The sequence below is a fragment of the Silurus aristotelis genome, assembly GCF_946808225.1.
Source record: "Silurus aristotelis genome assembly, chromosome: 3".
In the NCBI taxonomy this organism is placed as follows: Eukaryota; Metazoa; Chordata; class Actinopteri; order Siluriformes; family Siluridae; genus Silurus; species Silurus aristotelis.
In genome coordinates this window covers 24,345,676-24,459,409 of record NC_139576.1, presented here as the reverse complement: position 1 = coordinate 24,459,409, position 113,734 = coordinate 24,345,676, and the positions used below count along the sequence as shown (strand labels likewise).

Sequence of the window (113,734 nt, the reverse complement as noted above, 5' to 3'; positions counted from 1 at the left end):
GTTCTCCAGCCTGTGATCACATGATAGATAAAACTGCAGGTGAGACTGTTAAACTATGAAACTCTGCATGTGAATTTAAATAAATACATGTTTACATGATCACACACACACACACACACACACACACACACACACACACACACACACACACACACACACACACGCATCAAAGAGAGAGAGAGAGAGAACTGTGCAAAAGTGGGAAAATTTGTTGTCAAATATGACTGCTTTTATTTTTTTATTGTCTTTTTTAAAGCAATTTACAAAATGCAAAAAAAAGTGAATTAACAAGAAAAAAAATCTAAATCATGTCAATATTTGGTATGGCCACACTTTAGTTTTCGAGTCTTAGACTTGCACTCTTTGCATAAAGTCAGGGGTTTGGTGTATGATTAACCAATTACACCAAGCAGGTGCTAATAAGTATCAATTTCATATGAAGCCTTAAACATCTGTGTAGAGCTGCACACACACACACACACACACACACACACACACACACACACACACACACACACACACACACACACACACACACACACACACACACACAAAGATGTATATATGGTCCTTCTCTGCTGGCCTAAACTCTATCAGACCGAATAACTGATTTCCGTTTGAATATATTTTTGTTAATGAATATGTATAAAATTATTCACTATAGTCTATTCTCGTCATTTCATAGCGTTTCTTTTGGATTGGTGTCTGGTTGCTTCAAGGAGCAGCGCCACCAAGTGACGAGTTTCTATCCAAACAGATTTCTGCCGTCACATTAGTGTTGCTGGGGTCAAATGTATCTTTCAGACTCAGCACCTACAATTTTTTTTTTAATCATAAACTCAATCCACGGGAAAACTGTAATGCACAAAAAATGCCCAAAAATGCATGGAAAACCTGGAGTCATTTTATAGGGTGAATATTGATGCTTGTGCTAGAGATGATGTACATTATCTTACAAAAGTGAGTAAACCCCTCACATTTCAGCAACCATTCTATTATGTTATCAAGGGAAAATACCATAATAATGAAAATTGGATAAACTTTAGAGTATGTGGAGCTTGTATAGCAGTACAGATTTATTTTCCTCTGAAAATAACTCAACATATAGCTATTATTGTCAAAATGAAAGGCAACAAAAGTGAGTACACCCTAAGTGAAGATCTCAAAACTGTCAATATTTTGTGTGAGCACCATTGTTATCTAGCACTACCTTTATCTTAATGGACATGGAATTCACCAGAGCTGCACAGGTTGTTGCTGGGATCCTCTTCAACTACAAGTTAAGTTTAACACGTTTATCTTAGTCTTATCAGACCACAGGACATGGTTCTAGTAATTTATGCTCCTGGACAAGTTGTCTTCAGCAAACTGTTTGCAGGCTTTCTTGTGAGTCAGCTTCAGAAGAGGATTCCTTCCAGGGCGATGGCCATGCAAACCGACTTTCTGCAGTGTGCAGCGTATGGTATAAGCACTGACAAGTGGACCGTCTGCTTCTAGAACCTCTAAAGCAATGCTGGTGGCACTCATGCGTCTGTTTTTTTTTTTAAGCCAACTTCTGCACCTGATGTACAGCACGAGGACTCAACTTAATTGAACGACCCTTGCATGGCCTGTTCTGAGTGGAACCCATCTTGGAAAAAGCTGGCCACTGTACAGTAACTCAGTTTAATAGTGTTAGGTGTTAGTCTAGGCCATCTTTGTGGAGGGCAACAATTCTAATTCTCAAATCCTTAAAGAGTTATTTGCCATGAGGTGCCATGTTGAACATCCAGTGGTCAGTATGCTCTAATATGAAATACACAAATTTATATGGTCCTGTGAAGCAGACAAAAACATAAACATGATAAATAGGACATGTGGCTTTGCATGGTTACGCGACATACAGCTATTATCACTTAGGGTGTACTCACTTTTGTTGCCAGTTATTTAGACAATAATGGCTGTATGTTTAGATATTTTTAGAGGACAGTAAACCTATACTGCTATACAAACTGCACATTGACTACTCTAAAATATATCCAAGTTCCATTTCTATCGTATTGTCTCTTGAGAAGATTATACTAAAATGGTTGCTGAAATGTGAGGGGTGTATTTACTTTTGTAAAATACTGGGCAGTGAAAGAGACTTGTTCAATTGTGTTAATTGTGTTTCTTGCTTCAGTAATGGCATTCATTCATGCTAAATAAGATACCTGTCTGTGATGCAGCGCTCTTTTATGCTGCTTTTCTCTATAATATCAATGGTTTCAAGAAGGTATTAAGAAGTGGATTGATTTAGGTATGACACCATGAATGACGAATACGTTGAATGGCTTCCTTATCTAATTGTACATATCTGTACGAGTAAAATATGTATTATGCTCATAAAGTAAACATTTGCAGGTCAAGAGGCTAATGAATTGCTTTAAATAATATATAATAATATTTGTTTAAAATCACTGCTGTTCTGGTATCCAGTGTGTTTGAATAATTCGGTTAATCGGCTTTCTTGACTTACTATATATTGTTCATATAAGTCACCAGTTTTTTTGCTGTAGCTTATTGTATATTTCTAAGGGAAATGCAGTATTTTTAAGGAAAGCCGTTGGCTCCCTCTAGAGGCTAAAATAAAAATGACAATAAGAGCTTTAGAGTAATTCCTCAGCATTTAGTTAAGCGCTTGATAAAAGCGATACAATTACTATGTATTTCTTTCTCACTCTCACCCACACACACACACACACACACACACACACACACACACACACACACACACACACACACACACACACACACACACACATGTAACTTCCATTTATTTTTTAATCGACCACAGTATTTAGTCAGCGCGCGCACAGTCCAACATGCGCGTGCACGTGTTACACCCCTGGAAAGAAAGAAATGAAGAATAACATTTTTGCGATAAATTGATTTTATATTCCCAGTCTTTTGTATTTTATTTGGACCAAACTGATGTTTTTAACCACCAACACACAGCAGCAACGTAAACGCGGCGTTACCATGACAAGAGAAACAAAGATGAAGTTTTTGACGTCACCACTACGTCACAATATGCACAAAAGCTTGGAACACTGCATTTAGTGTTCATTTTACACGAATAGGCAACAGAACATTGAGGAGAAATCAAGAAAGTATCGTTGTGGCGATCATTGTAAACTCCCTATAGGTAAGTGCTGTGTAATGCCGTCATTTTATAATAAAAAGAAAACACTCAATTTTTCCAATGTTTTCTGTACTTTTTTTTTTCTTTACGTTGTAATAAGTGTGTTAAGTTTTTTCCTGCAATAACAAACTATTATCTTTTGGATTTTGGCTCAATTCTTTTGTTCATTTCTTAAACTAGTCTATAGTTGAAATGTTGCTATTATAAAGGCAACAGATTATGGCAAGTATAAGCTTATCAGACACGCATAGCCCATAATAACAGCAAATCGAAGTGCTTTATTTACAGCTTAACCTATAAAAACTGTCAACTCTCTTTAGATGCTCTTTCAGAAAAAATAAAACAGTTCGAAATCGCTTTTGTGAAAATAAAATATATATTCTTCTGCTTTGTGGTGTTTGCAAATATTCTGTCCACATGTAACAATCTTTGTGAATGTTTTACATTAAACTCAGTATAGTTCAATGAAATTTTTTTTGTATAGCACCATTGCACTGTCAGAAGAGCTTCAGGTTCCTGATGAACAAGTGGAAGTGGAACTCTATGAATGGGCATGAGGACAAAACCGTGAGCATTCAAGCCTGGTTGAATGGAACTTAAACTTTTCTTTCTGACACTAAATAGAGGGATTATATAGAAATAGAATATAGAATATACCATATATTGTGCTATTATAAATTCACCCCACAAAGGGGACAGTGCCAAATGCCTGTTTCATGTTAAAGTGTGAGAATAGATCAGCCTTTTAGACCAAAATTAAAAAATATGAGGCCTAGCTAAAAAAACCCTAAGGTTTTAGTTTAAAAAAAAGCATTTCTATTTAACTCACTGATAAATATACAGTACAGAATATGTATATGTTTTGGGAATATATTTTAAGACCATCTTTTAATGTTTTACTGATATGTTGCATCTTAGGACATGGGTGATCTCCAACACGAGCTGAAAGAATTAAAGGAACTGTCGCTGAAGGATCAGACCAATGTAGAGATGCTACGCTCCAGAATCGATGAGCAGTCCATTCTGATTTGCAAGCTGAAGCAGCGGGCCGATCTCACGTTGCTCCGCTGTCAGGCTCTAGACCGAATCAATACCGAGCTACAGAACCAACAAGTGAACATGGAGACAGAGCTGCAGACTGAACGACAAAAATCAGAGCAGCTTGAGAAGAGGTTTATGGACCTTGCCACCAATCATGAAGAGATGATCAAATTCAAAGATGAATACAAGCAGAAGAATGCAGAGCTGATGAAAGAGAACAAAAGACTACAAGAAGAGAATGATACGTTTTTCAGCAAAGAGCTGCAGGAAAAAGAGGAGACCATTCACAAACTATCTCAAGGACTGAGAGACATCCATGAAAAACACAAAAATTCAGAAAGGAAACACCAGTAAGATCAATCTCAAACATCCACAAATGTTATAATTTTGGCCAGCATGTACGCTCGTAGACACTTTTTATTTTATTTTACTGTTTTTACTAACTGTTATTGAGATTAAATATAAGAAGTTTATGGATCTTTATAGGGAAAAAGAGGCCATTTTGCAAGATAAACTGCACAACACACAGAAAAAGCTAAAGAAGGCAGTAGACATGAATGAAGGTACCCTAAAGATGTCTTTGGCTTTTATATATTTGCATTTCTTCACCTTTTCTCAGTTTATATTCTGCCTGTTTGTTTTTTTTTTTCTTTCAGAAATGGCTTTACAATTTAGGCAAATCCAGGAAAGAGGGGCAATGACAGAAACAGAGGCAGAAGAGAAGTTTGAAGCACTTATGAAGGAGAAACATAAACTACTTGAACTATCTATGCAAAGGGGGAAAATTATACAGGCGAGTCACATAATGAACTATACATGATTAATTAAATATGAAAAATGTAGTGAAGTCTTGGAGAATTCTGAGATATATGTCTGAGATATATATAGTTGTATTTATTTCAGTTAACGATTTCAGTTCAGGAAAACCTGTAGTTTGCTCATAGAAACATGTAAATGTGGTGCTACTTACCTTTTGCAAGTAGCACCAAATTTGCAATAACATATATTAAGCTGCATATATATCATGCCCACCAGCTTCAAAAGGCAAAATAAACCACTACTAATTGAGTTTAAGTGATTTTAGCCAGACAGAACCCAAAATCGACATAAATATTGCATTCAAAATTCCAGCCATAATATAATTTATACTCCTGATTAAACACTTTCAGTTTGGTTCATTAAAGAGCTAAAGGAGGATGAAATCTATTCAGTAAACCTAGGTGCAAATCTCCTAACAAAATGTTGCAATGAATCGTAGCAAAGTGTCTTGACTGCGCCAACTGTTTGTATTGCTGTTACTATGGTAGCAGTAACCATCAAAGCAGAATGCTCCCTACTTTGCACATACAATACTACATAACCCTTTGTTGTGCACTATGTATCCAATATGAAGCAATTTAGTATTCAGCATATGAAAAAATAAGTTTTTAAACACAGTTTGCTTTTCTCATTTTTGTTTATTTCACTTATTTTGACAATTGTTCTGTGAGTGAATTTTTGTTTGTCAGTGTTACAGATTTATAGCAATATAAATTACGGAAATATAGTTTATAGTAATTATTTATTTCCAAATTGGTAACTATTTTTTACTGGATTATTATTTAGCTTTATTTGGTTTATTTAGTTTGGTTGATTTTTTGTTTTTTATTTTTATTGGTGATTGTCATAGTGGTACTTGATCTTGTTTTTTTTTTTTATTTGTTAATTTCGCTTTTATGTTTTGACTTGTTATGCTTGTACATCTAAAAATGGTTTTATTTATAAAAGTTTTTTTTTTAATTGCAAGATTCAATAAACACCCTAGAAAAAAATGTACATGAATAAATTCACATGAAGTATAACATTTGGTTACACTGTTTTACAGGATAAACAAGAGGAAATTCAAGAGTTAGAAAATAAAAAGAACAAAGCAGAAGAGGCGAGACAGGAAGCAGAGGACAGGTATGAATTCAATACACAATCATTTCATTCAGTCAAGTTTGAGTAGCAGCCCTGCAGAAATGTTTTATTTATTTTTAAATAACCTTTAGTCTAATCTGTGCTTTGCACATTTATCTTTAGGTTTAAAAGAGAAGCTGATGCAGTGAATAGAGAGCTGAGAGTGAAGCAGCTTCAGAATGCCCTTGAGAAAGCAGAACAGAAGTGTATTGAACTGAAGAGGGTGTGCTTTTTTTTTCCATAAGTTAAAAACCTGTCAATACTTTCATTTTCTGAGCTGTCAAAAGAAGGAAAATATTCTGTTTTTAGTTTGGTATGTGTGTAGTGACATTCTTTCTTGGACATTTGTATCTTACAGGAGTTTGACGCGCATAAAAACTACAGCACTCACTTGTTGGAACAGGAGAGGGCGCTAAATGCCAGACTTCGCCACATGATCAACTAATCCCTCTATCCAGATATAAAAAAAGCTTGTCAATTTTGAAAGTTAATGCCATTTTTGTTATATGGGTGTGCCATATGGTTATATGCTCAATGTCTGATTTCAGATAGAAATTATGTTGTTATGTCGTTTTGACTTTTATTTTCTTTCACACAAAGATATAGGGTTTTTAGGTTTTAGGTTTGCAAAAATGCCACATTGCAGACAGAACTGTGATTTCACATGTCGGCAAATAAGAAATGAAATCGGCTAAATTGGCTGTGCAAGGGCACTCTTGTACAGCGCAACCCCAATGCACCAAAAAATAAGCGAAAATGTATTTACAGAATTACATTAAAACAGATTATAGCTTTACAGGATATCAAGTCAAGTCAAGTCAAGTTTATTTCTATAGCACTTTTCACAACAGACATTGTCTCAAAGCAGCTTTACAGAAATCAACAGTCAAGGTGAATGGTGTGCATGGTAGATTTCGAATTTTAACAATATTTCTAAGGTAAAATAAGGCGATCCTGGTAATATTATTCACATAAGCCACAAAGAAAAGACTAGGATCAATTATCACACCAAGGTCTTTGACTGCTGTACACACTGAGACAAAAAACACCATTCAGAGATGCTGTATGTGGTCCTAGTAAAAGCAGAAGAAAGTTATCAAGCATCCACTGTCTAATGTCCTTTACACACTCCTTAACATTTTAAGCTGATCTCTCTCATCTTGCTTTGCTAAAATAAAACTGTTTTATCAGCATAGCAATGGAAGCTAATACCAAGTTTATGTATAATTTTACCCAGAGGCAGCATATATAGCGAGAAAAGCAGTGGGCCTAAGACAGATCATTGCGAAACACCAAACTTTACCTCAGAGTGTGTGGAGAACTCACCATTTACATCAACAAATTGATAGCGATCAGTCAAATAAGACTTAAGCCAGGAAAGAGACGTTCCCTTTATTCCAACAACGTTCTCTAGTCTAGCAAGGAGGATAGTATGACCAATGGTGTCAAATGCTGCACTTAGGTCGAGAGGGGTCGCCACAGCGGATTCTCTGCATGCTGGATTTGGCACATACTTTTACGCTGGATGCCCTTCCTAACGCAACCCATTTTTTCGGGCTTGGGACCGGCACTGAGAGTGGCTGGGGTTGGTTTCTTGACCGGGGATTGAACCCAGGCCGCTAGCGGTGAGAGCGCCGCATCCTAACTACTAGACCACCAGGGACCCCAGGTCGAGCAAAACAAGTAAAGAGACAAAACCCTGAACAGAGGATGATAACAGGTCATTTACCACTTTAACTAGTGATGTCTCTGTGCTATGATCAGGCCTAAATCCTGACTGATCCATTAAAAAAAATGTAATTCCTAAGTAGATGGGAGCATAACTGCTGTGCTACAACTTTTTCTAAAATCATGCAGACAAAGGGGAGGTTTGATATTGGCCTATAGTTGGACGCTGACGAAGATCAAGTTGAGGTTTCTTAATTAGGGGGTTGATAAACTGCTAGTTTATAGGATTTCAAACTAGAAACTGCTAAACACAGAACTGCTGGTCATCCCAGGTGATTAATTTCCAGGTCAAGATCTCAGAATAACTCTTCATGACTCTCTGCTCTCCCCTTCAGCCTCTGCTCGACAATGAACTGTCCTTCTTTCCACATGTCACTAATGTGGCTCGCTCCTGTCGATTTCTTCTCTACAACATCCGAAGGATTCGACCATTTCTGTCCACACAGGCTGCCCAGGTGCTTGTTCAGTCTCTTGTCATTTCAAGACTCCACTACTGCAACTCTTTGCTGGCAGGTCTTCCTCTGAACGCTATTTGTCCATTGCAAATAATCCAAAACGCAGCTGCACGGCTTGTGTTTAACCTGCCCAAGTTCTCCTACACCACCCCACTGCTGCGCTCCCTTCACTGGTGCACGTATCAGATTCAAAACACTGATGCTTGCCTACACTTTTGTACGTCGCTCTGGATAAGGCCGTGTGCTAAATGCCGCAAATGTAAACTTAAATGTAAGGTACTTAACCAGTGCTGATGGGAGAGTTTATTATTATTATTATTTTAGAACAGGTTCAATTACTTCTGGAATTATCTGTTTGAAGACTCTTGTAGGCAAGGGATCGAGAATACAAATTGATGATTGTGATGAAAAAAAAAAGAAATGTAGTCATTCTCTTGAATAGAAGTATAACTTTGCAATTGATTGTCTATTATAATTACACTGCTATCTACAGGGTTATTTATAAAATAGTTTGGATTTATATTGATCATCTGGATTTTTTTGGACTTTATTATAAAAAAAAGTTCATGAAATCATTACTACCTTCTGATGGTGTGCATGATATATTTCCTATTAATTTTGCTACCGTGCTGAATAAAAATCTAGGATTATGTTTGTTATTTTCTATGAGGTAGAGAAATATGCTAATCTAGCAGCACTAAGAGCTTTTCTATAACTCAAGAGGCTGTACTTTCATGCTATTCGAAATATTGTCAATTTGGTTTGACGACATTTACGTTCTAATTTCCGAGTGGTCTGTTTTAAGGTGCGCGTATGAGCATTATACCACAGTGCAAATTTTTTTCTCCCTGATCATTTTGGTTTTAAGGGGAGCTACATTATCTACAGTGTAATGGAACAGTCGAGCTCTGTGATGGTGTTAATTCATGAATAGTCATTTGTTTGATTTGTTTATTTTCTAAAGGACACGATGCAAGAGCAAAGCATCATTTAATCAAAAAATCGTATGGTTATGGTTTTTTTTGTCTAAATCTTGACATGATTGTAACAATATTTATGGGACACACTTGACGAACTAGCGAAGATGTGAGTGGTGAGCTACTCATTCTGTTTATCATTACTTTTCCTTAGCTGCATTGCCATATTGGAACTTGCCATATACATTGGAACTATAGCAAAAGTTTGTGTATGTAGATAAATTGGGGGATTTGCTTATTATGTAATATTTTTTTTATTATTTTTGATCAAAGGAACGAAATGAACTAAATGACTTTAAAAAAGACATTCATTTTGATGAGTTTTAAATAACTAATTTACTAAAATTATCCGATCTTTCCACATCTACAGCTCGTGCCTCAGTGTCTCCAAAACTGCATGCATAGATGGGAGAAAAAGATATATATATATATATATATATATATATATATATATATATATATATATATATATATATATATATATATATATATATATATATATATATATATATATATAGAGAGAGAGAGAGAGAGAGAGAGAGAGAGAGAGAGAGAGAGAGAGAGAGAGAACGAGAGAGAGAGAGAGAGAGAGAGAGAGAGAGAGAGAGAGAGAGAGAGAGAGAGAGAGAGAGTGAAAGGGCAGGGTTAATTTATAAAGCATTTTATAACTTATTATAACAGCATCCTGAAACATGCAAATACATTATGTTCACTTAAACAGATATTGTACCACAATGATCTACATTACCCTCGTGTTGACTACTTGGTTACATACAGTACCTTACTACTTAAATGGACACTTGGGAATACACTGCAACATGTCAATATTGAATTTTCACATCAATTATATAATATTATATAATATTAGTCATATTTAAGATAATGATACTATTCATGGAAAACAACCACTATCTAAGCTTATAGGAGTTACTTTGGTCAGTTATGTTTAGCATAAACAAGTGAACATGTTTAAACAGATGATTACAGTACTTTTTGCTGTATGGAAAAAATATATATATTGTTTAAAGACTGTAGTCCAGTGTAGTACTTTCAAAGTAATTTATAGTCTAATACTCAGGCAGGTACCTGAAATTACAGAGAACTGCACAGTGCTTATTCTGTTTTAAAGTTTATGCCTTATTATGTGGAACATCTGGACACATTCACAGCATTCATAGTTGTGGTCAGCATGCCAAAAAGTATTAAAATTTCTTTGTCATTTTCAAACCCAATTCCATGTCATCCACAAATGCAAGTTAAATCTCTATCATGCAAAGAAAAAGGCAATCTGAAAACGCCACCATCCTCTATGGAGAAAATTTCATAATTTCTCCAGACTAAAGAAGAGAGGGACTATTCTGCTTGTTATCAGATGCATCTCTGATAGTACGAGGGTGCATTAGTGCCTGTGGAATTTGCAGCTTGAACATTTGGAAAGGCTCCATCAATGCTAAACCATGTATGCAAGATTTAAAGCAACTAATGCTTCGATCAAGAAAGCGTCTTTTTTAGGGAAGGCCTTGCGTATATGACCAAGATGATGCTAACTGCATACTGCAAATATTACAATAGCATGCCTTCCTAGTAGAAGAGTCCAGGTGCTGAACTGGACTGCCTGCAGTCTAGACCTTTTTTTACCTTTAGAAAACATTTGGCGCATCATGAAACGAAAATACAACAAAGGACACCCAGAACTGTTGAGCAACCAGAATCCTGTATCAAACACATATTGGAGAAAATACCTCTCCCAAAACTTCAGCAACTGACCTCCTCAGTTCCCAGATGTATATGTAAAGACAACATGATGCTACACAGTGGTAAATATGGCCCTGTCCCAACTTATTTTTGAGAGCTGTTGCAGCCATTAAAAATATTGTATATATTCTCAGTTTAAACATATGTTTTTTGTTTTGTTTTATTGTAACTAGAATATGGATGAATGAGATTTGCAAATCATTGCATTCTGTTTTAATTTACATTTTCCAACTTTTTTTGGAATTGGGGATATGATATAGATACAAGAATTCTTAAAATTCATAGATTTTTTTACTGACCCCAACAATAATAGCATTGTCAAATGTCAAAATAGAAATGCAAATATATGCATCTGTCAGTCATTATATAGCATTTACAGACAGATGTACAAAGCACTACATCTGTCTTATATGTCTATCATCATTTTTGACTACCTTCTGCATTCGTTGCCTTTTTCTTCCTACGGTAGTGACTTGCACACCTGCAGCTTAGTTATTTACTACCAGACCCCTTTCAAAGTGTTTTCTCAGTATTCCAGCAATGTGTTGAAAAGCCACCAGCAAGGTGTGTAATCCTGTGCTTTCTTAGACACATAAGTGTGCAGCAGTTGTTGCTGTTAAATATAATGCATCAAGTTCAGGCACGTTTTGTCTCTGCAGCATGACAGGCTTTTTAGCCTGCCCTTTACACCATTGACCTCACACTGGTCACTCTGAAGCCATCAACTCCACTTGACCTCTTTAGCCATCTGTTTTTAAAAAAATCCAAAGAATGATCTAGATTGTCCTGACATCCTGAATTAGTCTAATTACTTAAGCTAGCTTTATGTGTTGTTCTCCTGATTTTAAATAACAGTGTTTATTGTAGTAGATCATTTAGTAATATAATACAGTCATCAGTCTATTATAGTTTGTGCTTGTCTTAATGGAAAATTGGGAGAAATTTGCCAAATAAAGGCTCTGCATTCTTCAAGCTATAAATGTCTTGATATGAGTTGGTACATTGGAAGGCATTTTATGTCTTAGACGTGGTTATGTTGGACCATTTGTCAATTAATGTATTATCAGCATGATGTTAGGGTCTGTTTGTCTCTGAGTTTGTAACATTATAAATTATTGTATATCACATGAATTCCAGCATCTTCATAACTGTCTTCATAACTTTAGGATGTGATGCTGTTGGAAAACTACATTGATGTATCTGTTTTACTTATCTGTCACACCTAACATGGTTTCAACCAGAATATTAAATAAATTAACTAAACTCAAAAAAAACTAAAAGGCAGTAAAATACTGTATATCAGATTTTTTGTGATTAAAACATGCATGAAGCTGATGGCTATACCTGTGAGACAATAATGTGCATCAAATTCAATATTTGTCAATGAAAAGTGCATGAGATCTTATGGGTGCAGAAAAGTGGAGTGGGTTCATGTCTATACTTGACTTCAGAGTAGATTTCTTGATGCTAAAGGGCTGGGCTGTGTATGATTCATCAGGATTACACTCAGCACTATAGAGCCTATAGAGGTTCTTTAGTAAGTTAACATATTCTCCTTCATTTTCACTGTAAAATCTCTTCTACATTTACAACTGCAACCTGTGCAAAATCTTAGGATGCATCTCTGGAATGTAAAAAAAAAAAAAAAGGTTCCCCATTTCTTAGGGCTTGATTTTTGGCTTGTATGATTCAGGGAGGAGCATTCCATAGTGTCAGCTCTGCATGTCTATACCCTGCAGGGATCAGAGCTTACACCTTGGTCTCCTGGCGCATCAGGGTCTGGTTGACTCCATGGTTTGCCCCTGACATGCAACTACTTGCACCATACCGCACACAGGTCACAAGTCAACCACACACACCTATTCAGTCACGTTTTCTTTGTGTGCAGGAGAATATTAACATTTGTGCCAAGAACATTTGACCTTTTAAAAACCTATTTAGTGAGGTAGGTTGTTCACCCACATTACTAAGGGGAAAAATCAATTGGAAAGTCTTTATTTTCTGTAGGTTTTTAGAGATTTCCTTACAATGAATCTCAGAAGTCAAATTCTGTTTCAGCATAGCCAAGTCCCAGTGCACTAGTAAGTTCTAAAAAGACAGTTTCCTAAGGTTGGTGTGAAAGAACCTGAGTGGCCTGCACAGAACCCTGACCTCAGCATCACTCAACACCTTTTGAATGAATTTTTTGAACTGCAACCCAGGTCTCATCATTTTGGCATCAATGCCTGACCTCACCAGTGCTCCTACAGCTAAACACTCAAAAAACTATTGGAAAGCTATATATGCAGAAAATTCTTGATTATATAACATGTTTATAAATTGTTACGTCTATAGTGCTTAGTGCAGTGTTATTTTTTCCTTTTTGTATCCATCCAGTTAAATGCATTCAGATTTTTTTTTTTTTTCAAATGCACCTTAATAAGAAAACCTTGAACCAAACCCGATTTGAAGATCATGCAGCAAGCATGAGCACCTGCATGTAATAAAACTCCTCCTGGCCCCCAGACTAAACCAGAACATGTAGAGTCAAATTATCATCGTAATAAAACCTTCCATTTGCGTCAAAACCATCAGAGTTAAAAACTGAATAAAAATCCTGTCCAGGTATGCACCCCTATAAAGATCAAAGGTCTAAAAATGGCAATTTATGGGACTCTTATTCATATAAACATATTATAGTTATTACAGTTAAAATGATACGTATGTTATACTATACACATTTTTTTTTTTGCTTTGCTTTTTCTCCTATATAAAAAAAAAAGCCACAATATCCTTACTTGCTTAAAGTGATATGTTTCAAGAGATCAGTAATAAAAAATCTAGAGAAAGTACATTACACAAAATATCAAACTGCACTATTACAACATATATTTTGCCTAGCTGTATTTAAAATTAAGACTTGAATCAAGACTAAGACTAAGTATTTTGCAGAGTTTGGATATTACATGAAGATTAACCAGGAAAAATGATCTAATTATTTGTTTAATATGCTATAATTTAATATAATACCATACTATAATATTGTTTGTCTGCTGCTGCTGCTGCTGCTGCTGCTGCTGCTGCTGCTGCTGCTGCTGCTGCAAAAAAGCCACATGGTAAGAAAGGTTTTATAACTTATAAATAACCAGTATTTTAAATTACATATTTTGTATCACCTATGAATCTGATGTATTTAAAACAACATTGTCTACTTTGCAAATCCAAAGACAAAGTCGGCATTTTGACCTCTCCTCTTCTCCCCTCCTCCATAGCCATGGGCTAAGTGGGAGTTTTGGATAAGCCCATATAAAGATCCCTCCTCTCTTTAAAAGAAGGACTGAAAGCAGTAGGATCTTATTCACCAGCCCAGCTTTAAGATGCCCACCACTTCAGCACACTCACAAAACTGACTGGAATTGATGGTGTAGTTGATCTTCTCACGGGTGGCCTTTACACAGGGACACAGAACACACCTGGACAGATAATCATCATCAAGGAGCTTTACAGACTAGACAGATTGGGTAACTGCATTTATAATAATATTATAATAAAATAAAAATTATTATTACTATTAATACATGAGTTCTTATCAAAATTGTTGTGTTGTAAGATGAAAGTTTGTATTTTTGCTTGTTTAAGTGTAGAATTCTATAAATCTTTATTTATAAAGTATGTTGCACTTTACACTCTATATTGCACTGCTATGTGTTTTGCTTTGCATGCCAAAGTGGTACCATGGAAACCAATTTCATGACAATGAAAGACAATGTTTGTGCACCATTTTTTTCCTTTTTGCTGTACTTCAATACTGTTTCTGTACTCTGTACTCCCTAACTTAATAATAATAAAAAGAAGAAGAAGAAGAAGAAGAAAAAGAAAAAGAAAAAGAAGAAGAACCCTTATTTACATTCTTTAATTCCTTTTGGCCTCAAATTTAAATATTACAACCATAATATTATAAACTTTATGACACTTCATTAAACTGTAACTAGCCCCAGCTAAACAATTGTTAAACATACAGTATAAATCTTTAGACACAAAATATTGGCAATATTGTTTCAATATTTTATATCTATATAAGATCATCATGGTATACAACACAAAAAAAAGATGTCAAGTTCTTAGTAAAATAAGCATGACATTGGAGTCAGTGCTGTATATATTGAATAAGACTGGAACAAATTTATTTCAAAAAAGAGAAGGAAACGTTGCCAGCTGCTGTAGCAAAAATAGAATATATATATATATATATATATATATATATATATATATATATACATACTAGTGTTGAATCAAGTGGATTTTATTGTCATTGGAATGAAACAAAAAAAAAAACATTTCTATAGGACCATGGGGCAATATCAGGTAATGTGGCAGCATGGTACACAAGATAACATAAACTGCAAATACATAACAGTATTAGACAAGTAATAGAAATACAATAAATACATAAAAGAATGCAGGACTACAGAACAATAGTGAATACATTTATTATCACTTAGGCTGACTAGTTAATTGTTAGAATGACCTTACTAGCGAAGATGCAGTAGAAAAACTGTCCCAGTAGCAGTAGGATGGGATAAAGTGTAGAAGAGTAGAAGCATAATAAGCATTCTCTCTATATAAAACAAAATATTTGTCTCAGTAACATGTAAGTTTAGCCTTTTTTGTATTTTTTATTTATTGTTTTTACCTATGACAACATTTGAACCACACCAGACGGTGTAACTTTTGGCAATCACACTGAATTATGAAAACACTAACCAAATTACAGAAAGTGCCCAATACACATTTAGATTTTCGGATTCATACACAGTTTTGACAGTTTTTGTTCTTGCAAACCCATGATTCTACACCTAGATACACCAGCAGAGAAATGAAAATCAACATTATGTTTGCAAATTATATGTTGAAGGGATTGGGTAAAGGGTTGGATATAGAGAAGGAATACAAAGGGGGTTTAAGCTTGTGTGGCACCATATTTTACTTTTATAGGCTGAGTAGAAATGTATGTTTCATCTAACAATGTTTTCTTTCCAGTCCATTAAAATATAGTCATTACTGGAAATATGAAAACAAATGTAAGAAGGCTTGATTAAAGAGTAAAGTGTGATGTTTCAAAGTAATACACAAAATATTCCCTTAATAGATATGATTTTGAAACATATGGGGACTGAGCAGTTTATGTTGTTGCAGGCGTGTGAGCCATGGGTCAGTGGCTGAGCTGGCTCCTCTTGCTGGCAGGACTACTAGGGGTGTGGACACAGGATTATTATGAAGAAAGAACAGGCGAGAAGAGAACCAAGGTGAATGGTCAAACAACAAATGTCCTGAAATATGATAAAGGTAAGACTTAATTAATTCTTTACATTTATTAATTAATTAGGGGTAAATATTAATTATATTTTAAATACTGACAGTAATGTAATCTCCAGCATTTGAAAATATTCTACAGTCAGAACAAATAAAGAGAACCAGATAACCACCACTATAGGGTTTTGGTATACAATTTTCTTTCTCGTTTTGCTTCTCACACTGGTCATTATTTCTTATATTAGACCTCTGTGTCCTTATAGTCTTGTTATAGCCAGTTATGGCAATATATATTTGCCTATCCATAATGAGATTATCTGTTTTATTGAACAGTCACAGCCAAGTACTAAATCCTGGTCAGGGTCAAGATAAGAGTTAAAACTTGTGTTGTCTAGAATAATCCAAAACGTAAAATTGCAGATGATCTGTAAATTGTGATTTAGGTAGCAGGTAAGGGAACTAGAGTGCACGGTAAAGCTATCTATTATTACAGAAATACACATAAAATGTGCAATTCCTTTTCATTCTGTTTAACAGCATCTATCGTTGATGAAGACTGTGGTCTTGAATTGGCCTTCCTTGTGGACAGCTCAGAGAGTGCCAAGGGCCATCACCAGCAAGAGAAGAAGTTTGCAATGGACATTGTCGATAGCCTGCAGAGCATCCGTTTAAACAATGGGCGGAAATTGAGTTGGAGAGTGTCGTTGCTCCAGTACAGCAGCCATGTCATCATAGAGCAAACGTTCAGACAATGGCAGGGCACTGAGAACTTCAAAAGCAGCATTGCTCCCATGGGCTATATCGGCCACGGCACCTATACTACCTATGCCATTACCAACATGACAAAGATCTTTTCTGAGGAGTCCAAAACAGGTGGCATCAAAATCGCACTGCTTCTTACAGAAGGAGTCTCCCATCCAAGGAATCCTGACATCTTCTCTGCCGTAGCTGATGCCAAGAACCAGGGAGTGACATTCTTCACCATCGGCATTACGCACACTGCCAATGAGCCTGCAAACATTGCCCGTTTGAGGCTGCTAGCCAGTACACCTCCCTCTCGCTTCCTCCATAACCTTCAGGATCTACACATTAATGAGAAGATCCTTAGTGAGATTGTATGTATTAATATGGCACTTTTTAAAGCTTTTTCCTTTTTAGTCAGGGCTGCCAAAGCAGAATGCCCTCCAGTGATGTCACAAAAGTGTTTGATGAAGTACATTACCTTTGAAATTCAGAACACATTTTCATCACTTATCATCAGCAGATAGATGTTTAGTGTGTGCTACATTTCACATTAACTTTTAAAGTGCAATTCGAAATAAGATATAGAACACTAGGAAGTCTTTAAATCCATAAATTAGGCATATCTCATAAATTTTCTTTAAATGTGCTCTTAAACAAAATGGTTAAACTTTTATTGCTACTATATTGACATATGTTTATTTTTGTAAATCAGCTCGAAAGTCAGGCAAAATTCTTTACACTCTTTAAACCCAATTTGTCTGCAGGTTGCATTTGAACAGATGCACAAAAAATGTTAGCTATATTTATGTTTGCTGTAAACAGTTATCCTGTCATCCGTTCTTCTCTGGTATTTCCTCAAATCATGCCAAAAACTGTCAGCACTTGTCTTAAAGTCTTAAAGTGATCCACTTGGCATTCCCCTCGGTTGGATTAACCAGCAGATGTTCAGTGTATTCACTTTCTTTCATGTGTTTGTCCCATTCTATCTTTTTAATTGCAGTTTCTATTTAATGAGAAGACAGGAAAAATAAGAACTTAAAATAGAATTGTCTGATGCACAAACGCAATGGGGCAATATCAATTAAAGTATTTTAAAGACATTTCACTTACCAGGCTTTTGGCAATGATCATGTGAGTCAGGGTAATACCAAAATAATGTGTAGGATTATGAGATATGATTTAGGGATTCAGTAATAGTTTGGGGTTCTAGTATTGTTAATATCCTGGCAGTGTTGAAATATGTTTTGCATGGTACTGTTATACATCCTAACATTGTCAATCAGCTTCTCTATATAAATTGTATATAACTAAAATATCTTTTTTGTTTCTCTTTACCTCCTTACAGGCTCAACTAGCAGAAGATGGGGTAAGTAATCCTTTGCCTATTATTGAATTATAAGTACCCTTTCTTTTATATAATTTTAAACAATTTTAAACATTTTTTTTTTTCTTTTTAAAAGTGCCCTGTGTCTCAGAAATGTGCATGTGAGAAGGGTGAGAGAGGACCTAGTGGCCCAGCAGTGAGTATTTTCATTTTTAAACTTTGGAAACTATAGTCTAAGTTATTTTATTATTTGAAAATAATAATAATAATAATAATAATAATAATAATAATAATAATAATAATAATAATAATAATAACATCAATAATAATAAAACATAATTGATTAATATAATGAATATAAAAGTAGAATAAAAAAATAGATATAATTGAAGTTTGAGTTTTAATTCTTTATTTTTCACTTTAGCTTCATTAGGATCAGAATATCAAATATATTACCTTATATATTTTACTAAAAAGGAGCCACTTTTGTCTATGTATTGTTACTATTATTATTGTGATTATTATTATTATTATTAATGTGTTATAGTTAGAACACTTTCCAAGTTAGCAGAAGGATAAACAAAACGTAAACTGATATATTCGTATACTTGCATTGACAGCTCACAGTCATGTATGCATTGTACAAAGATTCTTTATATTATTATTATTATTATTATTATTATTATTATTATTATTATTATTATTATTATTATTATTTAAACATTTTTGGTCTATAATTTTAGGACTTTTAAGACTTCAAATCTAAAAACAGTAAGAGTGTACCTATTAAACTACATTTAAAGAATCGTTGTGATTAAGAAGCAACATTTAACTAAAAACGATGTGTTGAAGTCTCATTGTCCAGGAAGTCTTGGTTCGGTTAACGATAGAAAATAGAAAACTTTTCTGTGTTTAGCCATTAATAACATCAAGAACCATCTTTCCCCCTAACGTTTATTATCTGACCACAATCACAGAGTGTGAGATATATATATATATAAAGGTGAATACAGTATGTTCATGTGGCTTTCAATATTGTGGAGGTTGAACATGATCCTTTCACCTTGAAGCGACAGGAGATCACAGAGTAGGTAATGTGTGAGTACTAGATGTCTGGCAGCAAACTCATCATTATCCAGGTGCTTTCACTTTGTGAAGATTCCAAACATTCTAACCTTTGTAATTGCTCTCATGCAGATCAGCTTTCTGCTGAAAGACACACATTGCGTGGGATATGTAGTACACACAGACACAAAGCATTACCTATATAAATGCATATTTCTTTTATTCTCTTTTTTTTTTTACCGCCCACAGGTACTGGGTGGGTAGGTTTCCAAATATTTTCTTTAGTTGCCTATAGCTATAGAACTATACAATATTTCTTCATTCTGCTTTTGGCATTATTTCAGTAAGACATGATATCACTAGATTTTTTTTTCTTCTAATGGGTAGCTGAGACATATGTAATGTCTGCATTGCCTTCCAATAACACCAAATAATTTTACAGGGAAAAAAAGGCAGACCAGGTGAAGATGGTGCCCTTGGGCCTAAAGGTCAAAAGGTCAGAAACCCTCTAATCAACATATGTCTCTGTGTCATATTTGATGGTGTATGTGTGTGCATGTAAAGGCAACGGGGCTATTTCCTTAAATTGTTACATAGCTTACATTCCTCAGATGGAAGTGACACAAATTATGTCAGAGGAAAAAATGTGTTATATAATATATGGCTTGCTGTTGGAACAATCAGAAAAGTCACCTCGTCATTTTTTGTAATTCAATTCATATTTATATAATATAAAGATATAGAAGCTGATTTTACACAATGCAAGCCAATAAAGTGCCTTGTACATAGGTCTACATGAAAAGTAGTACAGGCCTGAAAAAGGTTTAAATCTTAATTTATTGAATTATTATCATGTCCTTCCAGGGTGAAAGTGGGTTGAGTGGACTTCCTGGTCGTGATGGCTCAGAGGTGAGTATGCCAGAAATGTCAGGATGAGTCTGGACTGGCTCAGAATAAGTTTATGCCAAGTAGCACCGTTATCAGCATTTTCCTGATGTTGCATACTGTTTATATAGAGCCAACCAGTTAATACAAAATGTGGGTTAATACATAAGCTAATACAAACATCTTTTTATTAATTCCTTTCATTCTTTTTGTTATAGGGTAAGCCTGGCTACAAAGGAGATAAGGTATGCTGATAATATTTTTCTTTTCTTTTTTTAACCTAATATTTTCTCAGGACATGTCCAGATACACATTCCTTACTCTTGTATTAATTTATTTTCCTAAATGTTTCCAATGTAATTTAGAACAGTTAGTAGTACTTTGTATACCTTTATAATAGATGTATACCTCCATAATAACCTGAGACTATAAGGAGCTAAAGTTCTATATTTATACGTCACTTTTACATTATCTTATCTGAACACAGGGAGACAGAGGTGACTGTGGCACACCAGGAATCAAGGGTGACAGGGTAGGTATACATATGGAGGTTTATTGTGTTAATTTTTCTATTTTAAATGTTAAACATACTTCTTAAGTACAATTTCAGTTGTTTCTTAATCTGCTATTAAATGACCCTCTAGGGTCCTGAGGGTCCTGTTGGTACAAGAGGAACCAGAGGTTTGCAGGTGGGTGAAAGCAAAGCCATTATGACACATCAGACCAATTACATTTGAGGTACCAAACAGTAAAATCTAGTAACATGCCCGATTTACTGCAGTAAATCAAAGCCAGGCAACAACTCTGCCATCATGAGTGAATTGTGCTATCATTATCTTATTTTCATAATTGAATTTTCAGTCATATAAAGTTATAACATATAATATTAAAGCACACCTGCTTGTATTTTACCTGCAGGGTTTACCAGGACCACAGGGTGACAATGGACCAGAGGGGCCTCAAGGCAAAAAGGTTTGTATCTTCTAATCACCAACAGCTGCCTACAGCATACAGATGTTACTTTAACATGCACACCTGGGGAAGTTCACATGACACAGGAAACCTGCAGAAATGACCATATTTTACATGGTTGCACCGGGATTTTTTGTTGAGCAGTCTGGCTTTGTGGCTAATTTAACTGCCGGAAGTATCTTGCCCAGTGACATGCCCAGTAGGGACTCGCATTCTCTTACGCACAAAACACATACCTTTTTATGCTGTCTTTATAACAGTCATGTTAACCCTTATATTGTGTTAGTGTCGAATTTCACCCGTTTTCAAGTTATTAGATTTAAAAACCACTATTTACTTTCTGTTGGAACAAGGCTTCATGATAGCCTCTAACACAGCTATTTTACCAGACAAATTAAACTGACACCATTTTAGTAAATTCTGAAAGTCTTAATAAATAAAAGTGACATCTGTGGTGCTATGGGTCAAATTTGATCCGTCAAGAATATTAACTGTTTTGTGCATCCATGAATCATATAAATGTTATAGGGTTCTCTGTAAATCGAATTTGGCTTATCTACCCACATTACAGACAAAGCTTACAGACACGCCTCTCATCCACCCTGTCTTCTTTACCCACATTGATATGAAAATTGATACTTTTTTGGGGGGTGTGGTGTGAACAATATAAACAGAATTGTCTGAACATTGTTATCTTTAAATAAGGCTCATGTGTATTATCAGTTTCATGCTGCATCATCAGTCTATTTCAACATGAGCAAGAGTTCCAGTCTCTTTGGGCTGTGCTCTTCATCAGATGTGACTTTTTGTTCATGATCATAATCCTCCTCATCCTCAGACACATCCTCCTCCCTGTCACTTTGCTCTCTGTTCTTATTATTACTTTCATGACCAAAGATATGGTCAGTAACCTCATTGACAGCTCATTGATTCAGTGTATGTAAGGTTATTGACCATATCTTTGGTCATGAAAGTAATAGTGAGGACTGAGAACAAAGTGACAGTGAGAAGGATGTGTTTGAGGATAAGGATTATGTGGAGTATGATCCTGAACAAGAAGACACATCTGATGAAGAGAACAGCCCAAATGGCACAGATGCTCAAAGAGAACTCTTTAAAAAAACTGACATTTTATGGTCATCAATCCCTTATGACAACCAAGGCAGAGCACCAACTGAGAACATCATCAGAATGAGCCTGCTACATTTTCAAGTTATCGAGACAGCATTTGAGTTGTTCATACCACAATCTGGTTAGAAGATCCTGCTTGAGATGACAAACATTGAAGGGGGGGGTTGACAAACACACTTGGTTGCTTACATAGGTCTGTTGGTTCTTGCTTTCTGTGAGAGCTACCATGTCACTTTAGACCTTTCATGTGTTGTCAAGAGTTATCCTCTTTCACAGTCGAGAGACAAGAGCTGCTCGCCATGCTAATGATAATATTGCTTCCATTAAGGATGTGTGGGACAAATGGTGAAGCACTTGCCACACATGTGGGAAACATATATGTAAGAAACATACTAAAACAATCACATAATGTGATTCATGCATATGGACGCACACGCACCTTGTCAGTGTTCAGTATTCAAAACATTCATTTTAATGCACATGCACAAACAGACACAAATTATGTTGTCATTGTTCAATTTAAGAGCGAGAAAAATGTGCTATTGTTAGATGTTCAACTTGAATTAGCAATTGTAAGCAAAATTAAGTTTGCAAAATATGTTGGCAGCTTTCTAACATATTACAAGGGTTAAATGACAACTATGACATTTAGTAACATCAGTAAGGTGAAGCCAAGAAAATTCTAATGGCTTCTGTCCATGTAGCAGCATGCAGTCACCATTAGAATAGAGAAGGTGAGATACATGAGATGTAAGGTAGTCGAAGATCTTGCAATGATCTTTTTTTTAGGGCTTATTGAATTATAGTATTTTACTTTGTATGCCAAACAGGCTAAAACATGAATAAACCTTAAAAAAAAAGAAAAAAAATGTTTCTCATCATATACCTTATCTAAAGGAGGTGCAACTATAAAAATATTTGCACAGGATTATGAATAAGGATTACAGCCATGTTGGGGCAACGCTTCTTTAAAATGAGTTACAATTGCATTTTTGTTGGCTAACAAAGTTAGGACATTATTCAAATAATAAAGCATCAAAACAGGCCCATGGTTCAGCAGACATGGTGAAAACTGAGGGAAAATATCAAGTGAAAACATGTTTTAATAGTTTTTTTCTTCTTCTGAACACTCTACTTAAAGTTTCTGTACAGCTTTTACTATACAATTTTAACACCCAGATTTTCTTTTGTTTTATGTTTATGCTAGCTCCAAGGCATCATGTCTGACAGAGATGAGCTATAACTTGTTCTGATCTACAAAGCCAAATACTTTACCACTGTACAGAGTGGCAAACAGATTTGAACTGACTGAAGACATGGCTTGATTACTTGACTTGACATGACTAATTACATACTTTTGACTGGTAAAGTCAGATTTTCCACTTATTTTAGAACAATTTATGTTATATATTTAGATGAGCTGTAGATGACAAACTGAATGAAATCAGTTGCATAGTATTATTGCATCGGAGTTGGAGTACAACAAAGATCATGTGTTAACTCTTATTTTTAATGCATTTCTTATCTTGTGCTACGGCAGGGTGAACGTGGTTTGCTTGGTCCACCTGGCCTTCAGGGTGAAACTGGGATTGGACTTCCAGGACCAAAGGTCAGTGTCTTCCATGCTCACTTTTACCCACTTCTTCACCAGATTATGATTTCATGTCCAAGTTCTTGACAATCTCCTTTCTTACCTTATATTATATTGGATAAATCTATTAAAACATATACATGGTAATTGCAAGCTTACTGGTCCAACCCCACCCCCAGGCTTTCACACATTCTTTAAAATTTTTCTTCAAAAAGTTTTTTTATTTCTTCACTGCAGAACTTACTGTAGGCAATTGGCCTGGCACTATCAATCACTACAAAATGCAGTCTAGAACAAAACCTGGATTTATGAAGTCATGGACACATGATATGATCATGTTATTCTGTTCATTTATCCACAGGGTGATATGGGATTTCAGGGTAGACATGGTCCTCCTGGCCCAACAGGAATTGGAGAACCAGGACCTCCTGTGAGTATACAGCAACCTATTACCAAATACACCTTACGCTTTTCCTTAAGATATCAGAAAGGCTGTTTTATTAAATAAATGCATATCTAATTTACAGCTAATAAAATTATTGCACCATAAGAGTACAGAACTATAACATGATTTCTGCAAAAAATGTGATAATGCAATTCACATAATGTAAAACTGTAAATATATGTTATGATCAGGGGCCTCAAGGTCCACAGGGTGTTCAAGGAGAAAAAGGACCACAAGGAGAAGGATTTCCAGGACCTAAGGTAAGTACAATTATTATCTAATAACAATAAGCATCATTAATTTATTATATTGACGTACAACCAAAATAGGATTTTACATGGCAAAAAACAATATATAATAACAATTAATATGATACAAAATTATTGATAAAGTAATTCCTAAACTTTGTGCCTTTTTAATTTGTTGAGCAGATAGATATATGGAGCCAAGTTAAGTTTACAGGCTTTTTTTTTAAATCATGTATGTGAAGCACCTCTAGATGTCTGCACTACAATTAACCTTTCCTACTATAGTTCATATTCATTCACTCTATTTGCACTTTTATTCTCCATGCTGGAACATGCAGAGAAAATAAAAAGACAAATCTTTCCCCCACAATGTTTCCCCCACAATGTTGAAATTATATAAAACATATAAGAACAAATAAGTTTTTCTATAAGCAATGATGTTGAAATGTTTCATTGCATTCGCCTATTTCTTATTCTGTACATCAAAAAATTTTGTTAGTTTTACATATATCAGTTATTATTACTTTTCATAGTAAGGTCATATATTTTGGCACCCATGAATATCTGTGATATCACCAAAGTTTTGGTAAACTCATATTATCCATATACCCATCAAAATTATTTCAGTTCCATTCATATCAGTAGTAAATGAATGTTGGACTGCTTCCATCAGTGGGTGACCAAGAGAAACATAGACAATAGCAGTTTAAAAAAATACAGTGTCACAATTAGCAAGATTTGGGGGAAATTTTCTAAAAGGAAAAGGTGTTTTATTATCTTGGAATGATTGTGAAGACCTAATGACAATAGCAAGTATGCAGTCATTTAGGCTTAATGGCAGTAGAGAGAAAGGGGCATGTCAAGGTCTGTGGGCTGATGACATTGCTTTTGTTTGGCAGGGAGACCGGGGGCCGGATGGACCAAGGGGCCCAAGGGGACAAACAGGCGCTGGAATCAAAGGAGAAAAGGTGGGATGTAAATAAATCAGCTAATGAATGGTGTTCACACAAATACACCATGCTTGCCCAACAAAAGGTGTAATGAAGTACATAAAGGATGGGCAAAGGTCCTTTGAGAAAGCATTAGCTATGCGGGGGGGGGAAGGGACATGGGATTTAACAGATGGGATGGTAAAAAAAGTTTTAATTCTAATGGGAAAGGCTTAAAAGATTTTCAACCTGTATTATAATTACAATATTTAGTTAATTTTACATAAGAAATATGCATTAAGACCATGACACATTATTTGCATTAATAAGCATTTACTTTAACTTATTAAGGTCATCTATAAAATCATACAGAAAAATCTGACTTATTTGTCTTGCGGTGTTTAGGGTGAGCTTGGGCATGCAGGGCCTTCAGGACCAGTTGGGCTTCCTGGGATTGGCATTCAAGGCGAAAAGGTACTTTTACATTTATATTTATGGTATTTTGGCAGACTCCCTTATCCATAGTGACTTACATTAATCTCATTCATAGGTACCGTGATTTAAGTACTAATGAATAAACTATTGTTCCTTATTCCACTATGATTAACTCCATCCACTTATTTAATTTAATTAAATTTTAATTTAATAAAATTTTATCTTATTTAATTTTATTTTATTTTATTTTATCCACTGCTCACCATTAACTTATTACCAATGTATATATACCCGTTCTCTGTTTATAGTAATTTATATATATATATTAAAGCAATATATTATGTTCACCGTTCACATCCTTCAGTAAATCTCTGTGTATAGTAATAGGCATCCGCATATCATGTTCACAATACATATATATATTCATCTGTATATTATTTTTCATAGTACATATATATTCATATTCATCTGTAATTGTATTCATAGTACATATATATTAATCTGTATATTATGTTCTTAGTACATATATATTCATCTGTATTCTACATTTATAGTACATATACATCTTTAAATTACTGTTTATAGTCTATATTACCATTCTATTTAACTAAGTAAATCATGTAAACACTGTATATCCTGCACTTGCTGTTATTGCACTCTGGTTAGACCCAAACTGCATTTCGTTGACTTGTACTTGTACATGTGTAATGACAATAAAGTTGAATCTAATCTAATCTAATCTAATCTAATCTAACAGGTGTACTAAAAAACCCTACTCATCTTTAATTTTTTTGTGGAGGGGAAAAATATTAGGATTTAATTTACTGATTATTTAAATTGCATTTTTTAGTAAGTGTTGTCAATATCATGAAAAAGGATTAAGCATTAGTATCTTCTAATGGGAGTCATAGAACCATGTTTGATTTGCATGATCATTTACTTCATATAATTTAGATGTATCTATTTTTACTAAGATTTGCAATCATCTATATAGACCCAAAACAGGAATTTCAGGGTAAAATATTTCAGGAAATATTAACTCTTAGCATTACTATTACTTCTGAATAAAATATTTTAAAACATCATTACAATTTCATTCATAAACAGGGTGTGGAGGGTCCAAGAGGGCCTCCAGGAGGAAGAGGGCTACCAGGAGAGGGTCTTCCAGGACCAAAGGTTAGTGTTACTGATTACACACTATATATGATCATTACTTGTGGTCCACATTTTAACCTGCATTTCAACTGTATTAAATATTCATTCATTCATTTTCTCCCGCTTATCCGTAATTCGGGTCGCGGGGGCAGCAGTCTAAGCAGGCCCTCGCCTTCGACTGCTGCCCAATCCTCACAGCACCGTCCCTTACGGTCCCTCCTGCAGGTGGTGAGCCCACGGGAAGCTGTATTAAATATAATTTTTATTATTAATTTGCATCATATTTTAGGGTGAACAAGGATTACCAGGAGAGATTGGCAGCCCAGGAGAGAGAGGAATTGGAGAATCTGGACCAAAGGTTCCATTATGCTAATTTTTCATTTTATTAAGTAATTAAACACCATAATGCAGAGAAAATATAATGGTTTTAGGGCTTGTTTTTGTTGATTTGTAGAGAAGTGAATGTACAAACATATTTTTTTTATTTCACAAGGGTGAGCCTGGTGCAGGGGGACTGGCAGGTTTACCAGGACTTCCTGGAGAGGATGGCGCTCCAGGTCAAAAGGTAGAGCAGACAATTTGTATTTAATTTAACACATCAATATATTAGTTAATGTACCTTTCAGATTAAGCAATGTACTCTTTACCTATCTTTACCTTTATTAGGGAGAGCCTGGATTAACAGGCCTGAGAGGACCTGAAGGTGCAGCAGGAATTGGCACACAAGGAGAAAAGGTTCATCATTTGACAATAATTGTTGTTACACTAGATTTATTATAAAATCTTGAAAAAAACAAACAAACAAAAAAAAAACATATATATATATATATATATATATATATATATATATATATATATATATATATATATATATATATATATATATATATATATATATAATATTTGAGTCAAATAATATTTACTCTTTCTACCAGGGAGACCAGGGCCAGCGGGGTGTCAGAGGATTACCAGGCCCACATGGAATTTCAGGCCCTTCAGGTGCCAAGGTGAGAAGCAACTGTCAGTATACATGTCATCACTGTCCAAAATGACCCCCTACTCAGCATCAGTCTATTTCCACAGGTGTTTAATCTTTATCCAATGACACTATGATGTAAAAAAAAAACAGCTTGTAGCTGCTAATCTTGTTTGAATGAAGATAATGCTGTGCTTCAACTTTAATTGTTGTCTTTGTAGGGAGAGCCGGGAACACCAGGACGATTGGGCATGCCAGGACTTCCCGGGCGAGCTATTGCAGGACCAAAGGTAACAAAGGCAAATTGCCAAACCATGCCACATATTCTGGAAAAAGTTTATTGCAAAGGCATATTGCCAATGGAAAGAACCATTGTGCCAGCACTTCATCATACCCAGATATGAAGCACATTAAAAGAATGACATTATGACTTCATCTCTATGTTTCTTTAGGGTGATGTGGGGCCAGCTGGTCCTTCTGGACCAATTGGAGAAACAGGTTATGGGCTCCCAGGTCCAAAGGTATGTAATATACTCTAAAATACTCCAAATAAAGCACACACATATTCATGTTTGCTGTACTCTTGATACTTTAGGGTGACCGAGGCAGTCCTGGACCTCCTGGGCCATTTGGGCCAAAAGGTGAAGGATTTCCTGGACCAGTGGTGGGTATATTAGTACACACAAAGAGCACTAGACCACCAGAAAGTTTACATACCTGTCACTTAAAATTATTTGCATTTTGCAGGGTCCTTCTGGTCTCCCAGGTCTGCCTGGGGAGCCAGGACCTGAGGGCATTGGCTTTCCTGGTCCAAAGGTAGACCACAGCTTATTTTCAAATAAGTATTCTAAAGAGAAATGCATGATGTGGGTTAAATAAATTCAGCTTAATATACTTGTTTCAGGGTGACGTTGGTTTTCGAGGTTTACCAGGTTTACCAGGCCCACCAGGTGAAGGGATTCAAGGCCCTCCGGTAAGCCCACAATCATGTTTACATTTTGCTTTCACACACCCAAGTAGAAATGCACTAGACTAGAGTTCCTGCTAGAGTTTGTGGTGCTCTAGCTGCTTTGCTATGCTAAATTATCCTACAAAATTCCAGTTGCATTGCATTTTAGTGATTTTTAGAGCAGTCAAAGTTCTATTATTCTATCAAGTCATACAAAGATTTGGTCCAATGCCCCAATTAAAGTCATCGTGGAAGGGGAAAGTGTAAGTCTTGCCATTATAGCTTTTGAGAGCTTGTGAAGTCAAAGAGTTGTGTTTACAAGAATGTAGTAAATGTTTCTAACAATAAAATCTGTGTCACAGTCCACAATTGATTACAACATGAATTGTTTGACAACACAGTTGTAGCTCAGTTTATGGGCCTGTATATATCTACCCCATGGTCAGCAGTAATGAGACTCTCAGACAACAACTCTATATTATCCTACATGTCCAGATAATAAGAATGTATATCTTTGAAGTAAATGTGTGGGTTAAGTTTCTTAGTTTCTATGGTAGCTGACTAAGACAAACTATCTGTGTTTCTTTAATTAACCCTGTCGTCCTGCTGTTTAAGGGCAACATAGGAAGGCCAGGACTACCAGGACCAGCCGGGCCCCCAGGGGAAGGCATTCAAGGCCACAAAGTAAGTTCATAAAATTTTTCTGATCTTGAAATTTTGCTCTTTGTAACACTGATTAAAGGTTATCCCAGTGAATCAGCTTAATATTTTGCCGTGTAAATGATTCAGGGAGATCAGGGACCACTGGGTGTCACTGGACCAAGAGGACCACCAGGGGAGGGACTCACAGGTGTTAAGGTAAAGTGTCTGTTTATCTAGTTATTCTACATGTGCATTGGTAGGCAACATTTTTATGCCACTGTAATCGAACAATTTTCAAATGTGCCTTCTTCTCCTGCTTGATTACTTCTTCATCCCTTTCTCCTCCAGGGTGATCGAGGCTTGCAGGGTGAGAGAGGAATGAAAGGCATTAAAGGAGATTTTGGTGACCCTGGACTCCCTGGACAATCTGTGAGTCAGAAAATTAAATACTGTACATTTACTTTGCTTAATTCAGTTTAAAATCTAGATACTATATTACTCCACCACATTTAATATTATTTAGTGTGTCCTGAATTGATGAATGTATTAAGAATTATAAAATGCTGTTTCTCTGCTGACAAAAGCTTTTATTTCTGTAACTATCATAGGGACGGCCTGGAGAAAAAGGCGAGATGGGCCTTACAGTAAGTTTTTTAATGAATCCACTAATAAAATTTGATGTGTTAAAATATTTACATAGGGGCATAATATAAGTGAAAAAATATGGGTGTTGAGTCAACATCGTTCACAAAGTTGAAGTGTCATTTGAAGTGTACTTTCACATGATGCTCAAGCATTAAAAATAAAACGTAAATAATTAAAAATTATTTAAAAGTTCTTTTCAACATTGTCTCACACTTCATAGATCATAGGTCACATTTGTCACATTTATAACATTTACATTTTCAAATTTAAATTTAAGGTTAAGGCAAGTTCAATCTTTGAACAGCTCAATTCACAGAGAATCCAACTGAACTGTCCTCATTCAAGTGTATTAGATTTTTCCATTCAGTGGCTGCTTTTTTATTTGAAATTACATTGCCTTTCAAAAGTTTGGAAACACCTAGTATTGAATATATTGATAAACACATACATGTTCCTTTTGTTTAGTTTTTATGATTTACTTTATCAAACAAGTATATAAATGTACAGATATTAAAGTTTATTCTCATGGAAAAGTCCTCCTTCTCTAAAGCATCATCATCATCTACTTTGCTATGCCTATTGTAAAACTTGTAAAACCTTTTTGACCTTGCGATCCAGTTCCCCACAGAGTGGTTTAATTCCAGTGGCTGGGCAGTCCATTTAATCTCCATCCGTTATAACCAATAACCATTTGCTCTCTAAATAACGCTTGGACAGAGCTTGGACATTTGCTTTGAGAAGAGGCGGGAAGTAACAAAGTACAAATACTTCGTTACTCAAATTACGTAGATTTATCTGGTATCAGTACTTTACTTCACTATTTATTATCTGTACTTTCTACTTTTTACATTTCCAAACCAGGTTCGTTACTTTAGTTTTAATCTACTTGGTGAAATGTAAAAAATATTTTCTCATTGCGTGCTGTTTTCAGCTCATCAACCTATTTCTTGTCTTTGTGTGGCTTTTTCAATCTGGTGTAACATTTCCTGGCTCTCACACACCACAGATGAAGGCTAGTTTATGAAGCTAAGAATGAACAAGGCAGAAGGCAACAAGAAATACGGGACAAACATGGATGAGACAGAGGGAGTAGCGATGTTAACATGACTGAGAATAGAGGCACTCCTGATCATCATCATCATCTTTTCTCTGCTTGTGTTCTATATTATGGCTATTCAGCCTGGTTTCATTCCTTAGGTAACAAAATTTGAAATTCGTTTTTGTATTAATATATTAATTATGGCTGTCAAAACCCGTTAATGCAGTTAATTTTAACAGCACAAGTTATTATTAGCACGTGATTAAGGCAGCAAGCATTTCTGTTGGACAATTTTTTATAATATATATATATATATATATATATATATATATATATATATATATATATATATATATATATATATATATATATATATATATAAAAGGCAAAATCAAAACCTTCAACGCAAACACGTTATTTATGATGTCCTTATAAAAATATATAAATAAAACCAACTTAATTGATGTGCCAAGTCACAAATCAGCACCAAAATATGCCATGATGCACACAGTGTACCCTCTGGGGTCGACAAACGCACCGACGCGTTTTTGCCATTTTTTTCCTCATAACGCCTAAACAGATTTAAATCACTCTGTCTTTTTTTGGTTGTATAGATGAGAGCAATACATCATTCAAATTTGTAAAGGGTGTGCTTTTATTTGCATACACATAAAAATGCTCTGCAAAATCTCTCTTCACAGACAAATAACACAACCTGAATCTCAGGTTATTTGCCTCACAGAAATATTTAATATATGAATAGGTAGCTCGAAATGTCAAATCAAATACAAATATTCCCTGATTATGTAATCTGTATGAAAGTTAGAAGAGGTACAGTTTCTTCAGTATCACCTCATTAACGTCCATGCTGAAACATAGCAAAGGTTCCGTTTGGTACCTTATGATTTACGTAATTCAAAACACATTTTAAAACATTTACAACAATATTTTGTGTTCATGCTCTCTGTTGAGTATTGTTTTACTTATAATAAACATACATTTGCACAAAGCATAAATATTTGTCAATGCCCATGTTGATTACAGTATTAAAAAGGTACATTTAGAACAGATAAAAAAAATGTGCAATTAAGTTGTGATTAATCGTGAGTTAACTCATGAAAAAAATATTATTAATCACGATTAAATATTTAAATCGATCGACAGCCCTAATAAGAATATGATTTGACATCCAGATACCAGCGTGACACTTAAACGGGTAGTAGTAAAGGCTACTTTTTACTTAAGTAAATGTCAGAGCCCAAACTTATTTACTTATACTTGAGTATAGTCAGTACTTTAACTTTTACCAGAGTCTTTTTTTTTTAGTATCTGTACTTCTACTAAGTGAAGGATGTGTGCACTTTTGCCACCTCTGGCTTTAAGTCATTGTCTTGTTGCATAAAGAAGTTGGTTCTAACTAGCCACAGTCCAGATGGAATTGCATGCCATTGGATTATGGAGTGATTGCCAATTTGGTTCAGTATTCCTCTCCTTTCATAAGTTGATAACGTTCCCTGCTCCAGAACAACCAAGCCAAGTCAAGAAGTCAAGAAGCTTTTATTGTCATTTTAACCATATATAGCTGATGCAGTACACAGTGAAATGAAACAACGTTGCTCCAGAACCCAGGTGCTACATAAAACAACATAAAACAACAATCACAGAAACAGAAAAACACAGGGCCAAGAACTAGTGGAAAGATCCTCGCCACATAAAGTGCATGTGTGCAACTGGTGCAAACAGTGCAAAAGACATCACAAGACAGTGCAAGACAACACAGGACAGTGCAGGACAATACACAAAACACAAAATAGCTCCGCCAGTAAACCTGTCGTAACAAAATAAGGTGCACAGTAGCAGAAAAATGTAAACAGAATTGTGCAATTCAACAATAGCAGCAATCAAAATAAAGTGTACAGTGGCAGAAAGATGTGGACAGAATATTGTGCAAAAGAACAAATCCCGAAATATGTGCAAAAAAACCCAAATCATTAGTCTTGTTTTTTTCCCCTCTTTATAATAATAAACAATCATGAAACAGATATAAAAAAGAAGCGAAAGAGAGAGTGGGGCATACAGACATTACAAAAGCGTAGAAAAGCATACCTTTGTCACCTAGAATGTCAAGGTTTCAAGGTTTTTTAGACATAGGTTCAAGACAAGGACAAGGTTCTGACATGTACTTCTCCCCTGTACATAAGTTCTTCTGTTAGATTGATCTGTCCAATGAACTTTCTTCCTGTCATTCACTGTCCAATTCTTGTGTTTTTGCCTTTCACCTAATTTGTTGCATATAAACTAAGGGAACATGCCTTTATCTCAAAAACAATAAAAGTCTAGGTGTTTCCATACTTTTGAGAGGCATTGTAATTCATGTCTGATTATCTGACATTACTTTCCAGAGAGAGGACATCATTAAGCTGATCAAAGAGATCTGTGGTAAGTAAAATAACTCACACAGGTGAAACAGGATATCTTACAGAGAGAATGTCTTTGCATTATCTGACCTAAAATTTTGTGCTTTGTATGCATTACTCCTATTTCTAGGATGTGGCATTAGATGTAAGGAGAGGCCTATGGAGCTGGTGTTTGTTATTGACAGCTCTGAAAGTGTCGGTCCTGAAAACTTTGAAATCATAAAAGACTTCGTCATAGCACTAGTGGATCGCGTCACAGTAGGCCGCAATGCCACGCGCATCGGCCTCGTCTTATACAGCCTGGAAGTCCATCTGGAATTTAACTTGGTACGCTACATGACCAAGCAGGATGTCAAGCAGGCTATCAGGAAGATTCCTTACATGGGTGAGGGAACGTACACTGGTACTGCTATTCGAAAGGCTACTCAAGAGGCTTTTTATAGCGCCCGCAATGGAGTCCGCAAAGTGGCCATCGTCATCACTGATGGACAGGCAGACAAGAGAGAGCCTGTGAAGCTGGACATGGCAGTGCGGGAGGCCCATGCTGCTAACATTGAAATGTATGCTCTAGGAATTGTTAACACATCAGACCCTACACAGTCTGAATTTCTCAGGGAGCTTAATCTCATTGCTTCAGACCCAGACAGTGAGCACATGTACCTCATTGATGACTTTAACACCTTGCCTGGTGAGTGTGAGTTTATAAGTATGTGGATTAACAGTTTTATCATTTTGATGCTTATGGCTTTTAAAAAAATATATATTTCAAAGATTTTAACAGTGGCAGAAAGTCTCAAAGACAACATTCTGTTTTTAGTACAATCTCCTAATGAACTAATCAACATGTTTTATTTCATTATAAGATCATTCTTCGTATAGTTATAATTGTAGCTTAGTGTCATTTTCTGATACATGCAGTATTGTGTCTCCTCTGCAGCTTTGGAGTCTAAACTTGTAAATCAGTTTTGTGAGGATGAGAATGGAGCACTTATCTACAATCGCATTACCAATGGCAACGGACACAACGGATACAAGCATAATGGCTACGAAAATAACAACAATGTCTTACACGAGAACAATGGCTATGGGAGACATCATGTAGAACAAATTGACAGGAGGGTTCCTTACTCTGAAGCAAAGATCAACCCTGCTCCTTTCAGTGGAACGGTTTGTATAGTATTGAAAAATATGACTTACTGTGAAATACAAATGTAAAAAATAAATAGATCTAAATATTGTTGATAATGTTTCACTATTATATTGTATTGAATCCTTGGATTAAATTAAGTTTCTAACTCTGATCTGGTTTTATTTTTCATCTTTTTTTTTGTTTGTTTTTTTATCCCCAGATTGATTCAGAGAAGAGTCCACAAGATAACCACAAAGCAACTGATGTCACGAAATCTGTTCCACCTGTACAACCTTTACGGCCTGAGATCAGCACCCCATCTCTTACCAGCATATCATCACTACCTTCATCATCATCATCATCATCAAAATTGCCCTCCTCTTCCTCATCAGGATCTGTTATATCGACTTCTTCAGTGAATGTAAAGCCCCAGCCCCAGCCCCAGCCCCGCCCTGTTGTAGTCTCAGGTAATAATAAAATAAATAAGTTATATGTATGATTGTACATAAACATGCAAAGATTTTATTGGTAGCTAGTAGTAATACCATGTTCAAACTCTGTAGCATGCATTCATACGTGTTGATGTCATATAAACCAAGACCACCATATGTCTTGTCCATACCCAAGTGCAATTGTTGTGTTTGTACAAAAAAACTGCACTGAATGTAAAAATGTGGAAATGTGAAAGGGTTCATGTTCAACTAACTTACACATTGAATCTATGCTGACTTATGTTCCCTGTACATAATTTATTGTGTGCAGCTTCTCTGGACCCTCGTTGCTCCCTTGTTCTGAGCCAGGGAACGTGCCGAGCATACATCATCCGCTGGTACTATGACAAACAGGCAAACTCCTGTGCCCAGTTCTGGTATGGAGGCTGTGGGGGCAACGAGAACCGCTTTGATACTGAGGGCGAATGCAAGAAGACATGCGTTCTTACTAGTATAGGTAAATTACCCAAAACTACTACATAATCAAATCTAGGCACATTGTATTTGGTCAAATTGAAAATTGTGTTTCAGTACTGTCATAAACATCTACTCTTTATTTCCCTTTTATATTCATTTCCTTGCATATATATGCTAATCTATATTCACTCTTTCCTTCACAACAGGTTAAACTGGATCTCAGAACAAGATCATTTTACACTGGAAACAAATTGAATTAAAAATCGCATTAGCTCTTCACCATCTTCCCTGAAACTGCCACCAGAACATTACACTTCCTTGCAAATTCAGCAATTATGTTTAACAAAAGTGTAAGAAAGAGAGAGAGAGAAAAAAAAAAAAAAAAGATTACTGTGATTACCTGCTCCATACTAGAGCAGTGCTTATGAAGTAACTCTGCCTGTTCTCTTTTCCTGTATGCCCAGATCACTCATTTCCTGATATACCTCTCCTAATGTTACCTCTTTTTTGGTACCTTGTAGGACTTTCTGCACTGCGTTTCATTAATGTTTTTCAGTGATACAATTGTTTTTGCTATATTTTGTCATAAAAAATATATACAGTATCTCACAAAAGGGAGTACACCCTCACATTACAGCACCTTATATTTGGTATATCTTTCAAGGGACAATAATATAGAGATAAAACTCGGATATATTTTAAAGTTGTCAATGTGCAGCTTGTATAGCAGTATAGATTACAGAGGACAGATAAAGTTATAGTCCTCTATATTTAGAGGACAGATATAGTCTCACCATACAGCCATTATTGTCAAAATAGCTGTCAAAAAATGTGAGTACACCCCAAGTGTTAACAGCTGTATGTCGTGTAACCATGCAAAGCTACATATTCTATTCATCATGTTCATGTTTTACCATGGCCAGGATCATACATGGGTCTTCCAAGACAGGTTTCACTCAAAACAGGCCTTGTGCTTTGCATTATTTGCAGAAGCTGGCTTAAAAAAACAGACGCTTGAGTGTTGCAGCATTGCTTTAGAGGTTGCAGAAGCAGAAGGTCCGCTTGTCAGTGCTCAGACCAAACGCCGCACACTGCAAGAAAATTGGTTTGCATGGACGTCATCCCAGATAGAAGCCTCTTGTAAAGCTGGCTCACAAGAAAACATGCAAACAGTTTGCTGAGATAAAGATAAAATAGTTTGGCTCAGATGTTTTTATGTGTGGTGATCCCCTGGTGAGGAGTACCAAGAAAATTGTGTCTTGCCTACAGTCAAGCATGGTGGTGGCAGCATCATGGTCTGGGGCTGCATGAGTGCTGTTGGTACTGGGGAGCTGGGGTTCATTGAGGGAAACATGGACTCTAACATGTACTCTGACATTCTGAAGCAGAACATGATTCCCTTTCTTCAGAAACTGAGCCAAACGGCAGTTTTCCAACATAATAACGACAACTCAAACACACCTCAAACAAACCTCCAAGATGACAACTGCCTTGCTGAGGAAGGTGAAGGTGATAAAGTATGTCTCTAGAATCAATCCCTATTAAGCACTTGTTGGGCATCCACAAGCGGAAAGTGAGGAAACGCCAACGCCAGCAGCTCCATGATGAAATTATGGAATAGTGGAAGAGGAACCTAGCAACAACCTGTGCAGCTCTAGTCAATTCCATGCCCGGAAGGATTAAGGCAGTGCTAGATAACAATGGTGCTCAGACAAAATATTGATAATTTGACACGTTTACTTAGAGTGTACTCACTTTTGTCTAAAATATATACAATTTTCATTTCTAGAGTATTGTTCCTTGAAAATATATAATAAAATGGTTGCTGAAATGTGAGGGGTTTATTTACTTTTGTGAGATACTGTATATTAAAATATATATATTTTCATATGCAAATAAATATGATTTTAATTTTAATTAAAATCATTTAATTTTAATTCTCTAAATTACAGAAAAGACTCTGACGTAGCGTAATTATTCATAACCCTAAATAATTAAGAATGATAAAGGTACTACATTATGTTTAATTAGAAGCTAGGCCTTGTATTCTTTACTTGATGTTTTAGGAGCAAAATGATGGATATAGTAATTTTAGTTTTGTTTGTTACAGAATACCAATTATGTTACCTGTAAAATCTTAACTGTGATTGATGTTAGCGTTGAGTACAATGTGTATGACTGATGCTTTTGTACTTTTTTAAATAAATGTAAATGTTTTCTTTAACTGTGTCGTTATGTGTGACTTATGTGTAGCTCACAGGTTATACAAACGTCTGTAAGAAGTGTATAGTTGTCTAGACAAGATCTAAGTACACTTACCAGCCATTTTAGTAGGAATACACACCTGTTCATTCACACAAATATCCAGTCAATCATGTTACAGTAGTAGACAGATCAAGAGTTTTGTGTTTAGATTAATCCAAATGGGGGAAAATATATGATCTAACTGGCTTTTACTATGGTAGTGTTAATGATGGTAGAGAGGTCCATTTGGGTATTCAAATACTGAAGTTCTGCTAGGATTTTCACATAAAACAGTCTCTAGACTTTGCACAGAATGGTGAGGGAAAAAAACAACATCAAGTGAGCGTCAGTTCTTTGGGTGAAAACATCTTTTTTAATAAGAGAGATTAGTGGATAATTGCCAGTCGAGTTTATTCTGATAAAGATGAGGAAAAGATGAGGAAGCTAACCATAAACATAATCTAAAAACCAAACTAAATCACGATGTCAAGAAAAGGAACTCAGAATACATGATGAGGCAGATGGGCTACAGCAGCTGCAATCAGGTTACATTTATACTTATACCTCATACCTGAAATTTTTATAGAACATAATATAGTATAAATGTGTATGTACCTACAGTAACAGTCAAAAGTTTGGGCGCACCATCTCCTTTAGTGGTTTTCCTTTATTTGTTTTATTTTTAACATTTTACAATAATACTGAAGACATCCAAACTATGAAAGAACATATATGGAATTATGTATAAAACATAAATGTGTTAAATATATTTAATATTCTACAAAGTATATATATCTAGCTTTTATGACAGATTTGCACACTCTTGGCAGTTAGTCAGTCAATCAGGTTTCCAACAATCTTTTGAAATACTTGTGTACTTGTTGGCTGCTTTTTCTTTACTCTCTGATCCAGGTGAAGACAGGTGAGCTGATGCAGAACTTTATCACAATCATTCTTGAGCAAATAGCTCTTACATAACCTAGAGGTGTGGCTCTGGTCCCACTAAGTGCAAACCAGATGGGACATCAAGTCACTGCAAAATTCTCTGGAAGAAATGCTGGTTGTGTGTCCTCACTATTGACTAAATCAACAACAGTGTCAACAGCAAAGAACCCCTTACCATTTTCTTGTTCTTGTGAAGTAGTAGTTTCTCTGCCACAATTCCACCATGAAGGCCTGACTCCTCTAAACTGTGGATGTTGAAATAGGTCTGCAATTTTTAACTCAGAGAAGCATTTATATAAACCGGCCATTTCTGAGGCTGTTAATTCTTATAAACGTATCCTTTGCATAGTTTAGGGAATTGCAATTGGAAATACATTTTAAGTTCTTGAGATTTTTAGATTTGACTTTCAATCATTTCTCAAAGTAATGATGAACTGAGTGTTTCTTGCCATAATATAGATTTGTTCAGTGTCTAGACTAAAACAATCTAAAATATAAAACATATTTTGTTTTTTTTTTTTAAACATGGGTTTTTTTTCACATAATTTCATACGTGTGTTTTTTTTTATAGTTTGGATGTCTTCAGTATTAATGTACAATGTTATAAAAGAAAACCACTGAAGGAGAAGGTGTGTCCAAACTTTTGACTGGTACTTTATGTTGCTATTTGCATTTCTGCATATATTCATGTTTGTATATACATGAAAGTATACATTGCAATTTGCACTTTTTCTTAGTGTATTTACATTTATCTATCTGTGAGGATTGGGCAGCAGTCGAAGGTGGGGGCCTGCTTAGACTGCTTCCCCCGCGACCCGGATTACGGATAAGCGGGAGAAAATAAATGAATGAATGAATGAATGAATATGTGTGTGTGTGTGTGTGTGATTGTTTATTTATTTAGATATTCCCCTGTAGCAGTTTAAGAATCTACACGGCGGATTGGCCTGTCCCGCTTGCCGTATCACGTGCTGTTCAGTGTTACTACGGTGATGCATAAACGCTTGCCTTAAATCCTCTTATCGGGCTTCTAGCGAGTGTCGTTGTGTGAATTTGTCTCGGTTACACACCTGAACGTGTCAGCTTTGTTTTGCGGCGTGTTTCCGGACCGATCATGGCTGGGGTGTTAGATGCACTTTGGGAGGACAGAGATGTCCGCTTTGACATCACACCACAGTAAGCTAACAGACAGAATTAGAGCTAAGGGTTAGCCCATTAGCATCGTTACAAAGCTAAAAACACTGAAGGTAAAGCGTATGTTATACCTATTTATCTACATAAAGAGTGTATGTTTTAGCCTGATATGTGAAGCTCAGTATTTAGCACACTAGCAGGTCTAGTTTAGGGCTTTAACTGTTCACATCAGTGACTCTTTTGACTGTAAAATTAATGCCATAGACCCCTTCAGTACACATGTATATTATGAACAAAATCCTATTAGTAGTAGAAGTAACCACAATATTACTACTAATAATAATAGCAAAAACAATGATAATAATTAGAGAAATTATCTAAATATGGACAGTAATATTCTCAATATTCCTTACGACACTGAAACATTTAATTCCTGGGTTTTTCACCAACAAGTCCAAGCTGTTTTTCAATACTAAGATTTGTATTAAACTTGTTCAATTCAAGTGACCAGTCAAACAGAATAATATCTCCAATCACAAATACAGCTGAGACAATACAATTTTACCAACCATCATACCAAAAACAAGTTGTTTTTTCATTATTTTTTGCTTGATTTTAGACAGATGAAAACCAGGCCTGGTGAGGTGCTGATTGACTGCCTGGATTCAATCGAAGACACTAAAGGAAATAATGGTGATAGAGGTGCTTATCTCATCTCATCTATTTATTTTACTTTTTTGTAGATATAACCACAATTCCAAAAAGGTGAGGACCCTGTGTAAGATTTAAATTAAATTAGATTGCAATGATTTGCAAATCTCATCATATCACATTAAATCACATCATATATGATATCATATCAAATATTTGAACTGAGGAAATTTATCATTTTAAGGACTTTTTTGCTTTATAATGCACCAACTATTTAAACATTTTTAACTGGTTATATATATATATATATATATATATATATATATATATGTATGTGTATGTGTATGTGTGTGTGTGTGTGTGTGTGTGTGTGTGTGTGTGTATAAAATGGAGCAACTGTTCTAGAGTGCAGTGTGTGTTAATCATGTTTTAGTCCTTCATTTGTGTTAGTATTAGACCACAGGAGTGCTGGACATTTTTGAGTCTCCTGTTTTTTTTTTCCAACCATGTTAAAAAATCCAACCAACATTGAGGCACCTGAACCAGGACAATACAATATGATTTCAGATTTCACATGATTTTTCTTAATAAAAAGGCCAAAGAGTGTAAATACAATGTAGGCTTGCCTAATAGACTAGCCATAATTTTTTTTATATATTTGATCATGCATAGTATGAGCCATTAAACAAAGCAAAAGAAACTATAGTGACTGCTGAGTATATATGTAATTTTTACTGTTTTTAATTCTTTCATTTTTTCCAATTTCTTGCTAAAGGAAGACTCCTGGTAACCAATTTGAGAATCATTTGGCATTCTGTTGCTTTGCCGAGGGTTAACTTATGTAAGTGTTATCTATTACAATTGAGAAATATTGTAAAAGCTTTTTAAGTGTCCATAAGCATTGCTAAAAACTATATACGGCACTCTTTTCTAATCTACAGCTGTGGGATACAATTCTGTCATAAACATCACTACGAGAACAGCGAATTCAGTAAGAACACTTTTTCTGTGTTTTTCGATCAGTCATGTTTGGACTTGGGTTTATTACTAGTGTGCTGTGTATGACTTTTTTATGGTTTGTAACTGTTATAGAAACTGAGGGGGCAGACAGAAGCTCTCTACATCCTGACTAAATCGAACAACACAAGATTTGAGTTTATCTTCACTAATGTCATTCCTGGAAGTCCAAGACTGTTCACTTCTGTTATTGCTGTACACAGGTATGGTCACATATCTTTACATATTGAACGCCCCACTAACCCTGAGCCTTAACCACTGAGCTACCACTTCCAGATTATTATAAAACATTATAACATTAATCCATAGTATAGAATTTACAATGTGCAACAGATGAAACTACTGTAAAAGTTACTGTTGAAAATTAATCAACTAATTCTAACCACTCAGAGCTTATGAGACCTCCAAAATGTACCGGGATCTCAAATTAAGAGCGGCTTTGATTCAGAATAAACAGCTAAGACTTCTGCCTCGTGAACAAGTCTATGACAAAATCAATGGAGTTTGGAATTTATCCAGTGATCAGGTAACTTTACAGTGAACACTGGAACAAAGGACTGGGTAAATTCTTTAAAATGTTGCACATGGATGTAATTTTGTTTTGGGTTTCAGGGTAACCTGGGCACTTTCTTTATTACTAATGTGAGGATAGTGTGGCACGCCAACATGAATGAAAGCTTCAACGTCAGCATTCCTTACTTGCAAATTGTAAGTACTGAAGCTGTTAGTCGGTAACTGTTGTTTAAATGGTGATGTTAGAATGAATATATATATATGACTGGTCCTCTGTTTTTTTTTTGCGAAGCGCTCTATAAGGATTCGAGACTCCAAGTTTGGACTCGCGCTTGTGATCGAGAGCTCTCAGCAGGTAGGTCTGACTATAAACTCAGCGATTTTTATGTATAAATATAGCCAGGATTTTGTTTTCTGATAACAGACTGCTCTTTCAGACAGGTGGATATGTACTGGGTTTTAAGATCGATCCACTGGACAAGTTACAGGATGCAGTGAAAGAAATAAATTCTCTTCACAAAGTCTATTCTGCAAACCCAATCTTTGGTGTGGAATACGAGATGGAGGAAAAGGTCAATTGAAAAGAAAGAAAAAGATCTTAAGTTCATGAAAGATGTGTCTTTGGTTAACGGGTCAACATGTGTGATGTATATCACAGCCACAGCCGTTGGAGGAGCTCACAGTGGAGCAGCTTCCCGATGATGTAGAGATCGAGGCAGATGAACAGACAGATGCTTTTACAGTGAGTGTTTTACACTAACGCTAATTTACATCACACAGTCAGCAGAGGTGATTAAAAGTTTTTGTTTGGTGATTGTTTTGTTTTCTTAAGTATCAGAGCATGTGTTGTTCTATTCACTACACATTCAGCCACTAACATCATACATATCTGAATTTGATTTTTAAACAAGAGATCTGAATTCCAAACATGTCATCACATTGTTGTTTTTTGTTGGGCACCGCTGATGTACAGTATACAGTACAAACATATACCTTGGGAGCCAGAGCTTCTGTCAGAGGCTATGTCCTATAAAATATATTATCTTGGAAAACCTCCATTCTCCAGTCCATGACTCCACTTATATATTAAAGCTAGAACCTCAAGACATTAACTAATAATAATAAAAAAAAGTTTTGATGCTCAGATTTAAGATCCTTTAAGCACTGATTATATGCTTGACTTGAGAAATTTGGAGCTATGACTTTTTTACAAAGGTATTCTTCTACACGAGTAGCTGCACTTTTATCACCTCTGATTATCCTTTCTCACACTCTGAAAATAACCCCAGGCTTAAGCCAGGTATCACAACTACGCATCAGTACTGACTACTGTTGCCTGGTTTCAAACATGTTTACACTGATGTGCATTTTTCAATTGTTGTTTTGTTTATTTTCTTACAGGCATACTTTGCTGATAGCAACAAGGTATACTGACTACCTTCCTACTTAAATATCATGAAATCACTCATTAACTTACCTTTTATCTGTAAAATATCTGGTATTTTGACCAATATTTCATTTGCCTTTTAAAGCAACAAGACCGGGAGCCAGTGTTCTCTGAAGAACTTGGTTTGGCGGTGGAGAAGTTGAAAGATGGCTTCACGCTTCAAGGACTTTGGGAAGTCATGGGTTGAAAAGACAGTCAGGATCCATCTATCTAAGAGTGTATTTAAAGACTAAATGAGAGTTTTATGGCTTGAATTCTAATTGCTGTAGTGATTACAGACATTTGTATATAGTATTTATTTATTTCTAAGTTTAATTTTGTATGTTATTTATATACAGGTACATCTCAATAAATTAGATCATTAAAAAGTTGATTTTGTATTTTTTTTTTTTTGTAATTGAATACAGAATGTGCAACCTGTATATTATATAGATTTATTACACACAGACTGATATTTTAAGTGTTTATTTCTCATAATTTTTTTTATTTTGGCTCACATTTAACAAAAAAAACAATCTCAAAAAAATTTGAATACCTCATAAGACCAATAAAATAAAATGTTAGTGAATTGTTGGCCTTCTGGAAAGCATCTTCATTTACTGTATATGTACTCAATACTTAGTAGGGGCTCCTTTTGCTTTAATTACTGCCTCAATTCACCGCGGCATGAAGGTGATCAGTCTGTGGCACTGCTGAGGTGGTATGAAAGCCCAGGTTTCTTTTACAGTGGCCTTCAGCTCATTTGCATTTTTTGGCCTCTTGTTTCTTATTTTCCTCTTGACAATACCCTTAGATTCTCTATGGTGTTTCAGGTCTGGTGAGTTTGCTGGCCAGTCAAGCACACCAACACCATGTTCAATTAACCAACTTTTGGTGCTTTTGGCAGTGTGGGCAGGAAAATGAAACCAGCATCTCCATAAAGCTGGTCAGCAGAGAGAAGCATGAAGTGCTCTAAAACCTCGTGGAAGTCGGCTGTGCTGATCTTGGACTTGATAAAACACAGTGGACCAACACCAGCAGATGACATGACTCCTGAAACCACCACTGACTATGCAAACTTTACACTGGACTATTCTGTGCCTCTCCTTGATTTCCAAATGAAATGCAACATTTTTCTAACCTTTCATTTAAAAGACGACTTTGGCCCACTGAGCAATAGTCCAGTGCTTTTTGTCCTTTGCTCAGGTAAGACACCTCTGACGTTGTCTCTGGTTCAGGAGTAGCTCGACACAAGGAATGCGTCAGTTGTAGCCCATGGATACGTCTGTGCCTGGTGGCTCTTGAAACACTGACTCCAGCTGCAGTCCACTCTTTGTGAATCTCCCCCAAATTAAATGAAATTAAGCTTAAATGAGCTTAATTTCACCATTTTCGACAAAAAGTTTTCCTTCCATTCAACTTTCGATTGCTTGGATACAGCATTCTGTGAACAGCCGGCTTCTTTACCGATGACCTTTCGTGTCTTACCCTCCACGTGCAGGGTGTCAATGATCGTCTTCTGTACAACTGTCAAGTCAGCAGTCTTCCCCCATGATTGTGTAGCCTTTTTCACAATATTAAAATTTCTGAGATACTGAATTTTGGGTTTTCATTAAAAGAAACATTTAAAATATATTCTGCGTGTTATGAATCTATATAATATACGAGTTTCACTTTTTGTATTGAATTACAAAATAAATAAACTTTTTAATGATATTCAAATTTATTGAGATGCATCTGTATAATATGAAAACAGATGAGCAACACCGACAAGTTATTTTCCTTACGATCGATTTATCTCAGTGTAAGTCGGAAATAAAAAATATATAAAAAATACGCCTATAAAATATCTTTATAGGCGTAAAATAAAATATATATAATCATATTAACATTTTTATATTATACATATTATAAAAATATCATATTTTGCTCCTAATAAACCAAAACAGCAACATGAGCTGTGCGATTTAAAAATTTTTTTTTTTTTTTTAGCAGTTATATCATGCAAACCAAAATTTCGTGATGAGTATTTTGTGGCCTGTCATTTAAAACAATAGCATCATTCAACTATTTTAAAATGTGTCACTATTGCTAAGGATTGAAACAAACAGCTCAGTAGCACAGATTAACCGTTCCAACAGCTGCTCTTTGCTGACCTGTTAGCTGGGGAAGGTCAACACATAGGAAAAACAGTCACCATGTAAATAGAAACCTACACACAGAAGAGAAGCCAGCATGAGTCAGAACCAGGACAAGATGATGAGGGATGTGTGCCATTGTCTGTTTAGAGATCCTTACAGAATTAATTAAAAAGGAAAAAAAACTTTTTCAAATGTACTTAACATGATGTATACAATTCAATAAGAACAATAGACGAAAGGTACTTTCTCACTTGAGAATGTGAGAGTAGCCCAGACATAATTTCCTAGGTCATGGATCACAGTTGTTTCTTTCTGTCTTCCACCAGCTGCCAAATGAGTCCGTTTTCTAATCTGGCCAACCTGAATTCTTTGTCTGTGATGGATGGCTAAATATAGAGTGGCAGGGTTAAACTACTCCAGCTTCTGTCTTTGCTCTGTGTCAACCCCAGCTATTACTACCAAGATAGCGAGAGAGGTGGAAGCAGTGCAATACCAACATCCTCCCTGATCCACACACATACATACACAGATCGAGATGGACCCGAGCATAAAGGAAGACCTGAAGCTCTATCAGAGTACGCTGCTCCAAGACGGCCTGAACGACCTCCTGAAGGAGAACAAGTTTGTCGACTGCGTTCTGAAAGTAGGGGACAGAAGTCTGCCGTGCCACAAACTCATCATGGCAGCATGTAGCCCTTACTTTAGAGAGATTTTTTTTTCTGAAGAAAAGAGCAGCCCAGGCAAAGAGGTGGTGCTGGAAAAGGTGGATCCAGCCATCATGGAAATGATTGTAAATTATCTCTATTCTGCAGAAATTGATATTTCAGATGAAAATGTGCAGGATGTTCTTGCAGTAGCCAACGAGTTTCAGATACCGTCCGTTTTCACGGTGTGTGTAAACTACCTGCAGAAGAACCTCACCCTAGGAAACTGTCTGGCGATCTACAGAATGGGCTTGGTGACGAATTGTCCAAGGCTGGCCATGGCAGCAAGAGACTACATCGCTGAACGATTTGAGATTCTATCCACGGAGCAAGATTTTCTCGATTTCATCCCTCCTGAACTGTTCGCCATCATAGGGAGTGATGCTCTCAACGTAGAGAAAGAGGAAATAGTGTTTGAGCTGCTCATGAGGTGGATCAGGAAGGACAAAGAGAACCGGGCAAAGCATTTAGGCGATGCTTTCGAGCACATTCGTTTCCGATTGCTTGCAGAGAAGTATTTCAAGGAAAAGGTGGAGAAGGATGATATTATTAAAGCTGATCCTGAGCTTGTAAAGAAACTTAAAATCATCAAAGATGCCTTTGCTGGAAAACTTCCAGGAAAGGTAGGAGGGAAAGAGGCTGGAGAGAACAAAATGCCTGGATATCTGAACGACACCCGAAGGATTGGCATGTACGCCAAGGACCTAATCCTGATGATTAGCGACACGGCGGCCGTGGCTTACGACCCTGTTGAGAACGAATGCTCACTGGCAGCAATGGCCGAGCAGATATCTAAGAATCATGTCTGCATCATTACCAAAAAGAATCAACTTTTTGTTGCAGGTGGACTGTTTGCGGACGAGGAAAATAAAGAATCACCTTTGCAGTGCTACTGTTTTCAGGTAGATGAGAGCATTTCCACACTCTGCACATCCCAAAGTATTTTATTCCTAATATACTGCAGCCCTATTTTAACAATCACAGGTCTTTATTTATTAATGATACAATTTGATCTGCTTATTCAATATCATTGAACACCTGAAACATTAGTTTCTACCAGAACTAGTTACTGCTTACACTTATGTTATAGCAGCTGTCTTTTCACTAATCTCCAAGTAAAAAACAAAACAAAAAAACAACAAAGAAGTTTATCGTGATTTTGAAACCATCAAGTGCAAACTCCTTTGTCCAAAGACTTCTCCTGTAGAGAAAATCTAAACACTCCTTACACAAAAACATCACCAATTACAAGTGTGATTTATCTGGCTATGATTTTCTTATTAGCCCTTGATTATTAGTCTAAGTCCATGTAAATTATCTGTTACTTTAGAAAGTCATTTTTACTACAGGGTGGGCAAAAAAGTAACTAGGTGATATCTAATGGCCTTATTTTCATACAGGATGGTGCACCACTCTATTTTGCTCTTATGGTGTGTGCGTGGTTAAACCAGCTTTGGGTGTTGGCTGGGACGAAGTACATGGCCTCCGTAAAGTCCAGATCTCACTTAATGTGATTTTTTCCTGTGAGGCCACGTATAGGAGGAGGTGTAAAGGACAAAGCCTCACACAATGGAGGACTCGGAGGCACAGATTCAGGAGGTTCTTAAAAGCGACTGCCTTCAGTGCATTTCATTCCCGGCCATTTGAGGGAACTAGTTGGCGCCACCGGTGCCTACGTTGAAATTTAAAGATTTGCTTTAATTTTTCTATGTAATAAAGCAAATGTACAAATGTTTCAATACATGTGTATTAGAAATATTGACTTTACCAATGTTTAATGCAGAGTTATTAATCACCCACCCTGTAGAAACAATGCATCGATATAAGCCTGTGATTTCAATTTCATGCAACTCACTTCAATTGAATTCAATCTAATCCTGATGTGAATTACAGCTGGATCCTATTAGTGCAGACTGGATTGCTATGCCACCACTGCCTTCTCCCCGATGTCTCTTTGCCATGGGAGAATTTGAGAACCTTATATTTGCTGTTGCTGGCAAAGATTTACAGACCAATGAGTCTCTTGACTCAGTGATGTGTTTTGACACAATGTAAGTGCGACATCCATTACCTTGTTTTCCACTTTATATGATCCTGACAATTAAAAAGATTCACATGTCTCTTATGAGTCCTTTTTGTTGTTTTTTGTTTTGTTTTGTCACAGAAAGATGAAATGGACCGAGACGAAAAAGATTCCCCTGCGGATACACGGCCACAGTGTGATCTCACAAAACGGCCTGGTCTACTGTATAGGAGGAAAGACAGATGACAAGTAAGATGAGTGTTGAAGTGATGCTGACTATAACAATCTAAATCTCCCAAATATTCTTAAAGTGTGGTTTTGTCTGTATAACAAAACAGCAAAACCATCAACAAGATGTTTGCATATAACCATAAGAAGTCTGAATGGAAGGAGTTGGCATCAATGAAAACACCACGGTCCATGTTTGGGGCAGTTGTCCATAAAGAGAAGATAATTGTGGTTGGAGGAGTCAATGAGGACACCCTTTTAGCATCGTGTGAAGCCTATGACTTTGGAAGCAACAAGTAAGTGCCATTTTGTAGCTGTTTTAATACATATTACACGCCATGGTCTAAATGTGTACACAGATATGCACTTGAGCAGACCGAACTGATTCCTTCTGAGGTTTTTTTACTTAAACTTTCAAAAGCATGTAAATATCTGATCATCACATACATACAATCTGTAGACCTTCTCCTAATGTTAGAATTATACAAATTGAATGTCTATGTATGCTGTAGCATTAAGATCAGACTTCACTGAAACCATGTTCCTATGCACAAAGCAAAGTCCACAAGCACATGACTTGATGAGAAGAAAGAACACATGGCCCGAATAGATCAATGACCTCAAACCTACTTAAAGGGTTTTGGGATAAATTGGAATGTTACATTAGTTCAACATCAGTGCCGGACGCTATAATGTTCTTGTGGCTCAAATGATCCCACAAAACACATTCAATATTCTAATAAAAAGCCGTCCTAAAAGAGTGGGAGTTATTAATTATTATTATATAATACAATATTAATTGCATGGAATTGGATGTTCAACAAACCCAAATAATTGTGATGGATAAATGTTCACATATTTTCGACAATAAAATCTATAAGCCCAAAAGAGAGGTCGTTATTGACGTAAATAGAATTTAATTTATCCACTATGAACTTATCAGTCGACTGACAGATCAGCATTATATATACAGTGGGTACGGAAAGTATTCAGACCCCCTTAAATTTTTCACTCTTTGTTATATTGCAGCCATTTGCTAAAATCATTTAAGTTCATTCTTCTTCCTCATGAATGTACACACAGCTCCCCATATTGACAGAAAAACACAGAATTGTTGACATTGTTGCAGATTTATTAAAAAAGAAAAACTGAAATATCACATGGTCCTAAGTATTCAGACCCTTTGCTGTGACACTCATATATTTAACTCAGGTGCTTTCCATTTCTTCTGATCATCCTTGAGATGGTTCTACACCTTCATTTGAGTCCAGCTGTGTTTGATTATATTGATTGGACTTGATTAGGAAAGCCACACACCTTTCTATATAAGACCTTCCAGATCACAATGCATGTCAGAGCAAATGAGAATCATGAGGTCAAAGGAACTGCCTGAAGAGCTCAGAGACAGAATTGTGGCAAGGCACAGATCTGGCCAAGGTTACAAAAAGATTTCTGCTGCACTTAAGGTTCCTAAGAGCACAGTGGCCTCCATAATCCTCAAATGGAAACGTTTGGGACGACCAGAACCCTTCCTAGAGCTGGCCGTCCGGCCAAACTGAGCTATCGGGGGAGAAGAGCCTTGGTGAGAGAGGTAAAGAAGAACCCAAAGATCACTGTGGCTGAGCTCCAGAGATGCAGTCAGGAGATGGGAGAAAGTTGTAGAAAGTCAACCATCACTGCAGCCCTCCACCAGTCGGGGGCTTTATGGCAGAGTGGCCCGACGGAAGCCTCTCCTCAGTGTAAGACACATGAAAGCCCGCATGGAGTTTGCTAAAAAACACCTGAAGGACTCTTAGATGGTGAGAAATAAGATTCTCTGGTCTGATGAGACCAAAATAGAACTTTTTGGCCTTAATTCTAAGCGGTATGTGTGGAGAAAACCAGGCACTGCTCATCACCTGTCCAATACAGTCCCAACAGTGAAGCATGGTGGTGGCAGCATCATGCTGTGGGGGTGTTTTTCAGCTGCAGGGACAGGACGACTGGTTGCAATCGAGGGAAAGATGAATGCAGCCAAGTACAGGGATATCCTGGACAAAAACCTTCTCCAGAGTGCTCTGGACCTCAGACTGGGCCGAAGGTTTACCTTCCAACAAGACAATGACCCTAAGCACACAGCTAAAAAAACGAAGGAGTGGCTTCACAACAACTCCGTGACTGTTCTTGAATGGCCCAGCCAGAGCCCTGACTTAAACCCAATTGAGCATCTCTGGAGAGACCTAAAAATGGCTGTCCACCAACGTTTACCATCCAACCTGACAGAACTGGAGAGGATCTGCAAGGAGGAATGGCAGAGGATCCCCAAATCCAGGTGTGAAAGACTTGTTGCATCTTTCCCAAAAAGACTCCTGGCTGTATTAGATCAAAAGGGGGCTTCTACTAAATACTGAGCAAAGGGTCTGAATACTTAGGACCATGTGATATTTCAGTTTTTCTTTTTTAATAAATCTGCAACAATGTCAACAATTCTGTGTTTTTCTGTCAGTATGGGGTGCTATGTGTACATTCATGAGGAAGAAGAATGAACCTAAATGATTTTAGCAAATGGCTGCAATATAACAAATGTGAAAAATTTAAGGGGGGTCTGAATACTTTCCGTACCCACTGTGTGTATGTGTATATATATATATATATATATATATATATATATATATATATATATATATATATATATATATATATATATATACAGTGAGGAAAATAAGTATTTTAACACCCTGCTATTTTGCAAGTTCTCCCACTTAGAAATCATGGAGGGGTCTGAAATTGTCATCGTAGGTGCATGTCCACTGTGAGAGACATAATCTAAAAAAAAAAATCCAGAAATCACAATGTATGATTTTTAAACTATTTATTTGTATGATACAGCTGCAAATAAGTATTTGAACACCTGAGAAAGTCAATGTTAATATTTGGTACAGTAGCATTTGTTTGAGGTCAAACGTTTCCTGTAGTTTATCACCAGGTTTGAACACACTGAAGGAGGGATTTTGGCCCACTCCTCCACACAGATCTTCTCTAGATCAGTCAGGTTTCTGGCCTGTCGCTGAGAAACACGGAGTTTGAGCTCCCTCCAAAGATTCTCTATTGGGTTTAGGTCTGGAGACTGGCTAGGCCACGCCAGAACCTTGATATGCTTCTTACAGAGCCACTCCTTGGTTATCCTGGCTGTGTGCTTCGGGTCATTGTCATGTTGGAAGACCCAGCCTTGACCCATCTTCAATGCTCTAACTGAGGGAAGGAGGTTGTTCCCCAAAATCTCGCAATACATGGCCCCGGTCATCCTCTCCTTAATACAGTGCAGTCGCCCTGTCCCATGTGCAGAAAAACACCCCCAAAGCATGATGCTACCACCCCCATGCTTCACAGTAGGGATGGTGTTCTTGGGATGGTACTCATCATTCTTCTTCCTCCAAACACGTTTATTGAAATTATGACCCAAAAGTTTTATTTTGGTCGCATCTGACCACATGACTTTCTCCCATGACTCCTCTGGATCATCCAAATGGTCATTGGCAAACTTAAGACGTGCCTGGACATGTGCTGGTTTAAGCAGGTGAACCTTCCGTGCCATGCATGATTTCAAACCATGACGTCTTAGTGTATTACCAACAGTAACCTTGGAAACGGTGGTCCCAGCTCTTTTCAGGTCATTGACCAGCTCCTTCCGTGTAGTTCTGGGTTGATTTCTCATCTTCCTTAGGATCATTGAGACCCCACGAGGTGAGATCTTGCATGGAGCCCCAGTCCGAGGGAGATTGACAGTCATGTTTAGCTTCTTCCATTTTCTAATGATTGCTCCAACAGTGGACCTTTTTTCACCAAGCTGCTTGGCAATTTCCCCGTAGCCCTTTCCAGCCTTGTGGAGGTGTACAATTTTGTCTCTAGTGTCTTTGGACAGCACTTTGGTCTTGGCCATGTTAGTAGTTGGATTCTTACTGATTGTATGGGGTGGACAGGTGTCTTTATGCAGCTAACGACCTCAAACAGGTGCATCTAATTTAGGATAATAAATGTAGTGGAGGTGGACATTTTAAAGGCAGACTAACAGGTCTTTGAGGGTCAGAATTCTAGCTGATAGACAGGTGTTCAAATACTTATTTGCAGCTGTATCATACAAACAAATAGTTTAAAAATCATATATTGTGATTTCTGGATTTTTTTTTTTAGATTATGTCTCTCAGTGGACATGCACCTACGATGACAATTTCAGACCCCTCCATGATTTCTAAGTGGGAGAACTTGCAAAATAGCAGGGTGTTCAAATACTTATTTTCCTCACTGTATATGTATATATATATATATATATATTTATTTATATATTGTAATTATACTTTATCATTATTTTTGACTTGTAGGTGGGAAGCCTTCCCTGAATTTGCACAGGAAAGAAGTTCAGTAAATGTTGTTAGTGTTGATGGAGAGCTTTATGCAATCGGAGGCTTTACCATGGTAGGGCAAGATAAAGAATGTGTGCCATCAGAGATCACAGACATTTGGCAGTAAGTACTCATCACCACAATTGTGTTATAACTATTACAACAAACAACAAGTAATGCTATTATAGGCTATTATGAGTGTTCCTGCAAAAATGTCTAACCTTTTGGCTGTTTTTTAAAATTTTTTATTATAGGTATGAAGAGGACACGAAGCAGTGGGCTGGAATTTTGAGGGAGATGCGTTATGCAGCTGGTGCTTCCTGCGTTTCCATGCGACTGAATGCTGCAAAAATGCCCAAACTGTAAAAATAGTCCCGGTTTCTGTAATGGGACATGATATTTTAAGCCTTACTTGATGATTCCAATTATGTGAAGATATAATTTAGTAGTGCATGAGCATGAAACCCACACTGGTTTGAGTTTAGGATGATTTCACAAGATTGCCATATATTCGTACGCACAAGTGAACTTTTTGTTGTTGAATTGTTCAGCTCAAAAACCTGTATTTGCTTAACCCTTTCATGATGATGACTACACATCAAGAAAAAAAATCGGAATTCATATATGAAGAATATATGCACGAAAGGGTTGATTCATCAATCAAAGTACAACGTTACAACATTTGAAATGAGTTTATTACAGAAATAATATTTATATTGCAATATATACAAATAATAAAAAACTCACAGTAGACATTACTGACAATGTGGTATTTCTCTGTATTCTTGTATTTAATATAAGAATGAGGTATTTGCACATCATATGCAGTCCATCAACAGCCACACTCTCTAGAATGAATATCCAGAGACGAAGAGTGGATTTTTTGGTATCATCATGAGTGCTCGGAAAATTTATGTGACTATGGGAAGTTCCTTGAATAACCTATTTCGCAAATATTCCTTCCAGGCCTCAGGTGTTGAAAGCTCCATAGAGTTCCATTCAAAGTGAGGAACCTGTGTTGAACAATAGTTCATAAAGCTAGTAATGTTCTTCTTTTCTAACTAGATAACAACTGAAAACATTCTTTATTTACTCACCTGCAGAACATGATATCCTAAAATCTCCAGATGTCTCTTTCTCATCAGGACATCTCCTTTAACATGCTGTGAGTGTTTGCAGAAGGACTTGGAATTCAGGAACTCTATAGCAATACTGAGGGAACAGGTATAAAAAAAAAAAAAGAAAAGAATTAATCTATAGATTACTGCTGTTGAATTATAAAATATGACTAAATAGGAAGCAGGAAGTCCTAATAATAGTTCCGGTTGTAATTCAAATTACAGACTAATTTAAGACTAATAAATAGTGATTATATTCTAATATTAATTTAAAAAAATGGACAAAGATTTGTTTTTCTATGGAGATGTTTATGAATGGAAGGGGCCTCCAGTACTTTGTATTCACAAATTGTATAACACAGGAGATCTTTCAAGAAAGAGGCCTTTGTGCTTTCTCTGAAACATGAAAATTTTTTGTCCTATTCACTTCAAGAGAGCAAGATGCATAAAAGAGAATCTGGGATTGAATAAGGAATGAATGTATTCAGCTGCTATAATGTAAGTGACCTCAGTAAAGAACTTGCAGCAATATAAGTGCAACTTTAATCATGCTGTTCGGTTATGTTTTATTTGATATCAAATTTAAATATGTACATACCGCTTAGCACCTGGAGGTAGCTCTGTCCTTTCCTTCTCTGTCCCAGAGTCCCAGTGCACCTTGCCATTTTCGTTGATCTGCAAGTCACTCAGTTTACTGTAAGGTATCGCCTGCTGATTGTGATCCAGGACGCACTCATAGTCTGCAAAGTTGATACGGATGTGTAAAACCATTCCAACTACTTTCTCTCCGTGAAATGTTTGAAACTTAACCCTTAAACTTACCAACAGTGTAGAAGTACGGAGTCAAACCTCCTACTTTGACACAGTTGATGCCTCCAAGCACTTCTCCCAGCATCCTGTGGATCTGCTGCTGGGCGAGATTAACTGAGCTGTGGTCTGTGTTTCAAAAAGAGAAATTCAGTTTTTACCCTTCATGGTAAATTGTTTCACTTGTGGTGCTCTGAAAACCATGCACTACAATAAAACATCTGCAGGTATCTTTAATCACCTCTCTTATGGAGCTGCATGCAGTAACGCTCATGGAACCAGGGCACCTGAAACTCTGGGCACTCGAGACACAAGGCGCGGTTCAGCTGCATCAAGCGGGAACGTACTCGCATGTTCTGAGCGCTTGGTAATGCTGGTAGTGGGAAAGTATATAACTGTAAATAAAAAGCTGATAACCGCTTAGTAGTGCGCATGATGTATTAAGTGCTTTTTTTAAACGAGAGGTATCAAGTATCTTTTCAGGGATCTTGTATCTCTTTTACACAGAGATTACACAAGATCACATACAAGATGAATTTACAACATATTTCAATCTGATTTACTCAAATTACTTTTTCCATTTGGCAGAATTACATAAATTAACACTAGAAATTTTCTGACTGGTAGAAGAACGACGAGAACTAAAAAGTTGCACATACTCTCAAGCTGTGCATCCAGCCTCGCCAAAAAATCCACTCGGAATATTTCTCTGATTAGAGGCTCTGGGAAACGGTTGGTCAGAGCCAAAATGTAAGTCAACAGGACCAACATGTGAGGCTCAAACGAACCTGGGAATATCAAAAACAACATTTAAGTTTGTTTCTAGTTCAAATTTCCAGAACCAAAATGAGTCCAAGTTCCAAAAAAAAGAAAAGAAAAAAGAAAGAAATAAAACTTACCGATTTTGGTGGGACAATGCTGAATGTAAGCATCAAATAACTCGTCCACCTTTGGAGAGTCGTAGTTAAGTAGAGCAAATGGGAGTAAAGTGGCATAAATTGCAGAGTAATGAATCTGTAAGGGGTAATAGAAAAAAGTTTAAGTATGTCTGTAAATGCAGAAAAATACATTCACTATTAAATAAATCAATCAGATATAGTGAATGTCAAAAGATCAAAAAACATCTCAACCTAATACCACAGTGTTTAAGGTTTACACAAATGAAAATGAGAAACGTAATGCCTGGTCTTTTCTTCAAATGCCCAGTATGCAGTTAACCTGTGCCGTATTGACCGAAGTAGAAAATCTGTTCTTCCACTGTTCTAGCCTAACTAGGTTTAAGTTCATTTTCAAGGTTATTTACATAGCGCTTTCACAACAGTCTCAAAGCAGCTTTACAGGACGTAAGAATTATACAACAAATACATTATAATAGAAGTGAATTATAAGATTTTGAGTGACATCTCTCTTCAACAATTGATTTTAATCTGCAGAACTGCCTCTTACTGACATTTTTTGGTTTTCGCACCATTCTATGGAAACTCGTTTAATACCCAAACAGCTCAACTGGCACCAACAACCATGGCACATTTTTCACAATTCTGATATTTGATTAACATAAACTGAATCTACTCACTTTTAAGTTTCTGCTACATGATTGACTTTCTGGATAATTGCATGAACATGTTTTTTTACTATAGTGGTTTCTAAGTCTATTCACAAATTTATCTGCACCATTAATTCACAAATTAGTTCACAAAAGGAAATCAGTATAATTTTTATCATACTAACAGCAATTGCTTCACTAAATACTAAAAACATTTTTCAACCTCCTACCTTGTGTGTGTTTTCTAAGGCAACACTAGCGATTCGGTCCAGCAGCAGAGTAGAGCGATAGGTGGTCCTGGTCAAAAATAGAACCAGGTCTAGCATGTTGATCCAGGTGAGCTGATCTGCCAACTTCTGAAGCACCACAACCGTCTCCTCGAGCAGCATCTCCTCAAACCATTCCCCTGACATGAATTTTAGCTCGTCCATGAGCAGGTCCAGTCTCTTGGCTGCATGCACTCGATCATGTGCATGGCGGTTTAGGCTCTGCAGCACATGTACGTACCTGCTGTGAGTGCTCTGGCTATAGGAGGGGTCATTCCGCATCCATTTAGCAACGGCTGTTGTGAGTGAACTTAAACCGATCAGGTTGCATTGAGGCAGCACGGCATCGATGCGAGAGAAGACCGAATCCTCGATTCGTGCGGAGGGCAGCATGGCAAGCACACGGGTTAGCATTGTCACCTCGTATATGTGCACACAGGTCTGTAAGTAACTAATAAAGATGGAAACAATGGGATATAATTTATAATACCAAGATCATTATAATATAATAAACAATAACACCACCACTGTTTTACATTTAATCCCTCACTCTATCATATGCAACAATAAATATATTGAATATAAAAATGTATCATTAGTAGAGGTGGGAAGTAACAAAGTACAAATACTTCATTACTGTACTTAAGTGGATTTTCCTGGTATTAGTACTTTACTTCAATATTTATTTTTCAGTTAAGTTTTTACTGTCACTTATTACATATTTACACAAATATCTGTACTTTCTACTTTTTACATTTTCAAAACAGACTCGTTACTTTAGTTTTTATCTATTTAGTGAAATGTTAATGTTTTCTTCTCACTGCACTCATCAACCTATTTCCTGTCATTACGCGTTTATTTTTATTTTTTCAAGGCAACAACAAATATGGGGCAAACATGGATAAGACAGAGGGAGTCAGTGATGTAATCATGACTGAAAACAGAGACATTCCTTACCACCTGATCATCATCTTTTCTCTGCTTGTGTACTATATAGTGGTTGTTCAGCTGGGATACATTCATTAGGTAACAACATTTGAAATTCATTTTGTACCAATATGTTATTTAGACCTGTCAAAATGCTAATTAATTTTTGAAAGAAAACATTTTATTAATGCGCGATTAATGCATTTCTGTCCTTCCGTTTATAAAATAAAAAATCAATAAATATAAATGTGGCAAAATTAAAACCTTCAGCGCAACACCTGTTTATTCATGATGTCCTTTCTTTACTCAGTTATAAAAAGTAAACGATAAACAGAATACTTGAATACTTGCATCACAGACATGATGAATATATAAATAGAAAGCTTGAAACACCTACTTTTAAAAATAAACCAATTCACATTGAATTTAAATATTCCCTGATTATGTAATCTGTATGAAAGTGAGAACAGGTACAGTTTCTCAGGTATCACCTCATTAACCGTGCGTGTGGAAACATAGCAAAGGTTCCATTTGGTGTCCTGATGATTAACGTAATTTGATTTTAATATGATTTACCATAATTGCTTTAAAACATTTACAAGAATATTTTGTCTTTAGAATATTTTGTCTTTAACATAGATGTTGAGTCTGGTTTTACTAATAATAAACATACATTCGAAAAATGCCCATGTTGATTTAGAGTATTAAAAAAATGTAAAGTATTAATATAAGGTACATTTATAACAGATAAAAATGTGTGATTAAGTTGCGATTAATTATAAGTAAACTGACGACAATCATGCAATTAACCACAATTAAATATTTTAATCGATTGACAGCCCTAATATTAATCTAATGCAAGGTCCAGTTACCAGCGTGACACTAAAACAGGTAGAAGTAATGGCTATTTTTTTTTCTTAAGTACGTGTCAGAGCCCAAACTTCTTTACTTTAACTTGAGTAAAAAAGTATAGTCAGTACTTTTAACAGAGTATTTTAAAACATGAGTATCTGTACTCCTTCTTAAGTGAAGGATGTGTTCACTTTTGCCACCTCTAATATAAAATATCTACCTATTCATTATTTCAGGAGGAAACAAGTCATTAAAATTGATTCTAATAGCATCGCTTCCTTACTCTGCATAATAACGACGTCATAGTGCATAGCAACTGCAGAGTTCACCGAGGTAATTAGCAATACAAACATTAAATGAAACTAATCACCTCATACAACTTAATCAATTAAATGATGTTAATAACAAATGTTAATATTTGTAATCAGAATCAGGTTTATTGGCCAAGTGTGTTGACACACACAAGGAATTTGGTTCCAGCTGTTAGTGACTCTCAAAAGTACAGACATAAATAAAACATATACATGACAAAACAGACAAGACAAGAACAGACTATACAAGACAATACAAGACAATATGAGACAGTACAGACAGTGTGGGTAATAAATAGGGATACACTATTTACACTACACAATACACTATCAATGCTGATAAAGCAACTATTGAACTGGCTGAGACTCACCGGAGCACAATGCACCTCAGGCTGGAGAAGAGCTCAGGACTCTGACAGTGCAGCAGAACAAGCGCCTGGATGGTCTTTGCGATCTCTACCGGCCTATACACCTCCAAATTCCTGTGCAGTACGGATGCAATCCTACAAAATTCAATCAACACATATCTATAAAGAATATACAGCCTAACCAGCTCTATCCCAACATGATGAAGTTGCTCTAAACTCACTGATATATGCTACAGATTACAGTCCCGAGATCACTAAACACTTCTTTTTATAAAAACCAGAGAAGCAAGGTTGAAGGTCATACTTATTAATGAGTTGAAAGTTCCGGCTCTGTGTCTCCTCCAGTGTCTCAGCAATTACTAGAGCTTGTTGAGCATTTAGCTGATCAGCCAGCAGCAGCGCTGTACTTTCCAACCTGTGATACGAAAACACAAAGTTAGAAATAAAATTTTAAATGTCTTAAACCTGGCAGCAATTCTAAAGAGCTCTGGTTCAATTTGGAATCCGGGTTACTGTGTGTGTGGAGGTTCTGTGCCTGTTCTGACCATGTCAATGAGGGAATTAGTTTATTTTGGCCCATTCCGTTTGAATGGGTGTGTGAATGTCTACATTCATGTAGTATTCTCAAAGTATTCCTGAGAACGATTATGCTGATTAAGCAGCTTTTGAAGATGAATAACTGCATCATATAAGGAACAACAAACCAAGCTGTTATATACGCACCAGTGGTGTGATTGCATTTCATGCATACCCATGCCTTACCCATGCACCACCCCCTTCATTCAATTTTATTTTATTTTTGTTTATGTTCATTTTTGCAATTTACCTTTCTCTGATCGCTGGTCCTGCCAGGGGACCTAAAGCAGTAAAGAGCTTTGTAAAAGACTCCGGATCAGTGCACAAGTCCATCAGCTCCACCAGCCTCTCTATTGCAGCCTGTCTAAAGTCCCAGTTGCTGAACGGAAGGGACCGATACAGTGTCACTATAATACTGAGGTTCTCCACATCCAGATTTGGGATATTCTTAAGTAGAATGTGACTGCATTTTTCTAACAAAGGTCGATGAATGAACTTGATATGGCGGAGGAACTGCACTACCCTCCTAGGATTGTTATAATGGGACGCGTCCATGCTGTCCAACAGGATCTCAGCCTTTTCAATCAGCGCGTCCCGTAAGCGGGCAGACAGCAGCGACGACATGCTGATCATGAGCGTTGTTAACACTCTGAAAAAGATTACTGATTATTATTATTATTATTATGATTTCTATCTGGATAAAGGACTTGTGCAAAGTGACATGGTTTATTTTTTAGAAATACAGAGAATCAGAAATAGAGATATTAGAAATTGTGAATCAATACCTGGCATCTTCTATTGAATCCAGCTTCTGACTCACAATCTCAGCAATGTGACCCATCAGTGGACTGTGGTGCAGCCCCAGGTCATTCAGACAAATAGATAACTTTGACAGAGTTGTCATGGGGAATCTGAAAAATAGATTAAGCTTGGGTATAAAATTTAAACAAAATCTACCAGATTAATATTGCTATTGTAAAAAATTACAATCCGTAAATCTGTAGAAATGAACGTATATAATTCTAATATGACAAACCCCTTTTAAAGTGTCATTAAAATATTATCAACAGGTATTAGGGCAGCATTACCTTTCTAATCTGTTCCAGGCTTCAATCACCAGCTGCTGGATGAGAGAATCATGTGGTTCAATTTGCAGTCTTTTCCAACAAAAAAAAAGAAAAGAAATAAACAGAACATTAGATGAATAGATGCATTAGTCCTGGGGTCGTTTTCATCATTTTACTGCTGCATGTGTGACTAAAAGTGCTTTTAACTATGGTTAAGTAACCACAAGCCAATTCTGTGTTTGAGACAATATTATGTACCTGAGTCCACCATAAAGTATGTCCACCACCGTTGCATCATCCATCAGGCTGATTTTGTTCTCAGCCAGAACTCGAAGTGTGAGGAACTGTGGATGAGCTCGGATCAGTTTGACCGTCCGCAGCATTTCTGGTCTCTCCCTCTGAAACTGCCACAGCAGGCCCACGGCAAAGCCCACATGACTGACTGAGAGCTTCACCTTGTTCTTGCTCACCACGTCAAAGAGCTGGTTCTCAGCCGTGCAGGCCCTGAGCTGCCCCAAGATAAGGTCATGACACACAGTGCCATGATGAAACAATCTGTGAGGGTGCCAGCACAAGGCACGGAGCCTGAACATGACCGCAAACAGGTCAGGAAAGCAGCCTGCTCTTCATATTACACTCTTCAGAACTGGAACTTCTAGAGCTGGGGCAAAGAGATGAGATAAGATGAGATGAGATGAGATTAGATAAAATGTGTTGATTTTGTTCTGCTGATTATGACTTTAAAGAGAGAAATTACTACTAGGAGGCTCCTTATTCATTTCCCTGGCTTGGGCATGAACAGAGTACAGGGTTATTTAAAAAGAATGAACCGATTTCATTACGCAATATTTTATTAAGGAAAAGCAATACAAACCTCCTGACAAGTCACAAGTATTATACTTACAATATATACTATATATACTCACTTTATATCAACCCAATACCTTAATAACCCTGTATAATACAGGAATGACTATACTATACTGGAAGATGGAGCCGTCAAAGGGGTCGTCAAAGTAACAGGAAAACTTGTACTCTAACCCCACATCACAAACAGGGTGTCATTATCAACTATAAAATATAGTGCCACTTTTGGGACTATGACACAATAAAAAAGACCTGAAACTTACTTAAACTGTATTCACAAAGACATGATATGGTTTCATGGTGTTAGCGGGCAGGTTTGACCTATCCTCAACTCACGTGGGAACATTTGGTTAGTTAGCTAGCTCCGAATCTTAGGAAATATAAATTAAATAAATTAAATATAGGAATTTATTTTACACTAACCACAGTTTCTGTCGGATTAAATCGGGCTATTATAACGAATTTATGTTAATGTCTCTAAAAGAACCACTGTGGGGACTTTTTTTAATACGCAGCTAATTTGGCGTTTTAAGTTTCAACAATTGCTTCCGGTTCACAATGTAACGAACCGCAGGAGAAATACAGAAAGGGGGGGCTTTTATAAGCCAAAATAAAAGCTCTGTGTTCGCGGTCATTTGGACGCGTTATGCCAAAAAAGTACTCCCGAGTAAATTATGTAACTATGTAGAATGTCTCTTTTATTGTAAACGTGTATTATTAATAATAATAATAATAATAATAATAATAATAATAATATGCAGGGACAGTCGAGGGCGAATCATTTCTATTATACATTTTTATCTTTATCTTTTATTTATTCATTCATTTATTCATTCATTCGTCTTCAGAAACCCTTTTCCCCCTGGCAATGGTCATGAAGGGAACAGGGACCTCTAAATGCAGGCATTGTAGAAATGTTATGTTACCCTGTTAAGTTAGCCAGTTATTATCAATAGTGAAAAAATAACAAAAGTCAAAATACCAAGTAAATATTACAACTAAGGTTAGGATCCAGGGTTGTGGTTTCAAAGACTTTATTGAGCAGAAATAAAGCAAAGTGGTTCTATGGAAATATCCCAAAAACACAATCAACACAAAATCTTGACAGTCTTCTGTGTAAAACTTTTCTCCAAACATTCCTTTAACTGCCATCATTATTCCCAGGTTCTTTCCAGTAATGGTGGAGGAGTCCATTCATCACTATTTTTCTAAAAAAGTAGCATGCAATTCACACATAGCCACTTCATGACCCTCTATCCCGACCACTACTTCAAATCTTTGCTATCTGTTCTTTTCACACATTTCTGTTTCAATTGTGCTGATTCTTATCAAACATTAAGCACCTTTAAATATACTGACTTGATGTGTGCCACAAAAATATATATTTCATGCATAACAGAATTTCTCAATAATCAAAAGGGTTACAAGGTAAAAATGTTGTACATATAAATCACAGTACACCACAATACACATATCACACTGAGGTGCAATGAGACGCCCAGTTTCCCATCCTGTTTTTGGTAGGTGGGAGGTACAGTAATTGCAAACTCAGGAGAAAACCCATGCAGATATGTGGAGAACATGCAAAATTGCATACGCTTGTATAACCCATGCTCAGGATCATATGGGGAACCTTGAGCTGTGAGGCAACAGCACTATCATACGCACCACTATTTAATACAATTATGCATTTACTAATTTAGACTTAAGAGGAAAGGCTTTTGGTCATCTTTTTGCATTTTCACTACAATTGTTTGTGTAAACACTATATTTGGCTATGCAGTCTTCAGTATAGTTCTCAAAAGGCAAAATGACCAAATTAATCACAAACATTATAATATAATTATGACCAAAGTTTGTTAAAAGATTAGAAATATTGTACTATAGTGTACGTAGTGTTAACGTATAGTATCTTTCCAAATCTGAACATCCAAGGTGATTTATCTCCACATAAAGATCTTGTCATCTCAATGGACAACTGTCTGTTCTCACCGTCGGCCACTGTATGCAACCTTTGGGTAACCATGGGTAATGAACTATCCTTCTTCTCAGACACTGCTAATATAGCATACTCATGTCAATTTCTCTTTTACAGTATCAGGAGAATTCATGCACACATGCCAATCTGGTGCATGTTCAGTCCCTCATTATCTTTATACTGGACTGCTGCAAGTCGCTCCTGGCAGGTCTGCCTCTGAATGACATTTGACCTCTGCAACTGATCCAGAGCGCAGCTGTACGACTCGTTTTCCACCATCCAAGGTTCTCCTACACCACCCTACTTCTATGCCTGAACTTGATGCCTGTCTCTAGCAGTTTTCAAAAGATGCCTAAAGACCTACCACTTTCAAGGTTCTTAAATGAACACGTCTTTATTAAAAACACATTGCTTTTTAACTAGAATGCATTTACTGATGGAGACTTGAAGGAAGTTGCTCTGAGTAAGAACATATGCCAAGTATTAAATGAACGTAGATGAAAACTTCAATAAATACCTGACCTTTGGTATTAAGTTGTGATAGAGTTAAATCTGCTCCTTACCTGTAAAAATACATTATAAAGGTTATGGGCAAAAGCTTGGGAATGTATTCATTATTATAACTGTGATTCAATTTACAGGCAATAGAGGACAGAAACTGCTTCTTTAAATAAATAAGAAATAAATGCATGGCCTGTTATAAAACAAAATACACAAGTAAAAAAAAAAACCTATACATTAAATGAACACTCAAATGCTGAATTAGGCTTCAATTCTTTTAATTATTGACATCAGCGACACTGCTCACCATGTGAATCCTAGACGTTTTTTAGCCTTCTGAATGTCAGAAGTTTCATGCAGCTCCTTAATGAGCTGTGCACTTCTGCAAGCATAACTGGGCAGCTGAACCCCAGATTGATCCAGAACTTGATAACTTGGTCTAACACCATTAAACACAGGACCACGTCCTCCACCAAAGCCCTCCTTTGTGACTTTGAGCAGAGGGGAGATGTTTCTCTGAGCCTCGCTGGCTTTTTGAATCACATGCTTGGCATAGTTCTGAAACTGATTCTCTTCCTCTGCAATAAGCTCTGCATTCCTCACCACAAACTCCTGATCCTGGTGTTTTAGGATCTGCTCTTGTGCATGTTTCTCAGCCTAGATGCATAAAGGAAGTGACCAGATGTCTAGTTATGTTGTGTTAAATTCTTTAAACAAAAAAAAAGAAATATTTAGCTAATTTACCATCTGATGGATAAGAGTGTCTTGTAGCATTTTGGCTTCCTCCTTCATTTTTTGTGACTTGATAAGCTGCTTTTGAAGGAAAATGTTATCGGATGCTTTCTTTGCATTAAGCATCTCCATAGCTTTCTGTTTCTCCTCTTGCCTCTTGTACTCCAGTTCTTTTTGCTAAAATTGGAGACCAAAAAAAAGAAGAAGAAAAAACTAAAATAAGTTTGGAGTTGGAGAAAATATTTTGAATGTAAATGATTAAAAAAAATACATTAAAGGTAAAATATTGTCAGATTTTCATCATTTAACATATTTCCAATAAAGGAGTTTACCACAGCTTCTCTGTGTTCTGCAATACTCTTCATCATGGCAGCCTTCTTCTCATTCTTTTCAAGCTGTTTTTTATCCTGCTTGGCCTCAGCTTCTGCAGCTGCCTTGGAGATCAGCTCTTCATTGGTGGTGTGTTCTTGGATATATGCTTCCAATTTCTCGACAAGCGCTTCCTTGTGTCTCTGAGCCTCTCTGCCATGATAAATAATCATCACACAAATGAACAAAGCTATGTGGACACCTAACCAACACACATATCATATAGGGGCTTCCCCTATAAAAGTGGGGACCACACAACACCTTCACTGAAACTAAAATGGTCTAAAAAGGTTCCAGCATTATCAATGCTGCTGTTTACAATCTGAGCTCTAATAAGACAATACTAAGACTTAGAGTGGAACAATTTGAGATTCCTGCACAGAACCCTGACCTCAAAGTCACTGAACACCACTGGGATACATTGGAATGCTGACAGTATACCACGCTTACTCATCCAGTATCACTGATGGGCTGAACAGACAAATCTTCACAATCACTTCACAAAAGCCTTCCCTAAAGAGTGGAGTCTATTGTAGTGGCAACAGCAGAACCGACTAGATATTAATGCTCTTTTTTTGGAATAAAATGTCCAACACATTTATATAAATGTGATGTACAGGTGTCCACACATGTTTGCTAATATAGCGCACATTCTATAAACCTTAAAGAAATATACCTTGGCATACTAGGGTCAATATTATAGGGTCAATACTAAATATATACAGTGTAACCCGGTTATGTCGATGTCCTAGGCCCTAGGGGGTTGCCAAAAAGCATCGAGATAACCGATGATCGAGATAAATGAAAATCAATATGGAGGCAATATATTAACGTGCTTGAAATTTCTTTATGTACATGATGTGCGTTAAAAAAATGAGAATGTGCATGCACGTGTTTTTTTTTTTTGTTTGTTTTTTTTTCACAACAGCGTTGCCGCGATTTGTTTGATGAAGGCATGCTATAAAAATACATACAGTACATGTTTGTTAACTGTCAGGAATCCACCTGCCACGCCCCCTTCAGCGCCCCCTTCGGCGTGGCAGGTGTTTTTTCGGCCGCTTTCTCTGAAGCTCCCGGCTTTAATCGCGCACATATGGTGCTCGTTTATCATCATCACCAGCTCCTATTTAAACTTCCACACTATCACTGTCCGTTATTGTTGGTATATGTTGGTTCACGGCGGATATATGTTGTTATCGCTCATGTGTATCCCGGTACGTGTCTTCCCACCGGCACTCTCTCAACGGCTGCTCTTTTCTTCCCAAAGCGCATCGCGGATTCCCCCCCCCGATCCTGCCGGTGTTCATTCTATGCTTTTGGATGGTCATCCCACGTTCCGCGCCGCCAAGCGCTGCTTTCGCCTCCCGTTCATCGCATAACATTTAACAACAAAAGGCATATGTGCAGTAACTAACAGCAGAGATTCACCAGTATACAATACAACACCTGTAGCATCTGTAAGCCTTGATTTTTCCGCCACTTCCGCGAGTTCTTCTGCGGCTGCACAGCGCCGATCGAGATAACTGACGTTAAATGGCAATTTTTTCCCCCCTTGTGCTAGAGATATCAGGGTTTTTTATATATATACCTCAACATCTGTGCCTCTTTTTCTTTTCTGAGTTTCATCATTTTGCCTTTTGCCTTCACAAAAAGCTGTAGTCTCTCCTCTTCCAGCTTCTGTTTCTCAGCCTCAGCTGCTTGTGCGATTTTCTTGTTGGCAAGATGCTCCTGATTGAAGAAAACAAAAAAACGACGATTAAATAAATAATGAGTGAGATTGAAAAAAATATGCTGAATGATTGAAAAAAATATGCTGAATGCTTAAAGACTGCCAAAAACTATTTTATTTTTTTTGCTTGCTACTCCACTGTTTACCTTATACGTCTTCATATTCTTTTCCTTCTCTTCTTGCTTCTTCTGCTTGTGTGTGATTTGTTCCTTATTATAGAGCTCTTGCAATTGCCAGAATTCCTCTGCTGCTTTATTATGGTCCATAGCCTGCTTCTCTCTCACTTGTTCATGGTCCTTAATCCTAATAAAGAGAGATAACACACAGGGGTTCTGTACAGTTCAAAAAGAGGAATGTTTACAAATTTCAATTGTTAAACTGAGTCTGTTGTAACACTGCTACTGGAAAATGAATGGTCTCAGGCTATGTGTAAGGTGACTATGTATACGTTAGATACTTTGTTACATGAATATAGCTAATGGCTATCAAATCATGCACATGTTAGTGTATCCAAAAATGTACTGTTGTTTCAAACTCTCAGCAACTTCCAGACACTTCTGCTTCTTCTCCATGGTTTTAAGCCACTCCTGTTGTAAAGCCAGTGCTTCTTTGCGTGCAATAATAGACAGAATCTCTTTTTCTACATCTTTAGAAGAATTATTAATTTTTTTCTTCAGCTCAATCTGAGCCTCCCTCTCCTTCAGAACTTCAGTCATCAGCAGGGCACTCTGAAGGAGAAATTAATGTTAGTAAACAATATCTAGATTCCATAATCTGGACATCATCAACATTATGAAAAAGTCAATATGTGGAGAAAATCGCAAAGAACACAATGTATTATCCAACATAGGTGATGACAAGAAATGCAGCTATTATAGCTATAGATTATTCTAATACTAACATGAAATCTCTTCACTCTATCAGTCTGGTAGTATTGCAGGGTTTTGGCCTTCTCTATTTCTTCCTTTCTTTTCTGCTCTTGAAACTTTGCTTCCTCAATGTCAATCCGCTTTCTCTCCTCCTCTTCAGCTTCCTCTCGAATTTTCTTCGCCTCCAACCGCATTTGCTGCTGTCGCTGTAAATGCATAGATATTTTCATCGAAACACATTTCATCAGTCGGTGGCACTGAAGATGCATGGAGGCACACAGATGTGACAGCTTTTTACTGGATTACATTTTAGATACTCTTTTTGTATATAAGTATACAATTGTCAATTTATGAAACCTGATAAAAATGCCATAGGACCATTGACACACTACATCATCAAAGTCATAACTAAGTAAAATCTGTTGACTTACAGCAATGGTGTTAGGCCAGTTTTTGACCAATTCTTTGGAGCGCAGGTGCTTGGCCTCGCGCTCTTTTGCAGCTGCGATGAGACTCTCTTGCTGTTTGTTCACACGATTCACACTATCTTGGATTCGCCTCCATTCTGACATGGGCAACACAGTCACCTCACGCAGGTCTACGGCTTGAGTTGGTTTAGTGTTCAATTCTGCTGAGTTAACTGTTGGAGAGTTGCAGGTACAAGTGTAAATTATAGAGTGTTATATTGCTACATAAGGATATATTATTTCTTGCTCTATAGTATGGCTGTCATAGTGCAGACATGTCAAACTCAAGGGCTTCAGGCCACTTCCAGCCTGTGGATCCATTATATCCGGCCCTTAATATAATATCATATTTCTATTATAAAAGGCAAAGTTTGTCTCTGCATGTTTGAAAGAACATACAGTATCTCACAAAAGTCAGTACACTCCTAACATTTCAGCAACCATTTTAGTACATCTTTCCAAAGGACAGAACTATAGAAATGAAACTTGGATATATTTTAGAGTAGTCAATGTGCAGCTTGTATAACAGTACAGATTTACTGTTCTCTAAAAATAACTTAACATACAGACATTAATTGAGTTTGACACCACTGTTACAGCATATGGGAGATTAAAGCATATGAGCTGTCTAGGTTAGAGTTTTATACTTAAATGAAATTATTTGATCTCCTCTATTTAAATTGTATTTGCTTAATAGTCTTTATTAGGTTTCACTGTTCATTATGTAGGTTATCCTATCTTGCTAATGAGTAGGTTACTATCCACTATCTTTACATTCATTATGAATATCTAATGTAATCACTGTGAGAAGGTACAAATACAAATATATCGGCCAGGTTATTGTTATAGGTTTTAGTCAACATAACAAGTAACTAAGTTAACAAAGTTGGCTAAATTAAGCCACGCTAGCATGTGGCCTGTTTACTCACCTCTAGTAGTTGACCCTTTTCTCCGTCCGTACTGCACAACAGACGCCGAATCTACTGACATGTTTACACAGCTATTTTTTTTATTATTAAACACGTTGATAATATTTCATGTGTTTTACATGAGAACAAAAAAGCAAAGTTGTTTTCAATTGTGCTTCCGCTGCGCCTTGGCTTCAACGCTGCGCCACAATTACAACTCAACTTCGGAGTTGCTTAGCAGCAAGGTTAACAAACCACTGTGTCTCCCATGGCAACCACAAGAGCTCAGGGGCAAGCACGTGACCTGAAAGGGCGCGCCGACACGCAGTGCAAAAACAAGCACGAGCGGGACAGACCGAGTGTTATGAGGACATACAATATTAAACCTAATATCCAAATCTAATATCAGATCAGTGCAAACATTGATCTATATATATATATATATATATATTCAACATATTCTGCACTGATATATATATATAGATCAATGTTTGCACTGATCTGATATTAGATTTGCATTCATTCATCTTCTCCCGCTTATCCGTAATTCGGGTCGCGGTGGCAGCAGTCTAAGCAGATTCCCCAGACACTTCTCCGTGTCCAGGGATCGGGCTGTCAAGGGCCCAAGAGTGGCAGCTTGGCGATACCGGGGCTTGAACCCCCGACCTTCTGATCGGTAACCCAGCGCCTTAACCGCTGGAGCCACCACTCCCCCACATATTAGGTTAAATATTGTATGTCCTCATAACACTCGGTCTGTCCCGCTCGTGCTTGTTTTTGCACTGCGTGTCGGCGCGCCCTTTCAGGTCACGTGCTTGCCCCTAAACTCTTGTGGTTGCCATGGGAGACTAAGTCTGGCATTTATGTTGTTATTTCTTTTTTTATATAAAAACAGAAATAACAACATAAATGCCAGACTTGTTCAAAGACTTGTGCCAGAAAATATTTCATAATTCGACACATTTTACATAAAAAAAAAACCCTGATTGAATAAGTCTACACACCCTTTGAATATAGGGCCCTAACTGTCCTCAGAGTTAACCTGTCATATTCAGAATTAGGCCTGGGGGTAAATGGCATACTCCTCCCATCAATTAGAGTAATTTTAATTAAAACCAGTTAAAAGTTAGCTGTTGATGAATATTTTCCTAAATGTTTGACTTTGCATTTTACTGAGGCTGCGTTTACACTTGGCATTAACATGCGATCTGTATTCAGATGTAGTCCTCAAACACATTGACAAGACAAATGTAAATGCATTCTGATCAGAATGTTGCACGTTTACACTTGGCAACATCAGATCCAATTTTCTTGAGCAATATTAATGGCCGCAGAAGATGGCCCAGGTGCAGGGTCAACCTGAAGTGGTGTTTGTTGTTTTAAAAATTATTTTCATTCGAGGGACATTTTACAAATCCCTCAAACATATGGTTTCGAGAATGCTGCCAGCTCAGCTAGGGTGGAAAAAAACGCACTTTCTTTACAGAGAATGATTGGAATTCTGCAACTTTTAAGTGCACAGGCAAACTTAGCACTATATTTGTGATGTACTCGATTATATTGCGTCAACCTCTGAATGCAGACACGGTGGCTGGATTGTGTTTACATTATACTAAGGTCCAATCACAGTGTGTCCTCGACTACACCTGGACTAGGGCATGTTAATTCGATAACATTCTGATCAGAAGCGCAGCCTTAAATGTTGAAAGATACCAATCAGGAGAGGGATGTGAAACTGAATGTACAATGGAACACTGTCAAGACCATCATCAATGACTGGAGAAAATGTGGCACCTCAGAAACATTGCAAAGATCAGGACGACCCTCCAAAGTTATTGAGAGGACAAGGAGAAAACTTACCAGGGAGGCTACTAAGTGGCCAAAAGCAACAATGAAGGAAATTTCTGGCAGGTACTGGTCACTCCTTGCATGTGATTACTTCTGTAATCTGCAAAAGTCTGGGTAGGGTGGCAAAACAGAAGCTGTTTCTTACAAAGAGGAATATACATGCCTATCTGAATTATGCCAAAAGATTGTGGGAAATAAAGAGAAGGCAAAGGTTGAACTTTTTGGCCATAATTCTAAATAGTTTGTGCGGCAGAAATATATACATAACAATGAATGCCTTTGTTTTGATTATGTGAGGCTCCCAGAATAATGTTTGCCCAAATTACCTGGAGATGAATGAATGAACTTAAAAAAGTGGTGCAGTCGATTGTATTGAGACTTCAAAGTTCGAGGTCCGCGGTTCACTACTGAGCACTGTTTATTGTCTGTGCAGCAGTTTGCATGTTCTCGTCCATTTCCTCTAACCTACAGTAAATTATGCCATGGAATATTATAATTGCTTATATATGTGTGTAGATGTCTGGTATATTGTCCAAATTATATTCCTTCCTCATGCCTAGTGTTTTCCAGATCCACTGTGACCCTGACTAGGAAAAAGCAGTTACTAAAGATAAACTATCTTTATATTGTCTACAGTCATTAATAGAGTAACTAAAAGAGGAGTGTTCAAAAAGAAAAATTTATATGAGAAAAACATAAGAAGGCAAATGAGTACATTTATTACCCTTGAATGAGAAATAAATAAATAAAAAAAACAAATAAACATCCTCCTCCCCCCCCCCAAACTTGAATGAATCATTATTGTAATTTTATTCGTGAATTTAGAGGAACATTGTTTACATCAATGCTCTTTCTGCATTTCACAAGCCTACTTTTCACATAATGAAGTTATTTATTAGCATTTGATTGAGGGCTTTGTACAAAAGGATGAATATTGCAGATCTAGTTTTTTTTTTTTAATAACACATAGCACATCTTAAACAAAACAAAAGCTTTCGAAAACAGCAACAGGTAAATGTCCGAGTTTTGTTATGTCAATTGTTATCGCCTCCGGACTCTAAGGGATCTAAATTATTATTAAGAACTGAAATTCCAAAAACTGTTTTATACAAAGGGTTTGAAAATGGTTTCAAGACATTTCAATGTCTCACCCTCACACACACACACACACACACACCACTGTTTCCATTTACCTTTCTGTATGCCTTTCTAAATCTTACTGTACTTTGTTAAGTCTTATCAGCACTGAGTGAGTTGTGTGTTATTTCATCCCCACTGTCTAATGTAAGCATATGATATGGTTGAGAAAGCAATAATGAACTTGCTGACCTGATAATTTGACTAACCATATTAATTATTAATATCTTAACATTTGTTAAAATCACTTTTTTCATGATGTTACAGGAATAAATGCCTGTTGAACTCAATTGTACACATATGCATACATTAACTGAGCGCTTTATTAAAAACATTATAATTATACTAAGTTAAGCCTTCATTCGCTTTTCCAAAACCACCATAATTCTTTATGGATTCCACAAGATTATTGAAATATTTTTTTCAGATTCTGGTCCATGTTGGCTTGATTCCTTTAAGCAGTGCTCGCAGATTTTTTTGTTGCACTTTCATTCTGCTGTTCTAAAACGTGTTCTATTGGATTCTATTCGATTTGGAAAGAGGAAAGGCCTTTAAAGACCACTGAACATAATGGCATTCTGTCCTCTTTCTGATACCTATTTGAGACAAGTTAAGACCAGTTTGTTTTGTGACAAGTTTGTTTTGTGACATGGTGCATTATCCTGCTGGAAGTAGCTATTAGAAGATGAGAAAACTGTGGCCATGAAGGGATGTACAAAATCAACAACAAAACTCAAACAAGCTGTGTATACAAACAACGACTGTTTGGTACTTTCAATTTCTGACTCTACCATCCGTGTGCCTCAGCAAAAACTTAAATCCATCCGACCAGGATATGTTTGATCCAATATTGGTGAGGCAGTGCACCATAGAACAGCTTTCTGCTCAGTCAGAAATGGAAGCTAACGTTGTTTGGCCTGTAGCCAAACTGCCCCAAGTTTTGATGTATTGCAAATTCGGACTTGCTTTTCTGCCCACAACAACTGTACAGAATGTCTATCTGAATTACTGTCAACTCGAAAGAGTATACCAAATCTCAGCTGACTTCACATATCGAAAAGGCATTTCTGTTCACTACACTTAATGGATGTTTTATGATTATTGCCCCATTCGACAATCCCTGGAGATCAGCAGATTTAGAAATACTTAAACTGGTCCATTTGGCACAATCATGACAGCTATGATTAACACTACACCTCAAAACCCTACCCGAAGCTGTTGTATAACAGCTGTATGATTTTACACACATGCTCCAATCGGTTTTCTAGATAATTGCATGAATAAGTGAACAAATGCCCAGTAATTGTATATTTTCATGATGCAAATTAATCCTCATGTGCTCCTTTTATATTAGATTTCACCTAGGCTGTTTTATCATCACATGGTACAACATGTACACAGATTACCAGCCAGGGAACTTTCATGGCATGATTTTCATTTTTTCTAATTAGTATTTCTGGTTTGGCTGGTGGTGTCCTGAGTTAGAGGGCGTGGCTTTGCTTTCAGATAAGCTCCTCCTTTTGCTCTCCGGTGATCCTGACGCAAACTCGGTTCAGCAAACGCACACGTGCCCACTCAGCTGCACAACTCCCGCAAGCTGCATCCTGCAGGATGAGGAACATGGCAATCAAGCGCGTTTTAATAAGCGAAAGTGTGGATCTATGCTGCAAAAAGATTCTCCAAGACAATGGAATTGAAGTCACCGAAAAGTCCAATATGAACAAAGATGAGCTGAAAGCCCAGATTAAGGTAACTGAACAATATTTATAAATGCTGTTTTTTATTTTTTGTGTATAAGAAAATTAAGTATTAGATTAGATCTCTTTTTCATTAATTTTTTCCCCCTCCACAATCCTGTTTTTCCGTGTCTGAAACCCTGAGCCCCGCCATTGCCTCCTCCTCCTGCACTTCTCCACAGAGTCTGATGTAACATCAGAAACCCTTACAGAACGACCTGCATACTGATTAGCTCTGATCTCTGATGAATGGAGATTTTGTTATCAAAACCCTATTTCCATCCGCAGGGATTTTCTTTAATAATGCATGTATTTTTATATTTTATTACCTTTTTAAACGTACATTTTATACTGAATCACAAACTGAACGTGTGTATGTACAGGTCGTTCAGACTTGTGTATAAACAGCTCAGAGGACTGCATCATCCTACGCCACTGACCCTTGGCCGTGCTCCATATGTCATGTTGAACTTTCTGCTTCCTTTTTATCATCTGTAGGATTTTGATGCTCTGGTTGTCCGCTCAGCGACCAAAGTCACCGCTGACGTCATCGAATACGCCGGCAGCCTGAAGCTGATTGGACGAGCTGGAACGGGCGTGGACAACGTGGACGTGGAGGCGGCCACCAAGAAAGGCATAATTGTCATGAAGTAATAAAAGCATTAGCTGGGAATTGAGTGGGATTTTTTTTGTTGTTGTTACTGCTCATGCATTCACTTGTACTGTTCTGAAACATGCCTCCAAAATAACATGTCCTGTTTTCAGCTATTTCACATGTTTGCATATTGTTCAGAAGATACAATGATCACATTTCGACAAATTAACCAGTTGAAATGTTTGCATGGGCGCGCACATACACACACACACACACACACACACACACCTGATTCTTAAAACGTGTTACCTGGATCAACCACTGTTATGTTGTGTTACAATTGTTCCCAGTCTATTGTTTGTCCTGAGTAGTTAAACTACTCATTTATCTTAAGAACAATTCTCCAGGAACTGCACGTTATTTTGATTTCCCAGCATCTTGCACATATCTGACCCCTTTCCAACACTGGTTTTATTTCTGACCTGTCATTATTTTATCATTGACATTCATGACATTTAAAAAGTTATTTGACTATGAATGATTACATTTAAAATGGTGAAAGATCCATGATGCAACACAGCCGCAACTCCTTCTATAGTGGTTAAATCGTTAAACAAATCTTCCCAACGTGTTCCCAGTTAAAAACCATATTTTAAAATCTACTGTTTATGTAAGGAATGTTTGGTGTAAAAATTGAGTGTGTATTAGAATGAATACATTTCAGATAATCTGTTTATTCTATTAAATTACAACCAGCTCAAGTGTCATAGCTGCTCTTATAGAAAAAAAAAAAATTACTTATCAGATTCAAGATTAATACAGTGCTGTATTATAAAATGTATTATATCTAATGTGCATGTTTTTAAACCAGAGCGATTATTGTACAGTTGTCAATGCGTTTCAGTGTGAGCTTTTGCATCATTGTGGGGCATCTTGAAAATGGTCGAAAATTTGTCATTCGTTTTACAGCACTCCAAGTGGCAACACAATTAGTGCTGCTGAACTGACCTGTGCCCTTGTAATGAGTTTATCAAGGTAAGAACAACATGTTGCAACATGCAATAAAATTAACAGGATGCGTTTTTAGGGCAATTTAATATAGATTGTAAAATTCATAAATATTTTGGTGTATGCTGTGTTTTCTGTGTACACCTGGTAATCTTTTTTTTTTTTTATTTTATTATTTTTCTTTTTTTTTCTTTTGTAGAAATATTCCACAAGCTGTTATGTCCATGAAGGCAGGAAACTGGGATCGTAAAAAGGTGCTGGCTTGAGTACTTTGCTGTGAATTGTTTAAGCTCTGTTTGAGCCAGCATGGCCTGTGGTGTAATTACAGACACTTTTGTGTTCTCTGTTCATTGAGTCGTCCATAATTAGAGCTGACCATTGGGTACATTATGCCTCAGAAAAAGTAATTAAATGGCTTGTTGATTTTGCAGTTCATGGGTGCAGAGTTGTATGGCAAAACTCTTGGAATAATTGGTCTTGGGAGAATTGGGAAAGAGGTGGCCACTCGAATGCAGTCCTTTGCGATGAGGGTATGATGATGTGCTATTTTTGTGTCCTGTTCCTTTAGGAGCTTTATTTATAAATGTTAGTTCTTGTCTAATGGCAGTGTACTGATCTGTCACTTTTTTTTTCTTTTCAGACCATTGGTTATGACCCCATTACTCCTCCAGAGGTGTCTAAGAGCTGGGGGGTGGAGCAGATGTCTCTGGAGGAGCTCTGGCCCCAGTGTGATTACATCACTGTGCATACTCCCCTCATGCCCTCCACTACAGGTGAATGTGCCAAAAAAGGGGCAAGGCTTTGATATGGTTAGAAAGATCCATGTTATTAATAATATTACAGATGCAAATAAATAGTTTTAAATGCCAAACTTTATTCCACTTAACTAGGTTTTGTTGCTTTTTCCTAATATTTTATTAATTATTCAAGTGTGACTTAAGAGGGCTCTAGCATTATACAAGTAAAGACCACATATACACTTAACATGCTGTATTAATTGTTTAAAAAAAAAAAAAAAAGATTTCAGCTTCTCTCTCTTTCTTTCCTTTAAATATATACAGGATTACTGAATGATCTCTCATTTGCTAAATGTAAGAGAGGTGTAAAGGTGGTAAACTGTGCCCGGGGAGGCATCATTGATGAGGCGGCTTTGCTGAGAGCTCTGGAGTCTGGTCAGTGTGGAGGAGCAGGTCTGGATGTGTTTGTAGAGGTGAGATTGTCTGATGAATTATCTAAAGATTTAAATGAAAGCTGTAAAATCAACAGTCATCTAGTGTACATGTACCGTACTCATCTGCTATAGGGCTGTGTATTATGTAGTAAGCATTGTCTTCTATTTTTGCAGCCTGTAATTTAGCAGTTTTTCCAGACCTAGTTCAGAGTCAAAACCTAATGTCCCTTAAATAAAAATCTGCTATTAAGACTGAGGTGAACAAATGCTTTCAGTAAACGTCTATTATTATTATTATTATTATTATTATTATTATAATACTGTTTTATTTTTTTTTACTTTTTATTACGTCTATATTGCCATTTGAACACTACACTGTATTAAGAGCTCTAACTTTTCTTTGTACAATTATGAATTATAGATTATATGGAAATGAAAGCTAACAGAGCGGCCAGGACAAGTGTGGTAATATGTCATTCTTTGTGCCAATGTGACGATAATGATGGTGGTGGTTGTGTGCGATATTGGTTTAAGGAACCTCCTAAGGACCAGGCCTTGGTCAATCACCCCAATGTGATCAGTTGCCCGCATTTGGGTGCCAGCACCAAGGAGGCCCAGGCTCGCTGTGGCCAAGACATAGCACTACAGATTGTGGACATGGTCAAAGGCAAAGCTTTAGTAGGAGCGGTAAGGTTTTTTTTTCCCTGGAAAAAAAGTTAATGTTTAAATGTGCATCATCTCTATTTTTGTAGGATATTTTAAAATAAAAAAATGAAACACTATCATAAGTCAGAATGTACTACATTAGTAAATCTCTCTAAAATTTACGGTGCCTGTCTAACATGCATAAGAACAACAGCCAGAATTGAAGGTTTATGAAGCTTGATGTTCCCCACAATGAGATTCTCCACTGATCTGAAATACTAGCAAAATAGACTTTCCTCTAAATGAGAAGTACTTTTGAAAATACTGCTTTGTATACCACTACACTTAAAAATGTCAATGTTACAATGTTAAAAAGTGTCAGTGCTAAAAGTTTAACTCGTTTTATGGTCTCGTTGCATGCGCAGGTGAACGCACAAGTCCTGGCTAGCACTTTTACCCCCGAGTCACAACAATGGATCAGACTGGGTGAGGCTTTGGGCAAATTACTGAAGGCCTGCAACACCACTAAACAGCCTTACAACCAAGTCCACATCACCACTCAAGGTGGGCCTAGTGCACCAGAGTCCACCTAATTATGAAACACAAAGATACAGATTACAGCTGTGTGAAGAAACTTAAAATGTTTTTTGTTTACAGCTGGTTATCCCCCTCTAGTGTTGTAATTATGTACTACATGCTTTGGCATTATAAGTAAACTGGACATCTATTTCTGTAGCATAGTATACTGTGATAAATAACAGCATGGAAAGATACTGATAAGTGTTTTTTTTTTTTTTGTTGTTTTTGTTTTTTTTGTTTTTTTCTTTTTTTATCATTCAGGAGAATGTTTGAAGAAATCGGCTGAGTTCCTGAGTTCAGCAGTCTTTGTTGGACTGATGCGTGAAAGCTCTGAGAATGGCCCAAACCTGGTGAATGCTCTCACACTGGCAGAAGAGACAGGAATTACGGTAAGGATTTTTTGCCAATATGTTCCTACTGACTGTTAAATAAAATATCAGGCATGATGGCCATAGTGCCAGTTGCTTCTTTAATGTTATCCTTCTATACTCAATTTAATACTCACATTGCTAACAAACAATGGAAGTGCAGAACCACTGATTAGGTCATCAATTTCTATTTACAACTTTTAGCACATTTTAGAAAATTTCCCATGTTAATAGAGAAGAACGAAGCATCTAGTTCAGAATAAAACATGGTTCACAACACACCAAACATGTCTTTTATGAACTGCATTTGTTGTAGGTTAATATGTCAGTTTCTATCGGGACTTATTAGTCAATGTTAGATGTTCTACAACCAGCTACATTCTTCTGAAATCTTTCAACAGATTAAAAAAGGTCACAGTGATGGGAATCAAGCTAAAGCCACCTGCGTGTTGGAGGCATCTGTGAATGGCAGTGTTTATAAAGCTTCAGGCACCGTGCAGACTGCAGTGCCAGTCCTTCTTGAGTTGAACGGCAGTGTGTTCAGGCAGCCAGTGCCTCTGTCTGGAAACCTGTTGTTTTTCAGGGCTGCTGCTTCACCTCAGCTCCTGCCCTCTGTTACTGGTAAATGAATGAAATAATGTACTAGCTGAATTAGCCAAGACAATCGAGATTGTTTATTTGCTAATTTTTATATTCAATTAGTAATACAAATCTTGTTTGGCCAATCAGGTGTGCTGGCAGCTGCAGATGTTGCGATCGATCACTTCAGTGCCTCCAGTGCCTCTGGTGGTGATCAGTGGTACTGCGTGGGGGTTCCCTCTCTGCTGAAAGACCTCAGCACTCTTTCGCCCCTGGTAAAAGAGGCAGCACAACTTTCTGCATAAGTTCCTGCTAACTGGATGTTGGTGGGAATTTTCTGTAGCATTCCAGTGTCTTGCATATCTAAGTATTTGATGAATTTCTCCAGTCCTGGGGATTCCCAACATAATTGATTCGTAATTATTATTGAAAGAATACACCTGCATTTTTAATCTTAGCATTTTTTTTTTGTAATTACTATTGAAAATAACAGATCTCTCTAGCATTTGCTGACATTACAATTCTGGTTTTAGGCTTCCAACCTTTAGATGTATTGATTATTGGCTGTGGTAATATGCTGCTGATGCTATATAAGGACAATAGGTTAAATGTCTTTTGGAATAATATTTAACGTTTTCAAAAAAATGTGGCAGGTTTCTCAGTAATTATAGAGGGCAGTGATTCCCTAGGACTGGATGTGAGTTTTCTAGATCTAACACAAGCATAGCTTACCCATAGTGCGCAGGTTCCTAACCCTGGCCATGGAGTATCCCCTGCCCTACACATCTTAGGGCTTTTTCTAATATAACACACCAAACAAACTTGAACTTGAGAAGGGATGGTAATTAAAAGATTGGTTGAATTAGTTGTGTTGTGTGATGATGATGGAATGAACTCTAGGACCAAGACTTGGAACCTGTTAGTGCAATATGGAATTACTTTTGATAAGCTTAAACTTAGGCATTGTGAGTTTAGTATATATAATACTAATGTTGTGGTTTGTAATCTAGATAAAACATTTCTGAATCACATTTAGTAGAAGTAATAATAAGACTAACTGATATTTTTCTAGTTAAGCAGTTTGAAAGAATGGCTGGATGAATGCAAGAGTCTTGCACATTTTGCATATGCCTTTAAGAGTAGCCAATGTACCTGAAGGTGAATTGGCTACTTTCAAATTGCCACTGTGTGTGAAGAAGCGTGTGCCAGCGTACTTTTTGTGGGATAAGCTCCAGATCCAGGATAAGTAAAAATGAATGATGAAACTTAACAATGTTGTGATTGCTTGATGTAATGAAGTAGAAAATCACCACACTGCTCGACTCCAACTGTCACCTGACCTTAAGCTGTATTAGGTTTAACTCGAATGTAAAAAGATTAAACAGTACATAATTGAACATCAAGCTCATTTGTACTCCAGGTCTGTGAATTGTGAATGATTAAAAGCGATATCACAAATAGTTGTTTGTTTCTTTGTGGTGGTTATTTAAAACATTTTCTGCAGTGTGTGCTCTGTCTCCATGGAAACTGCTGGGTTATTTTAGTCGTTTACAGTGAGCTGGGTGCATGAGGGACACACGATGGGATAATCCCAGCATAATTCATAATGCTGCCGAGAGGAATTAGTCCTCCTTTTTTTATTTAGTAATTGTTCTAGGTATTTACAAAAATGCTATGTTTATGTATTTAGATTAGCTCTGATCCTGCTGTGTATGAAGACAGATGAATTGTTTTAGAATAGGTTTCTGTATAGTAGTGGTTTTTAGGCTGTGTTCAGTTCAGGAGATTGTGTAGCACCATGTGACAGCCGGCTGGCCTCTCCAACTATACACATATACCAAAATAGGAGTCCAAATGGAGGAGCCATCTGTCTTCTTCGGCACAGCTAGAGAGAGATATGCCTGAAGAACTGAGTCCATGCTTCACATCGTGCTCTTTAAATCTTTTTTTTTTATTATTTAAGAATCTGTGTCAGTCCATCATTCTAGTCCAGGTAAGTTTTAATTTGTCCACCTATTTGTATTTCATCTGTGTACAGGTGTTTCTTGTCTAAAAAATAAAAATTGGGGGGCAAGGTATTGTGTTCTGTGTTGTGGCAGCTGAGCATTGCAGAACCCTGAAATCTATACTGATTATGGAAGAACAGAAGAAATAAGCCATTTTTATTTTCTTCAGTATGTACACTTTTATTTTATTTTTTTACAACATTAATGCCAGTGCTTACATGTGGAGGTTAATTTCACCACATTATGCTCTAAAATTGTACAACAATGTAAGAAAATTAGACCTTTTGAAAATGAAACCATTAGTAAAATATCAGGGTTGAAAAAAAAAACCATTAAAACATAATTTTGTGGGTAAAAATTTATGAAAAAAAAAGGAATTTATTCATAATAACTAATAGTTTTTTTTAATAACTAATTACACAAAGAAATATACGTTTGGACGTGAAAAAAAAATGCAAATATGTAAAACAGGTATGATCCCTAAAAATAACATTAATTGTAATTTACCTGTTCTGTAAGAGATCTCCGATTGCACTGCCTATTGGCAATGAGACAATTTAGCCTTGTGAACCTTTTCCCTGTTAACATTACTTACTAAAGTAACACAAATTAAAAGTGTAATATAAAATATATACAATGCTTTTCTCTAAATCTGGGTCTAATGTATTCTAAAATCTTTGACCCTTCACCATGAGACTAAATAAAATGGTTACCTTTTCTTTAATGTACTGTGACATGAGTTACCTTGTTATACTGTATGTAAGCTACAATATTTTTGAGCTGCTGCATTTCAACAGTTGCATTTCCAATGGTTCCTCTTAACTGATTTCCCATTCACTTCTGGCTGTACTGGCTGTAAAATGTGGCTATGTAATATAACAAAAAAACATTATTTTCTTTCCCAGTTTACTTCTAAATCATGTCGTCTGTGGATGTAGAAAGTTACACGTACGAATTTTGCGATGAAGATCATCCATCAGAAACATTAAGCGCTCTTCTGGAGTTCTATGCTTGTGGCCTGTTCACTGACATCACACTTCAGTGTTGTACAGGACAGATGTTTCACTGTCACAAGGCCTTGCTGTCGGCCCGCAGTGCCTACTTTAAAGTCATGTTCACCTCGGATATGAAGGAACGCTCAAATATCATCATCAATCTGTCTGGCATAGATGGAGAGATCCTAAGCGCTCTGGTCAATTATGTTTATACGTCCAAAGTGAGCATCACCCAGGCTAATGTGCAAAGCCTCCTGGAAGCTGCTGACCTCCTTCAATTCAGCGCAGTAAAGGCGGCCTGTGAGGAGTTCATGATGCGTTTTTTAGATGTCGATAACTGCCTTGGGATTCATGCTTTTGCAGAGCTTCATGTCTGCCCCTCGCTGGAGCGCGAGTCACTGAGGATTATACTTAGTAGATTTGAAGAGCTGATATGTCAAGAGGAGTTTTGGGGACTTGACTTCAAAAAGCTTGCCACAATCCTGTCTACTGAGAATGTGAACATGTGTAATGTGGAGACACTTTTAGACGCAGTTGTGAAGTGGGTGACCTTTGACCTAGATTCTCGCAAAGAAAACATTCTGGATCTGCTGCACTGCGTTCAGCTCGAGGTGGATGACGCGTATCTTACAACGGCTTTGGACGTGTACAAACAGTGTAACGAGCACAAAATACGCTCTATCATCAGTCATTCTGTGAATTCTAGTGAAATGTTTAAAACCAGAAAGAACCTCACATCAAAAATGTATATTATAGGCGGATATTATTGGCACACATTGTCTAAGATTCACATATGGGACCCAATTTGCAACACGTGGGTCCAGGGGAAGGACATTCCTGACTACACGAGAGAGAGCTATAGCGTTTCACTTCTGGGTTCTAACATTTACCTGACAGGAGGATACAGGACAGAGACAGTAGACGCACTGGATACAGTTTGGATTTACAAAATTGACACAGATGAGTGGACACAGGGATGCTCTATGATCACTTCCAGATATTACCACTGCTCTGTGCCTTTACATGGATGTATATACGTCATAGGCGGGTACACAGCGGGAGCCCCCACTAAGGAGACTGAATTTTATGACCCATTAAAGAAGAAATGGTTTCCTGTGGCAGATATGATACAAGGTAAAAATAAAAATGCTAAGAGGAATGACTATGTTTTTGTGCAAGAGTCTTCTGGATTTTTGGTTTACTTCCACCTCCCAAAAACATGTCAATAGTTACATTTTTACTTGGTTAATGTGCCTGAGATATCAGTTAGTGTGTCAATGTGTGCATGTGCTTCATTCAGGCTGTATACCTGCCTACTATACAGTGTTTGCTGTTTTGTCACCACCAAACATGACCTTATAATAAACCATAAAGGATAGAAATGAAGCTTCTTTGACGTTACATCCAGTTCAATTATAGGATTATAATTCTTGAACATTAGTGGGGGGAATCCACAAGCATGTCAATACTTATCATTTGGCAAGCTCTTTGCACATGCCTCTCCCAAGAATACTCAAATAGACAGCCTATAATTAGAAGTGGCAATAAAGTGATTCAGAGTTGCAGACATGCAGACTTTTGTTTAATTTGACTGCAAACAGCTCTGTAATAAACGATTACTTGTGCCAGCATTTAAAGGATTTATGGGCAGTCTTATTTGTTTACTATTCGTAGGTGTTGGAAATGCTACAGCATGCGTGGTGCAAGACAGAATCTATGTGACCGGGGGTCATTATGGATACAGAGGGAGCTGCACCTATGAGAAAATACAAACTTACAGAGCTGATGTCAATGAGTGGAGCATTACAACAATATGTCCCCATCCAGGTAAGACTAAACCTTTATATAAAATATATGCCTATATATAATGCCTATATATAAAATATACATAGTCCTACATTATACATATTGTACACAGATGCATCACTTTATTTGCTGACAGTATTTCTTTGTCACACAGAGAATTCCAGTTCGTACTTCCTGTAAAAATCTAACTTCCATAAGTTTTATACTATGATTATCATTCAAAATATTTATTGGTCATTGTATTTCCTATTTCAGAGTATGGGCTTTGCTCAGTATCACTGAACAACAAGCTCTACTTGGTGGGTGGTCAGAGCACCATCACAGACTGCTATGACCCAGAAAAGGATGAATGGACACAGATAGCCATGATGAAGGAGAGAAGGATGGAATGTGGAGCTGCAGTAATAAATGGATGCATCTACGTCACTGGTGGCTATTCCTATTCAAAGGGCACATATTTGGAAAGTATAGAACGTTATGACCCTGACCTGGACTGTTGGGAAATAGTAGGGACCCTACCTAGTGCCACTCGCTCACATGGCTGTATTGGTGTGTTTTGTTTATAAACAGTTATTGTTCATATGTTTGCTGACACCTGTATGTATATTTGTATTTTATTAAGGGTCTTATTTCCAAATTGTATGACTGCAAGTTATGTTTTTATAGAGTTTATACTGATAGTGTTATTATAGAGCTTTCACATATTAAAGCTTATTTCTAAAATGTGTTGAAGAAGACAACACACAGCAGTGACATGTTTTCACATGTACATTCTTACATGCACTAACCTGCTGACCAGGAATAAATTACACACAGCCACACATAGTGTTAAAATCAGAATCTGTCTGTTATTTCTGTTTAGTGTTTATTAAATGAGAATAGGAAAAGCTGGGCAAATATAGAAACCTGAAAAGCTGTTTTAAAAATTATCCTTATGAACCTGTAATTCTTCAGTTACAGTGCATTTGGAAAGTTTTTAGACCCCCTTTAATTTTATGTTGCAGCCTGATACTACAATCATTTAAATTATATTTTTTCCCATTAAATTACTACACTCTGTACCCCATAATGACGAGGTGAAAACAGAATTAAAAAATAAAAAAACTGACATATCACATGTACCTACACTATATTGTCAAAAGTTTGTGGACACCTGGTCATAAGTATGGTATGTGCTTTTTGATTATTGCATTCCAAGTTTAGTCCCCATTCTCTCCGCTCTTCTGGGAAGACGTTCCACTACATTTTGGAGTGTGCTTATGGAAATTTGCATCCATTCAGACACAAGGCTTTTAGTAAAGTCAGGGATTGATGTAAGTGAGGTGAGCAGGTATGGGGTGCAGTCAGTGTTCACATTCATCCCAAAGGTGTTTAATAAAAGGTCTGAACTCTATAGCAGGAAATCTTCCACTCCAACCCATGCAAGTTCAAGTGAAGGGAAAAATGTCATGGTACCATTTTCAAAGACATTCTATATTATTGTGTGCCTTCAGGTTTGTGCTAACAGTTTGGGAAAGAACCACAAATGGCTGAGAAAGTCAGGTGTCCCAATACTTTTGTCCATATCATTTAAGCATTCAGACCTTTTGCAAAAAGATTTATAAATTAGCTCAGGTGTCTCCCAATTCTCATGATCGTTGTTGAGATGTTTCTACACCTTAAGTGAAGTCTACCTGTGGAAAAGTAAATCCCCCAAAACAGTTATGCAAAGTATGTAGCATCATACCCAAAACAACTTGAGGCTGTAATTGTTGTCAAAGGTGCTTTAACTAAGTACTGAGCGACGTTCTCAGTACTATAGACTAATGGGGAAAATTTTATATTTCAATGAGTGTAGTATCAGGCTGTAACAAATATTTTTTTTTTTTAAGTAAAGGGGGGTCTGAACACTTTTGAATACCCTGTATATGTTTTCACAATACATCCACAATGAGAATTCTAAAGAATTGATTTAATTGAAGAACTAACTGGTGTTTAATATAAGCTATTTGCAATAGATTTAAAAATACAAATATTTACTATTCACCGACCCATTACTTCAGTTTGTGTAAAAAAATAAACCAGCTGTGAAGAAGTTATGTTAACATGTTTGATTTATCCTTTGAAAATCATAAACTTGGTACATTTCCAGTAAGATCAGGTGCCAATAAGTATATTAACTGAGACTGTGATAATTCAATGACTTCCCTTTATGCACTGTGAATGTTATTCTTTACAAAATGTGTGTGTGTGTGTGTTGTTTCATATTTAAAACCAACTGTTCTTATCCAGTATTATTGCTGTACATTTTATTCCTCATGTACATCATAATTCTCTTCAAGTGTCAGACAAGTCAATTGCATCACTGCCATCTAGTGAACAATCATAGGAACTACACTAAATGACTTCATACATCAAGAAAAGTTAAAGCAACATTACGAGTCCAGACGTAATGCAGAACCAAATATTTTAAAATATATCTACAATAGAAAAAAAGTGTCAGGAGAAAGTTGAATAAAAAACCAACAAACGAGAAAATCTAAATTTTCATGCTGGGATGAATCGAATAAAGTCCACCTGGATGTCAACCTAAAAAAATTCAAAACGAAATGCATTTTATTCAACATGAAAACACAGAAGTAAAAATTTTTTTAAATACATATGAGTAAACAATTGATAATTCTTACCGATTTCTTTTTATGAAACTTATACGATGCTGGTAGATCATACCTAAGTTCTGTGAAAAAGACCATACAGATATCCCATATTTAAACTGTAGCTTAAATATAGTATCAAACATTACATGATCACATTATTACTGTATAAACTGTTTTAGAGTAGTCCTACATTACCTGCGATTACTTCCATTTTCACTTTCCAGTCATTCGCTTTCTTCTGTATGTGCTGTAGACAAATTCAAAGCTCTGTTGTAAGACTGTCTCAGGATGTAATATCTAGGGCTGCAACAACTGATCGTTATAATCGCCATTATATAAATGCCATTTTTGATCAGTTGGACTGTTGAAGTTACCGGATAGCGTGACGGTAAGATACACAGCCACTTGTGAAATGGCATAGAGTACAGTTCAACTGGCAGCAGGAAAAAGTGTGTGTCCCAAGTCATCCAAGGCATGGCAGCATTTTATATTAAACACAACAAAGAAGGCTGTAACCTGCAAGTTATGCAAAGCGGAGCTTGTGTGGGATGGAAGTACCACAGTGATGCACGAGCACATGAACAGAAAACACCCTGGTGTCAAGGGTGAAGGCGAAACATCAGCACGATGAGTAAAAACTGAAGAATCCTCATCATGTGAAAATGGTATTTTTTAATGAAGTGCCATTGTGTAAACTGTAACTTCAGCACAGTCGCACTGGATCTGTGGCTCGCCAGCATCAGGTTACGCAATCAGCTCGCTCATGACCAGGGCTCCAGACAAAAAAAATAATCAATTAAAGAGCCATTGGCTCCTAAAAGAAAAACAACAGGCGCCAAATTATATTTTTAAGTGCCACACAAGAATGAACTTCAAAAAATGTAAAACAAATGTAAAACTTCGAGTCATCCTGTCATGACATCTTTTTACAGCATGGCCTGGGAACTGAAGCAATCATATAGGCGGAGTTGAATTATATTTGAATCTCTTTTTATTCTCTTTCAGCACGCAGTCCGAGCATTTTCATGCTTTTGACTATCGCCATGTTTTCTTAATGTACTAATGAAATCAGTTTCCCTCACAATTTCTCTGCCCGCTTTAGAGCAGAAGTCGCAAAACTTTTTATGCGTCTCGTGATCCAACCTCAGTCATGAAAACTCTTAAATCCAAGAAGTTTTTAAATGTCTCTCAGCACTTTTATTTATGTTTTTACTGACTGACATAGAAAGATGGTCCTCGGTGTGTCTGTCATTCTCTCTCTCTCCAACTCTGGCACAGCTACAGCCTGCTTTTTGACTAACAGGCGTGTCATCAGCAGAGGAGTTGGACAGAGACTGTTTGAAAAAGTGGGATGTTTTTAGTTTTGACATGTTTTTTCTGATGCAGAAAGGTGAGGTTTGCTTTAACTGTCGGGTTATTTTGATGCTTTAACTCATGCGTCTCCGTTTATTACGTCAACAAATGATGTGAAAGGCCATTCCTCACAGAACACGCACAAAAAAAATGTCGTAACATGCAGATTATCTAGTCTTAACGTGCAAATTTATATGTTCGCAGCAACAATATTATCGCAAAAATATTTTTGCGCGGTTTATTGTTTTTGGTCGCAAATGCCCATTTTATTCGCAGTCTGGAGCCCTGACGACGTAGTGATGGAAAGCAGCAGATAACAGCAGCAGTATACATTTACATATTTAGTCAATGTTGCGGTTTTTTAGCAAATTATTATGCATTTGTACACTAATGCTTATTTATTTTTTTCTTAATCAAGCCTGAACAAAATGTCTGTGTATTTTTTAAATAATTTTCAAAACAATGTTGCAATATATTTTATATACATTTTATTTAAACATCGTTGTCCAATTGCCATCTGCAATTATCATTAAAAACAATACAAATGTTGATTTCCACAAGCTGCTTCACCTTGAATACTCAAATGCTGTTTTCTGTCCAAATGAATGATAGTTAAACTCTATATGTGGCTTTTGCAGTTTTTAATGACGATTAATCGATTATCAGAACAATCGTTAGTTGCAGCCCTAGTAATATCTTTCAGAAAGCAGAAATAAAACCACTTACATCTCGTGTGGAAGTCTTATGAAGAGAATAAACAGCTCCTTTTGACATAGACAGGGCCGTTTTCAGAAACTGCATATCTATACCTTTAACAAAAAAAAGTTTGGAGTGTTTGCTGTGGTTATCAAACAACCCAATTATATTGCAGCTATTCATAATGATAATTTTGCAAATATGTGAAGACTTTAAACAGTAACGAAACAACTTCCAGTGCTGTTTTACGTACCCTGATTGTGTTTTGTGCCAAACGGAGGGTTCATGATCACTGTGTCGAATTTCTTTGTGTATAAAGATCCAATAGAGAGGATGTCACACTGAACCATGTCGATGTTCGGCAGCTCGAATTCCTCCACGTTTCTTTTAAAGATGTCCAGCGCATCACTGTCAATGTCAAAGCCTACACACAATCTGGTAAAAAAAAAAAAAAAATTATAAGAAAAATAGGTCTTCTGAAGTACATTATAGACTTTGATTCTTCAAATAAAAATCCAAATTAAGTTCTTACCCTGCATCCAAGACAGCAGCTCCTATACTGAGCACTCCACATCCACACCCCAGATCAGCAACCAGTTTATTCTCAATGTCATCAAATGAATTGTGGATGGTGTAAAGCATGCAACCTGTAACAGACAATATTCAGTGTGGTGCAAGTCTTTGTATAGAAAGGATATGTTTAAAATAATAAAAATTATAAGCAAAAATACCTTTGTGTATAATTATATTAAATGCTTGTTACACAAAAATTCTACAGTAAGGTTCAGAAGCATATCTTTTTTAAGGGATTTTTCAATAAAGTTTCCAACAGCATCAGAGAGAATTTGCCAAGTTCTTTGGGAGACTCACACTTGCTTCTGTTTTTGCAATTAAACCTGACCCTAAACCAAATTGTTATGTTTTTCAGGTTTTAAGGAGAGTTTGACACAACGTTGGTTCAGTACTCCTTACACCTGGAATAAGTCTCCAACATTTTTTGCTACTAAACAACCCGAACCATTAAGCTTCCATCCCCAAGTTTGACTGTGGTGGTGTGGCAGAGTGCTAACATTCTCTCCCGCTCTGTCTTACATAAGCTTTTGTGTCCAAGAGTCCAAAATGTAAAATTTTTATTAATCTGTCTACAGATTAAATGTTATACAAGTGATCCCTCAAGTAATTTATTAATAAACACAAATCGAAAAGCACTGTTACCTGCTATATGCGGGCCTGTGGGATACTGTTCAAGGAGGATCTTTGGTTCCTCAAACCCGTCCACTTGCTGTAAGCAACTCTCCAGTTCTTTCAGCTTCATTGTTAAGGTAAAAGCGTGCTGTGAACTATTTCAGTAACCAACCTGTAGGATGATTAACAGGAAATGGGATATTGATCATGACTGATGATGATGAATGAATAAATGATAATGATGATGATGAATGTTATCAGATCAAAGCATGAAGAACTGATTAAACTGGAAGTTCAATGGTAGTATTAAAGCAAGTAGTGCTAATAGAGGAGATTAGGCCAAAGGGATGACCCTATCAGCCATAGCAAGACAAGTTGGTCGTTCCAAACCTGTGATTTCAAGAATATTGAATCTTTACAACATCAAAAACTCATTCAAGTCCTCCAAGAAGGCTGGTCATCCACGGAGGACAAATACAAGAGAGGACAGGATACTGCGGAGGATCTCAATGGGCAATTGTTTCCACACTGCAGCTGGAATTGCTCACCAGTTCAGCGCTGAACAGGGTAAGGATCTGTCTCGTCATATAGTGTCTCGATGTTTAAGAGCATTTGTACTGAAAGGCCACTTTGCAGTGACCAAACCTCTCATTAGCAGAAAGAATCAAAAGGCTAGACTAAGCTTTGCTGAGGAGCATGTTGTGTGGACAGAGGAGAACTGGTCCAAAGTTCACTTCAGTGATGAAAGCAAGTTTAATTTATTTGGGTCCGATGGGAAACATTATGTTCGGTGACAAACTGGAGAAAGACTGAATCCAAAGTGTGTAAAGAAGTCAGTGAAAAGTGGAGGAGGAAGTGTCATGGTTTGGGGCATGTTTTCTGCAGCAGGAGTTGGACCTCTTATGCAGCTACATGGCAGAGTGAATGCAAATGTTTATCAGAACCTTCTTCAACAACGTATGGTTCCTTCCCTGCGTTCATCACCCAATCAGCCCGCAGTGTTCATGCAGGACAACGCTCCATGTCACGGGTAAACGGTAAAGCAGTTCCTTCAAACTGAAAACATTGACAAAGTTATGGCCAAGAAACCCACTACAGTCACCGAACTGTGGAAGAGACTGGAAGAAGAGTGGACCAAAATCACACCAGAGCAGTGTGAGAGACTAGAGCTGTCCTGTAGCCGCAGATGTGCTGAAGTCATTCAGAGCAGAGGCCTGTACACTTCCTACTAATTGCTGACTGTTGTAACCTACAGAAAATTTTGTTGTAATCTTTTTTCCATGCTACAGTCATTGTTGTTCTCTAATTTTGATCAGTGTGTTTTCTGCAAAATAACGTTTTTTTTTTTTAATGCCTTAGTTATTTTGTGAAAAAGGTGTTCTGGTAGCATGGTATAGACAAGACAAAAACTCCTTCAACTGTTGAGCAGTGAAGATGACATTATTTCAGAATTGTTACATTTTTTATAAATTGTTCTCTAATTTTGATCTCCAGTGTGTGTGTGTGTGTGTGTGTGTGTGTGTGTGTGTGTGTGTGTGTGTGTGTGTGTGTGTGTGTGTTTATAGAGCATATATGTTTGAGCATATGCTTCCCTTCCATTCCATTTTTTTTTAGACATGTCATAGTTTAAACATTTGATATGTTTTCCATATGTTTTTTATTGTAGATAAATTATGGGTTTATAAGATTAACATATCATTCTAATCTGTTTTAATTGAACTTTTACACAGCGTCCTAAATGTTTTAAATATTGGGCTTATACAATAACAAAGCTGTTCTGGGAGGTTTAAATTCGCTTTAATGATAAAATAAAATAAAATAAAATAAAATAAAAACCTTTCTTCATGTCTCTATTATTTATAGGATAATTTTAAAGTAAGATTATAGCCAAGAAATAAACCATTTGTATACTAGGGAGATGCTGGAAATGTTTGTATAAACTGGCAGAAATATCCAAACAATATTTCCAATTTGAGAAGCTGACATTTAATTTAACAAATCATCGTACATTTGCGCACAGAAGAGCATCTGACACTTAACACTAAAAGAGATTGACTTAATAATACTCATAAAATCACAGTGACAAACACAAAAACAAACGTCCGGTCTCATATGTGAACTTTATACACATTGCTTGCGTTATGCATGCAATGAAAAGGACTGAAACAGAATGCGCTGTGCATTAAAACTATTACATTTCTCTATCAACTTTTTTAACGTTATTTATTTCGTTTTTTTCGACAGCAAAACACAGAAGTAATCCAAACACTTACATTAACTCAGTGAAGTGCTCATGGTAACTGGCATGAATCATGGCTACATAAGGAACATACTACGACACTACATAGTGTGTACTAGATCCACAGGCGCTTTATCTCCTGCCTGATGAGCCACTGGTCCGCCATACTACTTAGTAAGGTAGAATGAAAGGACGCTACAATTTACTTCCGGCTTAGAGGTGCTTGAGAACGTCAAAACAAAAGTTCTAGGTTATCCTAGTATAGCGTTAGAGTCCTGCTAAAATACTATTCACTCCGTGTTGTTTTCCTCGTCGTAAATAAAAAAAATATATAAACAAACAAATGAATAAGATTACCGTATTTTTGTTGTAAAAATTTTATGAACATATGGTGTTTACTTTAACGCACTTATATTTCAGATTTCAGATTATGTTCCAGACGTTTTACAGCATGTCCAAAAATTCGCATTTATTTGTTAGTTTGGGCCAAGATAATTTTTAGCAGGCCATTTTCCCTTTTACAAACTGTAAATTAATCTTCTAGAAAATGTGCTTAAGTTTGGAAACACCTTGCCTTTTTTTTTTTTATTTGAGACACATGCATGTACCTTTTTTTCTATATACGCAACACAAGAATTGGACAATGACTTGTCCACTGGATAATTGGGACAGAAATTCGGAACAGCCCAAATTTGACATTTTTGGCTCTAACAGAAGAACTTATGTAGGACGGAAAACAGGAGAGAATGTTGGCGGACGCCTTCACACCCAGAGTCAAACATGGAAGTGGAAACACAATAGTTTTTGTTTGTTTTTGAGCAGGAAAATTTGGAGACTTACTCTGGGTGAAAGGAATACTGAACCAAAATGGCTACAATTCCATACATCAACATGCAACATCAACAATTCCATCCAGACTAATTGAAACTCATTATAAAACAGGACAATGAGCCGAAGCATACGTCCAAGCTCTGTAAGCGTTATTTAGAGAGAAAACAATCGGCTGCAGTGTTGTCTATCATGGAATGGCTTGTCCAGTCATCGCACCTAAATCCTTTTAAACTGCTCTGGGATGAACTGGATTGCAAGGTCATCATTGCTGGAGAACGAATCTCGCCCCCTGTATGAAACATTTTCTTCTCTGAGCAGCTTCTTCAGTGACAGACTGCTACATCCTAATTGTCTAAAGGAGCGATACAGATGGTCTTTTCTCCCTGCTGCTATTCGACTGTACAATCAGAGCTGCTCCCAGTGAACCAGTCACCAAAATACACACTGTTATTGTGTTTTTAACTGTGCAATATAACATCGTTTTTGATAATATTACCTATGTGCAATATGTTTGAAAGTGTAACTACTTTATTGGTGGTCTTTTTTTCTTTTTGTATTTATACACTCTGATACTTGCACATTTCTTTTCTTTGCTGCTGTAACACATACATTTCCCCACTGTGGGATGAATAAAGGTTTATCTTATCTTATCTTATCTTATCTTATCTTATCTTATCTTATCTTATCTTATCTTATCTTATCTTAGTGGGGTCCGTTTAAATGTGGTATTTTACAGGATCACTGGCATGTTTCTGGGTAGATGTAGTGTTTGACAGGTAAATAAATAACAAGTGTGGTAAAAAGTACTTTAGAATGTGCTCTTACAGCATGGTGTGATGCTGTTATCATTAGTGGTGGACAGTAAAATTATTTCTTCATATTTTTCTTTTAAAAAAGGAATGATCTCCATTACTGTCACTTTTACTTTACTACATTTTATTGGGTAATATTTCACTTCTTACTCCATCACATCTCAAATACCTCTGCCATTCTTCACTTTTTGAAGTGAGAAAGTTAAATGATAACAACTTTAAATCCCAAGAGTTTGCGTGGAGTAAGGGTACTCTCACTGTGTGTCTGTAACAATAAAAATCTCCTTCTGTAACATGGTATAATGTGCAGGAGTGTGGAGCATTTGAATTGCATGCATTATTTACATAGTGCTCAGAGATTAGTACTTTAAATTTTGGTGCTTAATTATATTTAAAAGCAAGTACTTTTGTTTATTTATTTTTTTACTCAAGCAGAAATGTAAAAACAGTACTTTTTACAGGAGTAATATTTAATCATGGTGTTTGTACTTTTTTCTATTTTCTACCTTTCCCCAAATAGATTTTCTGTATAATTGTGTAGTGTATCTCATTTTTTTCTTTGTCTCACTCATTACTTCTCTCGATTATATATTATATGTGTGTGTGTGTGTGTGTGTGTGTGTGTGTGTGTGTGTGTGTGTGTGTGTGTGTTTGTGTGTATATGTCTGAGAGGGGCATCAGAGACCACAAACAACATCAGAACATGAGAAGCCGATCAGTCCGCTCCCTCGGTTTTAACAGGCCAGTGAGCCCATTTTATTTTCTATTATGTGGGTGTAGAATGGGGTGTTCTTTTAATGTATGGAATTTAAGTGTTGGGTGGAGCAGTATTTAGTAAGGAAGGGTTTTATAGCTTAAAATGGTTAAGGAGATTGAGTGCAAGTGATGGGGACTTGTGGTCACGGCTGCTGCGGTGAGGAAACCCAAAGCCTGCCGTCTGACCAGCACCACAGTAACAGCATACTTCCCATTCTTCCTCCAAACCTCAGGCCGGCCTTGCCAATTCTTCTCACTGAAAACTCAAAGGCTCCCCTCCTCCCTCTCTAGGATGAATGGAGGCTTGAGGAGTGTATACGGTCACTGTGTGTGAACAGTCGTAACTTTGGAATGTGATTCATTGTAATGTTTTTGGCTTTTTTGTGGTAAAATTGCAAGTTTATTTTTTGCCTGTATTTTTTTCCCCTTGGTGTGTTTACATGAATGGCCAAGAGCTAGACATATGGTATGCGTTTGTCAGATTTAGCATGCTGACACACCTACACATGCACATAATAATTCTCATAAAGAAAAAGAACATGAATGGTGGGATGAATGATGGATAAATAGAAGAGTGTGTTTATTTATAGATTTTTTGAATGTCCATCCTTGAGTGCTGTCTATTGTAATATCAGCAATGCTTAATAGGGGGCAGTATAAGCCAACTTCGAGCTCCTGGAGTAGCGGGCTTTTTGTCCATACTTTGGAGTGTATAATCTTTTTCAGAGACTTCTCATCCCTGAGCAGCTTTATGTTTTCCCTAGAGCACAGTGCCAGCATGGTGGCAGCCATGATGAGGAAATGATAATGGACAGTGCTCAGAGCAGCACTAGCTGTCAAACTCGCTTAGAGAAATGTCATTGACTTTCTTTTTCTCCTCTCTGCCTGACAGCTCCTGGCTTTTACAGTTTCTGCTGAAAACATGCAAATCTGTCCTTGTCTTCTGCCTTGGTTGTTTTGGTTTGCCTCATGTTTTTGTGCCCTTTGCTGAGGTGAATGCTTAGTCGAAGACCAAGAACAAGAACAGACAAATAAATGCAATTAATGCAAACTTGAAATACCATGGTGTTTAAAAGATCGAGTGTGACTCTGGCAAAAAAAATAAAAAAATAAAATAAAAACCCTACTAAAGACCTATTGAGATGTTTTTATCTTCATGATGTAATTACAGTTTATCTGAACTTCCACATGAGATTTCTTGTCATGCCTTTATTTTATCAATCATGCATGAGAAGGTCTGTGTTTCTGAATTGGAAAAAAAAAATTGAGACAGAGGGAAAGCTAGATGTGTGAATGAGTGGTGGAGTCCGAGCGCCAGGGTGACGCAGGCCGCCGCAAAGAGAGGGCTTATAAAATGTGAATCATCTTGCACCCTGTTTTTAGACAAACCATGAAAATGCTGGAATGAGAGGGCACTTAATTTAGCCTACGCTTTTTTAACTTTCCTGCGGCTGGTAATTCATGCATAGCAGCAAGCAGACCGGATTTTTTGGGGGAGAAAACATTGAAAACCTTTGACCAGGCAGCCTAGCACCCAACTCTGGAGCCCATTAGTGTAGCCACCGAGCTGCCATCCTTAATCAAGTGGCACCATGGAGGAGAGGAGATAAGAGAGTGCAGATGACATTAAAAGGAAAATAGAAACATAAAAAATTAGGACTTCTTGCTCTCCTCTCTTTCCTTTCCACACTCTCCTCTCTTTCCTTACTTCTCTTCTCTCTTTCCTTTTCTCTCTATTCTCTCCTCACCATATCCTTTTTTCCTTACCTCACCGTCCTCTCTCCTCTGTATACTCTCCTTGCATTCCTCTGTATACACTTCTTCACTCTATTTTCTCCTTCCTACCCTCGCTCACATTACCTTTTCTATTCTTCTCTCTCCTCTCTTTGCTTTCATATCCTGTCTACATCTGCTATCGTCCCCTCTCCTCTCCCGCCTCAATTCCTCTCATCTCTTACCCCTCCTTGTTCTTATCTTCAGTTCAGTGGTGAATGAAGTGCCCAAAGCATGTACTTGAGTAAACGTTGGTAAAATATTACTCCAGTAAAAATAAAAATGCTCCCTTTAAACATTAATTTGAGTAAAAGTACAAAGATATTTGCCTTCAAATGTACTTAAGTATCCAAGTACTATGATATATTATGGCTTTAATGTCTTATTATCATTTTTGTCACAAGACTCAAGAAGATAACACCAACCAGCAATGGCGGTTCTAAGCCCTGGGTGAACCACATCATGAACCAAAGTCTCACCTATTGATTAATTTCAGCTTTAAAAAGCTGCTTGCTGCTTCAGCTACCATCACTTAATAAATGAGATATTCTTAGAGCAGTCCACAAATTTGGAAAATTGTTTTGTTGCAAGCTACACACATTATTATATACTACATTGATAATCTAAATCCATAATTTTAATTTAGACATCACTCCAGGTCTTCTCAGATCTCCCAGTGGAAACCCTGAAGGCTGAGGTGAGGTCACTCAACCCCCCCCCCCCCCCCCCCTTTTTAAATGTATGAGTGAGGAAACTTCCCTGGGCGGTAGGTGCACACTCCCAGGCCTGACTAGGTTAATTCACTGTGACATGACATAATAATTGACACGACCATGCAAATAAGCGGTAAACAAACGAACAAACAACAACCCTGATTAGTGATTAGCTGCATGTTTAACCAGTTAAGTTTTTATCCGCTTATAAATAAAAAGGAATGACTGATTTAGCAAAAGGTAGTTAAAATCTCCCCGAATGGAAATACTTGAGTAAAGTACAGATACGCGAACTACTGAAGTACAGTAACGAATTTCATTTACTTCCTTACTGTACACCACGTCTCCTCTTCTCTCATCTCCAGTATTTTGGGCTAATATACTCTATTCTACTTTTGTGCCCTTGAACAAGACATTATTCTGAAGTTCCTCTAGGAATTTCTTTACTCACTGTGGCTTAATTATAATATGATTTTAGTTCACTTCCCCTGCCCGTGTTTCATATTTCAACACAATTTCTAGAGAAATGAAATCATAAGAAGCAGTCTTTTCGAAAACTCTGCTCTCTCACAAGAACACACTACTGTACACTTAACTTTATATGGGTTAATCAAAATCTATGTATGATTTCAAACTGCACTTATACTGCACACAGGCAACAGACTAAGGTTGGCATTCACTGATTCACTAGATATGTGTTAGCTCTAATTCAGGCAGTAATACAGTAGATGATAGTTGTGCAGTAATGATAACAGTGTGATAGTTGCAGGTTAAAGTTCTGAGGAGATTGGCATGAACTTTGTTTTTCTTGGAAAACAGCAACTACAGTATCATTAGCTTTTAGCTGTGATCTTCAAACAAGGCTGAAGTCACAAAGTCCATAAAACACAAGTGGGTCTGTTTATAGCAAGTTAATTAATTGACAGATATTCACATTTAAGCACACACAGCCATCGTGTTAGAAAGTAGTTTTTAACTTGTCAGTTTTCAGCTGTCTATTTATTTAATATATAATATTTCTATACTCTAAAATGATGACTATAAAAAATATAGAATAGATAAAGATAAAGATTTTAGAAATGAGATAAAGATTTCTGTAGATATTTTATGTAGACATAAAAAGATCTATATATACAAGTTTCTACAATATATATATGAATATGTAGACATTTTAAAAGCAGCAGCAGAATACTAGTGGTTGCTTTTCTTAATCTGTGAATATTATTATCTTTATAATTCTAAGTTTATAAAACACTATTTTTATACAATTGGTTTTAGTAGGAAACAGAGTAGCTTCTATTAGCCATGGCATATAAGCTACAAGTCTCTGAAAATGTACTGGATATTTATTTTTTGATGAAGGTGGAAAGTGAAGTCTTTTCTGTGTCATTCTAGTCATTGAATCTAATGATTTTAAAGGCCATAGAATATAATTTACTGGATTTATGATGAGCTCCGCCTCCCTATCTTTATAATTAAGCATGTCTGCATTGAAGCATCCAGATGGAGTTAGTTTTTTTTTTTTTTTTTTTTTTTTTTTTTTACATTTTCCATCAGTCTGTATGTTTTGTGTTAAATGATGAGCCTCTGTACTTGCCAAACAGTGTTTATTATTCTGGTCAGTTGTAGATACTAATTTTATTATAGTTTGTGTGACAGAATGGCACAACAGGTAACCTGGGGTAAAGGGTTTGATCTTTAGCTTTCATACTCTGGTTTATCTCCCCACTTTTCAGATTTCAGTATGCAGATAATTTGCCTTCAAAAGTTCTGACATCCTATCCAGAGTATATTCCCAACTTTCGGATTTACTGTTCCTGATAAAATAGTAAGTGGGCAAAGTGGCACAGCTGAAAGCATTGCCACCCCACATTTGTTTGATCATGAGCTCTTACATTTTTGCCATCTCTCCATGTTGGTTTCTTCAAACTTCTCCCCCCTTTCTCAAACATGCCAGTAGTGTATGTGAATGGGTGACGCTAAATTGGCCATAGATGTGCATAAATATGCAAATTGATATATGTTTTTGATGGACTGGCATCCCATCTAGGTGTATTTTTGTCCTGCCCATTGTTTTCTAGTTCCAGATCAACTCTAACCAGAATAAAGTGGCTACTGGAAATTTATGAATAAATAAAACTAAAAGTGTGAATTGAGGTGACCAAAAAGATTTGTGCTTACAGCAAGCATATTGTCTAATGCCATTACTAAGACAGTCCAATTTTCTATTTTTTTACCATGAGCTACACACTGTCCTGGAACTCATTTTCTCCTTGCTTCGTACTTTTTTTCAATGGGGAAGCTTGTTGACAAATTAAGACGTGTCATTTCAGTTTAAAGCGCCCTGCATGGGTTACAGCAAGCATTCCTTGAGCACACAGCAACACATATACCTCAGCCTCAGCGCATAATAAGCACTGTCCCGACTATGTGGTTTGCGTTTCCCCATGCGCAATCGTAGAGAAGCCACATGAAAAACTCTCGGTATTAAAGGACAAGTCTTGGTTAGGAGGGATTTTGTCATGCAACAAGACCATGTGTTTTTTTGTTACTTTTTTCTCGACTTTTTGGAGAAATACAGCCACCATTCAATTAGTTAATTAAACCACACTTTTATTCTTTACCACTGGGTTTGAAGTGGCTAGTATTTTTCATTAATGGGTTATTGAACATATTTCTTCAATGCATTGTTTTTTTTTTTTTTTTTTTTTTTTTCAAATGTGTATCAAATGTGTAGTTTTCTATATGGATGGGAAATTCATAGTCGACATATTAACATTGGGGACATTTCACTATTAGCACAAAGAACTCTCTGTATCATTTCAATAGAATTAAAATAAATAAATAAAAGTGTAATAATGTATGATGATAAATGTGTGGCCCTTAAAAAAAAAATTATTATAGTCCAAGGTTTTTGATTAATATCAAAATGACAGTTATATAGGAATATACACAGGGATATAATCTCACAACCTTCCCACCAGAACCTAAGACCCTTACAACTATCTTTTTTGTTAGCTTAGACCTTTATAACTATATCACTATATCTAATTACCTGAACACCATCTCTAATTAACTACTAAGCAATACCTCATGACTTTTAGGCTATGCAAACTATCTTCAATTCATGTAAATTTTTTGTGCATTGCTTCTTTTAATAAACATAATTATTACACTTTTTAGATATTAAGGAAAGAATATTGAGGAAAAAATTCAAAAGGGAACCCACATTTCTGTGACAGCTGCTAGTATATTTACAAACCATTACAGTATACAGTTCTACAGTATAGAGTATTACAATTTTCTTGTCAGAATTATGTGTCCTATTGGATGAGCTTCCAATGAATCCATTACAGCTAATTTCCTGCATTTAGATGTTCTTGAAACAAATTCTTCATTTAGTTTTTTCTAATTTCCTCTGCATCCATCCATCCATCCATCCATCCAGCCAGCCATCATCCATCCATCCATCCATCCATCCATCCAACTGTCTGTCTGCTTGTCCATCAATGCATCAATTGATCCCCACCTGCTGCCTGTCTGATCAAACAGAAGAGACAGAAGTGCATGAAGACAAGAAGAATCCATTATTACAGAGAAACCCAGAATAGACATCTTTTTATTACAAGCCGGTCCAGTGGTGGTGGTGGTGGTGGTGGTAAGGAAATTACAGAGAGCTCTTCTCACACATAAAACGGTTGCAATGCTGAAACCAGGAACCTCAATAAAGGCTGAATTAGAAAATCTTTAGTTTTTTACTCAACTTATTTTTTAAAAACATTTCTAAATTTTTCCCACTCTCTTCTGAGTTTTGTTTTATGTTGTGCTTCAGCAGGCTGTTTTGTGGCTTCTCTCTGAAGCCTGTGGTAGGAAAATACGCTCACTTGTGGCCAACTGGAATGCCACTCCTGAACTTAACATCTGTTGGGAGGAAGATGTTAAAAGGGGTAGGGTTATAGTATGCAGAAAAAAAGCTGCTAATCTCATGCTCAGATTTTGCAAATTTGTGTCATGTGTTGTGCTGAAGCACACAAACAGTATCCTCAAGATGGCTGTGGAAAGATGAGTCTTTAGATCTTTGAGGCTCCTTCATGCCTCCATATTTATGTGAACTACAGAGTGGTTAGTCCACATCCGCTCCTCGACTGAGCATTTAATTTAAACAGCTTGTCATTTATGTGGAGTAATATGGAACAGGTGTTGTTTGTGCCTCAGTGAGCATGACAGCACCATTTTATAGATACTACTCCATATTTTGTCCAATAAGCAACAGGTTATAAATGCATCTGTTACTAGTAACTGTAGTAAATGTTACTTCTACAGACAGAAGATTGCAGTTGAAGAACCAAACTAGGCCAACCAGTATAAAAGCATGCCTTTTTCGTTTCAACAGCAAATTACATCTACCTATTTCACCACAATGGAGAGCACAGTGCAGAGCCCAAGCAGTCTAGTGGTGGTGCAGGGTATTGTGGGCCACTCCCTACATTGCTGCTAATTGGTGTAATCACTGCTGTAATGAAGTATGGTGGTTTCTCCAAGTGTGATTACAGGTCGTCAGTTCCCAGAGGAAATGAGGGGTTGGGGAGCAGAGGAATTCTCTGTGATATGGGTGTTGTTGCTCATTTACGAGATGTGCGAGTGAGGCGTGTGCTGTTGTTTTGACGCTGTTGCTGATGGTAGCTGCTGTCAGGCTTTCTGTCAGGAAGTAAACAATCTGGGTGCAGACGGCCTTTTATATTCACCAGTTTCCTTGTTCGAGTCTTATCTTAGAGTTTGCCACTTTCTACAGGACATAGTGCTTTGTGAGTGTGCCCAGAGGAAGCTTTCTTTGCTGAAAGCCTTTTTTTTATGTCAGGATATTTTCAGATTTAGATATCAACTTTGTCACACAAGTTTCAACTAACATCCTTTAGCAGAAAAACAATGCAATAAAATGCATTATGCTTGGTAAAAGTGGGATTTGAACATATTCAATTAAATGTAAGATGATGGCACTTCAGAATTAGGTTTCACACATATTTAAGGGAAATTTTAAACAAAACTTTAATGTAATCACATTAAACAAATAAGAAGGACACCATATGTATTATAAATATAATATAATTAAAATATGTGGAATTTTGTGTCATGGAACAACCCGAGAAATGTCCCTTTACATTCCACTTGATTCATTGTTATTTAATAAAAAATAATGAGAGTATAACAAAAAAAAAAAAAAAACTTTATAAGACCAATCAAAAAAACATTTTTAGTGAATTGTTGGCCTTCTGGAAAGTATGTTCATTTACTGTATATGTACTTAATACTTGGTAGGGGCTCCTTTTGCTTTAACTACTGCCTCAATTTGGCTTGGCATGGAGGTGATCAGTCTGTGGCACTGCTGAGGTGGTATGGAAGCCCAGGTTTCTTTTACAGTTGCCTTTAGCTCATTTGCGTTTTTCTTTTCTATTTTCTCATTTTCCTCTTGACAATAACCATAGATTCTCTATGGTGTTCAGGTCTGGTGAGTTTGCTGGCCAGTCAAGCACACCAACACCATAGTCTTTTAACCAACTTTTGGTGCTTTTGGCAGTGTGGGCAGGTGCCAATTCCTGCTGGAAAATTAAATCAGCATCTCCATAAAGCTGGTCAGCAAAGGAAAGCATGCAGTGCTCTTAAACTTCCTGGAAGACGGCTGTTTTGAACGTGGACTTGATAAAACACAGTGGACCAAAACCAGCAGATGACATGACTCCCCAAACCACCACTGACGGTGCAAACTTTACACTTTACTATTCTGTGCCTCTCCTCTCTTCTTCCAGACACTGAGAGCTTGATTTCCGAATGAAGGGAAACATTTTCTTTCCTTTCATCTGAAAAGACAACTTTGACCCACTGAGCAACAGTCCAGTCCTTTTTGTCCCTTGCCCAGGTAAGACACCACTGGCGTTGTATCTGGTTCAAGAGTGGCTTGACACAAGGAATGTGTCAGTTGTAGCCCATGGATACGTCTGTGCCTGGTGGCTCTTAAAGCACTGACTCCAGCTGCAGTCCACTCTTTGTGAATCTCCCACATAATCTTGAATGGGCTTCGTTTGTGACACCACAAGTCTCTAATATTGAAGTTTTTCACAATATTCAAATTTCCCAAAATAGTGAATTTTGGGTTTTCATTAGCTGTAAGCCATAATCATCAAAATTAAGACAAATAAACAATTGAAATATAAAAAAACAAATATAAATCACTAAAATAATGATAATAACATTTTAATGATATTCTGATTTATTGAGATGCACCTGTATATAGGTGTAAAAATTAAAAAGGATCATCTGGCTATCATAAGCTATTTCCTATTTTACTGTTTATTATTTATATTTGCAATTTTAACTAACTTTTTTAGAACCACCCAGATTCCTGCCCAAATTGTTTCTAAAGTAAGTATGAATCATAACAACAATTAAATACAATATTATTTTACAATGTTTCACAAAAAATTTCACAAATGTTTTACACATGAAGATAAAGCTAAAACAAAATGTATGGGTTAAAATTTTTTTTACTGTGTACTGTGTACCACTGTTTATAGTAAAACATGACAATAAAAAAAAGCCTCTTGACCATCCAAGACTTTATGAATTATACATGCACAAAAACCATCATCTCTAGGCTAATGCTGATTTGTAGTTTGGAAAGAAACGTCTTTTTCATGAGTGTATGTTAGTGTGGTACTTCACCCAATGGACCAAAGCCTTGGGGCCCAGGCCACTCACGGTGGGTAGATTTGATGAGAAATGTTTGAATAATAAGGTAAAAACAGGTGTTTATTATTTAGCCCTTGTGCATTACATGAGGAGAATAAATCAGCACCATCCAATGGTGTTTGTAATGTAGTCCACTTTTAGTTCATATTCTCTTTCATAGAGCAAGTTACATTTGGCTTAACCTAAAGTGTTCATTAATACATTAAATAGCAAACATGTACTAAGATGTAATTAAGGTAGCTGTTGTTCACACATGAATTCATGTGACTGATGGTGTAGTAAAGGTTAGTTCTTGATTAGTATATTAGCCTTAACTCACCATTAGTTTATAATAAATACACTTTTAGTTTGCATATAGTACATGCTTATTTATACACTGTTATTGTAGTTTTACTGATATAAGATATATGCATGTATTGCTTAGGTGCTTAGTTCACAACCAAACCATTACTTTATTATTATTTACTGAGAAATTATGCACTTGTCATTAGCAGATTTAAGTACTCAACTGAGTGTCAGTATAGTACTACTCATTCTTTCCTTTTGTTCATTATCAGTTACCACTGAGCTTTCCACTATACTGTATGTTGGACCATGGCTGTGGGGATTTGTGTTTATTCAGCCACAAGTGCACAAGTGTCTGGTGTGCAGTCAGTACTACCAGCTCATCCCCAAGATGTTCATTGAGGTTGAGCTCAGGCTCCTGTTCACAGGGTCACTGTCATGCTAGAACATGTTTAAGCCCTTTAGCAACATGAAGGGAAATTATAATACTGCAAATGGTTGTGATTATAAGGTGTCCACAAACTTTTGGCCATGCTGTGCATATGTTTCAAACTTTTTCTCTTGTCAACTGGTTTTGCACACACAGAAGGAAACACATATTTAAGGACACACTATACACTCTACTGATTTTTTAGGGCCATTCTTTTTAACACACAGTGGGGAAATCATTATTTAATCCCCTGCTGATTTTGTAAATTCCTCCCCCTTATGAAGAAAGGAACAGTCTAGAATTTTTAAGTAGGTTTATTTTAACAGAGAGCCATGACATTAAAAAAAATCTATAAAAAAACTTTAAAGAAAGCTTATAAATTAATTTGTATTTGATCGAGTGAAAAAAGTATTTGATCCTGTACCAAATTAGCAAAAATTCTGACTATCACAGGCCCCAATTAGTCCTGTCCATTTAGAAAAGTACTCTTAATATCAACTCAGTATGTGTATAAAAGACACCTGTCACAGAATCAACCTTTTCCATTCAAACCTCTCCACCATCATGGCAAAGACCAAAGAGCCTTTAAAGAAAATCATGTGCATACTTGATCAGAGAGACCTTGGTGTGTTACCAATGGTTTTCTTGGTGACTGTGGTCCCAGCTCCCTTGAGATGATTAACAAGCTCCTCCTGTGTAATTCTGGACTGATCCCTAACCTTTTTTAAGAATCGACCTTTCCCCATGAGGTGATATTTTGCATGGAGCTCCAGAGCGAAGGCGATTGACTTATCTTGTATTTGTATTGTGCCAAGTCCCTTTCTCACCAAGCTTCTTGCTGATGGCCTTTGAGGCCATTTCAGCCTTGTGCAGGTCTACAATCTTGCCCCTGATGTCCTTTGACAGTCTTGCCCATGGTGGTGGAGAGGTTTGAATGGAAGAGGTTGATTCTGTTACGGGTGTTTTGTTATACACACAATTAATTGATATTAGGAGTTCTTTCTCAAAGGGACAGGACTAATTTGGGTCATGGTCAGAATTCTTGCTGGTTGGTAGGGAATCAAATACTTATTTCACTTTATCAAATACAAAGTAATTTATATATATATTATTTTTTTATTTTGGATTTTTTTTTACATTATTTTCCTCTCTGTTACAATAAACCTACCATAACAATTCTAGACTTTTAAATTCTTTGTAAGGGGGTAAATCTACAAAATCAGCAGGGGCTCAAATGATTTTTTCCCACACTAAAGTTACATGTTCTCTATTTAGGCAACTGTAAGTAGTCTGCATTTACTGTAACCTGAATGAAACACCAGAAATTTCGCAAAAGTTAATTTTGTATTAAATACTAAATTAGTAGTTGTTTAGATAAAGCTAAGAGACTATGAGGAAATATCTGGAGGATTCAAAATAATTTTAAAGGGTCCACCAATGCCCTCCCTCAGTTTTATACTGTACATTTGCACATTTCTCCTTTTTAATTTAGTTTTACCTAATGCAAAATCTGAATTTTGCTGTGTTAGGATGTAGCCAAATTCTTTTCCTGCTATACAACATACATTTAAGTAAGAAAATAAATTCATGATTTTTTTTTACATTTTTATTTCTGTTAAGTTCAGTGTAAGCTTTTACAGGATGCATTTCTGTTTAAACTTTTAGCATCTTAACAGCAATAAAATAACCTTTTCTGAGAAATCAGTGACTCACAGAGTAGGCGTCTATTTTAACTCCCTGTAATGTGGTGTCGCTTAGTTAGCTTATTTTTCTGAGTCTCTTTTTCCTTGGGGTTTCTCTGAATCACCTTTACTATGCGAATGATAAACTTATCCTCATTCTACAGACCTTAACACAAACACCTAACTCCATTTAGGGCAGCCTATTGCGCTATGGTTTTACACACAGATGATGAAATAAGACATTCACCATCAAAGTCCACTGTGAGGTATTTCTGGAGAATAATTTTCCTCCATCTGAAATGCGGAAAAAAGGAGTCTTGTTTTCAGCTTGTTTGCTATGGTTGACTTGTCCTTAGGTGAAGAAGAACGAGCTAAGTCTTCTGTGTCCTGCTTCCTAACCTCAGAGTTAACCCCAGACTCCGTCTGCCCCCACACTGCACGACATAAATAGGGACAGTATGGGGCTTATGGCAAAACTTTGGATAGAGAGTGTATGTGTGTGTGTGTGGAGGTGGCAGAGCAGTGATTAATGCTGTTTATGGTGATTTGATGTGTTTATGAGCTTTGGTATTCTGCATGGTTTGGCTTAACTGTAATTGTCGGATTAATCACTTATGAGGTAGCACTGACTCAGTGATAGTGTGCAGTAAAAAGACGGTCAACAATTTGAAACAGTTCCTTCCCATTAAAAGAAGTGTTTATTGACTAAATACTAATGGCATGGCTAAAAAGGATAAAAAGTATATACAGTTTTTCTTAGTTGCTTTGAAGTGTTTATCAGATCAGAAATGGAATCCTCAAAACCTTGTTCAACCTCCACATCACGTAGTCACTTAAAAGCATTTCTTGTTGCTTTGATCAAATTGCGAATGCTTTCATATATTCATTTTATTGATTGTCTAAAGTTGTCTACTGTTTCCTACATTATCTGTTGCTTGTCACGTCAATCAAAATATATTATTCTAGCATCACCTACACCTTAACCCGTGTACTTAACCCCTTAATTTCTAATAAACGGATTTTTGTAAATGTGTCTTGAATTGATAAATTGTGCAAATGAATTTCACTAATACAGGAAAACCATGTCACTTTGAAATCTTTAGTGTTTACTGTGTGGGCTGCCTTCCTGAAAACCTCCTGAGAAATTCCTGAGAAAACTTCCTGCTTATTTGTAATATTTTTTTTTTCTTTAATCGGCATACTGTTCCTTAAAATGAAGTATTTTTTTAGCGAAACATCAACGAAGCTGTACTTTGATGTGAATATCATTTTTTGTGTACTTTATCCACCCATGCAAAGAGGCGAGGTTAGTTGAAACAGTGTCGCAGCAATGAGTGACCAAGATTCTTTCCTTATATTATCTATAAATGTCTGCTGTTCACTGACCATTTCCTTTAATTAGTGTATTTTTTTAAATAAAAGAGCAAGAATTTCCTTGCTCTTTATAAAACATGCACCTTTAAATGTAATACATATATTAGTAGGTTAGCCAAATGATCTAATGCAGTGATCATATGACAGACAGACAGACAGACAGACAGACAGACAGACAGACAGACAGACAGACAGACAGACAGACAGACAGACAGACAGACAGAGATTATAGATAGATAGATAGATAGATAGATAGATAGATAGATAGATAGATAGATAGATAGATAGATAGATAGATAGATAGATAGATAGATAGATTAGATAGATTAGATAGATTAGATAGACTTAATTGATCAAAAAAAATATTTTAATGAAGGGGCAGTATACCTTAAATTAAGTCAACTGCTGTTTCTTAAAATTGAATATTTGCCATGGGTAGGAATAGATTCCCAGGAAATCTCAACGCAGACATTACTAACAACCCTTGCTGTAAAGATCAATATTGACCCTTGTGGTAATTATAACTCCCTCAACATGACTTACCCCACTCGGGCATATGTCAACAGCAAGCTTTTCTGATTTGGATTACCTGATCAAGGTAGGGTGAAATTTAATTTTGTTAACTCAATATTTATTCCTTATCCACTGCATTGCTGACCTCTGCTGTGCTTTTGGTTTGAAATGAAAAGCATTACAATTAGTTTTTAAATACCACTCAGCAAGCATAGCATTGTACTGTAGGACATTCAAAAAGCGCCTTTATTATCTGCCTATATTTCCGTCTAGGACACATACTCTCTAAGATATGACATTATGTGATGATGAAAAAGCTTGTGTACAAAAGCAGCATGCACATTCTGTTCTTTCCCATTCTGCCTTGTCAATCAATGAGGGGAAAAGTAGTTAAATCTCTCTGTTAGCCATACATGTAATTACAGCTTGCCAAACTGTTACTAAATATGCTCTCACTGGGTTTCTGGTTTTGTTTTTTCCTCCCCTATCCCCTTTTGAAGGGGTTCTAATTGGTGGAGACAGTGTGTCAGGATTAGAGGCTGGGTGTTTTAAACCCCAACACCCCCCAAAACCACATGGACCCCCCTCCTCTCAAGACTCCGAACTTTACTACAGCTTTTGGGACGAGTACACAGATCTGGGTTTACTGTGGTCTGACTTTCAGCACCTCTGCACTGTTCCCATATGACACCTACAAACCCTCTCCCCAAACACACATGCAAATCTATTCCTAAACACAGTATGGGCAGGGACACAGGCAAACAATCTGGCTGCTCTTTATTAGATCAGACTTTTTGTTGGCTAGCCTTGCAACTTCTTCCGGGAGAGTATTTTACTATTTCAAAAAATTAGGCTTTTGATCATACAGTAAATACTGGTTACACTTTAACCGATTATGATAATTAGAACAAAACCTGGAAAAAAGCACGTGAACAGGATTGTTTACTTTAAAAATTCCAGAGGTACGTAGTTTTTAATGGAAATTAGGGTGGCTGTAAAATACATCCAACACTGTGTTAAAAACTGAACAGTAATCTGAAAATCTGACAGCCCTGCATATGACCCTTACAACAAGATTGTGTTTACCACAGTAAAAACCAAAAATTACCACCTAATTTGTATGTCAGCCCTCCTGGGAGCACCCTGCTGCTTTGGTGCTGTATAGAACAGATTTGGAGGCACAGGACAGGTGTACGGGTGCAATCAATCAGCTTCTATCATCACCTCCTGCTGCCAGCTCTGACGACTCTGCATCCACTTCATTGAGGGTGCTGTACTCTTGGTGCACCTCAGCCGTCTCCACTCCACACACTTCCTGTCTCAGCAGCACGGCTTAAGCAAACATGACACACAAAAGCCCCACAGTGCGACAGCCTACGAGCAAAATGTGCGATACTGTTCAAGCCCCGGTCCAGGCTACTGTCAGAGTTGCTCTGCCAAGACCTCATGGGATGTGTTCATGTTCCATTTTAATACCCTAATTATGGGTTCTTCTTCATTTTATTAACTTTAAAACATAAACACGATATGCATGGATATGATGTGTGGGAGAAAAAAAAAGAGAACTTAAGAATATATCCTTATATCATTATCTATAATCTTATATTGTCCCTCACTATATGCCAGTATGTGGAGCACTTGTGTGGTTTCTTGTTAAATGAACCAAAAATGAAACAAATGGGCAATCAGATAAATCTTTGGGAGTAACCTGCAGCAATTGTGTGCCCACACAATAAATATATGAAAAATAAAAAAAGCATGGCCATGTATGCCCATGCCCAATGCCTGACAAGGCTGACCCCCTGCTGGGAGCATGGAGCCACATTTCTGTGTATAGCCAGACTGAATTTCCTACATTCACCTACTAGGCTGCTTAATGCTACAACCTCAGATTTATCATTTGGCCTAAGTTGTAGCAACAGTGGACACAAAGATTATACATGTTAACCACAAGTATATATAAAGGTCCAATTCTGCTTTTAAATGTATAAATAATAAATGTATTCTGCAGCAAAGTGTAGTTTGTACATTTAGAGTTTTAAAGTATACAGATCGCTAATAAATAGCTTGTTTACAGTTGCAATACATTTTCCGTAATGATACTGCTGTTTATATGACTGTTATGGCAAAGACAGGTTCTGTATCATATCAGGAGAATACTGATTAACCTGGCTTTGACTGCTTGTTCATAGGAAATGGAGGTGACACAATATCATACTTGAGTATGTTGCGCTTTTGTTTGCTTTTTCATGTCCGTGTTGCAACAGAGTTTAGTGGAGCTGGAGCTGTGAAAGGATCCTGGAATAAAAGGCTAAAGGAGACCAATCTATTTACCTTCTTTTCTCTCTCTCTCTCTCTCTCTTTCTCTCTCTCTCTCTCTCTCTCTCTCTCTCTCTCTCTCTCTCTCTCTCTCTCTCTCTCTCTCTCTCTTTTTTCACCTTTCGCCGATTCCCTTTTATTTCTCAGGTAAAACATTTACAGACACTCAGTCAATAAATGTTCAAGCTGTTCTGTCATGTGAACTTGTGCAGGTAATGCAAAACCTGGAGTTGTAGGACAGCTCAGACTTAATCTTAGTTTCAGCTGCTTGGCTTTTTTTAAAGCAGGTTTTGGTGACTTTTGTGGGACGAGGGATCTTTGTTTAGCCTGTTAAATGAAACCTCCAGTTTAAATAAACAAAACATTGAACTTGTCAAATAAAAACCACCAACTTGTTTGATTTTGGAACAACCATTTAGGAAAGTTGAACTTTCAGTGGTTTCACCCAGAATCTTTACATGAACGCTTCATGTGTAACCTTCTTGGGCAGGAATAATGTCAAATAAACATTTGGACATGAAAAAACATGAAGACAAGCCAAGAAAAGTTAGACTCAGTTGGTCAGTACAACTTCCTTAATATAAAAAAAACGTTTATCATATCTCTCAGGCGTCAACATGTTAAAGAATAGATCTGAACAGTGGTACACAAATCACTACATTTATTTGTTTAAAGTAAACACACCATCGAATCTAGATCACAGCTGGGCATTAAACTGTACTGAAATGAGTTCCTGATACATCTGGGCTTTACAGCCACAATGATTTCTCCTGTTAGCCATCCATTTCTCTTGCCCTCTCTCTGTCTGTCTCTCTCTTCATTTCTCTTTCTTACACAAAGTCTATCACTGCACTAAAAATATCAAGAGCTGCAAAAGCAAATAATTATATAAAAGCTCATGAGCACAAATATATAAATATAAAGTACATAATGAATTTATTGATATTTGCTTTTTCAGAGCTGAGGGAGTGGCAGAGCAGTGGCGCACCAGAGCGGCCCTGGTGCTCTTTAAAGTGGTGCTCTGGGCTGTGGGAATGTACGCTTTTGGGCCGTGGCACTGAGCAATGGTGAGCAACCCTGGCTTTCGCTCACACAACATGCCTGATCACTCCCGCTTGCCCGTTCAGGCTATACCTTTCATTTCAAGAGCTTTCCATAACATGCCAACCACCATATTAAGTGTCAGGATATTTCTGCCTTTCCTCCCTTTCTACCTCTCTTTCCATCTCTCTCTCTCTCTCTCTCTCTCTCTCTCTCTCTCTCTCTCTCTCTCTCTCTCTCTCTCTCCTTCTCTTTCTCTCTCTCAGACATCTTTTTTCTTTTTTTTTCACTTTTCCTGTACCTCTTTTTCCTTTTCCTCTTAATTTAGAGAATTCTAATTTATATCCAGGAAAGGCTGTTCTAAAGAGATACTCTGCAGTATATCTTGATTAAAGCTAAGGAGACAATGGTATTAGTCATTATTATTTCCACTGATTAGGAAGTCAATCCGATGAATTCTGCTCTTCTGAAGTAGCATGATTGAACGGCAGCTGTTGACACGTCAGCTCTAAGATCAGAGGGCAGTGTTTTGGTTATAGTGCATCTGGACGCTGGTCTCTGATTGCACTTGTCTGCTTTAAATCACTATTGATGACAAATTTAAGCCAAGGTGGGGTCTTTAGCACACGCTAGCTTGGCCCAGCAGCAGCTCCCGTTTTCAGCGACTGTGTGGGAGTTGCCATTATTACTTCCTTCAGATGTTAATCTTTTGTGAGCATGAAGTTTGTTCAATGAGTCCACTTCAATTTCCTTCCTACTCTGGATCTCAACTTTCAATTGTGAGTACACACTGCAACCCTCCACCCATGTCTATATGTGGAAATAAAGTTCAAATTACTATAAGTAGATATCCTTAGATGTACGGGAATTTAGGGAATTGTCGGCCACACGAGCCTATCATTTATGAGCTGATTATTTGGGGATTAAATGTTAAAAATTTGTACCGATGGCTGTCATGTGCTTAAAGTAGTGGGCAAAGTGAATGAGTGATAATGTGCTTTTTTATTAAACCTAAAACGGTGACTATAACTCTGCTCGGATTGAAATCTATAAACCAAAGCGGTAGAGTAAATACAACCTTACTGTAAACATCCTGTTCCAGTATAATCGCCATAGTGCAGTTCCTTGACCTGTAGCTGCGCTCAAGCAAGCTTGCTTTTCTCACCTCCACAGTCTACATGAGCTGAAAGAGCTTGGGATTAATTTAAACACAACACATATCTGTAAGCTAAGGTACAAATACAGTACACACACAAATCGTGATGACAGAAAAGCTATCAGCAATAAATCAGGCTGTGGTTTCTGGATGATATAACTAACTCCAGTCAGTCTGCTGCTTTTAAGAACTTTTTCTTCAAGCATTCCCCTTGATGATATGTGAGCCTGCATTCATTGCAGTGCGGTATTTTGGTCCATTATGGTGCTAGGTGAGCACGTTTGTGGTGTAGCCGTGTTTACCTGTGGTCAGATCTGCTATACTACCCTGCTGTGAGCCTTCGTCTACATATAGGTGAGAAAGGGAGTGAGGGAACCTGAAAACAGATGCGGAAAAAGTTAAAATTAGAAGAAAAGGCCCCACTATTTTTCAGCACCACAGTCATAAACAAAAAAGCAGTCGGAATGACCAGGGTGTTCATTCACTAATTTTAATTGGTTTGCTAAATTCTGAACCTCACATAAAACAAGGTATATAAATAAAAAAGAACTTGTCTGTCCCCTTTTTTGGTGTCAGTCACTTTAATTCCTCCCATGTGCACAACTGTATTTTAAACTTTTGCCAACTCTGTGATTGATGAGAGAAACAAGAGAGAAGAGGAGAGAATGGATCCTGCGTGTCCATGTTGTATGGGTTTGTCTCGTGATCCTCTGCGGGATGCCGCTGTCACCCCGGTTGTGGCTAGCTGCTCTGCTGCTGCTACAGGCTTCAAAGAGTGCAAGTCTGCCCACAGCCCTAATTAGAGGGTCCCTGCCTTGAGCTGGGGACAAGCTAGCGGAAAGTGTGCGCAAGTGCACACACCATGCTTCGCTAGCAGTGAGCCGACATGGGCCGGGGATGAAGGGAGGAGTAGCAACCTCATCAAATCTGTCCCATGATTCCTTTGCTTTTCTCTCTTATCCACAAACACACTTTTCTTACCTCCTGTTTTATACTTTTATCCTTTTTCTTTCCTGTATTTTCTGTGTAAACACCATCCAGGAAAAAGGAAGCATTAAAGAAATGAGTTGGTTTAGGAAAGA

The 113,734-nt window shown here is 36.9% G+C and overlaps 9 protein-coding genes across 11 annotated transcripts; 6 read left to right on the top strand and 3 right to left on the bottom strand.

Moving 5' to 3' along the window:
- Positions 1-3,090: 3,090 nt before the first annotated feature.
- LOC310723399 (coiled-coil domain-containing protein 89) lies at positions 3,091-6,696 on the top strand. Its single transcript, XM_083536332.1, has 8 exons — positions 3,091-3,166; positions 3,648-3,730; positions 4,082-4,554; positions 4,691-4,767; positions 4,861-4,997; positions 6,069-6,145; positions 6,266-6,365; positions 6,501-6,696. The coding sequence occupies exons 2-8, from the start codon at positions 3,683-3,685 to the stop codon at positions 6,585-6,587; spliced, it is 999 nt and encodes a 332-aa protein (XP_083392458.1). The 5' UTR covers positions 3,091-3,166; positions 3,648-3,682; the 3' UTR covers positions 6,588-6,696.
- Positions 6,697-14,369: 7,673 nt separating this feature from the next.
- Positions 14,370-36,342, top strand: col28a2a (collagen, type XXVIII, alpha 2a). Of its 2 annotated transcripts, none has more exons than XM_083537917.1 (36): positions 14,370-14,557; positions 16,233-16,382; positions 16,887-17,464; positions 18,439-18,459; positions 18,554-18,613; positions 19,925-19,978; positions 20,347-20,391; positions 20,586-20,612; positions 20,855-20,899; positions 21,012-21,056; positions 21,286-21,339; positions 24,011-24,079; positions 24,423-24,491; positions 24,698-24,766; positions 25,654-25,722; positions 26,089-26,157; positions 27,226-27,294; positions 27,563-27,631; positions 27,767-27,838; positions 27,940-28,008; positions 28,209-28,280; positions 28,471-28,539; positions 28,702-28,770; positions 28,845-28,913; positions 28,997-29,065; positions 29,154-29,222; positions 29,814-29,882; positions 29,988-30,056; positions 30,189-30,269; positions 30,449-30,484; positions 33,927-33,963; positions 34,072-34,629; positions 34,879-35,108; positions 35,291-35,537; positions 35,833-36,018; positions 36,185-36,342. In XM_083537917.1, the coding sequence occupies exons 2-36, from the start codon at positions 16,244-16,246 to the stop codon at positions 36,187-36,189; spliced, it is 3,627 nt and encodes a 1,208-aa protein (XP_083394043.1). In that variant the 5' UTR covers positions 14,370-14,557; positions 16,233-16,243; the 3' UTR covers positions 36,190-36,342. The 2 variants fall into 2 exon arrangements, with proteins under 2 accessions (XP_083394043.1, XP_083394042.1); XM_083537916.1 differs by having other exon boundaries at positions 14,371-14,557; positions 36,182-36,342.
- Positions 36,343-40,113: 3,771 nt separating this feature from the next.
- bbs5 (Bardet-Biedl syndrome 5) lies at positions 40,114-45,507 on the top strand. The gene is made up of 12 exons (XM_083537921.1): positions 40,114-40,343; positions 40,921-41,003; positions 41,728-41,793; positions 41,894-41,943; positions 42,045-42,172; positions 42,360-42,495; positions 42,582-42,677; positions 42,775-42,837; positions 42,920-43,054; positions 43,141-43,224; positions 43,884-43,907; positions 44,015-45,507. Exons 1-12 carry the CDS (start codon positions 40,282-40,284, stop codon positions 44,114-44,116), a joined length of 1,029 nt encoding a protein of 342 aa, XP_083394047.1. The 5' UTR covers positions 40,114-40,281; the 3' UTR covers positions 44,117-45,507.
- Positions 45,508-46,476: 969 nt separating this feature from the next.
- klhl41a (kelch-like family member 41a) lies at positions 46,477-54,148 on the top strand. The gene is made up of 6 exons (XM_083537920.1): positions 46,477-47,655; positions 48,647-48,804; positions 48,918-49,025; positions 49,115-49,300; positions 53,363-53,506; positions 53,638-54,148. Exons 1-6 carry the CDS (start codon positions 46,585-46,587, stop codon positions 53,747-53,749), a joined length of 1,779 nt encoding a protein of 592 aa, XP_083394046.1. The 5' UTR covers positions 46,477-46,584; the 3' UTR covers positions 53,750-54,148.
- fastkd1 (FAST kinase domains 1) lies at positions 54,062-62,643 on the bottom strand. 2 transcript variants are annotated; one of them, XM_083537918.1, is made up of 15 exons: positions 62,206-62,643; positions 61,480-61,882; positions 61,243-61,311; positions 60,940-61,065; positions 60,405-60,803; positions 59,883-59,993; positions 59,582-59,713; positions 57,085-57,571; positions 56,208-56,322; positions 55,968-56,096; positions 55,550-55,681; positions 55,324-55,437; positions 55,100-55,241; positions 54,481-54,595; positions 54,062-54,396 (listed from the first exon to the last, which is right to left on the bottom strand). In XM_083537918.1, exons 2-15 carry the CDS (start codon positions 61,812-61,814, stop codon positions 54,295-54,297), a joined length of 2,508 nt encoding a protein of 835 aa, XP_083394044.1. In that variant the 5' UTR covers positions 61,815-61,882; positions 62,206-62,643; the 3' UTR covers positions 54,062-54,294. The 2 variants fall into 2 exon arrangements, with proteins under 2 accessions (XP_083394044.1, XP_083394045.1); XM_083537919.1 differs by having other exon boundaries at positions 62,352-62,484.
- Positions 62,644-64,478: 1,835 nt separating this feature from the next.
- Positions 64,479-69,928, bottom strand: cfap210 (cilia and flagella associated protein 210). The gene is made up of 9 exons (XM_083537915.1): positions 69,663-69,928; positions 68,698-68,906; positions 68,299-68,472; positions 67,920-68,125; positions 67,544-67,700; positions 67,257-67,396; positions 65,632-65,821; positions 65,312-65,476; positions 64,479-65,224 (listed from the first exon to the last, which is right to left on the bottom strand). Exons 1-9 carry the CDS (start codon positions 69,721-69,723, stop codon positions 64,871-64,873), a joined length of 1,656 nt encoding a protein of 551 aa, XP_083394041.1. The 5' UTR covers positions 69,724-69,928; the 3' UTR covers positions 64,479-64,870.
- Positions 69,929-74,004: 4,076 nt separating this feature from the next.
- On the top strand, positions 74,005-80,767 carry phgdh (phosphoglycerate dehydrogenase). Its single transcript, XM_083538102.1, has 12 exons — positions 74,005-74,375; positions 74,861-75,012; positions 75,927-75,992; positions 76,165-76,219; positions 76,397-76,495; positions 76,606-76,738; positions 77,027-77,175; positions 77,671-77,823; positions 78,207-78,345; positions 78,622-78,749; positions 79,130-79,349; positions 79,458-80,767. The coding sequence occupies exons 1-12, from the start codon at positions 74,238-74,240 to the stop codon at positions 79,610-79,612; spliced, it is 1,587 nt and encodes a 528-aa protein (XP_083394228.1). The 5' UTR covers positions 74,005-74,237; the 3' UTR covers positions 79,613-80,767.
- Positions 80,768-80,867: 100 nt separating this feature from the next.
- Positions 80,868-86,385, top strand: klhl23 (kelch-like family member 23). Its single transcript, XM_083538101.1, has 4 exons — positions 80,868-81,300; positions 82,219-83,442; positions 83,983-84,135; positions 84,370-86,385. The coding sequence occupies exons 2-4, from the start codon at positions 82,233-82,235 to the stop codon at positions 84,678-84,680; spliced, it is 1,674 nt and encodes a 557-aa protein (XP_083394227.1). The 5' UTR covers positions 80,868-81,300; positions 82,219-82,232; the 3' UTR covers positions 84,681-86,385.
- A 4-nt stretch (positions 86,386-86,389) lies between these two features.
- On the bottom strand, positions 86,390-92,703 carry mettl5 (methyltransferase 5, N6-adenosine). Its single transcript, XM_083538108.1, has 8 exons — positions 92,258-92,703; positions 90,015-90,156; positions 89,332-89,446; positions 89,053-89,234; positions 88,830-88,912; positions 86,946-86,997; positions 86,781-86,830; positions 86,390-86,682 (listed from the first exon to the last, which is right to left on the bottom strand). The coding sequence occupies exons 2-8, from the start codon at positions 90,112-90,114 to the stop codon at positions 86,641-86,643; spliced, it is 624 nt and encodes a 207-aa protein (XP_083394234.1). The 5' UTR covers positions 90,115-90,156; positions 92,258-92,703; the 3' UTR covers positions 86,390-86,640.
- Between the last annotated feature and the right edge of the window lie 21,031 nt (positions 92,704-113,734).

Coding starts and splice junctions, on each gene's coding strand:
- LOC310723399 (XM_083536332.1), top strand. CDS start 3,683: ATGAACAAGTGGAAGTGGAACTCTATGAATGGGCATGAGGACAAAACC. Junction 6,146..6,265: donor AGACAGGAAGCAGAGGACAG/GTATGAATTCAA, acceptor ATTTATCTTTAG/GTTTAAAAGAGAAGCTGATG. Junction 6,366..6,500: donor AGTGTATTGAACTGAAGAGG/GTGTGCTTTTTT, acceptor TGTATCTTACAG/GAGTTTGACGCGCATAAAAA.
- col28a2a (XM_083537916.1), top strand. CDS start 16,244: ATGGGTCAGTGGCTGAGCTGGCTCCTCTTGCTGGCAGGACTACTAGGG. Junction 25,723..26,088: donor CTGGAATCAAAGGAGAAAAG/GTGGGATGTAAA, acceptor TGCGGTGTTTAG/GGTGAGCTTGGGCATGCAGG. Junction 28,771..28,844: donor ATGGGCTCCCAGGTCCAAAG/GTATGTAATATA, acceptor TTGATACTTTAG/GGTGACCGAGGCAGTCCTGG.
- bbs5 (XM_083537921.1), top strand. CDS start 40,282: ATGGCTGGGGTGTTAGATGCACTTTGGGAGGACAGAGATGTCCGCTTT. Junction 42,678..42,774: donor GCATTCCTTACTTGCAAATT/GTAAGTACTGAA, acceptor TTTTTTGCGAAG/CGCTCTATAAGGATTCGAGA. Junction 43,908..44,014: donor ACTTTGCTGATAGCAACAAG/GTATACTGACTA, acceptor TGCCTTTTAAAG/CAACAAGACCGGGAGCCAGT.
- klhl41a (XM_083537920.1), top strand. CDS start 46,585: ATGGACCCGAGCATAAAGGAAGACCTGAAGCTCTATCAGAGTACGCTG. Junction 48,805..48,917: donor GTGATGTGTTTTGACACAAT/GTAAGTGCGACA, acceptor GTTTTGTCACAG/AAAGATGAAATGGACCGAGA. Junction 49,026..49,114: donor GGAGGAAAGACAGATGACAA/GTAAGATGAGTG, acceptor ATAACAAAACAG/CAAAACCATCAACAAGATGT.
- fastkd1 (XM_083537918.1), bottom strand. CDS start 61,814: ATGTTCAGGCTCCGTGCCTTGTGCTGGCACCCTCACAGATTGTTTCAT. Junction 55,438..55,549: donor CATGCAGCTCCATAAGAGAG/GTGATTAAAGAT, acceptor TTTGAAACACAG/ACCACAGCTCAGTTAATCTC. Junction 54,397..54,480: donor TAGGATATCATGTTCTGCAG/GTGAGTAAATAA, acceptor TGTTCAACACAG/GTTCCTCACTTTGAATGGAA.
- cfap210 (XM_083537915.1), bottom strand. CDS start 69,723: ATGTCAGTAGATTCGGCGTCTGTTGTGCAGTACGGACGGAGAAAAGGG. Junction 65,822..67,256: donor AAAGAGGCACAGATGTTGAG/GTATATATATAA, acceptor TTATCATGGCAG/AGAGGCTCAGAGACACAAGG. Junction 65,477..65,631: donor CAGAACACAGAGAAGCTGTG/GTAAACTCCTTT, acceptor CTCCAATTTTAG/CAAAAAGAACTGGAGTACAA.
- phgdh (XM_083538102.1), top strand. CDS start 74,238: ATGAGGAACATGGCAATCAAGCGCGTTTTAATAAGCGAAAGTGTGGAT. Junction 77,824..78,206: donor GCAAAGCTTTAGTAGGAGCG/GTAAGGTTTTTT, acceptor TTGCATGCGCAG/GTGAACGCACAAGTCCTGGC. Junction 79,350..79,457: donor GCTCCTGCCCTCTGTTACTG/GTAAATGAATGA, acceptor TTGGCCAATCAG/GTGTGCTGGCAGCTGCAGAT.
- klhl23 (XM_083538101.1), top strand. CDS start 82,233: ATGTCGTCTGTGGATGTAGAAAGTTACACGTACGAATTTTGCGATGAA. Junction 83,443..83,982: donor TGTGGCAGATATGATACAAG/GTAAAAATAAAA, acceptor TACTATTCGTAG/GTGTTGGAAATGCTACAGCA. Junction 84,136..84,369: donor AACAATATGTCCCCATCCAG/GTAAGACTAAAC, acceptor TTCCTATTTCAG/AGTATGGGCTTTGCTCAGTA.
- mettl5 (XM_083538108.1), bottom strand. CDS start 90,114: ATGAAGCTGAAAGAACTGGAGAGTTGCTTACAGCAAGTGGACGGGTTT. Junction 86,831..86,945: donor GAAAATGGAAGTAATCGCAG/GTAATGTAGGAC, acceptor TCTTTTTCACAG/AACTTAGGTATGATCTACCA. Junction 86,683..86,780: donor AGTTTCATAAAAAGAAATCG/GTAAGAATTATC, acceptor GAATTTTTTTAG/GTTGACATCCAGGTGGACTT.